The sequence below is a fragment of the Sabethes cyaneus genome, chromosome 2, assembly GCF_943734655.1.
Source record: "Sabethes cyaneus chromosome 2, idSabCyanKW18_F2, whole genome shotgun sequence".
In the NCBI taxonomy this organism is placed as follows: domain Eukaryota; kingdom Metazoa; phylum Arthropoda; class Insecta; order Diptera; family Culicidae; genus Sabethes; species Sabethes cyaneus.
Window position 1 is genome coordinate 90,021,087 of NC_071354.1, and position 144,179 is coordinate 90,165,265.

General features: G+C 39.1%; 9 protein-coding genes across 12 annotated transcripts in view; 2 read left to right on the forward strand and 7 right to left on the reverse strand.

Moving 5' to 3' along the window:
• Nucleotides 1–2,572: 2,572 nt before the first annotated feature.
• Nucleotides 2,573–34,820, reverse strand: LOC128738221 (hexokinase type 2-like). The gene is made up of 8 exons (XM_053833201.1): nucleotides 34,113–34,820; nucleotides 8,528–8,690; nucleotides 8,280–8,464; nucleotides 8,047–8,220; nucleotides 5,525–5,624; nucleotides 4,925–5,120; nucleotides 3,980–4,319; nucleotides 2,573–3,922 (listed from the first exon to the last, which is right to left on the reverse strand). The coding sequence occupies exons 1-8, from the start codon at nucleotides 34,164–34,166 to the stop codon at nucleotides 3,749–3,751; spliced, it is 1,386 nt and encodes a 461-aa protein (XP_053689176.1). The 5' UTR covers nucleotides 34,167–34,820; the 3' UTR covers nucleotides 2,573–3,748.
• A 19,285-nt stretch (nucleotides 34,821–54,105) lies between these two features.
• On the reverse strand, nucleotides 54,106–62,920 carry LOC128735046 (BLOC-3 complex member HPS1). The gene is made up of 8 exons (XM_053829514.1): nucleotides 62,740–62,920; nucleotides 62,541–62,684; nucleotides 61,825–61,937; nucleotides 60,844–61,761; nucleotides 60,631–60,745; nucleotides 55,535–55,743; nucleotides 55,243–55,416; nucleotides 54,106–55,124 (listed from the first exon to the last, which is right to left on the reverse strand). The coding sequence occupies exons 1-8, from the start codon at nucleotides 62,860–62,862 to the stop codon at nucleotides 55,121–55,123; spliced, it is 1,800 nt and encodes a 599-aa protein (XP_053685489.1). The 5' UTR covers nucleotides 62,863–62,920; the 3' UTR covers nucleotides 54,106–55,120.
• A 744-nt stretch (nucleotides 62,921–63,664) lies between these two features.
• Nucleotides 63,665–64,751, reverse strand: LOC128737492 (exosome complex component RRP4). Of its 2 annotated transcripts, XM_053832135.1 has the most exons (3): nucleotides 64,627–64,751; nucleotides 64,037–64,557; nucleotides 63,665–63,979 (listed from the first exon to the last, which is right to left on the reverse strand). In XM_053832135.1, exons 1-3 carry the CDS (start codon nucleotides 64,749–64,751, stop codon nucleotides 63,741–63,743), a joined length of 885 nt encoding a protein of 294 aa, XP_053688110.1. In that variant the 3' UTR covers nucleotides 63,665–63,740. The 2 variants fall into 2 exon arrangements, with proteins under 2 accessions (XP_053688110.1, XP_053688109.1); XM_053832134.1 differs by having other exon boundaries at nucleotides 63,665–64,557.
• Nucleotides 64,752–70,616: 5,865 nt separating this feature from the next.
• LOC128738662 (protein transport protein Sec16A) lies at nucleotides 70,617–89,268 on the reverse strand. 3 transcript variants are annotated; one of them, XM_053833971.1, is made up of 16 exons: nucleotides 89,161–89,268; nucleotides 82,521–85,262; nucleotides 80,572–80,834; nucleotides 80,118–80,514; nucleotides 77,259–77,528; nucleotides 76,762–76,955; nucleotides 76,437–76,690; nucleotides 75,523–76,383; nucleotides 75,328–75,459; nucleotides 75,109–75,264; nucleotides 74,554–75,054; nucleotides 72,601–72,806; nucleotides 72,455–72,545; nucleotides 72,043–72,385; nucleotides 71,790–71,959; nucleotides 70,617–71,731 (listed from the first exon to the last, which is right to left on the reverse strand). In XM_053833971.1, exons 2-16 carry the CDS (start codon nucleotides 85,034–85,036, stop codon nucleotides 71,678–71,680), a joined length of 6,408 nt encoding a protein of 2,135 aa, XP_053689946.1. In that variant the 5' UTR covers nucleotides 85,037–85,262; nucleotides 89,161–89,268; the 3' UTR covers nucleotides 70,617–71,677. The 3 variants fall into 3 exon arrangements, with proteins under 3 accessions (XP_053689946.1, XP_053689945.1, XP_053689947.1); XM_053833970.1 differs by having other exon boundaries at nucleotides 89,036–89,251; XM_053833972.1 differs by lacking the exon at nucleotides 77,259–77,528 and having other exon boundaries at nucleotides 70,618–71,731; nucleotides 89,036–89,251.
• Nucleotides 89,269–91,641: 2,373 nt separating this feature from the next.
• On the forward strand, nucleotides 91,642–93,247 carry LOC128734204 (vesicle-trafficking protein SEC22b). The gene is made up of 4 exons (XM_053828268.1): nucleotides 91,642–91,907; nucleotides 91,968–92,077; nucleotides 92,139–92,394; nucleotides 92,452–93,247. Exons 1-4 carry the CDS (start codon nucleotides 91,833–91,835, stop codon nucleotides 92,644–92,646), a joined length of 636 nt encoding a protein of 211 aa, XP_053684243.1. The 5' UTR covers nucleotides 91,642–91,832; the 3' UTR covers nucleotides 92,647–93,247.
• Nucleotides 93,248–93,263: 16 nt separating this feature from the next.
• Nucleotides 93,264–94,621, reverse strand: LOC128734203 (box C/D snoRNA protein 1). Its single transcript, XM_053828266.1, has 2 exons — nucleotides 94,436–94,621; nucleotides 93,264–94,363 (listed from the first exon to the last, which is right to left on the reverse strand). Exons 1-2 carry the CDS (start codon nucleotides 94,486–94,488, stop codon nucleotides 93,268–93,270), a joined length of 1,149 nt encoding a protein of 382 aa, XP_053684241.1. The 5' UTR covers nucleotides 94,489–94,621; the 3' UTR covers nucleotides 93,264–93,267.
• Nucleotides 94,622–99,198: 4,577 nt separating this feature from the next.
• LOC128735676 (uncharacterized) lies at nucleotides 99,199–107,811 on the reverse strand. Its single transcript, XM_053830160.1, has 3 exons — nucleotides 107,741–107,811; nucleotides 99,859–101,237; nucleotides 99,199–99,263 (listed from the first exon to the last, which is right to left on the reverse strand). Exons 1-3 carry the CDS (start codon nucleotides 107,809–107,811, stop codon nucleotides 99,199–99,201), a joined length of 1,515 nt encoding a protein of 504 aa, XP_053686135.1.
• Nucleotides 107,812–107,918: 107 nt separating this feature from the next.
• LOC128734660 (folylpolyglutamate synthase, mitochondrial) lies at nucleotides 107,919–110,862 on the forward strand. Its single transcript, XM_053828951.1, has 5 exons — nucleotides 107,919–108,095; nucleotides 108,170–108,403; nucleotides 108,462–108,644; nucleotides 108,706–109,666; nucleotides 109,720–110,862. The coding sequence occupies exons 1-5, from the start codon at nucleotides 108,033–108,035 to the stop codon at nucleotides 109,983–109,985; spliced, it is 1,707 nt and encodes a 568-aa protein (XP_053684926.1). The 5' UTR covers nucleotides 107,919–108,032; the 3' UTR covers nucleotides 109,986–110,862.
• A 9,240-nt stretch (nucleotides 110,863–120,102) lies between these two features.
• LOC128737977 (barH-like 2 homeobox protein) overlaps nucleotides 120,103–144,179 on the reverse strand; it is a 25,342-nt gene continuing 1,265 nt past the window's right edge. Inside the window, exons 2-4 of the mRNA XM_053832770.1 lie at nucleotides 126,276–126,594; nucleotides 120,384–120,479; nucleotides 120,103–120,325 (exon numbers count right to left, since the gene is read on the reverse strand). Coding sequence (XP_053688745.1) covers nucleotides 120,103–120,325; nucleotides 120,384–120,479; nucleotides 126,276–126,594 — 638 coding nt within the window. The remainder of the gene's footprint in view (nucleotides 120,326–120,383; nucleotides 120,480–126,275; nucleotides 126,595–144,179) is intronic.

Consider the following 144,179-nt stretch of genomic DNA (forward strand, 5'->3'; position numbering starts at 1 on the left):
TAGCTTATTATTCCTTTAACGATGACGCGTTTTCCGTTTTCGTTTTAAATTAACCGTTATTAAAATTTTGTTACTATTTGGCTATTTGATTAAAACAATATTTAAAAATTATCTATTTCTCAAGAGAATAAATCCAACATTATAAAAAGCTTAATTGTATTACTGACGAGTAACTATTTTCGTTAATATGAGACAAACATCGATGATTTTCGCGTCCGCAGACCCCAGTTGATGAGTTGAATAATGTGTGTAGACGTTTCTTACGAGAAATTCTGAGAATGGAAAGAAAATTATGAGTAAAACAATGCCTCAGTCTCATTAAAGAAAGTGGAGAAAACTGTGTTGCTTTTTTTTGAGGGCCAGAAGGGCATTTTGTTCAAAACCCCGCTGCGAACAATCTTGAGGATAGTCTTTTGTAGCTGGTCCCTACATCTGGACACAGTTTACGAATTGTTCATATCATATTGAAGTAGTTGAACTGGATAGTTGTAAGGCTGTGTCCCAATTAGAGTAGTAACTAAAAGCATTAACCTTCTCGGAATTGAATTTCCTTACTGAGTAGGGAGTTAATAGCTAGCTTCCGAAGAATCTGTGCCTGAAAAACGCAAGAGCTCTGTCGTTACTATGGGTGATAGTTTGAACCCCCTTAGTATGCGAAGATGGCCACCTTGGTTCCCTTCAAATATTTTTTAACACCTTTGCAACCTTAGTGTACCGAGTTGTGCTTTCTTCTTCACATGAATATGCAATGGCAGCAAGCATAGCATAGCTTTCATAGCTGCAGTTGTTGTTGTGACCATGGCGTTGGTCACTAACAGACATGCCAGGCGTTGAACTTTGTTTAGTTTGGTCTGTGCTGTCACCTCGCTCAACTTTGACCACCTTATAATAGGTCAGCCTAGGGCCTAGGTCGTACAATAGTAGTGTATGATCAAAGGGTCAATTGAAGTTGCAGTCCCCAGGTTTAGCGAATGTTACCTGCTATGTCTGCGGTTTCCCGTCCTTAGCAGAGTCGTTAGTCTCAAAGACTGGCGAACGGTGGCCAGTAGCGTGTACGCTTTGTTGTTTAGGCTGCTTCCCAGAGCAGGGGACTTCAGTGACTGCAGGCAACAGGAGACCGTAGCACGACCAGCACTTTTCAGTGGATTCTGTGGTGTGCGATTTGTGGTTGGTGGTTGATACAAAGCTCCCTCCAGGGAAACCGTGCGAACTAGAGAGCCTCTCTAGTGCGAACCTTCCACCGTCGCGGACGTGTCAGGAGCAGGTGGTTGCGGAACTCCCTCGCGAGGTTGATTCACATATATCTTCGCTGTTCATGATGTAGAATCTCCTAATCGGTAGTTTGCTGCGGTATACAGCTAGAGTATCCAGATTCACGAGTTGGCAGCAGCTTACGTAAAAGGGCAGTCGCAACAGATCTCTCCATGGAAGGCGTCGGAGGGCAAAGCGTACAAATCTCCGCTGTATAACTTCGATTCTGTCAACTCCATTGTGATAGTAAGGATTCCAAACTTGACAGAAATGTTCAAGGATTGAACGCACCAATGAGCAGTAGAAGGACTTTAGACAGTATGTATTGCTGAAACCCTTAGCGATTCGGAACATGAAGCCGTGATTAGAGGCCTTATTGACAACGTAAGATATATGTTAGTGGAATGATAATTTACTAACCAGCAACACGCCAAAATCTTCGATACCTACAGTTTGTTCTTCCAATAACAGTTTCAAAAAGAAGCTTGTATTCGAATGTGATTCGCATGCGAGCATTGCCGTACATTTAGTTCAGCAGGAATCACTCACCCGTATTCTGTATTGCGAACGTATTGGTATTTCGAACGAAAGTGGATGGTATTCTTCATTCCGCCAGAAAAATCAAATAGGCAAAACAACTCGTTCGAAACAAGTCGCATGAAATGAAGACTCGTTCGAAATACAGAATAAGGGTGTCGCCAAAAGAAACGTTAACCATAAGAATTCCAATTTTTTCAATAAAATATCAAAATTCAACTTTCAGGCGCACCATCAGTTTATAGACTTTAAGGCAGATTCAGTCACATCAAAATGAAACAAACCGCGTGACAGCAGGCTCTACGTTTTTACGTTCCTCTGAAAAAAGTACCCGAGAATCCTTATTCTGACGGCAAAATGTTATAACTGATCAAAGCTATCAAATCAATGGAATTTTTCTAACATGTATGTGAGATCTTTTCTAAAAACCCGAATTAATCCACCTAGCGGTGTGACCTAGCCTTTCTACTTCCACAACAATTATTTTTCAATTGCTCAGGAACATCTATAATTGATGATGATGATAGTTTTATTAAGGACCTGAACATCTATAAATTCGGCTCGCAGGACCTTCTTTCCATTTACGGCTATACCTTTATACTATATATTTATATTATATAAGTAGAAAGGCAAAACATTGAAATATTACTTTGTTCAAGTTCAATTTCAACTTGTGAAAGTTTATCAATGAAAAATGGTTTTTTACGGCTAAGAAATGAAGGAGTGAGTGTTAATCTTGCCCCACCGACGTCATGGACGTAGAAAATTCACAAAAAATACTCGATCAATAGCATTTTATTTGTATTTTTTCACGATCAACAGCTTCATAATAGTTTCCTTTGCATTAAATTATGTTTTAAATCGAATTACAAATAGCCTTTATAATATTTTTTTTCTTATTAATGTACACTTTGCTATTGTTTTGCTTTTATTTATCGATTTATAAATTAATATTTTATTTTTCTTAGTTTCCAGTCCTTTGCTGAAAAAAGTATATTATGCCCTCCACGAACTGCAAGCCAAAAAACCTCGATTTGATTGACTGATTGTTGCAATTAGCATGCGCTAAACAAAATCAACTAAATACTAAACATATGATCTAGCAATCAGCTTTACAGTTAGTGGAAAACTTAAACATGGAAAAGTCTTTGTCTATTCCAGTCAGTGGATATATATTGTTTTGAACTTTACCATCAACGGGTGTAGCATTTGATGCCATTTTATACTCTTCATTACTCGCCTAGAATAGACTGTGTTTTCCCTAATTAAAGCATTAGTCTACAAATCAAACAATGATCGAATTCTGAACAAATATGTAGTAAGTAGGAATACAATTTCCCTGTGTAGGCTTGAAATCAATTTGCAGGCATGGTTCACCCGGCACGGTTGACTCGACTCGGAGGAGCTTGATTTTGTTTAAATTTTAATTAAAAGAAAATTGTATTTACAATAGTCTGAATCACAACGATGTCACAAAATAAGAATAGTTTACGGTGGCTACATTTTCACTAATCATTACTTGATGGTTGTTAAAAGTATGGAGCAAATTAAAATCGGTAAAAATCTTATTGTTTCCACCACTTAACGAGGTTGTTCAATTTTGAGTGACCTGTATAATGGTTTATTACAGTAAAAACACTTTAAAACTAATTAATGTACAACTAAACTCAACACGTGGAGATATAATTTTGCCGTTCATCTTATTTTTTGGGCCTATTTCTGTTTGTTGTATTATTTAACTAATATAACTTTATGTCCTGCTAATCACGTTCGCTTTTGCTTTGAATTATAGTTGAGTTTTCTGCATACGCCTAAAACTTTCTACTACAATCATGTAATTTTTTTTTGTTTTTCTGCTTTCCTGCTGTGTGTTTTGCTTCGTTTACAATTTATTTTCTAAATCACTAGTGTAGTAGTTGTTGTATCTGGTTTGGTGAGGGCATTAAGAATTTAGTATTTCTTAGTGAGGCTCTCTACACGCCACAGCAGCTACTAGGGCCGCTCCACGGCCCGAACCGTCTTCTGACAGCATGAGATCGAAGCTGATGTCCGGTTTCACAAATTGTCTGATCTTTTGGGTCATCAGATCGTGGAATTTTGGATGGAAGCGATATACCGAACCGTCAACACCGACCTGTGTTGTAAAAGTAGATTAGAGAAGCATTTTTCCAGCAAATGACAAATAACTTACAGTTACACTCTTTTCGTCCATCTTGTTGATGAGCGCAGCAATTCCGGCGGACACCAGATGGGCCGCTCTGCTCGATACACACTCGCAGATGTAGCGCACGTTCGCACAGTCCTCGTCGGTGGCATGCTCTAGGCCCAACTCATCTAGCACATCACGGCAGTAATTGTAGGTACCTGGCTTGTCCGATTCGATTTCAGACACATACTTGGTGAAGAACTGGCCACGTTTGAACAGGATGTCGGAACCGACCCCACCGAACAGCAATCCGGCCTTGGTGAATTTTACGATGGCCAGGCGAGCCAGCTCGCCCATATACATACCGGAGATCATTTTTTCCTGGCTGTAAATAAAGATCCAGGATTTTGTAATGGGGCCAAAATGTTTTTCACTAACATTCGAAAATAATGCTGTCTAAACCAGTCTTAAAAAGTAATTTACAAATACATGAATATATGCTTGAGTTTTATGGCATTCGACAGTAAGAATTAATTTTTTATAACGATAATCTTTCCAATAGATGGAAGGAGCGGAAGAAGAAAGTCATGAAATAAAAGTGTTTATAGTGTCTCAGGGGAGACGACGCATGAAGAAGAAAGAGCGAAAAATTATGTAAGGGAGGGTCAATCAGCAACGCTTATTAAGTTTGTATAACGTTTCTCTTTAACCAAGCTGGGGAATCCACGAATTGAACCAAGTTACAATGGGAGCCAATTGTAATCGGATTCGAATGTTTCTCATCAGATTTTTTATAATTTTGTCTCATTTATCAATGAAAATTAAATAAATAATTAAAATAACGTTTTTTGCGGTTGAAAATAAACAATATTCTAAGTAGAAGGTGGTTGGAAACCATGATACAGGACTGCATTGCAATATTTGGTCAGTTTTATGAAAATTTGAGTCATGCATTGTTTGAACATCTATTTCGTTAGATTAGATACTTACATCTGCTTGCCGGGATTTATACTGAAGTGATCAATCTCTCGATCGTACTCTGTCCGCACGAAGTCCAGTGCACCATTATCACCGAATGCACCCCATTCGGTGTTGATAAGTACGTACTGTTTGGAAGGATCCTTGTAGCCGTCGAACAGTTCACAGTTCTCTACCTTTTCGACGTAACATGCGTTGCTTCCGGTACCTTAAAGTTCGTTGTAAGGGGAAGAAAAGGTTCACTTAATTAACGGTTGCACAACGTATTAAAAACTTTTGGGTAAGGGTTAGAAAAGGTCGGGAATATATATATATTTACAGTAAAAGGATGCAAATGGAAAAAATATTTTTAAAAGGTTTAGGGTCAAAGTAAGGGGATTGATAGAAAATTTGGAAACCAGCACCAATTCTCGTTGTACCAATGGTAGAGATTGCTCTCAAATTTGAATTCATCTATTACCGGTTATATGTAGGACTTTTGGTCAAATTGTTAGCACACGTAGAAGGTATTAACATCACACATGTAAACTCAATTTTAAATGCAGTTACGGAAAATCGACACTGACGTTACTGCATTTCCGTTTTTTTTATATAAGGACGTATCCTACATACCGACGATCAGTCCAATTCTACAGTTGTGATTCTTCCAGGCACAGGACATCAGTGTGCCGGTGGTATCGTTGAGAATGGCACATATTTCGATTTGAACATCCTGAAGAGTTTTGTTTTGTTTTTTTAAAGGTTGCATTCATCATCGAAAAGTTATGCGAAGCCAAGCGGTGATTTTCGATAGAAGAACATTCGGTTCGTACATATATGTGTATAAAAGGATTTGATCAAAGGAAAGAAAAGAAAACGAAAAAGAATAGTAAATTAAACATGCCTCTGGGACGATGCTGATGCTGTAGGTTCCTGCGCTAATAGTTATTTTTTTCGTTTCATCTCCTATTAATTTTAATATTATTTATTAGTACTATCATTCCGAGTTCACGTGTAAGATTATTTGGTTGTTAAATACCTTAAATGTTATTTTTGTAATCTTTAACATGCATTATAGTATAAGATGAATATATAAAGTAATCAATGGATTTAAATCCATGAAAAAAATTACAAAAGGCGATAATTTTGCTGTTTTTAATATCGAATAACATAAGTGTAGCTAGTAAGTAGTTGTGATATTTCTAGAGATTTTTCTTGCTTGGATAAAAGAAAAACTTTGTAATGAGTAATAATTCTGGATTAACCAGCGAGTGAATGAGTTAGTGATTCTTCGTTTCACTATTTGAGTTAATCTTCTGCTTAATTTCAAATCTAGCTGAAAGGCTCCGTATTAACATATAAACAAGCTTGACCGTGTTTGAATTTGGTATTATCATCAATAAGTACCTTCGTTCATACGATATTTCAGCCAGCAATTGGAATGACAAAATTTGTTCGTTTTTTGCTTCAGATATTGAAAAAGTCCACTTTCAAATAATTATCTGAGATATCCTAAATTGATTACAACACACAGAGATATTTGCAAAATATTGTAAATTGTGAATTTTAAAAGTTGAAGAGGTTTTGTGAGTAAGGATCTAAGCGAAATCCTACTCACACTTTCCCTGCTCCAATCATAAAAAAGCATAGAGATAAATAAAAGATCCTTTAACCCAAATTGACGGTTTTTAATTTTTATTCGACTGTACATATCATACACTGGTAAATTTGTCTATCAGAAATTCCCATTAGGGGCAACTCGTGGTTTGGTACTAGTGGGTTGTTTGATTCGATTATCACTGTTGGAAGCGAACGAACTTTTTGGATCCCCCAGCTAATCGCAGGGGATCGCGAAAGCACCACTTTTTTCGCTAGAGAACGTGATGAGCAGAGCAAGCTCTATATGTAGCTAATCACCATGGAAGACGCACCAGAGAGGACAAAGGCCTTACGGCAAGTGAGTTGATAATTTGGTGTTCCCGTCGGTTGAAAGTTTCCAACAAACGAGACCGATTCATCTCCGTAGTTAATGACTGAACGAGCTGTTTTTGAACGTTGAAAAATCCAAAGATAGCACAAATCCTTTTGGGCCCAATAAAAAGTTCTAACAAATGTACGGTAAATTTGTTGCGGTGCAATCTACAAGCTATGCTTTTTTGTTTTGATAGACCCAATATTATCATCAATGACAGTTTAACGAGCACCAATCAACTGAACGATGCCATACATGGCAATTGATCAAATTTTCAATTTAACAATTTGGGTTGACAGGAAAATCAATGCAATTATATGTGCAGTATGATAGCAAAAAATGTCTCATGCCTGTGGAGCGTGCGAAGAAGTATGTTTTCTAACAGACTATGTGGTACAGTTCAAGCGCTCAAGAAACTCGAAACTGTTTTACTATGATGATTTCTTTGATGGATGGTGATAATTTTTAAATTTCGTACTAGTGGTGGCTGGAAAGTGGAAAGTATAATAAAAATAATATATAACAACAGTTTGTGATTGACTTTGTGGAAAATAATTAATTTGAAAAATGAAACTAAAATAGGTAAGATAAGGAAGGTGCAATTTAGAATTTGAAATATACGCGCACAACTAGTTGATTTTACTACCACTGGTGTGACAGTGATAGGGTGTCAATTTATCACCACCATAAAGTCAAATAGAGCGCCGTACTTTTAAGTCATTGTAGAGAAGTCTTACCAATTATCACTCCAATTCTACAATTATGATTACTGTGTGCACACGACATAAGTGTTCCGGTGGAGTCGTTTAAGATTGCCATCACAGTTATTGAAACGTCCTGAGTGGATCCAAACCACATGGGGGTAGATGATATGGGTTAATGTTATCGTATGTTTATAGCAGACGCAAAATCGTTCATTTTCAGCGAGTACAATTGCACACACGCGCCGTGGGGATGATTTGTGGTGTATTTATGAGTTTTATTGTAGCATTTAAATTGCCGCCAATTAGATGATAGCATGAAGAAGAAAAAAGAGAAATTTTTGCTTATGATTGTACTGATTCTAGAACAAATCCCCCCGTCAACTTAAAGTTCCTAGTCTGCCTCATTGTATATGTATAGATATGTTTCTATTACTATTCTAAATAACCAATCGCGGATTGATTATCAGACGTAAACTTACCCCTCGTCTGGCAAGGGCATCTTTCAATAGCTGAACCACGTCCTCGTTTACAACCCCAGAGCAATTGAATCCCTTCGTCCATCGTGCCAAAATACCTTTGGTCAAACCAAGCTGTGTTAGCGGGAATGAAAATGTGAAGCCCAGAGGTAGTCGTTCATCGAACACTGAATGTTCCTGAAAAATAAATGCGTTTTCATGTCACAATGCATAACAGAAGTATCAATGGTCCTTACCTTCATAAAATTAGCTAAACATTCTGCAATATGGTCAAACAGTTGCTCTCCACTACCAAGCATAATACTCTGTGGAATGGCATAGATTTTCGACAGCATTTCGAAGTCATTTTCATCCTTGAGGTGAATCAGCAACACTCGAAAATTTGTACCGCCAAGATCAAGAGCCAGAAATTTGCCCTTTTCTGTTGGAACAAGAAAAAAGTCGTACTGTTGTAACGTGTAAAACCATTGATCCGTATTATTACCTTTCCCATTTGGCAGATCCTGCACGTAGGTAATGAAACATTTGACATCCGCTGCGGGGTGTGTTTCTTTTCGCAGGCCACGGTTGATCTCCACGATCACCCGTCGCATCAGCTCCTCTACCTGCCTGTCTGTCAATATCAGTTCCTGGCATTGTTCGCGTATCTGCAAAAGTACCAAAAAAGCGTAGATTCAATTAGACTGGTAGGCATTGACGTTGATTTGCTACAATTATCGCTAAAATGTTTGTTTGTAAACATATTCTCAGGACCACACGGCTATTGCAGTAATCTACGTAGAGTTGAAATCAGCTTCTAATATCACTTTAACCCCAAGACCTGAGTTTTTGTCGAAAATGCCAGCACAACAAATAAATATAAAAAGTGATGTTTAAGCTTGTGTTTGAAAAATGTATTGTATTTTTAGATCGAGACTTCGTATGATCTTTAAACTGGTTTGTTAGCTCGTGTCCCCCGTTTGCTGTTTCAAACGTTAACCTATTTTGCCGTCCGTTTGAGTTCTTCGTTTTATCATTAGTCTAACACACCTGCTTCGAAATTATGATCATTTTCTTCAAATATCAACTAGGTTCAAGCCTTTAAATATGTTTCTCTCAAAAAATTCACTTCAATCTTCGATCGAAAGCTGTACTCTCTCAATGTACACACCAAGCGCTAAATTACTCAAACTGCTAACCCCTACTGAACTTCTTGATTTGATCACTAATGTTTACAAACACACACTCTCAGTGATTTGGTTTCATACTGCCAAAGATCAATAGCAATATTGATAGTAGACGGTTTTCCCAAATAATTTACAAGCCCGTGCGATTTTTTGCTCTATGTGTATAAGTTCAAAGTCCATTGCTTTTTACTTTTGAAAGCATTTTATATGAGTGCGCACCAATGATATGGCCCCTATGGGAACCGAGTACAAGTAGAACACCAATCTTGCGCTTTGTTGACTAAAGAACCAGTACCTCTGCGGCTTTGCTGTTTCGTGGAATCGAAGGCGTGACTCAGAACTTCTGCAGAAAGTCTCAACTTGGTGTGTTGTTTATTAACTCTATTAAATGTGTACACTATTATTTCTTTAGGTTTCAATGTCTTTTTAGTTTTACGTTGTAGCTTAATATATTGTAAAATATAAAATACGTTGCGTAAAAGATTTAACTTCCGACCTTGTCTTAGGTTTCGTATTACTGAAACATTAATGAAATCAGCCTTAGAAAAGGTGTTGAAAAGATAATGTGCAAGTATTTCGCCATTTCAGCAATTTGTGTTCACCAATGACTTGCCTTGATGATGGGATGACTTGCAGCAATCTGGTAATCATTCTCATTTGTTGCTTGGGTCAGCTTGCGCGTAGTTGTTAATCCATTACTGTTTGTTTATTTTGTTATTTAGATATTATCTTTCGCGTGCACAGAGTGAAGCAAGCAACTTACTTTCTATAATTTTAAATAATATTTGAGGTTAATAAAGTTGAATTAATAAAATGGAACATTTTCGTTACTTCTTCGTTGACTCAGGAATTATGCAAAAGATACTCGGAAAAGGCTATGTAAGCGAAAGTACCGAGTCTACTTTAACAAGGAAGTTATCGTAGATGCTAATCTAATCTTCTAATCTTATCACACCTTTCTTCGTACTCATATATGCATTACCATTACCAACAATGAAGTGCCTTGTCAGCTCAAAGTGATTATAAAAGTGATATTTGTTCGAGGTGGCCTCCCAGTTTGACTCGAAGTATGACGCTGGTCTAACAAGCCCGGCGTTGCATGCTGTAATCACGACTGGAAGAGGCTGTTAGTGTTAGAATCAATAGGATCATAGCACTAGCCCAACAATCGTCCTGTACTCTAACAGCTGGCTGCGAAGACCTAGACTTTGCTTTTTATTAGCTCCGAGGTGCGTAATGAGGCTTCTTGTCCAAGTGCAAATTATATCTACTTTCCGCACTTCCTAGCTTTAGGATCGAGATGGGCATTGAAGAATAACAAAACATGAAAGAAAAAGGTGAAAACACTGATACTCAAATTCGGAAAATAAGCAGGTCGCTGCAAAAGAACGAAGTGCGGAATATCGAAAGACACTTCGAGGATACCACAATACATCAAAGTACTGGTCGCAGTGATAATTTGGGAGTGATTTTAGGACCTTCCAGTTAGCTTCGAATTATAATGCTGGTGTAACAAACCTGTCGTTGTACGTTCGAATCTCGGCTGGGCGGTGTTGCCAGAGTCAGCAGGTTTGTTGCACTAGCCTCGTAATTGTCCTGTATCGGTAATTAGCAGCGAAGTCTATCGATGAAGAAGGGTTAAATCTTAAAGACGTTGAAGCCCAAGACTGCTCTTAAAATGTGTATTTATATTAAATAATTATTGCAATGTTATTGATCTAACTATGTCCAAAGACAGCTTAAGAAGACTTTTTAATGAAAGAAATTTGTGAACTATTTGTAAATTTATTAATTTGTCGTCACCGTCTCGCAGTCAGGTCCCTCTGTTTGTTATATCTGTTGAGTTATTGAAGAGAATTGTTTTTGTTTACGTCGTACTATCGTCCGGCATCTTTACGACAGGTCCAGCCCACCGGAGCCTACCGACTTTCTTCAGATGTGCTTTAGGAATTTCTCCATATATTGCCTGTACCTTAAGATCATACGCCTCAGCCACTTTCGTCATTCAGTTTGTGCTCCACCAAAATCGTTCGCAGCACCTAAGGCTCGGACAAGGCAAGTAAGCGTATATCTTTTGTAAACACCGTCACAGCTTCAAATCCATATGCAACTACCGGTCTAAATAGAGGTTTTATACATTATCACCTTCGTACGCCAGCGTATGTCTCATGAAACGTCTGGCGAAGAATACAGTGGGCCCGAGTTTGAATGTACCGCAATGAATCTTTTTACTCGGTTTGTTATCTGCGATCACTAGCAATCCCAAATACACGAATTCATCTGTCTCTTACTAATTCGTCGTTCTCGACGATTACCGCCCGTGGGAGGCAGGTGGTAGTCTCCTTCGAACCTTTACCTTTCATGTACTTGGTCTTCGACGGTCTAGTTCGATTGCTTTACAATACTCGTTTTCTATTAGCGCCAATATTGTCTAAATCAGTGGTGCTCACGGGTCACATCAGATGTCTCCATGAAAGCCGCCGACCACAATGGCTTCTAACCAGAGGTTGGAAAACTCGCAAAATGAATAGATACGCCGAGCATCGGCAAACGGTTTTTATCATGATAAAACAGCTACGCGAGTGGTTCAATTCGCCTATGACAATGAGCAACATACACTCACGCTTCGTAGCATCGCTGAATATACGAATATCGTGAGCAACGCAAAAGTGCGAATTGACGTTTTCTGCTGCTTGTAAAGCCACTAACACTACTTTAAACTATTCCCTTTTCGTGGTAATATTATTTTGAATACTTTCCGGCGTCCCCGGGCATTCTATATCCGATAAATCGAATACACTCAATGTTCAATATTCAATTTTTGAACAAATTCTGATGTTCACATTGAGGTTCTGTTCGTGATAAAATTCAAAGCTGATGCGTGCATTATCGGCGAGGCAGGCGAATAGTGTATGTTCATGAGGGATGTTCATCGATTCAAATGATCACTTTTTCGCGAATTCTCCAACCACTGCTTCTAACAATCGAACCGTTCCGCAACAGAGTGGTCGTTATAGTCGGCGACATCCTGATGTATCGGCGGGAATCTCTCCAAGCAGTGCTTGTAGCTCGTGATTCATACACCTCCACCACTCTCCGCTTTCAGTTTGTGCTCCGCCAAATATCGTCCACATTACCTTCCATCTCCTTACTAGTGTTGTTGCCCGCGGTACGTGAACTCATCTACCACTTTTAGTTCGTCGCCGTCATCGGTTATCGTCCGTGGAAGGCGCATGTTTGTTTGCTTTGAGCCTTTTCCTTTCATGTATTTGATCATCAGCACGTTTATTTTAGTCCAATCCTCCTAAATTCCGCTTTTAGTCTGGCATAGACAACCCCTGGGCATCTACCATGCTTCCTGAAACCGCCACATTCTGTGGTAGCGCTACATGCGTTTTGCTTTTAATAAGCAGCATTCACACAACAGTGGAAGTGACGCGACTGACGTGACCAAGCCAGCGAAACTTAATCGCGTATGCACCAATTATATGATATGGAAGTGAAGATTTTTTAAGAACAGTTCATTGATAATTATAATTTACATTTAACCAAGAGAAAATAACATTTTTCTGATGAGATAGATGATAACCTAACGAAAATTACTGCTGGTGCTGCAGAAATACCGTGTGATTCGTTCTTTTGCATGCACACTTCCATAGTGATCCAGTGATCCAGCCAATGTTGGCTTCACTTATTTTGTTCGCAAACGTCATAATTGACACCGGGGTGGGCATAGATAGCCTCCGCCATCGCAAAGCGCCGTGCGAACCTGCTGTTCCAGTGAACAGCGAAATGCACCTCAAGAGGTGCTTACAAAAACGACTTCTATCTATGATTCGTAGCCACAATGATTCGGTTATCTCCAGTCAAATTTAGCGTCTTGCTATTACGTGAAATCAACGGTAAAGTGGATGTAACATTCGTTCCAAGAGACAAGAACCCTCCTTCCCTATTCCTATCCTATTGCCGCAAGTCCGCCAGATGAAGAAATTTGGGCATTGATAAGGGCACAGCTTAGGAAACATGTCTCTCCAACAGAAACCATTCAACAATTTGAAAAAGAGTGGTAAAAATGTCCATAATTTCCGGATAGTCTATCATTTATCGGGATTCACCACAGCATTTAAACCGGAAACAGTTCAGCTCCACAACATGCACATTCAGTTATTGAAATAATACTTCAAAGCTCTCGAGAATACGCCGATTATCTGATACCATTCGAATCAAACTGTTCGATGACTTTGAAAACATCCGTGTTCTTAATTTCAATAGTACTCCATACATCCCAGTCCAAAGGATTCAATATGGGACTATTTTTCGATAAAAATATGTTCACATGCCCATAAGCGTATCATGCGCTGCCAGCTTTTGTGGCTCGAGCAGCATGTTCCTCACACTCGTGTGGAAGATTTTTGCAATACGCTTCATGCACTGTCACTTATTGATAAATTTTTCGTATTCTCACAAAAAAAATTCTCGTCAGAAAATACATTACGAGGTACAAAAGCTAATTGTAGCTATCACTTTTATAGTATCAAGGGTATCAAGGATCATCTGTTTCACTTGATAGTGAAAGCTTTTCAATAATATAATCACAGCAATTTTTGCCCCTAAATCGAGTTCATGGCGTATAATTGCATCTCCAATGCAAGTTATCTATATAAGCATATAAGCTATAAGCAATCGAACAGCTTCAACACTTGAGCTTTAGCGTTAGACGTTTCAAGTAAATAGGTTAATAACTTATTGAAATCGGTTAAAAATAAAATAAATAAAAAATTGTTTGAAATGCAAATAACGATGGAAATGTTATCACTAAAATATGTATGCCAATGTGTACAAGACGACTCGTGCAGCTGCAATCAAGATTATTGGTTTGGTTATCTTTTGTTTAGATTTCCTGTAGGTTATGTTTTGCAAAACGTTAGGCATTGGTCACACAGCCGACAGAAGTGATAACAGACCGGCGCGCCGCGGTGCTGTTTTGACTATTAATTCATGAATTAGGTCGGATTTGCGCCGATCACCACGTTCCGTTCTAGTTTTCTAATGTTTACAAAGAAATTAGTATCAACCGCTGTTATATCACATAGCTGTGATTACCTATATTGCTGTCATAAGCTTTAGTAAATTGGTTTGGTTACGATTCGTTTCTATAATTTGATTTCCAGAAGAAATAAATTGTGTTGATAATAGTAATCCTTATCATATTGATCGTTACAATTACCGATTAAACTTACGGTTCAGATCTGCTCAAATATTCTCGAGAGCAAATAAATTCAAGGCATGTTTTAAATCATGTCATCTCCTTCAACTTATTTACCTACGAACTTGAATCAAATTTGAAAGTTATTTTCTAACAGCCTAGCATACCCTCTCTAAAAAGGCAGGACTGGCCTTCCCTTCTTCTAATTTCCGAAGAAAAATCAAAGCGCTTATAAGCCTTCTCCGTCAGATGTCCGGACGACACAAACAACGGTCTCGCTACGAAGCCAGACGGATCGAAGTCCAACGTATCATTTTTACTGTGTAATCATGTAGGCCACCAAAAACAACCACTTAAAACGAATTGTCGTATTCACGTGACTCCGCGCAACAACCACGTCGACTGGTTATTGCATTTTATTTAGTCTGTGCCGTCGCTCGTCGCTCGCCGCTTGCCAAACCCCGCCCGGCGAGGCTTGTAGGTACGATTAGCGAGCGGCAGGCACGGGTACACGAGTTGAATGGCCCACGATCGAGTGTAGATTGCAGTCGTAAAGAGTCGTTCTTAGCGAAACAGGAAATTAGCACCACGTTTCTGGTGATCGTAACCAAGGCGTCTTCGAATACCTTGATCGTGACTAGGAGCCGCATGATTTATTTTCGGTGGGCAAACAATTTGCAAACTTTACATGGTTAAATGGCTACGATCTAGGGCAGTTATGTAGAACTTGCGGGTTTTGCAAAATTCTCTTTATTATGTCTACAGATAGCATTACTTTTTTGGGCGTTTTGAAACACAGTCCGTGGTTGTTTTGTGATTCCCTTTCGTCATCAGTCAACAGTTATTGTAGCATTGAATCATTTTCAAGTTGACCTTCTTTTCCACTGAATGGTTATCTGTACGTCCTCATTGAGGCATAGGAAACAGAAGACTTATAATTGCAATTAATTATCTTTGCCTATAGTGGCGCCTCCGTTCGTAGTACGCTATCGATTAATGCTATTTTCATCTGCCATGCACCGAGTGACACTCGGTAATTCGTAACTTGCTTATTTCGTTTGCGTCAATTGTCCGTTGATTGTAAATATGGAATTTTAACCAGTCGTCAACCTCAATCAAGAGAAATACAGCAAAACTGCACTATGTATATTAACAAATTTTGAATTGTATAGACCCTATCTTTTCAAAACACATTCTTTGCTCACTTTATTTGTTGATTATGCATGAATTGAATGATAACGTAAAGAAACGCACAGTACCGGGTTGATTGAACTTTTTATGATGCATTCGTTGAGGGTGTTTGCCATGAAATATTTGTTGGCAAACAATATAACATAACTGATGATACACGGGTAAGTTATCGAATATTGTGTCCTTTTAAGTCATTCAACAAATAAGTTCTACATCTCTGTATTGATTTTTGTTGAATTCCAAATTTCAAATAACCCGTTACTGTCCTCAAATGAAGTTCATCCAGATTAAAACCGGCTACATATATTCCCGATAAGAAAGCACATACTGAAACTAGTAAGAACCGCACTGATCCACAGCATGCGACTACTAACCGCGTGTCACGGACGATCTCGCAGTCTTATGACGGTGCGGTAGTAGCTCGAAGGGTGTTTTACTCTCTTTCTTTTCTGATGTGCTAACTCCAAGGAGGATTGGAGGTCACAAGTATACGTAAAGAAACTTGATCTTTCGGTGCCTGCTGGTTAATAAACTTCAGAGAATCAGTGTCATATTTGTAACCTTACACAATTCTAGAAATGTTTCCGTTTTTTTATTTCAGTAAAACGACCTAAAATTTTGCAGCATCATTGAATGATTCGACACAAACTGCGCAAACTATTGTACTGTAGGGGTTTTTTACCTTGCTGCCATTATCTTTGATGACTCCCATAGTATCGGCGATTTCTTCGAAATGCTTCGGTTTGTTTATAACGATAGCGTTAGTCCGTTATACGGTAGCACACACAGACACAATGTAATGCGAAACTATTTCAATACTATCGACTAGTTCGGATTGACCACAGTTTAACCACTAAATCCAGTTTAGTCCATAAGTTTCCAGAAACTAGATTTTCCCGCTGCAAAGGATCAATTGAAAATGCACTCACAACAGCTCACGAAAAGATTTATTTTCCTATCACACTATCTCGTCTAACTTGTCATAAAACTATTCACGGTGTTGGTCGAACGACTACCATTGGCAAACCGTTCTTCTGTAATCGAATGTTCGAACACGAGTGAGCTACTAGTTTTTATATTGTCCTCTTCGAACTGGCAGACGTTTTGAGACTAATTTGAGAAATCACAACCGCGGCGTGTTTTTTTGGTACATTAAATGTAACAGACTATCATCATCTCACTTCGCGCACAAGGATGCATACAACCGTGGCTTCAAGACGGACTACATGAATGATCTTCGGAGGGTGATCGGAATCGTACTTATATATATAGCAGAGCGTAATGTGGGAGAATGTTGTCTCTGTAGTGATTGTACACACCGCGAACTCGAGTGAGATCCGATCAATACACACGACGTCGCGAGACACGAGACGAGAGAAACAACAATTTGCGTGCTTGAATGCTTGTCGTTGCATTTGTGTACTTAACTTACGCTACGACGACGCGACCACTATCTACCCTAGCGTAACTAAAAACTGCGTTCTCATCTGCACTAACCGGTAAATTTAAAATTATATTCTTTCTATTAGTTTGTTATACATGAAAATGTAAAACTCCTGTTTTATTATAATTGTTCTTGTGTAAAATTATGTATTTCTGTTATTTTTATAATTTTTAATATTGTCAATTGCAAGGAAAATTGTACCATCCAAAGTGCGATATCGCTCATAAAAGTGCTATTTTACATTAAATCGCTTCGGTATCTTCGGCGCACTTATTGCTTGGAAGATAACGAAAAAGTGCGCCGAAGATACCGAAACGATTTAATGCAAAATAGCACTTTTATGAGCGATATCGCACTTTGGATGGTACAATTTTCCTTGCAATTGACAATACCTAGCATGCAAAATATTCATTTGTTTGTATGAATCCAAATGTATATTTATTTTTATACTAGTTAACATAACAAATGAAAGCATTCTAACAAAAATATTCTGCACTCTCAATATACAAATGACAGTTTAGCATAAAGTTTGTTTTTGTCTCGTGCTCAAGATTATTCTTCCCAAATTCTGCTTTGCGTCAGCAGCAGTATCTGTAGTATAGAGTAATGGAGCAATTTTTGACCTTGTGTCAATTATTCAACTCCAGCAGTACAATTTGGCAACTGCAAAGAATGAGAACTGTTTATTAAGGTTCCGATCAAATTCAAAAGCACGGCAAAATAAAAAATTTTAACTGTCATAGAATAGTGCCACAACCCTACTCACGAATATTACTTTTGTGTAGTAAAATTACTCAGGACTCTCAGTGAAATAATATGATGTGGCTCTTCTTGATGATGGATGTCGTCCGTCGCAACCACAGTCTTTTGCTTTCTTGAGGGTTATTCTTACTTCGAATGCGGTGTCGGTCGCTGGCCGCTTGTGACGTTGGTTGTGGCGCAGACTAGCTTTGCGTCAACCGTTCAATTGATATACACCTTTTTAGCAACGTAAACATAAAATGACGTTCATGTTATCACGTAGCTAATTAACTTGCTAACCGATCGACATCAAACGATCAATATGTATTCATATGAGTTGGAATTAAAGCACCTGACCTGGATAAAACAGTGAGATGCATACCTTCAGTGCATACCGGCATATCTTAATACTGTTTTAGTTTCATATTCATTTTTTCTTCTATACTAAGTGTTAGTACACTTAGTGCCCTGAGTTTTTAGAGATTTTCCAGGATCGCAGAAAAAAATTCCGGGTACTAAATTGACGTCAAAATAAGTGTAATTTTGATAAAATTTGCAAAAAAAAAATAGAAATAGAAAGACGCTATTACGACACGCTAATAGGAAATTAAATAAAGGAGTTCTTTCTGCCGATGAACAACTAATTGGCGATTGACGATCGTTGAATTTAATTCTATTGACACCTGCACCAACAGATGAATTGTTGTAGATGGAAATAGCACATTTACACGTGTTGGTAATCAACCAGCAGCATAACTCTAATCGTCCGTCTATCGATACATGCCTTTTCATGTCTTCTAAGAAATCATAATTTAATTTTCGCTAGTTTTGTGATGGAAAAAATTGTTGGGGAAGCTATTAAAAGAAACTAAGTTTACTCAAACAACTCTCTAATGCAATGGCATCGAGAAATTTCACACACGTCCACTTGGAATCCGGAACTAAGAAATTAGCTCTGTCTGGGGATTAATCTGACGTAGGAAAAATATTAAATAGACAAAAAAAAAAGCGGTTTTCTAAAAAAAAATAATATAGATATCCGACGGAATTCGGATAAAATTGCGGAATTCAGCATCCAGTTTGTTCCAATATCTCGTGGCTTATGCAGAGCATTTTTTAAATTTTTTTGGTCATAAAGGGTGTCCTATATCAAATTGCATCACGGAAAAAACGCTGTAAAAAATTACCCATTGAGTATTTTCTCTTTAAAATTTGGGTAGAAGTAGTTTAGAGTCTATTTTTTACACTGTATTTTTATCGTTCTCAGTTTTTTGAAAATTGGAAAAAATTGCGTCACCCGAAAAGCAACGTCGCGAATTTATTTTACGCAAGCACCTGGAAAATCCTCAACTCTCTCATCAAGCCATCGGGAAACAACTCGGAATCGTGCGTTCAACGGTGAGTCGTGTCATTAAACGTTACTACGAAACTTTGAGCATCGAACGGAAGGAGAAATGCGGTCAGAATGGATGTTCTATTAGTGATCAGGATCACAAGCGTGTCGTGAAAGAGTTAAAGCGGTATCCCAATGCTGCGGTCTGGGATGTGGCCAAAAAGTTGAATCCGTCCAAGTCTTTCAGAGAGCCAAGGACTGGGAGGGACTGCATACGTACAAAGTGCAGAAGACTTCAAATCGTGACGAACGGCGCAAAATACGGTGTGAAAGTCACGAGGCCGGAAACTGTACACACAGATGCTGACGAAGCCTGATTGTCCCATCATGGACGATGAGAGTTAAGTCAAGGCGGACTTCCGGCAGCTTCCGGGGCTACTGTTTTTCACCGCCCAGCACAGGTTTGATGTTCCGGAGGAACTACTTTTAAAGTTTAAAGCCAAGAAATACAAGATTTGGCAAGCGATCTGCTCAAGTGTCAAATGGAGTGCGCCGTTCGTGACTACCTTTTGTGAAGTTCGTTCGTGACGGGGCTGTAAACGGGCAGATCTGTCTTAGGGAGTGCCTACAGAAGCGTCTGCTTCCTCTGTTGAAGCAACACGACGGCCCTAGGATCTTCTGGCCGGATCTAGCTTCGTATTAGTATTCAAAGGAAGTCCTGGAGTGATACAAAGCCAACGGAGACTTTCGTACCTAAGGACATGAACCCCTCCAACGGACCGGAACTAAGGCCCATCGAAAAAATTATGATATATTATGAAGCAGACACTACAGAAGCATTCCAAGGAGGTCAAATCTGAGCAAAACATGAAGAAAAAGTGGATTTCCGTACAGAAGAAGCTGCAGCCAGATGTTGTAGAGAACCTTATAAGTGGAGTTAAGCATAAAGTGCGAGCAAACGCTTACGGTATTGACGTTGGATGAAATAAATATGCCAAAAGCTTACTAATGGGTTATATTTTATTGTCTGAAAGGTTGAAAGGGATCGGTCAACTAGGTAATTTTCTACATCCTTATTCCGTGGTGCAATTTAATGTGGGACACCTCTTGACTGTAAGTTTCTCAGCATTAATTTCTCATTTTGCATTTCTTACTCTCATTACTTCACTTCTCACGCGGCGAAGCAGCTTTTTGTAACCTTTACACTGTTCAATCATTACCCAAGCAACATGTAGATTTTATTGCGCTGTAATGGTTTTTATTACTAATATTGTCCAAAACACCATTATCAGAGTGTAATAAAGTTCAAATTATTGCTTCGGTAGTCCTTTACATCAGTGTTTACAAATTATTATTTCATTTTTAAAGTTCTTTTTGTTTATGTCCATTCTATATCATAATAAATTCTAGCGTAACTTATCAAAAGGCCCAATCTAACAATTGGGGACTCTACTTCTGATCTCTAGCTTATTACAGAAATATAAATGCACTTGAATGCATCTGCATTGCATGAATCGGATGCTGGCATTTTTCTTATTTATGACTGGCATTATTCAGCTACATTTCTTATTTTCCCATGCACTATGACGAGTGTTTGCGAGTGTGTACCCAACTGTTAACACCACATCCCTCGCGAGGAGCTACACTCTTACTCGCGTGTGTAACCGAGGCATTGCCTTGCCTCGTGAGCAGATTGTGCAGAAAGTCGCTACGAGGCTGTGCGTTCGTGAATGTATGCATACACAGCACTAGTGGTTGTTTGTCGTACGCTTTCGTCAGTGGAGTAAGCGTTGGATGCTATGCCTCTTACACTCGCTTGCGTAAGAGTGTGCATCGTTTGCTTCTCACTCGATTTGCAACACCGCTCCCACGGACGGTAATCGTTGACGATATCGAGCGAAAAATGGTACAAGCATTGGTGTATTTGGGATCGCTTGTGACTGGCCAAAAACAACAGGAGTTCCAGCAGCGCAAATCGGGTTTGCCCTTCGTAAGATGGTACGATGCAGAAGTATACGTTGCAGTACGAAGCTAACAATATGCAACACCTTCATTGCACTAGTAGTTTTCTATGAAGCCGAGAGGAAGGTGCTATGGACAGCCTTTAGCAGAATACACACTGAAAGTAGAGAGTGGCAGAGCCGTATGAATTTCGAGCCACAGGTACTGCTTGATAGAATTTCATCGTACATCTTGCCAATGTCCGGGGCTACGTCGTACAATGGTGCAGTAAAAACCGTTCTCTGTAACAACGCCTCCGCGGTGCACCGGCACCTGAAACAAAGAGTCCCAACATGCGAGATGTCTCCTACAAATATAAGACGACTTGCTGCTTCTGATACGTCTGAGCAATGCGACGCGACGCGTGAGTCAAGATGGATGAAGACGACTGCTTGAAATAGCATGAACAATCCGGGTTCCGTGCTGAATGACGCTGAACGGATCTCAGCATTTCATGAAACTGTTTATGCGGACAAAGTTAATGACCTTATGAAGAAAAACAATGTTTTAAAAAGCTGATGTTTCCCACTTCCCAGAAATTTCCGAGGGAAATTCTCTGACTTTCTCGGGCATCGTGTGTGAGCTCATAACTCATGAATCAAGCATCGTAGAATAAAACAGCAAAGTGGCTTATAATACTCCCGGAAGTTCAAGTCAGAATTTAGTATAACCCCCAGGTACGTTGCCACCAGTTGTAAACCTTGTCGATGATTATTTGAGCAACTGATAGTCGGTGCAGATGGGGATCAGAGCACGAAAAAATTTGTAATTAATTGAGTTCAAGTTTACAATCATTCGGTAAGACTCGGCAGACTTAATTGAAAAATGTGGTGAACAATAACGACCCAAAATTTCTACCTTGTGGGATGCCCGTCAGTGAGTAAGTTTTAATTTTTAGTTGTAATAATACTCAACCGGTGTTGAACTAGTTTGAGTTTTCACTAGTACCAGTTTCAAAATGTAAGTTTACGATGACATCGACGATGGGTTTGCATGCGCAGAAAAAGGTATTGATGCCAATGGACGCAAATACATTTTTTTATTTATTGTTGTTTTTCAACTTGGTATCATCGCCAGCCTATGTGAGAGCAAAGGTGGTCCACTCATTCATTGCCTCCGACGTGACTTTTTGAGCTATTGAAAGAATCCTGTTTACTGATTGCAGAAAACATTGACGTTCTGATTGATGACTATATTCGCTTTATGGAAAGGGGCAGGACTTGTTTACTAGTTGATAACGCTATTTCGTCATCCTTCCTATCGGCAGAAAAAGTTATTTAAGTTATTTTTAAAATTGCCAAAAGCTCGAAAAAAAAAATCTTCGACATTGATAGGAAGAGTCATTTGATTCCAAGCACAAGCGAATTTCAACTTATCAGAATTTGCGACTTGACCGATGTGCTCCTGGTAATTTTTGTACCAACTGAAACCAAACAAATTATAACATTTCTAGGCACAAATGGGATATTTGATTTTATCATGTCAGAATTTAGCATATTAACTTGTATTTAAGTTTAAAACAATATATAATTGCAAATCTTAGGGTATGCAGAACAACCGTTTCTACTAAAATTTGATCGGATATAGTTTACATTTATCGTTACGAAGCTAAACGAGATGTGAAAACGGTTGTTACTCACAGCTTCCAACTTAGAAATTGTAACTATATTCAGCTATGGTAAATCAAATCGCTTGTGCACGTGTGTGAGATTGACGTCTTTTCTTTTATAACGGAACGAATATTTTACCCAAAGTAGCGAGAGAAAATGAAAACTCCCTAACAGGCCGCCCACGCTGATACCATTAGTCCTATTCATAACGTTAATACGACATCTTGGGGTTGTTGGGTGGGAAAGTATGTAGCAGCTCCGCCGCTTGTACTCGTTTATCGTAGGAGCAGGTTCTGAGCAGCAAACAACTTCATCACACCCATACAGCCTGAAGTGTTGTGCCTGTGGTTGCTGAAGCAACCGTATCGGCTGCCTGCCTGCCTGCCTGTCATTGACGACGACTGTGAGAAAAACAGCAGCAGCAGCGGCGAGCCCCTAGCGCTGCGATTGGTTGCATTCGCACTAGCAAGAGGCACGTCATCCCTGGTCTGGTTTCGCTACCGGCCGACCGATAGCAGTCTTGGGGCAACGTGCGCGGACTCACGAGCGCCAGAAGAAAGAAACTCAAAACGAAAAAAGTGATTCTGCCACACCGCTCGTTTTATTCTGTGGCCGCAATCCTTAGTCGATTTCTTTTATTGAAAGGTGTTGTGAGGATATATTTAGCATGTTCGTGGACATGAAGCAAAGAATTTCGCTTACTGGTCTAGTTCGACAAGTTTTTAATTTTTTCATTTTTTTTATAATGTATTTCATTCAATTGAGTTGTATCATTTGGATACAGGTAGAGCTGTTCACGGCAATTTTATTTTTGTTTAAATATCTTCTACAAAGTTGGATGAAACTTTAGAACATCCGAATTCACAATTGTGTCTAATATATGCCAAGCAATTTATAAAAAAATGTGTGCGTTATACTGGTGTCACTGGTCTAGGCAATGTCAACTACATCTGGCCTCCACGTGTTTTCCTCTTTCCCACTTTTCAGCACCATTATACGATACACACAAGATCAATACACGTACAGGTTAACCAATACATTGGTCTTATGAAAAACTTTCAGACTGCTCAAACAAAGATAAAAATGAAGCTATGGTCTAGCTTGCTGTGAGCACTCACAATTTGACACAAACACCACCCAGCATGAATTTCATGAGCGCACACGCTTTTGACGTCATTGAGTGAAGAACAGCAAAGCGTTTTCCGAAACATAACATGATGCCTTCACCCCCGTATCTATCTGTCTTGAGAGTATTCGGAAGGTGACTCCGCGCATGGGGGATACCGACCTACGTTTGATTGAAACGATGAATGAAACTAGCCGACGGTTTGAGGTGGGAGGTGGTGAGACGAAACAAGATAGGAAATACCAGACGCCCACTATCTTGCAATGCAGTGCTTACATTGATGGGACCCCGTTAAGCTCGATATTTGATAAAGTCAATCGCTTTGAGGAATCACTTGGAACAAGACGCAAACGCTTAACATACTGACTTGCACGACACACAATGCAACTGTGCAATCAGTCAGCTTTCGAGCTGATTCTCGGAAATTTATGAATGACGCCATTCGTGTGAAGTACCTGACGATAAATCTACCTAATTGCAAAAGCGAGCAAAAAAATTCCCATGGAAATGATGTTTTTTCAGCTGAACGAATTCTATACTAGCCTGTTGTGAACGGACCGGTTGATTTGAAATTATAAATAGCGGACATATTTTTGTTCAAACTTTACTTCTTGGTTCACTCTGATTTAGAATCAAACTGCGAAACGTTCCAACTGCAGTATTAAACTTAAACCCGAATCACGTTCACTCTTGAGAAGTTGGAGCTTTTGGTGGTATCCATTCAACAGGAAAAATGTTCATTTTTTGCGTGTCGCACAGGCTTAGCTTGAATTAGTTTATAAGCAAGTTGAAATGGTCAAAAATAACACGCTATTTATAGGTTGTTACTAATCCGAACCTGCAAAAAGATTCAGACAGATTTAAAAAACTTGAGTTATAAGTTACGACTTCATCATTTAGCCTGGATTCAGTTTTTAGCTTGATTCCGAAATCATTGGACGACAGATAACTTAGTTCGAAACACTAGCTATCGTGATCGGCAGCATAGAGCAAAATTCTTAGATTATACGATGCTTTTATTTAGTATACTAAAACTTGTACCCCACTTCCACAATTGCAGACTAAATGGAAGGATTTCGCTCTCGAGAAAGTCTGACTAAACGTAAATCTAAACGCCTTTCATGCGCCACCGGCACGCAACTTGTGGTAGGATCTAGTACAATTTGGCATAACTTAGTTTACCTGTATATGGATTACAACCCGTCCAAGTTTCGTCAAAATATTCCACAGCGTTGCGGAGCAGTACAGAATAGAACTTGAACGACGTAAAACAAATCTTGCAAAACTGGCTAACTGCTAAAAATTCCAAAATCAACAGTGCGTAAGGTTCTGAAGGGTTGTAAAAAGAACCTAGGCGACAAAAAACTTTCAAGAAACTCTGAACTAGGGACCGAGAGCTGAAGAGGGAGATATTAAGGTGAAATTAGTCGTCATCGATTCTGCCAATTTCAAAAGCAGTTTTTTTGTTTGAAACAAAAATTTTGCTCATGAAAATATATTCGCTGTGTTCAGATTGACAAGAAGAATGCCGAATTTACATTTTTACAAACAGAACTCCGTTTTTGGGTCCAAAAACTACTTCCGAAATTGGGCTCTCCAACGAAAAATCAATGACTGCTAATTTCCGGTTAAGGTGAGTTAAATCCAATCCTGGGGTGACATTGCGATTCTCGTTTCGAGTGATACTCGTAACGAGAATCGCAATGTCACCCCTGGTGGCTCCATCGCGGATACCTTCCAGTCGATCGATACGATATCAACTATCAAACTACGCGCAATATCCTTACTCGAGAAGGCTATATGTCTTCCAGTTGTACTAAATATATGAATCGGCACTTGAAGCAAAATTTGGCAACCATGAAGCGTGTTGGGCGTTTGCACGAGCAAGTTTTGATGAAATTGAGCAAATGTATTTTGATGGACGACAAAACCAACGAGAAAAAACGGATTTCAATCAACTTTCCGGTCAAAAATTTTATATTGCAACTGGGTGGATGATGTACCAGGCAAGTATAGCTTCGTATTTGCTGATACATTCGCAAAGAAGGCCACGATCTGGCATGGAATATGTAGCTGTGGACTCAAGACAGACACTTGATATCATGGTGAATTGAATTGAAGAAACGGATTTGGCAATTGGTTCGTAGACATAAAGGTAACGGTAATGTTGGCCTGATTTAGCTAGCTGTCTAATTGCTCTAAAGTGTTTTAGAGTGATAAACAATAGCAAAGACTTGAGTATAAACGTCTTTAAGACTTGATCCTTCTTTATCGACATACTTCGCAGCCGGTTAGTAGAGTACAAGACAATTACGGGACTAGTGCAGTGATCCTACTGATTCTAGCAGCATTGCCCAACCAAAATTCGAATTTACGACAACTGGCTTGTTAGAACAGCATCGTACCTCGATGCTAACTGGGCGGTGCCAGAGTGGTATGCAGCTAATAATGTCTATTTCGTGCCAAAAGAGACGAATCCTCGAAATTGTCCGGAGTTTCAACCCATTGAAAAATGTTGGGCAATTGTCAAACATCGACTTCGACGAAGCGCGGGGACAGTCAATAGTGTTAAAGAAATGCGTTCAAAGTGGATGAAGCTTGCTGATTCAATCCCATCTTAAGGTATGCTGAGTTTTAAAGAAAAGTTGAAATTTTTTTACAACCAGACAAATGCAATGATGTAATGCTGTGAAAATTGAAGCTGAAAAAAATGCAATCATGTAATTTATGGGCGTTTTTTTACAGAAGCGACCCAGTTGTAAGTTACTCCACGAGTATAGAGTGAAATAAATCCTCGTCATTATTGTCGATACGAGGTTGCATCCTGGAAAAGTTACTGTTTGCTCTCTTTAGGCCAATGGAATGTATTGGTACGTTAATGGTCTCTATAGGACTAAGACTACCGACTTCTCAATCTCAAACAGATACGTTTTAATATTTTGGAACGGTAGTTCTTTTACGATTGAGCAAGGGACGGTAGAAGAAAGTAATGAAATTTTTAAATATAGGAGAAAAAGCGGAAAGGTGAGAGAGGGGGGGGGGGGGGGTATTAGTAGCTACGCTTAATAAGTAGTCGTTGTGTTCTGTTCTACCTTTTGTCTAATGCTGGAAGGTGCATGAGTTGAACCAATGTTGAGTTGGCGCACCTTGGTGCACCAGCCAGTGTAAACTGGGAGTGCGCCGTAAATACTAAAGATGGAGCAATACTTAGTTCAGCAATCTTATAAATAATAATTTACTCTATAAATGCCCCATATATAATATTTTTGAATTTTGCTTGGCTGAGCTGTTACAGTTAAAAAAGCAAAATAAGTTCACTGCGTGCAGGACAAGCCTGCTAGCAAGTATTTTTTATGGGGCATTCCCCTACTTTCGTTAAAGAGCGCCACTTTGACCAAAACGGAGACATTCTCAACGAAGCCCAAATTTGAAATGACGGTTTAATCGGCGCGAAGAAAGTAAAACGAGTGTTATGTCTGTTTATCTGTGGTATTATGTAGAAGTCGAGTTCAACACAATTCTGTCGAGCAACTAAACTGTGTCGACCGCTCAATGTAGAAAAAATTCTCGACTTGTGTAATGTGATCATTTGGACTCGAGAATGGCTGAGTCAAGCGGATTTACATAATAGGGCACATAATACTTGCTGTTAGTTATAAGTGGTCCACGCTTTCTTCCTTTCCTTTGATTTTAAGGAGTTCAATGGAATTGATACGTTTCTACTAGTTCCACTTGATTCTTTTAAAACCCGCCTATAGTACAGCGCAAGCGGTACATACTGTGCTGCTATTAAAAAGAAAAATGGTGGATTCATGTAGTTTTTGTTCTCCAGGATGCCTTCAAAATATTATACCTCGAAAATAAAAAATTATGCATTCCTGATTTTTTATATGTTGTGTAAACTGTTCTCTGCTGTTGTAGAAAAAATAAGAATCTCGTTGATCTTCAAACCATGAAAACACACAAAAAAATGTTTGTGTTTTATGTTTTTGCGTTTTTAAAAAATCTTTGATCCATACGTTAATGTTTTTCATAGAAAGCGCATACCAGAGATTCCATAGTTATGAAATAGCAAAAATGATAATGTCCATCCTAACTTAATTGGAAGCACCCAGAAAGTCAAATAAACCAGTGTGGGTCTAAAATTTTCAGTAAGTGAAGAAACAAATTCGGAGCACTTTTAAATCTCGATGGTACATTTTTTCATGGTATTGCTGAATATTCGCAGCTAGTAATATGACACTGAGCATCGAATAAACGCAACGAATCTGCTGACGTTTCAGCCGCTGGCTCCATTTTCTCTTTTCTACGAAACCGGTTCGCACCGTGTCGTATCCCAGAATTTCCAGCTAAATCCAGTTGCAAACAATCTGACTGCGCGTACTGCTCGAATGAAGATCGCCCATGCCGAGCGAGAGGCGACTGCAAGCATGGAGATTTCCGCTTTCGGCATACCTCGAAATTTCATTGCTATACAATTTTTGGTGACCTTCACTTGGTTGCTTTGAAGTGGTTCATTGTTAAATTGTAGAATACCGCAAACATGATTGGAATGGAATGTTGAAATCCCAAACGATGTCGGCGTAATTTGCGGTTGCAGTGAGAGAATGGGTAATGCAGCAGACACCACAGGTGTGGCGAATGCAAATCACGCGACTTTTGCAGCGTAAACTTGGCATCTTCAAGGTCAACCGGCTGGTTGGTAAGCGCAACGCGCTGATTCACAGTCTATACCAATTCATTTTGCTAGTTTTTGTCTGACAAGACGAAAAGCGATCTATATCACATATCGGTGAATAACAGCATAGTAAAAACAGGATTCTGTAGCTCTAAAAAGTTGATCAAGTTGATCAGTTCAACTACATACGTTAATTAACTCTTATAATATTATGTTGTCAAACAAGTTCTTCAAAAGGATGGAAAATAATTTTATTTTGCACGGCTACTATACTCCTACCATGAAAAACGGAAGTTTTAGAAACTTTGATTAACTATTATTACACTTATTAGTGACGCATCACGGCATACTACATAACCTATTCAAATGTTTTTTATGTTTTGAAGCAGATACTAGATTCCAGGATAACTTTGAATATTTAAACTTAAGTAAATGGCAGTTTGTATTCCAAATTCGAACCGGTTTTTACAGCTGGTCTAAAGTACTGCCAAAGCTTATCCGATGCCAATAAAGTAGAGCTCAAGTTACAACAAACTAAACAAGCAGACAAGGCATGGCGACTAACGTCGTAATACAGTGGTATACCGATTATATCTACCCCGTCGAAAATTTTCGGTAGATATATTTGGAAAGTAGACAAATTTGGAAAAAAAAATTCAGGCTTCTATGTAATCGATATGATCAAAAAACATTTGTTTTTTATTGATTTTTTGCTACATATATTTGCTTCAGTGCAATTTCACGCATACGTCTCAAATTGATAATATCAGCCATCGGTAAGGTGGATTCCTCAGCCCATTCTATAACTTGTTCTGTAACTTTTGGCACTGAAACGCTATTGTCGTTAGTAAACATAAGTTGTTCAGGATCCGAAGCATCTTGTGATGTTTCAGTTTCGTCAATAAAATCTTCTTCAATGGGAACATTGTTGACTGCACTCAATACTTCGTAGTCCGTCATTATTTTACAGCAGTATCTTTCCTCGGTATCATGAGGAAGAATAACCATTTCTGACGTTTTCGTAACGCCCCGTAATACGCTTAATGGAATTTCGTCTTCGTCTGCTAATTTATTTTTATATTCAGTACCAATTATGGTCCAAGACTTTTTAATAATTTTCTCCTCGGCCGTCATCCATGCTTCATGGAGCTAGAAGCATATCTGAAATAGAAAAACAAGGGAATTGCCCTCTGGGATCATTCAATAATGACGTCCATGGCCTTTAGGGGGAGGGGGGTGTCATTTTTGTGACAGGTTGTGACAAAGGGGGGGAGGGGGTCTAGGCAAATGTGAGATCCGTCGAAAAAAATTGCATTTTCATCAAAAGGCAGCAAAAATATGTTTCTCAGTCATTCATCACTCATTGGTTTATTATGATTTTCGAACTTATTGTTCCAGCTGACGGCACTTGAAAGTCAGACACAATTTGTCAATGTTAACTAAATAGACCACGCGTTACATTGAAGAATCAATTTACACATCAATTTCAGTTTATTTGCAATCAAAGTTTCTAGTTTTTTACTAAATATTGGATAGAAAAGTACAATGAACTCTAAAAGCTATCGTCACGATGTAGTGAAATGTTACCAGGTCGATTGCCCATTTTCCCGCTGCCCAGAGGTTGATTTCCCGCTGAAATCCCGCTGTCTAGAGTCCATTTACCGCTAGAAATTCCGCTGAATCAAAAGTCATATTATTTTTTCGTTTCTGGTGTAGAAATAAAGTTAAAAAATATTCATTTAAGTAAGGCTTACATTTGAAATCAAGATGATCTGCTGAAATTGAGAGGTTGCAATTAAATGAACATTATACAAATTTGCTGCATTCATGTTGACGAACCTTCAGGAAACAGAAAAAGAAATATCTTGTTATCCCTCATATAATGACAGCTGACTACGAAAGTTCGCAAGAATTATAAGATTAGGGAGTCTAAGAACACATGCCAAAAATTTCGAAAGAAGCTTTTCGCACAAATTCTCTTTCTGTGTCTAGCTATGATAAAAATCATGCGAAATTTCAGCAACGCTGGCAAATGGTTATGGTTTTTGGTGACAAAAGAAGATAGCGCTCGGCTCTTTGTACTCGCTGATATTTTATTTTAGCAAAAATGTACCGATTTGTCTTTTAGACTTAAGTTTTATCGGCTCATCACCCGATTTCAGGAATGGAAAAAAATCGCTTCTAGTGATCAAGATCATAGAAGCGATCAGATTCAGATTCATTGACATCACTACTTGTAAGCGACAAACACTCTGTCGCGATCCGCGCAGATTATGACAAACCTCATGTCAAATCATGTTCATTGCATGATTGCGTTGAGAAATATAACAGATACAGACGATTGGCTGTGTGCATCGTATGAATCACAATACAAACACAATGTGTGACGGTATATAGCAAACTATGATGTATATAGATCCATAAGTTGTTTGTGTTGTTTTGTTTCCAATTCATGAATCAGTTGGACTTTGCTATTGGCAACGAATTAGTTTGTGGAACAATTAAGAATACGCAAAACGGATTGGTTTGGTGGTCTTCTTTTTCAATAAGTTCTAATGAGTATTTCTCAGAACTGATCCTATTCTAGGTAAAAAAACACAGAATTTTCTAATCAACAGAATATACTGAACCATCTGCCAATGCATGAGCAGACATTAGAGTGTCAATAAACTAACTTTTTTGCTGTCAACCTCTCTTTCACTCTTCTTGTCCACCAAATATCGCTGAATCGAGATCCCGCTAAAATCCCGCTGAGTTATTTAAGAAAACCGCTAGATTCCCGCTAGCCGCTGTTTGGATATAAAGTCCCGCTGTCCGACTTGAAATCCCGCTAAATCTAGCGGGAAAACCGCTGATCTGGCATCGCTGGTGAAACCTGCTTCGCCGACGCAGATTGAAGCTTGTTTTGAAGCGGAGCCGTGCTACTTCAATCGAAACCAAAGCTTCATTTCTTCATTGATTTGTAACAATTTGCAATTGAATGTTGTTAGAGCCCTTGTTCGCAGTTATTATTTTTTATTAATTGTTATTTTCTATATTTTTTTAATCTTACATTAACTCTTAAAAGGTTAAGCTTTTTTATAAACCACTTTTTACTTTCAACACGCTTTTCATTTTTATTTTGAGTTTGTGTGACGTCCAAGGGGGGGGGGGGGTTGAGTTTTGTGACACAATCGGACAGAGGGGGAAGGGGGGGGGGGGACTAAAAAAGCAGAAATTTGGTGGACGTCATATTTGAATCGTCCCTTGTACCAGCTACCTCCCTGAGAGACGTAGTTCTACGTCACAAAAATCTGGTCCAGTGATGTATAAGATGACGATCAAAGCATGATACAGTATATTTTCATATAAGACTTCATTATTGCATAAATTGTAACAGTATAACAAAATATTTTATCAAGAGAGGGGATTGCCACACACTTTTACAGAATATTTTACTATCAGGACATCGACTTGGCCTAGATCCAGTTGAAACACATTCAACTGTGACGAAAAGATATCGTAAATTTTTTATTAATTGTAAAAATGGAGTTTTTGAGCAATTGGTACTCTGCCAGAAAAGAAAACAAACTAATTTTGACTTTGATTTTTCAGATTATTATAGACTATATTTCGCTTTGATTACTTTGAAATGCAAAAAATATTTTATGGTATGTATATTTCATTAAATACGTCAAAATCCATGTGATTGAAAAAGTATTTAAAAAAAGGTAGATAAAAACGGAAGTAAAAGGTAGACAAAATCGGGGGGTACCTAAAATCGGGTGTAGATTAAATCAGGTGTAGATATAATCGGGATACCACTGTATCTCCGTCCGTGTTAATGTCAACAGAATGTCGATTAGTGAACGGTTTCTTGACAGCGCGCTATAACCAACCCATTCCTGTATTGTTTCAATTGAAATCAGGTTTATCATGAAAGTGTTGTAGTTGTCAAACAAAATTAAGTCACTACTTTAGTTGTGAACTACTTGGCGAAATTTGGTTATTTATTTGAATCTCGACGACAGAAAATACCAAATTACGGAAGAAAATTCAATTCTGTAGCATAGACTGCTGACCGGTTAGAATTTAACAAAAATTCGAAAAAAATCCCGAATGGTTTACAGTCTTAGTCATTAGGTAATTGAATGAATACTGGCTTATCCTGTTTTGTCCGAAGTACCATTAAAGAGGAGAAATTTAACTCGACCCGTTCATCCAGTTTGAAATCAAACGGGTTCGGTGTAAGTGTAGTTCGGCAATAAATGGCACAAACCAGCACAATGTTGACATATCTATGCATATCAATGGAAGATCTTACTTCCGTTAGATCGTCAACATTTGCGAACGGAGTCGCTAATTGCTATCCTTGAAAAGTTGTTGCGATCGTTGGCTCACTACATCTGTCGATTGTTGGCGGCGGAGCACCGCTCGAATGACTGCTTGACTGTGTCCAACACGGCAGCGAACAACAGCGGTTGAATAATTTCTACGAAAGGTCAGCCAGTTCGACTCCCTGTGCAGCACAAACTGGTCATGCTAATCGATGGCTCGTGTTCCCAAAAATTAGTTTCACATTTTCGGCAAACAAGCCGCTTCTGGTTCCGATTCTGACCGTCTTTATTGTTCGCCAAAAATTGAAGCGTGAAATTTGCTTCAAGGATTCTGCATTTGACAAATTGGAGTTAATACCATGACAATGAATGTTTCGTTAAAAAATGAGAACAAAATGCACATTGAGAAGTCCGTCTGAAACAGAAAATGTTTCGTTATAGAATGAGAACGAAATGCACATAGAGAAGTCCTTCTGAAACAGAAAATGTTTCAATCAGAAATAATTTACGCCGACCCATTGGAGCAAATAGATATATGTGATGAATTACAATTTCAACACATCGGACGTGGAGAAAAATAAACTGACTTTAACAGTTGAACTTCCAGTTATACACATGCGAATCGTTGTTTCCGCATAACTTGCACTAACTTATGTCGTACGGTTACTGAGCTGCTAGGTGAAAGAACAAACGCTACTTCATTCAGGCACACTCTCTTCCATCCTCCGCGTTTCACCGCCAAAGACTCTTTCCTCGACAAGCGAGAACATTCATTGATTTTTTGGGTTCATATCACTTTCGATGATTTTTTCAGCGTTGTGGATGATGCAATAGTTTTTTATCGTAACTAAATACCACTATATTTTCACTGTTTATCAAATGTTGCAAAATCCAAAAAGGTTATGTATATTGCGTCCAATGATTGCTACATTCAATCGATTGTGTCATATTCGCGATTTGTGCGTGATTAATATGACGAGTTTGACGTACCTTAGCGTAAATGTTGTTTTTTTTCACTTTTCATAGAAACAATATAAATGCAACGAACGTGATAAAATAGTTCATGCATGCCGTTCTAGTGAATAATACTAGAAGCCCATTCTACTTGTCCTTCAAAGCCAACCACCAAGGTCAGTGACGTCTTTGGGGGAAGGTCTGCTGGTTGGTTTTTCCTTTTTATTCCACACCATACAATGTGTTACCTAACTTTCCAACTTTTCCTCAGTAATATCACTTGCACATACCATTGGTACTTACTTCTTTGCTGACTCTATCTACGCGTAGATCCATAAAGGGTTTAACCAAATCCATTTTTCGAGTGTCTTGAGGGCGTCGAAATTGCTCTCCGTTGATGGAATGCTTCACACGCACCACGTAATATGTATTTAGTTACACCGATAATTAGCGCCTTCTGTCTGCTACAAGGCTTGGCTTAGCACTAAATCACTTCTTTCGTGAAATGCGATTTCCTGATAGACTTATAACTGCCTTCTAATACTTGCAAGCCGTTGTTGATTGAGACCGTTTCGTTACTCGTTTTTTTATTGAACACGATCGCTGTGGTGATTGATAAACTTTAGCTGTTTTTCACTTGTGTACCCGTCACTTGGAGGTATGATGACAATTAACTTGGACAAAGAAATATTTATATTTTGATTCGTTACTGTTTGCGCCGTGGTACTGGCTGAGACACAGGAGATACTACTCGTAGCACTAGATAGAAAATGACACTTCACGGTTATAGAAACAAAACGTAGGTTTTCATCTCACGAATCAGAAAAAGTCGTACAACCTATCGATTACTCAGACACCTAGTGCAAAATTAGGTGGATATCTTATAGCATCCAGTTGTGTGGCTATTCACTTAAGGAATAGACTGGGAATAACAAGTTCCAATGCCGGCGTGTCAAAAACAACTGTAGGAAAGTGAATTTCGATGGAAAATTTGTCCAGGAAGGTCACCTTGATGAGGCCTGTGGCAATGTGAGCCTGTGTTGGTTCATGTTCTGCCTGTCTCGCTGTTCGGTTGAGCAATCCCACCCGTGTGCATATGTGTTCGCCGTCACTCTTTTGCCTCGCCACCCTTGTTGATGTGCGCTAACCCCTAGCATTGCTTCACTGCTAAAACGCGCCCGTCGCCCGCTGTCGACATGGATTCATGCCATAAATAAACTGTACGCTACGAGTGAGCTCTGTGTGAGAACCACAGCCGCGCGTTCCATGCCACGCCGCCACCGGATAGCGCGATTTGTGTTTGTATTATAATACCCAACCAGTGTTACTAGATGACAGGCTTTTTCCGCATGGTCAACAATTACTTGAAATATCTTACAAAAAAATAATAAAAAAAACTTTTTAATTTGCAACTTAGGAATTTTTGGTTTTTAATTTTTCTTTTCTAGCTCAAGTACACCAATATTTTGGATTTTTTCAGATATGGGTTTGGGGAGAAAAGTCCCAGAATTTGTGGAAATTACGTATACTAGCATAGTTGAATGACCCATAAATGAAAACAATATTTAAAAATTCTGTTTTTTCGAATAGCGCCATGGAAAAGCTTCCGATTTTCCGCTTATTTAAAATGTTCATATCTCATGATCCAAGCATCATAAGAACAAACATTTTTTTGATAAAAATTCCTCCGCGAACCACGAATACCTGGGACAAAATTTCATGAAATGGTGGAAACCTTCGGTCCATTTTATAGGTTGATTTTTAGACAGGAAGAGACGGGAAGAGAGAAAGTGAGGATGCGGAAACAGAGGGAGAGTGAATGAGATGATACAGGGATAGAGAAAAAGAAATGATAAAAAGATAGAGAGCGAGACAAAGGCTACAGTCAGAGACCGAGAGAACAAGGTTGGAACAAGGAACAGTGGTGGCCTTAAACCGCCGCGGTAGCCAACGTCTGACGAACATCTTTCTAAGACTTGACCCTTCTTTATCGACAGACTTCGCAGTCGGCTGTTAGAGTACAAGTCAATTACGTGGCTAGTGCAACGATCGTACCGACTAGCAGCACCGCCCAGCCAAGATTCGAACATATGACGACTGGCTTGTTAGACCAGCATCGTACCTCGAAGCTAACTGAGCAGGAATGCATTCGCCATTCATTTTTAGTTTTACCAGCACCATTCATCGTATTAAACTTTTTGAATCCCTAACTATTTTTGAATCCCCACCCTGCAAGTATTTTGATAATTTATATACAACATAAAAGTGACTCCCGCCATATCTCCAGAACGCCTTGACCGTTTTCCACCAAACTTGGCCCCCATGTTCCTTGACCTTGAAGAGAATCAGTACTGTGGGGTTAATAAAAGGGGTGGCGGTCTCCAATAAGGGGGATAGGTACTAATAAGTAAAAGGGGTTGCGTTTCTCTTGCATTTAGATTGATTGTAGTTGCGCAAGTGGCTGGGAGACAAGAAGACGGCGGAAGAGGAGGAGGAGGATGGAGGGAGGGGGGTTTAGAATAGAGGGTGGTCCATCGTGGAGGGATATATTGAAAAAATACTTTGTTTCTCTTCTGTTATAGGGATTTTCAGACAGCAATTAAAGACAAATTGCATCACGGAAAAACGCTGTAGAAAATCACCCATTGAGTATTTTATCTTGAAAATTTGGGTAGAAGTAGTTTAGAGTGTATTGTTTACAATATATTTTTATAGTATAATCAATATATATAGAATGCCAGTGTCGCTACAGTGCGCGTGGTAAACATCACACATGTTCAGATAATGTATTTACATTATATTTGCATATGTGTGTGTGGCTGAGATTCATCGAAAGGGGAATCTCATTGTCAAACTTTGACAACCAGTTTAAAATTTCAAATATGGCTGCCAAGTAATGTACGCTTGCTGCAAATTTCTGAAAAAATCGGTGCAAAAGGGCGCAGTTGTGGGATTCAATTCATCCGAACGAAAAGAAAAAGAACGTTTAAAAACATTTCACTGGCATGAAAACACAGCGATGAGCGCACTGATGACAGCACCAACCAGCGCACAGATAAAGAACAGATAAATAACAATGAGCAACTTTGACAATGAAGTTCCCGATTCACAGACTTGATACAGATTGTTAGCAACATGTTTACCACAATGAGTCCTGTAGTAAAACAGCGACACTGGCATTCTATATATATTAATTCTACTATTTTTATCGCTGTCACTTTTACGTTTTACGAGATTTACGTCAAGGCGGACTTTCGGCAGCTTCCGGGGCTACTGTTCTTCACCGTCCAGCACAAGCTTGATATTCCGGATGAAGTAAGGAAGCAGAAACTTTCAAAGTTTGCCAAGAAATACACGATTGGGTAAGCGATCTGCCCATGTGGCAGACGGAGTGCGCCGTTCGTGATTACCGGTATTGTAAGCATCTGCTTCCTCTGCTGAAGCAACACGAGGCCCCTACGATCTTCTGACCGGATCTAGCTTCGTGTCACTATTCAAAGGATGTCCTGGAGTGGTACGGAGCCGACGGGGTCACTTTTATACTCAAGGACATCAACTCCCCCAACGAATCGGAACTGAGGCTCATCGAAAAATACTAGGCTATTATGAAGCAGGCTCTACGGAAGCATCCCAAGGAAGTTAAATCTGAGCAAGACATGAAGAAAAAGTGGGTTTCCGTACAGAAGAAGCTGTAGTCAGATGTTGTACAGAACCTTATGAGTGGATTTACGCGTAAGGTGCGACCATACGGTTGTGATATTGAAGTTGAATGATATAAAGGACCCAAAAGCTTACTAATGGGTTATATTTTATTGTCTGAAAGTTTAAAAAGGATCGATCAACCAGGTAATGTTATATATCGTTTATCCCATGATGCAATTTGATGTGGGACACCCTTTAGCTGCATAGTTGGCTACGTGACAGAAGAGGAACCTGACTGGGAGAAAGCCAATAGAGTGGGGGAGTGAGTAGCTTCGGAATTCCTGTGGAGTCGCCTGACATGCGGGAGGTTGAAAAACGTAAAAAAGGCTTTGTCCCACTTTATAGGGATTACTGATAAGAAAGATTTACAGGTGGCAGATGGACGACGGTAGACACGGTCCGATTCCGGTCCGGAAGTCCGAAATTGTCCGGATGCAAAATTAACCAGTTTCAAAAAGTAGAAAAATGTCAAAGTTTTGAATGTGTGGAATCTGTAATCCTTAACTGTCTTCTTTTTCTCCCTTAAGGGTCTCCGTCCGATCACTTAAAAAAATTGAAAAATGCGGCACGATTGACCTGTGCTCAGCAGTTTATCCATAATGTAAAATTCCAAAACGATGAAAATATATTCAAAACTTTCAAATGGGACAAAACAATAAGCGTGAAAATGCCGAGAAAATTAATTACATTACGTTTAAAGTGAGCGATTTAAAATCAAATTATGAGCGATCAAAACTCCCCAGCCAATGCTGAGAAGCGTCTGGTTTCAAGTGGGATAAACACACAGATGTTTGCTAATTTTCCAAAACTAAATGAGTTGGCTGGACTTGTTTGGAAGACTTAAACAAAACGCGGATTATCGTAGCGAAATTATTGCCTTGAAGATTAGTTTTAATCATTTAAAGCAAGTCCTAGTCATCGTTTCCACTTTGGTCAGTTTTACTGCCAAAAGTGTTCCGGACTTTCGAAGCAATGCCCGTTTCGATCCGGTAAAAAATCGGTCTCTAAATTTCGTATCGGACTTTACCCGGTCCGATGTCGATCACTAGATCTAACCATAATCATGTCTGTAAAAGTAACCTCGAATTTATTTCACTGCAGCAGAATTCAATAAAGTACATATTAGTTTTCGTCATTTGTATTCAGATTGTATTATATACATGTAATTCACGCTAAGAAATGACTCCACTTAACACTATCGATTCAACAGCATTTCGAAGTGCTGATCAAAGAAAACGTTAAACATGTCAAACAATTAAGCAAATTTAATGGCAAAGAAAGTCAGGTGGTCAGCGAAGGCCGAATTTCACCTAGCGGAAAGAAAGTTATAAGTACATATTCAAAATTTATCTTTTGGGATATGATTTTTAATATTTTTTGAAACGATGGTTCTACAATTGATGAAGGGACGGTAGTGGAAAGAAATGAAAATTTTTTTTGATGAAGGAGGGGGAAGAGCGGAAAGGAAGGGGGGGGGGGGGGTATTGGTAGCTATGCTTGACAAGTAGTCATTTTGACTCCTACCTTTTGTCCAATGCTGGAAGGTGCATGAGTCGAATCAAGCTGTAATATGAGATTATAACCGGATTCGAACCCACAACACCCTCCAGGGCATGTGGTTCGCTGGTACTTGTACCTTTGAACCATAGAGGCGCTGGACAAAAGGAGACCGCAAAATCCACTTCTCAAGGATAGCTACGCGTGTTGGTTGTGTTATCGACACATATTGTGCCGCTTCCTGCATCAATTGCAGATTACCACCGAGCGAGAAGTTTTAATCTAACTACTATTTACTTTCAGGACGACGACACTGTGCCGGCCCTTACGACTTGCAAGGTACTGCACGTGACGCTGTTCGTCCGTCAGCGTATGTTAGCCGCGTTTCTCGGCGCGGGTTTTCGAGGGAAGGCCCCGTTCCTATGTAATAGACTAATCTCAAGATTTTTTTTTTAGTCTTGACCTTGGAATGAGGTCATACATATATTAATATTTTTTGAAACGATGGTTCTACAATTGATGAAGGGACGGTAGTGGAAAGAAATGAAAATTTTTTTTTTGATGAAGGAGGGGGAAGAGCGGAAAGGAAGGGGGGGGGGGGTATTGGTAGCTATGCTTGACAAGTAGTCATTTTGACTCCTACCTTTTGTCCAATGCTGGAAGGTGCATGAGTCGAATCAAGCTGTAATATGAGATTATAACCGGATTCGAACCCACAACACCCTCCAGGGCATGTGGTTCGCTGGTACTTGTACCTTTGAACCATAGAGGCGCTGGACAAAAGGAGACCGCAAAATCCACTTCTCAAGGATAGCTACGCGTGTTGGTTGTGTTATCGACACATATTGTGCCGCTTCCTGCATCAATTGCAGATTACCACCGAGCGAGAAGTTTTAATCTAACTACTATTTACTTTCAGGACGACGACACTGTGCCGGCCCTTACGACTTGCAAGGTACTGCACGTGACGCTGTTCGTCCGTCAGCGTATGTTAGCCGCGTTTCTCGGCGCGGGTTTTCGAGGGAAGGCCCCGTTCCTATGTAATAGACTAATCTCAAGATTTTTTTTTAGTCTTGACCTTGGAATGAGGTCATACATATATTAATATTTTTTGAAACGATGGTTCTACAATTGATGAAGGGACGGTAGTGGAAAGAAATGAAAATTTTTTTTGATGAAGGAGGGGGAAGAGCGGAAAGGAAGGGGGGGGGGTATTGGTAGCTATGCTTGACAAGTAGTCATTTTGACTCCTACCTTTTGTCCAATGCTGGAAGGTGCATGAGTCGAATCAAGCTGTAATATGAGATTATAACCGGATTCGAACCCACAACACCCTCCAGGGCATGTGGTTCGCTGGTACTTGTACCTTTGAACCATAGAGGCGCTGGACAAAAGGAGACCGCAAAATCCACTTCTCAAGGATAGCTACGCGTGTTGGTTGTGTTATCGACACATATTGTGCCGCTTCCTGCATCAATTGCAGATTACCACCGAGCGAGAAGTTTTAATCTAACTACTATTTACTTTCAGGACGACGACACTGTGCCGGCCCTTACGACTTGCAAGGTACTGCACGTGACGCTGTTCGTCCGTCAGCGTATGTTAGCCGCGTTTCTCGGCGCGGGTTTTCGAGGGAAGGCCCCGTTCCTATGTAATAGACTAATCTCAAGATTTTTTTTTTTTAGTCTTGACCTTGGAATGAGGTCATACATATATTAATATTTTTTGAAACGATGGTTCTACAATTGATGAAGGGACGGTAGTGGAAAGAAATGAAAATTTTTTTTTTGATGAAGGAGGGGGAAGAGCGGAAAGGAAGGGGGGGGGGTATTGGTAGCTATGCTTGACAAGTAGTCATTTTGACTCCTACCTTTTGTCCAATGCTGGAAGGTGCATGAGTCGAATCAAGCTGTAATATGAGATTATAACCGGATTCGAACCCACAACACCCTCCAGGGCATGTGGTTCGCTGGTACTTGTACCTTTGAGATTAGTCTATTACATAGGAACGGGGCCTTCCCTCGAAAACCCGCGCCGAGAAACGCGGCTAACATACGCTGACGGACGAACAGCGTCACGTGCAGTACCTTGCAAGTCGTAAGGGCCGGCACAGTGTCGTCGTCCTGAAAGTAAATAGTAGTTAGATTAAAACTTCTCGCTCGGTGGTAATCTGCAATTGATGCAGGAAGCGGCACAATATGTGTCGATAACACAACCAACACGCGTAGCTATCCTTGAGAAGTGGATTTTGCGGTCTCCTTTTGTCCAGCGCCTCTATGGTTCAAAGGTACAAGTACCAGCGAACCACATGCCCTGGAGGGTGTTGTGGGTTCGAATCCGGTTATAATCTCATATTACAGCTTGATTCGACTCATGCACCTTCCAGCATTGGACAAAAGGTAGGAGTCAAAATGACTACTTGTCAAGCATAGCTACCAATACCCCCCCCCCCCTTCCTTTCCGCTCTTCCCCCTCCTTCATCAAAAAAAATTTTCATTTCTTTCCACTACCGTCCCTTCATCAATTGTAGAACCATCGTTTCAAAAAATATTAATATATGTATGACCTCATTCCAAGGTCAAGACTAAAAAAAAAAAAAAAAAAAATCTTGAGATTAGTCTATTACATAGGAACGGGGCCTTCCCTCGAAAACCCGCGCCGAGAAACGCGGCTAACATACGCTGACGGACGAACAGCGTCACGTGCAGTACCTTGCAAGTCGTAAGGGCCGGCACAGTGTCGTCGTCCTGAAAGTAAATAGTAGTTAGATTAAAACTTCTCGCTCGGTGGTAATCTGCAATTGATGCAGGAAGCGGCACAATATGTGTCGATAACACAACCAACACGCGTAGCTATCCTTGAGAAGTGGATTTTGCGGTCTCCTTTTGTCCAGCGCCTCTATGGTTCAAAGGTACAAGTACCAGCGAACCACATGCCCTGGAGGGTGTTGTGGGTTCGAATCCGGTTATAATCTCATATTACAGCTTGATTCGACTCATGCACCTTCCAGCATTGGACAAAAGGTAGGAGTCAAAATGACTACTTGTCAAGCATAGCTACCAATACCCCCCCCCCCCCCTTCCTTTCCGCTCTTCCCCCTCCTTCATCAAAAAAAATTTTCATTTCTTTCCACTACCGTCCCTTCATCAATTGTAGAACCATCGTTTCAAAAAATATTAATATATGTATGACCTCATTCCAAGGTCAAGACTAAAAAAAAAAAAAATCTTGAGATTAGTCTATTACATAGGAACGGGGCCTTCCCTCGAAAACCCGCGCCGAGAAACGCGGCTAACATACGCTGACGGACGAACAGCGTCACGTGCAGTACCTTGCAAGTCGTAAGGGCCGGCACAGTGTCGTCGTCCTGAAAGTAAATAGTAGTTAGATTAAAACTTCTCGCTCGGTGGTAATCTGCAATTGATGCAGGAAGCGGCACAATATGTGTCGATAACACAACCAACACGCGTAGCTATCCTTGAGAAGTGGATTTTGCGGTCTCCTTTTGTCCAGCGCCTCTATGGTTCAAAGGTACAAGTACCAGCGAACCACATGCCCTGGAGGGTGTTGTGGGTTCGAATCCGGTTATAATCTCATATTACAGCTTGATTCGACTCATGCACCTTCCAGCATTGGACAAAAGGTAGGAGTCAAAATGACTACTTGTCAAGCATAGCTACCAATACCCCCCCCCCCCTTCCTTTCCGCTCTTCCCCCTCCTTCATCAAAAAAAATTTTCATTTCTTTCCACTACCGTCCCTTCATCAATTGTAGAACCATCGTTTCAAAAAATATTAATATATGTATGACCTCATTCCAAGGTCAAGACTAAAAAAAAATCTTGAGATTAGTCTATATGATTTTTCCCCAGAATGCTCCTCCCTTGTATAGTAAACAAATAAGCAGTCTTTACTTCGAGACAAAATTTTAGTAAAGCAATGAATTAGCAACACTGCTTATCAGTGTTTACTCACTGTAAGCAAACTACGTACACATCTTAACCACTTTGCACGGAAATACCTACAAGCTACGACGAACGAACGATTCGAACCAGTGTGGTTCCCCATTTCATTAGTATACATTGGGATGGCCGCAGTAAAAATACCGTGTTGATCTTTCCAACCCATAAAGATATGCGTAGACACCAGCTACAAGCTGAGTTCACAAGCTTTAAGGTGGTGAAATTTTTACCTGCACCCAAAATTAGTAAACCCTTATTTGTTATTAGTCTTTGATGACTTGATAAATCTTAGTAAAACTTATTAGTAGATTTGTAAAAATATGTTTGTAAAAGTGTATGTGTGTAGATCAGAAGCTAGAGTGAAATTGGTAATGAAACAAAATCATAATAGTCTATATTCAAGTACACACTAGCAGGCGGTTACCTTGCGCAATGAATGGCAATGCCACGACACACCTCCAAAATCGAAAGGAGGTAAATGCAACTGACGTCATTGCAAAAGCGAATCGGACCTCTCATGCGGATACATCCACGATCGAAGTCCTGATGCTTCTGATCTACAAACAGTAGTGCTTCCACACAACGCTTCATTGCACCGTTTACTTACATACAAACTGGTTTTTCAAAATGCAACTTGGCATTTCATCATTCTTGCGATTTTTCGACTTTTAATTGTAGATTGTTTGATTTTTACCACTTGTGAAAGGCACTTTTCTCTACGAAAAGATGCGTGCAAATATGACATCCTTTGGTTAATAAAGTCTTAACCTTGACTTGCTCCAACCACCCATCGGATGGGAGGAAAATTGAAATACTTGAGAACAGCTAGACAGCTGAAGCTATAAAAGCAAACATCGAGTTGAATTTTGGTTGACATGTCGATGCCCTTTACTTGACTTATTGACGTAACCTCACGAGCACAAACTAATAATAACCAATTCCGACTAATCTCCTTCAGGTTTTATCAATTGCTTTTTATGATTTACACATTGGGGTTTGATAATAATGGTTGATGCATTTTTTCGATCGCGACATTGATCTGTGACGCAAAAGTACTTGAAATCCGGGCCATTATCTTTCAGTCTAAATGCCCGTTATTTGTTCGATAAAAGCTATCGCAATGGGTGATAATTGCTGAAAATAGGTAAAACTCCGAAACTGTAGACATATTTGTTTATAATTTATCATCCTAAAGCAACATAAATGCCATCGTCATGATTTACTAAAACAAAATATACCTTATTTCACTCAACCCAGCATTGGCTAGTCACAAAAAATGTTTTTTTAGTTCATTTCTTGTTATACTTTGTAAGATTTTGATGATTATAAATAATAAATATAAGTTCCGCTACTAAAGATATTAGGTAGCAGTTTGATAATAACACGTATTATTTGCAAAAAAGTCTGATTACTGTCGCTATTTCTCGCGTAACTTTTCAAAAGGACCTATCTACCATTGAGAGACTCTCCTGGCGTCCCTCTATTTCGATTATTACGGCGACATACACGCATTTTAACGAATTTAATTTTCTTAACGTCTAACTAAATAGTGATGCTAGCAACCGATTCATGCAAAGATGATGTTTTAAAGTGCATCTGTAGCGCCGTAGTAGGCGAAAGAGAAGAGGCACAAAGACAATCTCTCATTGTTACTCAGGTCCTTTTGAAAAGTTACGCGAGATTTCATCAGCAAACAAGCTAGTCACGTTGTGGTTTTGGCCTCGTTAATGTAGGGTAAAACGTAGCAGTTAGACCCCTCCCACGAATAGGTTAAATAAATAACTTCTGTCAATAATTCCTTCAAATACGAATGGTGTTTCTTAATCAAATCTTGTTTTATCTGGATTCCTCACCTTGTATCATTTGTTCGAAATTTTGGATTTTAGCTATCCTAAAACGAGAATTTAATTAAGCATTGCTTTTTCAGTCATCAGACAACGTTAGAAGAAAGCATTCAGATTTATCCACATTTTTCATGTGTGAAAAAGTGTTATCTTGATTGATCAAAAGTAAAAGTAAAAAAATACTTAGTAACTATGAACATTAATAATAAAAAAACTCAAATGGAATGCAACTGTCCCCTAAATTACCAGCTAAGCCTATTTTTAATATTCGCTGGTGCCATGGTAACATTCACTATATGCTGTAGATCGTTGAAACCGTTGGCTCATGTTGGAAGTAATTTCTGTTTCGATGAGGTGGATTAAACACTCGGGTATTCCAAAGTGCAACTTGGCTGTGATTGAAGTGCAACCATCAAGCATTTGACTGTCAACTCGTCCAGATAGGATATTTGTGAAGAACACTTGTGGATTGTGTCAATGTTGACTAGAGAGCATAGGTCGTGATACGGAGGCAGTTCATCTCCATTGCAAAACGAACAAACTTTTTTTGGACTGTCTCTATCCGTTGTATATAGGTTACATATTGCGGACGCCAAACTACACTTGCAAAGTCTAATTTACTTCGCACAAGGCCTACATATCTTGCAAGTTGTATTGCATATGGGTCCTTAAGGTCACGACCGTCTCGTCTCACAAAAGCAAATAGGTTTAAGCAGTCCTTAATAACGATGTCTATGTGGCTTGTAAACGAAACTGAACGATCAAATATGATTCCTATGTCGCGAATGGTTTCCTTGCGTGGCAAAACGATTCCGTTGTAGGAGTATTGAAATTCGATTGGACGTAGTTTTCGGGAAAAAGTCATAACAGAGCATTTCTCTGGGTTGATGTTCCAGCCGCTATTGGAACAGAATATTCCAATGTTATCCACCTCAAGTTATAGTTTAAGACAATCACTGTCAGTCTTGATAGGTAGAAATATGTTTACATCATCTGCGTCTGTAAAGATTGTAGCATTGAACAACATATTCGGAAGCCTGTTCATCGCCAGTACAAAAGCAGCGGTCCTAGATGACTACCCTGCGGTACTCCCGAATTGACAACAAATGAAGCAGAGACGTTTTCCCTAATTTTCACATACTAAACTCTGCGCGAAAGGTAAGTTCTTAGCCAGTTGTAAATCGGTCCCTCGCTACCGAAGTCTGTAACCGCTTGCATAATACTATCCATCTTAACAGCATCAAAGATCACTTTTCTCAATCATGATAACCTTGATAAACATCGTGGCAACATATAGTGTGGAAGACCCACTTCGTCATGCCTAACCACGATTCAGACTTTATTTCGATTTTTTTTTAAAGAATTCTATCTGCAACTACTCAAGTTTTTAGGCAGATGTTTTAAAACTTACAGTTTAGGCTATGCTATGGTAAGAAATAAGATTAAATCAATGGTCTTACAGTAAGCATATAGACCACTAGATTATACCCGGTGCATTAAAGAATATGCTATAAAACGCATTTTACTCTAACAAGACTTTCGTGTTCAAATTTTTTCGGGTTCGAGCTTTACTCAGCAAAACTCACGCTCCTAGAGCCAGGTAGTGTTGAAACTTGACAAAAGGCTTCAATATGTTTCTCGAGTCAGTACCTTGTGGTACCAGTATTGTCGCTCTTCTAACAGTGACATTGGGTTTGATTCCAGATCCTCAGGTCGAGGATTTTCCCGGGTTGGGAGTATTCTCGGTTAGTAGTAGGGTGCGGCGTATCTTACAACAACTATTTATATAAGATGCTTATGTCTGTACCGAAAACTAGGTCTCTGACAGGACGTCATAAGAGGCTTATCGGTAACTAAAAATAGGCCTCTGACAGGACGTCATGCTTTCGTAGCAATGGGTTGTATTCACAGTCACCCCACTGGTCGACTGCTGGACTGCTCAATAACTCAACTGGTTGACTAGACTGCTCGACTGGACTGGTCGATTAGACTGCTTGATTTGATTGCTCGTCTGGACTGCTTAACTGAACTACTCGACTGAATTGTTCGATTCGACTGCTCGACTCAACTGCTTGATTGGACAGATCGACTTGACTGCTTGACTGAACAGCTCGATTTAACTGATCGGGTGGATTACTCGACTTAACTACTCGATTCGATTGCTTGACACATTTGCTTGACTTACTACTCGACCCGACTGCTCGACTTAATTACACGATTGAACTGCTCGATTGAACTGTTCGATTTGTGCTCGATTGGACTGCTTGACTGAACAGCCTGATTTAACTGCTCGACTATGCTGCTCGATTTGACTGTTCGACTTGACTGTTCGACTCGACTGCTCGACCCAACTGCTTGACTCGATTGCTTGATTCGAATGCTCGACTCGCCTGCTCAACTCGATTGCTTGTCGCGGTATTATATGGTCGGTGTTAAATCAGACCGGACCAAGTCGCAAAATTTTAAAAAATGGGTTAATAATAGCAAACGATCAAGAATTTTCGAAGCAACATTTTACTCTAATCAGACTACATAAATGTTGCAAACAGCCAGAGTTAGAAGATGATTTCGAATGCAGGAAACTTTGAATGCGTTTTTCTCGAAGTCAGAATTTTTCCACTCGGTTCTTTCTAAATTAACACCGACCATATGAATCGTTTTGCGGCACTGCCCATGGATGCATAGTTGACGTAAAAACCAAAATGACCAAAATGTACTTTTTCGGTCCTACGCACTCTTAACTATGATGTTCACATGCCCAATACTCAAACAACATATGTTTGTTCGAAAATATTCGAGAAATTTAGTAAAATTGAGCTACTCTGCTACTGGTTTCACATAATGCTTGTTTTTGCAGCTTTACGCCAAGTTATGTGAATAATCGTTCAAAAAAACAGTCTGTTTATTCGCATAAACTGGCGTTCACATTTTTTAAACACAATAAAAGAGGAATGAATCATAGAATCCAATCAGTCCTATTTTGATTAATAAACTCTACTAAATTCACAGATTATTCGATTGAAAAAGTTTATAGCAAAGATTATATGGCTTTAAACGTTTTTCACGATAAAAATGCGTTTTCTCAACACGTTACGTTGTTACGGTCACGGTCGTTACGTTGTCACGGTCGTTACGTCGACTATGCATCCATGGGCAGGGCAGACCATAGACGGTTCAGAGCCACTCACACTAAAGAGCCATATTGCCCGCCTATAGAATCAGTACAATGGAGATAATGTTTTTATTCAGTTAAGTAAAATCTAATACAACCATAAAAGCTATTTGTTTCAATTTTAGTATGACTCTATTATGTACAACATCTTAGAGCTATATTATGCAATATAAGAACTCTAAGAACTAATACAAAGATTAAACATCATCGCAAACGCTGGCCAATGGAATTTGGAATATATCCGCAGTTTTCTGAATTGTGAACAGACATTTATATTTTCAGGATCGTAAGATTCGGGTTCAACGGCCCAAAAGCCGCATTATTTTTGTTAAGTCAGTACCACTCTCTGGATAAGAGGCTTTATTGCTGGTAATTCAAAGTTTAGTATGAAGGACGAATGCGAAGGGGAACGAGATTGAATCCATGCTAAGGTCACTTAACATCGAATGGCCATTGGTTCGAGTCCTCAACCATTCGCCTGTCAAACAGATTTGAAAATTTTGTGTCTACAAAGTCTCTCCCAATTTATTCAATTTGTTAATCATTTAGTAAAAAGTGCACTACCTTAACAAAAGCGCTAGAAATACATCACGAAGAATATACATAAGTAAACAATCTCGCATGACTTTCTTTTGCTTTTCTATATAAAATAAATAAATAGTAAAGAAATAAATGATTGACATCAATGTAGTCGGTTAATCTTTGATGCCATTCTTCTGAGAAATGCATTTTGTAGACCGGCGATCACTAAATGATTGACTATAAAATTGGAATAGCTTCTAGGAACGAGCTTACTTTACTGCCAACGTCATCAGTAATCAGATAGCAGAAGAAACTGGGGAAGGTGAGAGGGAGTTGAATATCTTTGTTCTGTTGAACAGATAAGTTATCAGTTACAGTTTATGAAACTGTATGCTGAAACTGCTATTTTCCCAGGAAGGGAAAAAACCAAATTTTCAAATGGATTGAGCGAAAATTTAAGCACAATTGTTTACAAAGTAAACTGCACTTAGTTGAATCGTTTTACTTATATGTGTTCAAATTAATCTTCTAGTACCCACAAGTCACAACGAAAGCAGTTGAATTAGAATTGGCATTTATAAATAAATCGCTATCTTTTGAATAATTAAAGCCAGGTAGGCTGCTCTTACCTCTTCGGTCGGTTCGTACATCGTGTAGAGATTGATTCTCTTGTCCAACTATTAACCAGAAAAAACCAACTTATTCAGGAAGCAAAGAATAACACTGGAAATCGCGATTGCTGATACAAAAATATTCGATTCACAAATTACTTTAACCACACACGACTGTACTTTTGTGTTGATATTCAAACAACCGCAACCGCACGCGGTGACTCTGACTAGTATAGGTTATCGACGTATCAATCACTCATCACGCCTGCGCCAAGCAGTTTACCAATCAATCGCCGATTCGATCTAAACACAGATCTTCCCTCAAATACTAAGATGAGGAAAAAATAAACACTGATCTTTGTGCTAACTCTGATTTACTGTTATGTAAAGGCAGCAATTTTTTGATCTGGTACAGGAAGAAAATATGATCATAAACTACCGACCTACGCTCTGCTTTTGAATAACTGATAAGAAACTGCTGTCAGACTGAAACTAAAACGGATAGGAACACTTGAGCCAATAAGGGTTTTAATTGTTCGTTCAAACCGGAGTTTATCCAACACACCACGGGACAAGGTTCACGTAATCCGACACTTGTTTAGTTTGCTTTTTACATCAATTATTCATCTACCACTTGGCTGTCTAGTCTAGTTGATTCGGCATTAAACTAGAACTTGAGACAAAATCAAGATCAAGATCGTTTGAACGTTGTTTCTGAATGGCAAGCGACACTTTAGTCGAAAACGCAGAAAATGAATGACTGTACTTATCCGAGCAGGACACGAATCGCAACTAGCAGCAGTCGTAAGCCAACGGTCAGAGAAAAGTCAACGCGAGCGGAACGAATATTAGTTAGGAATTAGTTTTTACGACTACCAAATCAGACGGCAATACAAAACACTCCCTATCAGCCCTATCAGCGGACCCACCACAGTACTGTGTTTTCGAACATAGCAAAAGAAAACAGTCATGCTTGGCATGTGAGGTGTAATATGACACTTAGTTAGATATCGTTTGCTGACGACACGACGATGCTACTGAAAAGTTGCAATTTTTCTCCTAATGAGTCGTGCATTTTTTTTCACTATTGTTTGAACGAATGCAACTATTATTGTGCTCTGCGCTGAAACTTGAATGCTAAATATTTAAATTCTTGTTCCAGGCAACAGAGGTATTCTTCAATTCTTATTTTTACTTATTTACTTTTTTTTGTTAGATTATAGTCACTTTAACAGCTTATGTCATTCGTGACTTCTGCGGGGTTGGGATTTGAACCCGAGTCCTTGGCGTGAGAGGCGTCAATGCTAACCACTACGCCGGGACTGACCCCTACTTATTTACTTATTATATCAACATTTCGTTTACTTCTTCTAAAATTCTACTGTTTCATTATATATTAAATAACCATGAACTCACACAATGTTTCAATGTTGTGTATATTATCTTTCAAGTTTCTTTGAATAATATTTGACTCAACCAAAGACACCAAAAATTTAAAGAAAATTAAACACATGGGTCTATGACGCGATATTCAAGCTAGACTAGGTAAGGTTTTCCTTTATGGAGATACACCGAAGTGATATTGTGATGAGGCAATCGAGCCAAGTGTTCGTTATTTTTTTTCTTCGAACATTCAGCTCGATTGCGCAAGATAGCATCACGGTTGGTTAATATTGCCATTCTAAACGGTTAACGTTTTAAAGTTAAAGTTTTCGTTTGATAGCAAAACGTAAGCAGGTCGCATCGAAATTGAAATTAATTAATTAAGGATTGTAAAATAAAATTCATGGATTTTTACACATGTTCGTTTATACTGTAATTTTGTTGTATTTTAAACACTGATTAATCTGACTTACCTGATGGTGGGAGTAAAAGTATTTTTGTGAAGAGCGAAAATTGAATGAACTTGGTAAAATGATATGCAAACTGCGAAAAATAATAAATTGAGCAGGTGGGACTTGAATGTCCAACTCTTTGTTTCGCCCCAAGTTCGTTATCCGTTTACATAATGGTTACATAACGCAATCGTGCAAAGAACATGATCTGACATGAGGTTTATCATAATCTGTACAGATTGCGACAAAGTATTTGTCGCTTACAAGTAGTGATGCCAATGAATCTGAATCTGATCGTTCCTATGATCTTGATCGCTAGAAGCGATTTTTTTCCATCTCTGTTTTCAAGGATTTTGGAGGAGAAGAAACTACCGGAGGAAGGTGTGGTTTGTCCCGTCTATAAAAAGGGCGATAGGTTTAATTGCTTTGTAATTATGCTTTATGCTTTATGATTTTGCTACGCCGTCTATCCCCAATAGCAAGAGAATTCGTAAGGCAGTATGAGACGTGGTTTATGGGAGCCCGTACTACTACGGAATAAATTTCATTCTCTGACAAATCCTCAAGAACTGTCGGAAATACAGCACGCCCACGCCCACAGTTCCGTGGATTTCAGGGCAGCATACGATACAGTCGACATTCAAAATGCCCTGGATGGACTGATTTGTTACGTGCGTGTTTCGAAGACACACTGTTAAGTCCTTCGAATTGTGCAGAGGGTTACGGCAAGGGGATGGACTGTCCTGTATTTTATTCAACATCGTTATTGAAGGTCAGGCGAGCGGGCATCGATGCGAGAGGAACGATTTTCAGCAAGAGTAGCCAACTCCTAACCTTCGCAGACGACCTCGACATCATTACTAGAAACCTTGGGACGGCGAAGGCATTCTATGCCAGACTAAAAACGAAGGCTAGAAGGATAGGGTTACAAATCTATGTATCGAAAACTAAACATATGGTAGGAAGAAGCTCCAGCGAAAGCAACGTTTGCCTCCCACGGACAGTGACTATTGACAGCGATGAACTGGAAGGGGTTGAAGCCGACTTGCGTGTGCCGAGACGCCCAACGAATTGGCGACGAGTAACCCAGCACCGAGTACAGTGGAGGATGAATTATTGATACGGCAAGAGTCACTTTGGCTCCATATGCTGCTAGAAGTAAGAAGTACTTCGGGCTTTGATTTTACTATTGCTTCTCCCTCAATGCTCTGCGATTCAATTAAGAAGTGCTGACCGAAACCATCGAAATAGTAGGAAGATTTGACGTACATACGATGTATCGATAGAGTCTTCATTACACTATTTTTTATCACAAAAGGTCCAGCTCTTAATATTCAACAACGCCAGCCTCGGAAAACCTCAAATTGGATAGCACACCGACAGTTAACAAGCAGAAAATTCTCCTGATTTCAAAATGAATGAAAATGCGCTGTGTTTTATCTCGTTCCCAATGGGTTGATTTCACACGATTTGTGACGATTTGGTTATATAAATTTAATATAAGAAAACAACCAAGTTAAAAATTTCAATTTGAAATTCTGCTTAAATACTTTACTTGGGTAATTCCGAAAAATTTGGAGAACCAGAAACTATAGGAAAAATGGATGGAAGAAGAGGTTGACGTATCAAAAAGGCGATCGGATCGATTGCGGCATTACGACGCTGTACCAGGGGCGCCTTATGGCCACCCAGGCTGCTACTACTAATCATATATACAAACTCCTACAAATCCCTCCGAAATGTTACGATTATAACGTGTCCACACATCATATGGTGTTACTTGAGACTTTGGAACGGCGCAGGCGATCTACATCAGACTTGAGTGACTATTGACGGAGATAAACCTAAAGCCGTTGACTTGTTCATATTCTTTCGAATTATTGATATCTGTTGTTACCGCCGACAACTCGAGATAGGAGTTTCAACGACGCATTCAAGCTAAAAATCTTTGTTCTCTGCAAGATATTTCCGAAAGGTGAAAAAGGTATACTCGAATTTTGATTACTCCAAAAGTTCTTTCCTGATTTGACTAAAACACACTTACCTTCCGATAAAAAGCATTTAAATAGATCTAAGCTCACTTTGATTGATCGCGTATGATAGACAACAAATTAAAATATTAGGGAATAACTAGTTTTGCATTGTGTGTCATAAAAATGCTGATATTTTTAATAATTTGTATTGGATAGGACGGGAATAGGCAATTACGACGATGTAGCAACATACCCTAGATAATAAACTGTATTTTCAGTATTTTCAAACCCCGTAATTTCTTTGTTTGGGCGATTATTCTGCTAATTATTTAATTGTTTTATGTTATATTGATATAGAGAATTTAATGGTGGACCGAATGTTTCTAGATAAGCCAAATTTATTTAAATTAAATTATCTACAATTCTTTCTAAGAATGTTTCCCTTTATTGTTAATTTTTCCATAGATATTCTTAACTTCCCCTATTCACGATGTAAAGATATGTACATCAAGTGAAAGTTCGTGTGTTGGACTATACGTAAATAAGTTATTGTTTATTAACTAATTATTGAAAACATTATCAAAAAAATTGAATTTTAGGCCATAGTAAATTATTATAAGCAGAAGTCCTAGTATCAAATGCTAAATTCAGTTGCACTCTATGAGATTTATCACAAGCGATTATTCTTTTATGTCGTATCCCCACAATAAAGAATGTCTATTAAACCCTTCATTTGCCGACATGTATTAGGTGTGATAATATATTGTTGTCCAGATCTGTTTTAAAATAAGGCTCCTTAGAACTGATATTCCAAGCATTCAACCATTAATTACACATTCTTTTTCAAACTCAATAAAGTTGCAATATCTCAAGTCGGAATTACCGAGTGGTTGCACTAAGAGGACGTAACGTTACATGTTTAGCTTTGCGCTAGTTGTTATCAGAGTATTAGGAGGATCATTTAAAATTATAGCCCTGATTAGCGTTGATAAGCGACCACAATGATTGGCATCCAGTGAAGAAAACACCTATTAAAATGTCTGTAACCTTGGGAATGTCATCTTCAAAAAAATTGCTCATTAGTTTCGTATTTTTAATATTTTCAAAAGAAATAAAGCATAATATAAAATCAAAATATTGGGATAAATTAATTTTAAAATAAACCAATTTTATCACAAAAGTATACGGCTACTATTGAATTTTTTTTACTAATAATACTTAAGTACCAATTTTTGAACTTATTCAAGTTTGCTAGACAAAACCGGTGATGGTTTTTGGTTAATACATCTAGGTTAATTATCTGGTTATAGAAAATTCGATTGCAGCAAGTAATGCTGCTGTAATAAAATTTTCGTGAATGGAATGTAAGTTGAGCTAATTTACTGTCATAGTTTATGCACAGACAAACAGACAAAACACTAGTTTTCCATTCTTCGTACCGATTAAACCGTCATTTCAAATTTGGGCTTAATTGGTCAAAATGGCGCTTTTTGACGAAAGAAGGGGAATGCCTCATAAAAAATACTTGCTAGTTTGAGGGATACTCATGTTGCTATTTGATATTTGGGAATGTCGATCATAGATGGTACTAGTGTTCAGGCTAAGTATGAGGTACGATAATTTTTGTTGATTTTTCTTCCAAGAGTTATGTCTGTTTGTCTGTGGTTTATGTTTTACTGTTCTATGGCATACTTCTAAGATTTCATTAAAACTTCTGATTGGAATCAGCATATTTTTAAAAATATTTTGCTTCGTTCGGACCACAAGGTATATCTGTTTTTTTTTTACGCTACGCTGTTAAACTGTCGTACAGTGGAAAATTCCAATAAAAACCACAAAAACCACTATGACATCACCTAAAATTTGTTTGCTACTAACGGCACATAGTAGACACGTACTCGTAATAAACTAAGATGTACTGTGACGAATTGCTGATTCACGATTGCATAATCCAGTGGCGCAGTTTCAATCGTCCGTTGCGAACTAATGCTGCATTAAATGCACTTTCACAAACAAAAACACTATCAACTTTATTTATGAAGTGGAAAAACACAGGCGACAACAAACACAAGAACGATTATAACCTTTCACACGAGTGTTGTTTCCTGTTAGTGATTTGCTTGGGTGTTTTTTAAAAATTCTGCTAGTTAATATTTTTAGGGTCGGCATATTGAACTCAATATTGATCTTAAAATCAACTGAAAAAAAAAACAAAACATTTTTTTAAACACAAACAACCTCAATAATAAGGTTGCAATATTTGCTTAATATTTGATACATCTAACTATAAAAATAAAAACAATATCTTTGAATTACAGTAAATCGATGGGATTTCCAACACATCCGGTCAAATCGGTGATGGTAACGGCAAGCCTTCGACAATGCTCCAGCACGTTAGTAGATGTCACTAATCCCAGATGAACGCAGTACAGCTCGTAGCAGCGAATTTTATTAGCTGCTGTCCTTGGGAAGCAAGTTTCTATCAGTCGTCTACACGCGAAAATAACATGTGAAACAATATTTCTCATACCTCCATGTGGGTGTTAACGGTGTAACAACACCATCCCCCATAATCTTTGCTACACAAATAAATATATTCAACACTTACTGATAATAATCGCCCGCCAGGATTCCGGGTATTAACTGCGGCTTTGTTGAAACAGTTGAAAAGTCTGGAAATTCCTTCGGTTTTAGAGCTGTCCCGTTAACGTCTTCAAACCAAAGGAAGTAACCGTAGCTGTAGGTGATGTCCTTCCATATCATTGACATATTACCCTTGTGAAGATAGGTGCGCGATAGTTCCACCATAGACCAAATCTGGAAGTTGAATGGCACAATAAATTAATAGCAATGCTACGATTACCAGGAAGTATGACGCAATCTTTTCTAGGTGACGTCCTAAGTTTAAATCACTTCGATGTAATATTTTACCAAAATTCACATATAAATAGCTAACAGAGCATGTTTATCAGCAATGCTGATACTATTTCAAAGGTCGTTTCATTGTCATTCATGCTCTTTTGACACTGTTGTATATTTGAAATGATAACGCAGCCGTTCGGTTTGAATAAAATAATTTCAAACAAACATTGTCTATCAAATGCACGTGCATCTAATAGGAAAGCATGCTGCTTTACTTCACATAGTTCTATCTAAACAAACATAACGAGCTCTAGGCAAGTGTTTCCTAGTTTCTCTGGTATAGTGGCCTGGTATAGTTGATTCACGACTATCTGTGCTAAACGTCAGTATCTCAAAAACTTTACGACGTTGAAAATGAGTCCCATGTAATTCCGTAACATCGCTCACCTTTTCTACTGAGACGTCACGACACTCCTTGTTAGCAGTACAGTGTTCCAAACGCTGCTAGGCACTAGCAATGGCGACGATTGTGCCAATGGTCAAAACTAAAGACCTGAGGGAGTTGCGGCTAGACGAAAGACTTCTAATTTGTTTCATCAGAGCTTCATGTAACAACAAAAATTGTGCACACATTGTGCATATGATTGCACAGAAGCAAACTAGGAAAAATCCTTTTCATTCGACCGAAACTGCTGAAAATGTACTTGTGCCGTGCACAAACACCATATCATGTTTTTCTCATAGATATAAAAAGATTGATATAACATTTGAAGAACTTTAGATTAACAATTCCGAAAATCCGGTATACCACAGACTAACGTATGCATTAAAAATGAACTTATTTAGCGATTTTTCATGGCGATTACCCTGCCACCTGGCAGTGAATCTACTTATGCATCGCCAATCGTAGCAACCATGTTGTGTACAGAAAAAAAATGGCGGCGGTATCAGTTGGTTTGCAGCAGGCCTGGCTGCACGAGCACGACCGCGAAGAGCAGCAAAAGCTGAAGAGGAAGACCAAGAGCAAGCGGACCTCATCGTTCAACGCGCTGAGAGGTCGGAGCAACCGGCCAAAATGGAAATTGTTATGCGTCAGTGGAGATCCGTCGTTTCTGAGCAGCAGACAATGACTCAGAAGGAGGGGCAATGACTGGTAAAGAAATGGATACTTTATGTCTCCCACCTAGGAGGTAAGCGATGACGTCAAATATATTTTCCCCACCAACTTCTCGAATAAGGTCCTTCTGTGGCTAATGATCAGGGAGAAGGGAATGCCCAAACCGCTGTTCTTTCCGTTTTTTGACCGAAGACCGTTTGTGCTATCAAATTCCCTTATTCATCCCTTCCTATTCTCTCTGTTTTTCTTCTTGTTCTCATCAAGCAAATGATGATACGGGCAAGATGGGCAAGGCACATATCTTCCACACGATTGTGAGAAACATGCTGCTTGAGCCACAAATGCTGACACGGCCACAAATGAATTGAGCTTTGGGTGAAAAACCAGAATATCAAAAAAGCCATGATTTTGTTGCATGTTAACACTCCATCACATACTGCAAAACCGGTCAGGAAAACGATTAACTTATTTTGTTGGGAAGTTCTTTCGTATGCGGCTTACTCGCCAGATTTGGCTCCTCCCGACTACCACCTGTTGTTATAGGTGAATGGAATACGAATCGAATTTCGGCTGGGAGAGCTTGTTAGAGTCTATAGGATCGTAGCAACTGGCCCTGCAATCGTGCTGTACTCTAACAGCTGACTGCGAAGTCTGACGCATAAAAACCAGAAGGTCAAGTTCCGATAACGGAATGTAGCACCTAGGTTTTGCTTTTTGCATTTAGGCTTTGGGCGTGATTTGGCATTTAGGCTGTAATAATCATTTCTATCCCGATGGCGGCAAGAGTATAATCCTTACAAAAAGGACCTGAATTTATATTTTTAATAAGTATCAAATCATGTTCGTAGACCTAAAGAAACAGTAAAATATTTTTTGTTGTTGGAAAAACAAAAGCACACGAAAGAGATTTGAATCACTTGTGTGGATATTTTAAAAAAAATCACCATCTCTGAAAAGAAAAACTTCAAAATGCTCAAAAAGTCTGAAACTAAAAAATAAGTTTTAGACCAACCACGTGTTTTTTGTCTCGACCTTCAAATGAGGTCAGGCATATATAATTAATATTTTTTGGATGGTAGAAGAAGGTAATGAAAATTTTCATAGTGAAGGAGAAAGGGCGGAAAGGAGAGAGAGAGTGAGAGAGGTATTAGTAGCTACGCTTAAGAAAGTAGTCGTTGTGACTCCTACCTTTTGTCTAATGCTGGAAGGTGCATGGGTCCAACCAAGCTAAATCAGAGATTGAATCACAAGGGTCCATAAAAGGAAAACGGACATTCTACTCTGTTTTAAAAAATGTAATTCATGCACGAAAACCACTCAGGCACTAAAGGGTCCACTAAAGAAACTGACTAAAGAAGTGACAGGTAACTCATTTTCGGTTCGTCGAAACCAAGTGCGCATGAATCTCGATGAAAATTTTAAATCGTCTGCGAACAAAAGCATAGAAGGCCGCAATCTATTACACAGATTGTTAACGAATAAAATAAAAATTGAGCCCTGAGGAACATCCGATGGTATCACAAAACTAGACGAGCTAACACCGTTAATACTGACAAAGGCTAAGCGATCGGTTTAGTAGGACAGCATCCACTAACCCAGTAACCCAGGGGGGCAATCTCAAGTATCTCGTTTTGTCAACCCCAAGTGCTTGTGGAACCCTGGCGAAGGCTTTGCTGAAGTCAATATAAATCGTATCGACTTGCGGTCTCTTTTCGATGCTGGAAATTAATGAGTTTACGAACACTATGTTCGTCCGACTCCGACTATTATGAATACATGAGGTGCTTACTTTACTTTACTTTTTCGGCGACAATCCGCTTATCGAATCAATGCCGAATTCAGGAGCCGTCTCCACATTACTCGGTCTTGGGCTGCCACTCTCCAGTCGCCCCTGTTCTAGCATCCTCGTCAACAGCGCTCATCCAACGGGTACGGGGTCTGCCTCGAAGTCGTCGGCCTCTGTCGGGTTCTCTGCTAAATATTGTTTTCGCTGGTCTCTCATCCGGCATCCTTGCTACGTGACCTGCTCACTGTAGCCTGCCGTATTTTAGTCGCTTCACAATATCCGCATCTTTGTACACTTGGTATATTTCATGATTCATGCGCCTGCGCCACACTCCTTCGTCTAATATGCCGCCAAGAATTGATCGCAGGATCTTACGCTCGAAAACGCCAAGAGCTCGCCGGTCGCTCTCTTTCAACGTCCACGCTTCGTGGCCGTAGAGTACCACCGGGAGAATTAGCGTCTTATAGAGCGCGAGTTTTGTACGGAGTTGTAAGCTACGGGACCTCAGCTGGCTACGTAATCCGTAGAAGGCCCTGTTGGCAGCCGCTATTCGCCTTTTTACTTCACGACTCACATCGTTGTCACATGTCACTAACGCACCAAGGTAAACAAATTCGTCGACCACTTCAAAAGTATCTCCATCTATCACCACCGCAGTTCCAACACCCGAAGGGCTACCACGCTCTCTACCAGCCACCATATACATTGTTTTGGTAGAATTTATGATAAGCCCTATCCTCGCAGCTTCCTCTTTAAGATGCGTGTACGCTTCTTCCACAGCTTTACGGTTAACACTGATGATATCGATGTCGTCCGCGAACCCTAGGAGCATATGAGATTTCGTGATGATGGTACCGCTTCTCTGCACGCCGGCCCTTCTAATAGCACCTTCCAATGCAATGTTGAACAGCAAGTTCGATAGTCCGTCACCTTGCTTCAAACCATCAAACGTCACAAACGCGTCCGAAGTCTCAACCGCTATCCTGACGCTTGATTTTGAACCATCAAGGGTAGCACGTATCAGCCTAATCAGTTTTGTTGGAAAACCATGTTCAAGCATAATCTGCCACTGCTCGTTTCGTTTAACTGAATCGTACGCCGCCTTGAAGTCTTTAAACAGATGATGAGTCTGCAAGTTGAATTCCCGGAATTTATCGAGGATCTGTCGCAAGGTGAACATTTGGTCCGTCGTAGAGCGTCCCTCTCGAAAACCGCACTGGTATTCGCCAACAAAGGTTTCCTGTAACGGCCTCAGTCTGAGAAACAGGATGCGGGAGAGAATTTTGTATGCAGAATTGAGGAGAGTAGTTCCTCGATAATTGCTGCATTCGAGTCGATGGCCCTTTTTGTAAATTGGGCATATGAGACCTTCCAACCAGTCCGTAGGTAATTCCTCCTCAGTCCATACCTTTAGTATAACCTGATGGATTGCACAATACAGCCGTTCGCTCCCGACTTTCAAAAGTTCGGCGGGGATGCCGTCCTTTCTAGCTGCATGAGGTGCTATGCGACCAAAAGATTGTCCGAGCATAGAAATGGCTTTTGATTATACCACAGAGAACAGAGAAAGGTTTTTATGTAATCAACGAGTAATCTTACGATGGAGCACCCCGCGAGCTGTAAGTGGCAAATTAAAACTTGATGTCGCTGCCATCGTTACTATATAACTTCAACACAAATAATATTGGTCAAGGTGCATGCATATTTTTTTATGCGTTTGGCAAACTATCTGGAGGGCGTCACCGGCAGATTTTACACACAAAAAATCGATAACTTTCTTCGAACCTTAATCTGTTCTCTGTAATTATACTTCATTTATGAAAGGTTTTATCTCTTTCAATTTGTTTGTTCAGGTATATTACCAACACGATCAGAAGAACGAATTGTCTAATTTTTCATTTTTTCTTACAAACTTCTCTTAACCATAAATAATACTCACTCGTTCCTTCAAAATATTTGAAGCATCCTCCAGATCTAATCCAGGGGCGACGATTCTTCCGTTGTTTCTGTCTATATGAATAAAGTGCACCAAACCTGGAAAATCTTCAAGATACGTGTATAACATAAACATAAGTTCAGGAAAATATCGAATCGTACTAGAATATCTCATTAAATCAATATGTTAATTTCAATGGTATTTTGTAAAGGATATGATCCCATGCTGAAATTTTTCTGCGATTTGACCTGCAGAAAGTTAAAAACTTCCGTTAGCTTTTCTTCTACCATATCGGCTATATCCGATACGCGTTGCAATCCATGCTCCAATGTACTGCATTCGGCACATAGTAGCTTGAAGACTTCCTTTACTGCCTCAACAAACATAGGCATGTTTGACTCGATTTTCACAATCAATGCATTATCGGAAGTTTTGAAGAATTCGCTGTATCTTTTTCGCAAGTTATCCCATCTGGATAAAAAGTGTTTCACTGCTTCATCTACCTCCGGAGAATTGTATTTAATTTTTTTCAACGAATCGACGGAGTGTTTTACGTATGTCTCCAAACCATCAAAAGCCGATCGGAGGTTTTCAACGTCCATCTGCATTTGTAGATTTCGTAGCTTTTGAAGAGCGAAAAATACGTCGTATAAATTACCACATAAATTAATGTTACCATGTTCGATCAAAAGAACTAGAAATACATCGTCAAACAATTTTAAAATGTGGACAATATGGGGAATGCAGCCGGAAGTTGTTTGACTGCTAGATCCTTGCAGAAATAGTACATGTGATTCGATTCGTTTGGAATTCTCTGTGCTATTCAAAGTTTGACAAAATATATTCAGAAAGAGCATATCGGCGGGGGATAGCTCCTGTGCCTGGCGGCTGCTATACAGCGAAAGAAATTTGTTTCCCACAAACATTATCGAATGACTTCGCTGAGAATGAGGATCCTGTTTTAGTTTTTCCGTTGCTGCCTGCAGGGCAGAGACTACTGTATTCTTAACGTCAACGTTAAGCAACAGCTGTTCGATGGCTTCCACGAGGATGCCTTGGTTTTCGCGATACAGCTTGCGGTACGTGGTAATCAGTTTTGTTAGGAGCGTAGCCTTTTTTATGTCGTTTTTTATGCTGGAAACGACAAATGTTTTAAACGGAAACGCTTTTTAGTTTATTATTATATAGGAATCTTACATGTACACACTGGGTCCACATATATGTTTTAGAAGACATATACAGATACCGAGTTCGCGTTTTATTTGTTCAACCTCCAGTGTACTTATTTGCACAAACAGATAACCCAAAAACTACAACGATAAAACGATTATGAAATAGAAGATGTTACAGTTCCATCTATAGAAAGAAAAGTTTGTTTTGTTATGCTGTACAATTTACGAGATTTAAATGATGTAAACAATATAAGAGATTTGAATATCAGTAGAGTACACATACTGGCTCAATATTTAGATTGAATCAATATTTTTTTATACTTTAAATTTTCAGCCCGTTTCATCTCTCCAACTTGATTAAAATAAAGTTATTCCTACAATTTTGCACGAATTGTAAATCTCTTCTAATCACTATCAATAATAAAATGATATTCGATACCTCATGGACAGTTAGATGGGTAGATGTAGCCGCAAGAATGCTATTGCGGTTTTAATAGCAACCCAACGTAGTCAACGTTTTCGTTTTTTTTTAGTTTTTTCTGAAAGGTAGGTTTTACTGTATTGCAAAAACATCAATTACGAGTACCTAGTCTGATGGAATGAGCCAATTCAAATAATAGTCTATTCTACTTTGCACACAGTATTTGCACCTTTCGTTGGTTTGACATTTAAACAACATCGTTGCTCATTACGCATGGCAACGCAGCATCACTTCTAGGGTTTCCTTTTTTATATTCTTACCTCATCGAAAACCAAGTTCAAATTGTTCTCCATTTGAATCGAAGTATATGCATTATCAAACTGACACATCATTATACGCTGTGAAGCGATTAGAGGACTGAAGATTTGTATCAACACGTTACTGTCTAGATCTTTGCGTACGTCCTAGAATGGTATGATTTTTATTCGCAGTGCACTATTGCTATGAATGTTCGCTTACGATTTTTTCATCCTCTACCAGCCCAAGATCGGTTGCATGTTTGTACATTTTGGCACACATCGCTTCGTTTAAATGTTGATAGATAAGATCATTGCTGTGGTCAAATATTAAAACTCCTTCCATTTTTCAACCCCAATTGCACAATTTTCTTCTCAGGAAAACACTATTTCGCCCTTAGAGAAGAGGGTCTCCCTTCGCTTGCTATACTTTCAGCAACCTTCAATACGACTGAGATTTGAGGCAAAGCAAAAGAACCGAAGTATGTTACGCTTTCCTGGAAATATTTTTTTCTCGAAATTGTGGAAAGAAAGGAAATAATTCTTTTTTATTTATTCTTTTCTTTGGTCAAAGGATCAACTATTCACGATGTATACAATGTTATTAAATTTACTTTAATTTTTGAACAGTGATTCTAGCAATATTTGCTATGCTCGTTGAAATAGTGATAAAAATATCGTATTCCAAAAATCTCAAAAGAATGGTTTCTGACTTGCGCAGCAGAACTTTTAAAAATATTGTATTGCTTTGTCCATTTTGCTTTTCCGCATTTTCGTAAACAGAAGGCGGTTCAACGGCGTCCTGTCAAAGCGACGCTGATAAGGATGCGTTACGTGTTACAGCGTCCAACGTTGTCGTAATACTTGCATACAAGGTTTTGGTTGATAGGGACGACTCATAGAAGCTCATTCACAATAAATCCAGCGAGGAATTGTAACGAAACTTGTTCTATTTTTGGTGAATATTTAAATGAAATTCTTCGCCATATTCTATTCTATTGTAAAACCGAAACAAGAGAAAACAAATAGATATAACTTATATTTGAGCAGTTCAAAGAATGCCGAGTTTCCGAGAAAAAGAAGTGTTCTTTTTGATTCCATCAGAGTTATCAGGACAATCCTGTAGATAAGAGAAATCATTTATGTGCCATGGAACTCTAATAACCAAAAGTCATCAAAAAGCAAAATTAAGAACGAAAATGAAATTATGACCTACATTTGACTTTACTCTTGCAATCTTAATTTATGTTGGGTCAAAAAAGCTATATCGAACATAGCTTCCTGATGTAACAACTCGTGCACTTCGTATTTTAATGACTCCTCGTATGCGTACAGAATGCTTGTATCATAGAGCAGCATTTTGCAGTTGGCTAATGCTAAAATGCAATTTCGAAGCCGGGAGATCACTTCTCGGTCTTGTTTTGAAATAGATTCCTCCAAATTCTGCGTAAAGCCACCACCCTCTGAAAAATATAATATGTTGCAGCGTAAAAACAATAAACCATTGCATTTATCCTTACCCTCGCCTTCGGTGCTAACCATCGGTGAAATCCAAATGAATCCGTTGTTTCCTAGAATGATCGAGGCACCGCACGGCAAATTGTGAAAGTGAGTCTTTCGTCGCTTAATCAATGAAGGAAACACTTTCACTAGTATTCCCTGGCCCAGTTTTCCATATTTCAAACTTCTCGTATGTAACGATAACACTCCATCGGAATGCACATTTTGTACTTCAGCCGAAATGAGGTCTCCCTCTTGCAAATATTTTCGCATCTGCTGTTCATCTTCGACACCTCGCCGACGCAACTCTCCGCCGGGCAAATTCACCGATGAGAGCAATAGAATCGAATCCAGCCTGGAATTCGTATCTACCTTCCAACGTTTTTGCTGTACATCGATTACACGTGCTACTATCACGTCGCCAATTTCACCAACATAGCGACCTTTCAGAGGTTTAACAGTTATCAACTTGTTGACCTGAACCATCACACCAGCGACCGACGATTTAATATCTTCATCCTCCATGTAGGTCCCATGTCCTCTGCAGAGAAATAGCAAGTAATGAAATTTGTTAAAATATCCAAAATGTTTGTAAATTGATAAGAATTACCGCATGTATCCTTGTTGTGATGTGATTACTTCCCCAGGTGTAAAAAGCCGCGGATTGCTGTCCCCAGACAAGAGCGATAAATTTACTCTGTCTGACGCAAGTCGTATCATTACGTTTGATGCCATTTAGGAGACTAAATAAATTACTGTTGGAATATTCTAATTTATACACCAGTACCTAATCGACTTTAAACCTTTTAAAATTAAAATAAATTGGAAATTAACCAAATCACACGCCAGTTATCGGACAGTTTATCGCGACCGAAAACTCGAGTAAAACAAAACAAACATCTGCGAACATGACGTTTCGACATCAGCGCTACCAGTGATGGGTTTAGAAACTTTAATTTTGTACTTATGAAACCGGACCGAGGGACTGCTAATAGGAGACCATATTTTTGCAGTATGTTGACCTGTTCGAGAGAAACTTATGCGCTGACGGTGGTGGTTTTAGAACTAGCCGAACGGTGAGAAAGTTGACAGTTTGCTTGAAGAATCCGAAAAAAGTTCACTTTTTTAATTTTATTATTGTAGTGAAACAATGTACAAGCGAAATTATTTTAAAGAAAATTGAGTACTTTATTTTTGGTATATACTTTGTCAGTGGTTTGTTTACAGTATATACGAGAAAATAATGTTTTTGTATATTTGTGCGACAAAAGACAGGTTATATTTCACGGTAAATTATAAAAATCCGCGTGCTCAAGTGGTAAAAAGCTTGTTTTTTTGTGAACTTAACATAAATCAGGCTATTGCAAGCAAGATACTGGATAACCAAAGAGAACATTCATATTTTCATGCAATGCCGGAGCAATGTGGTTCGCCAGGACTGACAGATGTTCGAATCTCTAGAACTTTGACTTGAACCGTTACAAAACAAGCATAAAGATTTTACAAAGTAGAAAAACGCTCCAATAATATGCAAAAACCAATTTGGGGTCACTGCTGTCTTCGATTAGTTAAGTCGCCACACCAACTTTTACAGTATTCTTCAAATTTATGCTCTTTCAATTCATTATTTTAAAAGTGTTTTTAATACACCTTGCAAAACAGCAAATTTCTTACAAAACCTGATAAAAATTTAGTAAAGTTTTCTATCGAAAACTAGTTAAAAATTAAATTTACTGAATTTTTTTTATGAAACATACCGCATTTGACGTTTGTTTTCATTTTTATCACCATCGCAGCAGGTAGCGCCACGGCGGCAGTTTTTACTCAAAAAGGTCAATATCAAAGATATCAAACAGAATTCCCCATCATAGAAAACTTTGACAAGAACTGGTTTACGCATCCTGGTCGACAAATATTCATATTCCTGAGTTTATGTAGGGTAACCAACCTATTTTAACCCCATCAGCCATCCCATCCATTTGATTTTGCTGTAAGTGTCCAAATTATGCACACTTAAATGATTCTACCTGTAAATAGGCAGGATTTAGTAAAAGCTAGGTTGAAACTGCTCAAAATGCCCTTAAAGTGTACAAACATAAACTTTGCGTAAAAATTTCAACCAATTTTGGCTACTTGCTACCGATAATTGAATTATTCTCTATGACAAATAACGCACTTTTAAGTTCCTACCTAGGACAGGACATGACATGTGACTTCTTATTATTCTTGTTTATTGTTTTGGCGATTCCCTTTCAAAATTTACTACGGCAACGAAAAGTGTTTCCAAGAATGCAGGTGCAGTTTATGATGGAAGCCACTTGTTCTAGTTGATCACTAATTACACAAAAACAGTTTCAATTTGGCCGAATTACACTTTCACTTAAGTTTAGTTTGTTTTATGCTAACACGCCACGATAAACAAAGTGTTAAAATCCTAGTAACGTTCAAAATTTGATGGTTTCAGTGTTTGCTGTGGTTTCCAGCAACACTTTTGCGCTTCCTTTGTGAATTTTTGTTTCTACAGTTGCACGTAAGATATCAGCCAATCAGGAAGCTGACTCTTTTTTGACAGAAAATTGGCTCTTTTGCGATACAACATGTCACGTCCTGTCCTAGGTTCCTACTACCTACCAATTTTTCGGTTGAAAAACTGCCCAAAATCTGAGTTTGTAAACTTTAAGGGCATTTTGAGTATTTACAGCATTTATAGGTAGAATCATTTAAAAGTGTACAGCTGCTGATGGGGTCCAAAATACGTTGGTTACCCTACTTGATAGAACATTTGTGTTAATGGAAATCAACTCGGATTTATCCACCTTTTTGCGTACGTAATGGCGGCTAGTGGATACAACATTCGGAAAATATTAGCATGCCTTTGGTAACTTTATTCAACTTAAGTTGACATTTTCACTTTTGATAGTTGTTGTAGAAGTAACAAACGTTAGTCAGTCGGAGTTGCCAAAAGCAAATAAACATTTTCGAAAAGTGTACCCACTAGCTGCCATTAAGCACGTGATAAGGTAGACAGTCCAGTGTACGGGAGGGTTTTCAGCCCATTAAGTTCTATAGTAGTGGAGTTCTAACTGGTTTTGATGTTATGTTACCAAAAAACATTAGATTACTTACATTCTTAAGGATGCAACATATTGAAGTTGTATCACACTTAATTCCAAAATAAAGTCTCGGTAAAGTAAAATACCGAACTACACAAAAATAGACCTGTTTTCCCGTGATATCGGTGAACATTTCTCGTTTTACCGTAACTTGGAAAATTATTTTACTGAGATATCGGAAATGAAGCTTATTTACCGAGATACTGCAATCTTATTTGCTGAGAAGATCAGTAAAACAGTAAACCCCCGAGCTCAGTAAAATAAAATGCAGAATCTAGGTACTTCAATATCGTTTTAACGAAATTTCGTTGAATGCTACTGAAAAAAACCACAAACTGTTTTACCGAGATTTCGGAAAGCAATGTTAAAAATTAACTGTGCGCGATCGACAGCAGTTTCGTTACCGGTAAAGTTAAAATGGCTATCATTCGGTCTAAGAACCTTACCAGAGGCTGTAAGCGCACGCGTGATGCAACCGCAACACAGGAAAATCCTTTGAACGGGTTGGTGCAATGGATGGAGTAGGTTTTTTTAATTACTGTACTGAATTTTGGAAGATAAAATATGAATAACATTTCTCTAGGTTGACGATTCCCTCCCAACCCATAACGTGAATCCAGTGCTAATAATTCGTGGTGAGTTGCAGTGTGGAGGCCAATGCGTCATCTCATGGAAAGAATGCAACAGCCCGTTGGCTGCTGCCATGCAGTAGTAGGCTTTCTCAGACTATGCGAATGTTACGATGTATTTGCCACCAACTGCATGCCCAACGACAAGCAATTCTTTGTGTTTATCAGAGCAACAATTTTTTCAATAGGCAAATTAACCACAACAGGTGAAAAATTTGCTCGTTCTACGTGGTTCTACCATTATTTTTGCTATTTGCCATTAGTTTATACTATTAACTATACTATTACACCGTTAAACTGTTAAACAATAATTGTTTAAAATAAGAAAATGCGCATATTGGTTGATTATGATAGTTTTATTCAAAATTTTATTGATTTTCATAAACTTTAAAAATACCGAGTTTTCAGCATATTAATACCGTAGTGCGGCATTTTCAGCTAATGTTTTACAGAAAATCTCGTTAAAATTTGACAGTTTGGGTCGCTAACGCTTTAGGAATATTCGGCAATTTCAGCCGAGTTTCAGTATTGATTACCGGATATCTTGGAAAAATAATACCGAGATTGTCGGTAAAGTTTGACAGTTGTTTGATGTTTTGGATTTCCAAGATCTCGGTGTTTCAATGTTTTACCGAGATTTTCACCGAGATCTCAGCTGTTGGGATCTCGGCAATTTATTTTACCGAGTTCGGTGATAAAATCTAAGTGCGTATATCGCCAAAGTATTTATTTAGCGAAAGAAAAGGAAAATAAGCTGAATTTAGAAACAGGCTGAAAATACCATCGCGTACCTTATATTGAACCAACTTTGAAATACAACGATATTTCTAACGATATTAAATATCTGAAATCTGAAATTTTCATTTTTGGAGGATGCGGAATGAAAGTTAGATGTTTGTTACGCTGAAATCGTAGCGTGCCACCCCGATGTATTTTGATGGGATATTTAGTGACCATAGTTTCAATACCTACCACTAGTAGCGCACGATCACGAGATCGTGTGAGATGTGAGCGGTGTTAGCCAACCAAACTCAACGGGCAAAACTACCAAAATATTCAACAGGCAACAGCTGAAGAAGGTCTTTTATTTGAATATCAGAAATAATCTGAATAAATCACATAAGATTGTGTAGCGTCTTGAATACGCATTAATCGAGTTATTATTAATACTGTTCATTGTTCATCTACCTACACTTCCATCACCATGAGCGCGGATTACGACGAAGTGGACGAAGACATTCGGTTGCTGGTTGCAGAATCAACAGATTTGGCCGATGAATTCATTGCAGTTACGATCCAGGAAGAGCTCAACAAGACTAAACATCTAGTACTAAAGGATCTGGAAAATGAGGTGGACAACTATAGTCGTCAGATCGCCAACTACACAAGTCGGTTGCAGCGCTTAGAAATGCTGGATCAGGGAATATTGCATCGCTTGAATGCTTGCAGTGCGCTAGCCAAGGAATTTGATCAGCTAACTGATTCATATCAAGAGAAAGTAAATCAGCTCAAAGATCTGCTTGACAAAAGTATCACCTTCGAATGTTCGAAATTATTGGCTAAAGAAGTTTTCCAAAAGCTGTACAATTTCCAGGATGAATTGAATCAACTTGAGCTTCGGCTAGAAGGTGCAGCCGTTTTGGTCTGCAAGGAAGACAACCAGGAAGTAGTGCAAACCTTAAATCACTTGAAGAGGAAAACCACCAAGGTGGCACAAGACTTGGAAAGCTTGCTCGGACTGAACAGTATGCATAAGCAGACGGTTATCGGTTTCTCCAATAAAATTTACTATGATGAACAGAGGCTGGATCCCGCTTGATGTGTGTCTTTTATGTCCACTGTGTTCTATTGCATGATCCAAATAAAAGTATTATCATATGTAAGCAAATCATTTTCCGCACCAGGTGTATTTTTTGTCCTTTTATATGCTCATAGAATGAGGAATTAGTCAAGAAACTGAAAATGACGTATATGTGATAATGTTGACATAAATGAGCATAATGGGTTTGATTAGTCTACACCAAGAGGTTTTTAACAGCAATGATTACTACGCACCTTTGGAAAAAAGTTACTTTTGATTACTTTACTGATTACCAGTAATCAATCTCTTGTGATTGCTATAAATTAATCATGATTACCAATGATTACTTAAGATTATCATTGATTAATCTATTGATTACCTAATTAATTCGTAAATGATTACAAAAGTAATATCTGATTACTACGCACTTATACGCCTTACTGGAAACCCCTTGGTCTACATTTTTTAAGATAGAGTAGCTAAAAAGGTATTTGTTTTAAAGAATCCTACCCCGTTTTATAACAAGTGGAATTATAACATGTAGGTTCTATATGAAAATGTGTGTATCCAAAGCGTAATGTACGTCGCTGTTTGTCTTCTCTAGAGCTCCGTATTTTTCGTTGTGTTTGAATTCAATCCTCATATTCGTTTCGATTGTACATTCCGATCAGAGATGTCCCGATCGACGTGTGTTATAGCATACGTTGTATTCTGATCGACGCGAAATTCTTGATCGAATCAGGGTCCGATCGCCGAGGCGATTTATTTGATTTGATCACCTCGATTCTACATCCCGATCGGATCGCATCAGAACCCATATTCTGAATTCCGAACGACGTGTGTTGTAGCATATAGTTTAATTTTAATCGGTGCAAAAGTGCAGATCAAAACGGGTTGAGCGGCATGCAGAACAGATGCGATTAAGAATACGAGCCGTCTATTCGATACGAAGTGTCAGCTAACATTGACAAGGGACATATTTAAGTTTATATTGCCGAACTTACACGAGGAAGGGGCTTTGAGAGGATACAATTTTGAGTGGTTTTCTTTGTCTGCTTTTTTAAAGTGACCTGAAGTGTATTTGGTTAATATGTGTATTTTCAACTTGAATAGTTTTTTGTTTCAATGAATAAATTTACAATGCGCGTGGTTTCCTTCACTATTCCTTCTGTGGAATAATTTACTAGTTTTAAAACACTCGAAACCCTAACTGAAACATATTTATAATTATCTAATATATTGATTGATCATATTTGCAATCAGAAAACGTCATAAATGCATACGATGAAGGAACGCAGTTTTACAACAGAATCCAGTTTCGGAATTTGATGCATTTAGTATGAATTTATAACGTTCGCTGATCAAGTACGGTCATAGTTTTCAATAATTTATTTTGATTTTGGGGTTGTCATCCCTCTGCGTTTCACTGTCTTTTATCTGTAATAAGTGCCCATATTAAAATAAATTTATTCGTTGCACCGTACATATAAAAATGAATCCAAAATAAAATTCTGATCAAAGGAAAATGATAATACGTATCACAAAACTCATTATCAAACCGAGCAAACTTTTTTAAAGTGCTTTGCAAGACCTGTTATTCTGCTTATATCATACTGCACCTAATCTTCTAGTTTACAAGTACCAACTAAATAGAAACAAAAAAGGAAATGAAAAAATAATACATACAGCTTTTCACAAAATACCTAACAAGACGGAGCACATTACTGAAAGGCAACTCCGATAAACAAGTAGAAGAAATATATCGATCTCAGCTGATTTCTAACAATAGCGTAAAAAGCAACCAATTAACTAATCCTGACAAGAATGTATTTTCTAGCATAAAAAATAATCTGGCTGCTGTAACGATGTAGGTAAACATTAATTTTTTACGTTTTATTGCTATACATAAACAAAATGAACATGTACAAAACAAAGACTGCATCCACTCTAAACATTCTATCGGCATTCCTTGGTCAGCACACGATTATATTACAGACGCACAAATACACTTTGTTCTTCTACAGGACCTTTATCGTTATTAATTGCCTTCTCAGCTGGTTGAAATTTTAACAGCGAAGTTCCAGCACGCTACGATTTTCCCTACTCACCATGTGGTGGTTACTGTTGGTACGCACCAGCATATTGATTTGGATTATAGAACTGAGGCACTCCCTACAATAAAAGTAATATGAAAATATTATCGCAACGTTAAAGAACTGTCCCGCCTTACCTCCGCCGGGTTTTCAGTCTGTTGTCCGCCCATGGGAGCAGGCCCAGGAACAAAAAAGCCACCTTGGGGTGTACTAATTGTCGGAACTGTTGGAGCCAAGATCGGTTCCACCGGTCGACTTGGTGCCGCGCCTGATGGGTTGAACACATCGACGTAGGATTTCTTAAGAGCTGTTGTAAACGAAATATTGTCGGCAAAAAAATTATGTTTAGTATCTTTTTTAGCATGCACTGATTCTATGTGGTCTACTTACTTCGGTTTCTTTGCATTTTAAACATATTTGACTGTAAGTTTGGGACCTTTGTTGGTTCACCCAGTTTGGGAGCCGGTTGATGAGTTCCACTCGGAACGGTTGACGACAGTTGATTGATCGATTCGTTGTTGCTCCCCTGTGGCACTGTTCCATAGGCTACGTTCGATGGTGCTGGTACTGGTGCTGGTGTAGATTCAATCGGCATTGGAATTTGACCTGCTGATGGTGGCACTGCAGCACCTGGCATTATGTCGGACATTTTCGGTGGTGGTTTGAAGGCTTCTTCCTCAGTAGCATCTGTTTCTGTGTTCACCCATCGTTTTGTTTCCGGATCCCATACAATCTGACAAATAAATTTAATAAAATTTTAATATTATTGAAGCAAATTAATAGAGTGAGTTTTCTGATTTACCGTAGGGTTTTTATCATCTGGAAGAATCATCTGGTTTTTGGGCTTCAAAGATAATTTATTCCAAATTCCACCGAACCAGCCGGAATTGTTGCTAAAGTTTAACATGCACAATTATTTAGAATTTCGTCTCTGAGTTATACACATACCTTTGAGTGTTGCCTACGGGTTTGTTATCCTTACTAGGTGGACCCTTTTTGGATTGTTCGCTACTTATTTTCGTCTGTTCAGCAGTGACAGATTGATTCTGCACTTGATCGGAGGATCCGCGTTTGGGTGATGACTTGCTTTCCTCACTGTCGTAACCCGGGCGGTTAGAAACTGCATTGGGCATTGTGATGGAGGGTTTTGGCATCTGCAGTGACACATACATATCGGCACATTCCAAATATTAGTTTTCATCATTATTCCATTAAATAAATTGAAAAGAAAAAAGAAGAAATAAACGGATTTAAATGTATTGTAATAACATAAATTGAATACAAAACGACTAAAATTGGTGTGGAATTGCTTTCATAAATCTCAATTATATATTTTCGGTTTAGGTTTCGACTAAGGCTGTTTCACTTCATTTATATTATTATAATACATTTCATTTTATTTCCAAGAATATCCTATTATTTTTATCAAGACAGTAACATGAACATTTAATTATTTTTGAGATTGTTGATTGCACACTGCGGTAGAAAAAAATTCGGTGGAATTATACTTTGAAGAACGAGAAAGAAACATTATGTATTGCGCTTATTTGATCCTTTACATCTGTATGGGGCAAATAAAATTATCAAAAAGTCTAATTTAGAGAGGAGAACCAGTCGTAAACCGAAAGCCTCTGAAATAAACAATCTAATCTAATCCAAGTCCAATGTATTTTGTTACTAAGCACATTTGTAAGGATATTCAAAAGAAAAAAGTTGCTAAAAAGATTAAAAAAACTAAATGAGCCAAGTTCAAAGCGTTTATATGGGTTCATCAATTGCAAAAGTTTTAACATATTTGCTGTCGGAAACAGTACGTTTACGTAGTGTGCCATCAGTGACAGTACTGGCTGGTTCAGCATTTATTACGTTTGCCCTCAATCCTAGTACACCGTCCAGCTCTGTGTCGGTACTGCTAAGACTAAAGCTACCATTTTTGAACCGACTACAGAAAGGTTGATCGATTGGGTACGTTCCGTTGTACACGATATCTTTCGTGTCCGCAACCGTCGATGGTCGATTTAAGCAAGCGTAGAGAAAAGCCTTGGACTTTGGCAAAGTGGCAAGTATTTGGTTTTTCTGCTGCTCCTGTTTGAGAGTGGACTCTGGGCATTTGATCTTCTTTCGTTTCTTTCTCGTTTTTCGTACGTTTCTCAAAATAGGAATTTGATTCAATAGTCTCGCCTGAGTGCTAGCGGTGGCTGTGCAAGGACTGCTATTAGTGCCGAATTTATTCTTTAGCAAAGGAGCCGAAAGAGCAATATTGTTGAAATGGAACTGCACTTGCTTGAAGCACGTATTATTACTAGAATGCTTATTGCTAGCGATAGCGGCTGCAGCGTTGGAGGTGGCAGAGTTGCTTGCAGATTTGGCGCGATACTCGTTAGCGGGACGGTATGTTTCCGATAGCGGAGAGCTACTATCGCTGCTACTTACGTAGGTGAACGGACCACCACCGCCCGGAGCAGTTGAAGGGTCGGCATTGTAGCCAATTGGTTGCATAGTTGGTTGTGTTTCGCATGGAATGTTACTGTTGTCTCCGGGCGGCGCTGGTGACGATGTGTATGGCATGTCACGAGATTTATCCTCAATCTCTTGCGAAGTTCCGATTGGCGTAATCGATCGTGCTGGTGAAGCACCTCTTTTAGCGGGCGCGGACGCGATTAGATTCAAACCCGGCTGCATTCCAGATTGGGAAACGGGAAAATCATATAAGGGGACATGTTTTGTTTTCAAAGAAGTTCCAACATAACTACTCTATGTATTTCGCAACTCAAGCGCGTTACTACAGTTTATATAACAAAACCGAAAGTGCCTCATAATTGATTGCTAATTATTCATAACTCAGGCTTATTTCCATAAAAAATAACCCAACCAAACTACAACATTATAAAACTAGCTTACCTCGGGATTCGATCCCCAGTAGTCGTACGGATTGGCATGCTGTTGAGTTTCCGAGTTAGCTACAGGGGCCGGGACGAAAATGCCCGGTTGTCCCGATGATCCATCATATCCGTAAGCATGTGTTTGATGCTGTTGTTCCATTTGCTGCTGTTTATACTGATTATCGTCTAATAATGACGATTGATTGATCGAGTCATATCCTTGATCATAGCTGGGTGCAGCGGTTTGATGATCGTACTGGTGATGGGTAGGAGTATGTGGTTGTCTTTGATCGTAACCTTCAGTGTACTGTAGGTTCAGCTGTCCAAGTTGCTGATTTATCTCTGTAAATTGTTTATTTATGTCCGATTGATCCAAACCGTACGGTTGTTCCTGTCCGATTGGTTGTGCTTGCTGTTGAGTTTCTGTATTGTAACCCGGATATTCACCGTACTGTTCAGTGCTATATTCCTGTAACTGTTGTTTCACGGGCATGTTTCTGTAGTTACTTGCATCTGTTGTCTATAAAGAAAAACTATTACGTTTCTGGAAAAAGTTTTATTCTTTTAGACTTACATTATAATTATTCAATATTGCGCTTAATTGCTGCAGCCAGACAGGATCTTCTACGTTGGAGTACACATTTCCACGGCCTGTGTTATCAACTGATTCATCCAATGCTTTCTCGAGTACGGGATCGTAATACTTGAGTCTATCGCCCAGCGTATAAACCTAAATTGAAATCGAAAGATTAAAACTATGCTATTGCATTACTATGGCACGTGCTTCAGGTACCTTTTTGATAAACTCCACATCGAATCGGTAAGGATCGAGCCGGATTTGTTCGGCGATTTGTTCCATATAGAGCAAACATTTTAGTTGCATTCCATAATCCAACATGCGACAGGCCAGCAAGTATTTGTAGTACTGCGAAGAGAAAATAGCACTGCTCAATCTTACGCATATTCCATTAGTTTAACAAAAACCTACCTGCAGCTCAACAATCGTGTAGCGTTCCTCGTTTAGTGATCGTGCATACTCGTAAATTTCCGTCATCATGATCGATTCGTTGGTAGAGAATTCTTTGAAGTTACGCTGCAGATGAGCGGATCCTAGCAAAATCAGACGCACGGAGGTAGTGGCAGTTATTGTGGCGCCAGCATCTGGTTTTACATCAGAAAACCTTCCGAAAGCCACATCTGATAGTAGATAGCAGAAATGAGCGGCGTACAGATCGCCTCGATTGTACAGGGAGTCTCCTAGCGTTGTAATAGATTTCTTAATAAGCTCCGGCTTGGCGGAACTATTAGACACCAGCATGGCTAGATGCGGTCGCCAATCACCCCATTTTTCATCCTGTACACAGGTTACTGCAGACGGGGTTCGCCCACTGAGTAATTGGTACAGCGTCTGAAGTGGATCGTTTAGTGTTAGCTTGTTGGCGAATTTCATCATAACATTAGCATGTTGTCGAGAGTCAACTTTAGATGCAAGGAACAGAGCGTGTCCCCACAGGTTGTTTTCGGTAGCCCATTCCAGGGCGTCAGTTATATTACCATAAATCAGATAGTTACGGAATTTGTCTGTTATCTCCGATTCGCTGAACTGTTCTTTTTTCTCCAGCAACGGTACTCGATCAGTTTCTCCCGATAAGTAATCTGCGTTATTTTCTGTTTCGTCGTCATCGAAACGTCTTTCACCATCGATTTCACGTGGTTTGCGATCGGTAGCTGATAAAGAAGAATTCCTGCCACTGAGGTTCGTCGATCTAGCACTGCTGTGTTGCGAATCGAAAGGGAATTCGCGCTTGTTATTCATGAGCAGCTCAGAAATGTCTGTCCCAACGAACGTCTGAAAAAAAAAACAGTCAGGTAACAGTTAACTTACACATAATTAATACGTACCCCATTTTGTCTTAACAGTAAAATAATGTAACTCCAAAGCAGGGCAAATGATCCTCGATTCACGGTGGATCCTAACGAGTGTAGACTATTGATCGAGTTGCCTCGAGATTTCACAAGCCCTTGACCTGCAAAGGAAGACGGCCCACAACGTAGTTGTTCTTCGCAGAACTCAATCACAGACTTTTTATGGGTCTTGTCCTTTATCAATGGACCCGGATAGGTTTGAAACAACTTTCGTGTCGGTTCGTGAGCACCTGAAACCCGAATGATTCCATTAGTATATTTAAATTTTAACATTGGGTACAATAAGGACATGAGACTATACCTAAACTGAAAATTTTCACCAAATCCGTTGTCCCATTGATGGTTAGTCGATTTTTTGCTGTGATCAACAATCCACAAGAAATGCTGACAATAGGGTGTATTTCCGGGAATTTTCTAGGTGTCAACCGTTCCGGTTCCATTACCTCCATAGCCACTGCAGGATCTTGCCGTAATGATCCATCAGTGTTATCCACCCTGAAAAATTGGAACCAAATTGATGTCACAGTGCGTCCTTATAATCACCGCATCCCTTTAGATATATTTTTTTATTAGATTATCCACCGATGAAGCCAGATGTGGTCTAAGGTTAGAATCAATACGCACTACATACTACAGACAGAATTTTCTCTATGGCCATGCAACTATTAGTTTTGTTATGATGCGAAATCAAAAACATAATCAAGCGTTTTTTTGTATGGGTGAAATGAAATGAAAGCAGGGCGTAATGACGGTGAAGTATAGAACGTATTAACTTAAATAAAAAGAACTGAAAAGCACCTTGGCTGGTAAAATCCCCTATCGACATGGTAAGATCTGTCCAGTGCCAGTGGTGTAGCTCGTTGATTTTGCTGCTGCTGCTGATGCTGGAATGCCATGGCTTGTTGATGGTGGTACGGTGGCAACGTTGCCGGAAGACCAGACACATCGCTAAGAAAACTCTGATCGAGCATTCCACCGGATGGCTGCGATTGATTATTTAAATGGCGGTGGTAATCTTCCGGATTATATAAACTGGGCTGATGAAGAAACGGTGTCGTGCGATTCAACCTAAACAGATACAAGAATGGCCGGGATGAGAGGCTCGGACGGATATAAGCTTGGATAACCACATTACTTCTGAGTTGCTGCTGCTTATTCATTCTGTTTTTTTTAATTTTGAAAAACACTGGATTTAAATGTCGATAGTGTTTGCAAAAACAGGAAATATATGTTTTGATAGTTTGAAAACATATTTATAATTATGTTTTATACGAATAAAACTGTTCATAATAAGTTTTAAACTTGAAACACATCGGAAGCTTTTTTCATTATTTATTTTTGCATTAGATTTGGTGCAAATATTTCAAATTTACAAACCAATTTGAATTACATATAAGCAAACTTGAACAAATACTTGCGTTTATGATGCTTATGAAAATATTATTTCCATCACCAGAAAAGGGTTTTGAAATATTAGATACATGTTTTTCTGGTTATTGGGTGTACAAATTAGTTCGGTTCATTTTTATGAGATGGCTCTGACTTTTATGAATGTTTCACCGTACAGTTGATTTCGGTGATTTCAGAGAGGTTCAGACAGCAATCTTTAGTTATATCGCATATTGTTTCAGAGATAAACCTTGCTGTTTACTTTTGTGAAAATGTCGGGTTTTTTGTCACTAAGCAGCGTTCGCAGGAAGGATCTGGAGCTGTGCAGCTGAAAAATTGCTGTACTTACAGCGGCATTGCGCATATCAAGGTGCTCACTTACAAGGTGCTACCCCAGATTTGGTTACGTCCTTTGTCCTCAATTGCTAGAGAACTCGTAGGACAGTATCATGCGGGTTTTATGGGGACCAGTGCTACTAAGGATCAAATATTCAGTCCGATTTCAAGTCCTCCAGAAATGTTGGGAGTGCAACTTGCTTACGCGTCATATTTTCGTGTATTTCTGGGCAGCATACGATACAGTCGAGCGCGAATAATTTGACAGATAATACACTATAACGGTTACTCGGACAAACTGATGCGGCTGATCAAAGCTACGCTGAAGCGAGTGATGTGCTACGTGCGTGTTTCGGAGGCATTCTCAAATCCTTTTGAATCACGCAGATTGTCACCGGTACCGTAATACGAGTAAGGAGATTCAACGACGCATTCAAGTTGAAAGTTGAGCCTCCGCTGTGACCGCTCAGTTACATTCGAAGTATGATGCTGGTCTAACAAGCCAGTCATCGGATGTTCCAATCTCGGCTGAAAGTGGTGTTGCTAGAGCCAGTAGGATTGTTGCACTAGCCCTGTAATTGTGCTCTAATAACCAGTTGCGAAGTCTGTCCATAAAGTAGGATGAAGTCTTAAAGACGTTATACCCAAGACTTGTCTTCATTTTGTGAAAATCCTTACGGTGCTGCTGACTTCCAGAACAGTTTTTACACTCACCCACCTATGGTTGAGAAATGCCTAATAGGTAACAGCCAAACCCATTTAGGTGACTTCGAAGAGAATATTGGGTAGTCTTGAACACATCATGGGACATTATGGTCTGAAAAAAATGAGCGAAAATGGGGGACTGTTTGTGCAAGTCTTGTGGCATGAATTATATGGTGATAAGGGACTAGCCCTTCCCCCCATTGACCATCGTATATATCTGGCGGCACCAAAAGGGTGTTGGTGAATAATGAGCCTGGCTAAAACCTGGCGATTACTTTATGGGCGATCGGTACTGCAGGCTTCATATGTTTATTTTAGTAGTTTATTACAAGAAAAGTACCAGAATGCACGAAAAGACGTAATAAAATTATTCTGCTGCGTGACAATGTTCGTCCTCGTGTCGCAAACGTCATGAGAAAGTGTGTGGAAAAGCACAAGTGCGGTACTGAACTAACTAGTTGTTGCTTCGACGGATGCAGCACGACTTAAGATGCCAACGGATTTTACTTCTTTCGCAGTTGACTAGAAACTTGGATACGAAACATTTTTTTTTCCTGACGGAATTCGAAATCTGCCTGAATTTCGGTAAAAGGTAGTAACAAGCGATGGGGAATACTTTAAATAATCTGTTCATTCATTTTCATTTTGAAATAAATGGGTTTTTGACCTTAGAAAAACGGACCGAATTAATTTGTTCTCCGAATACCAAGCGAGAAAACCTGAAAATATTTAATATGGAGTATGCTGTATATTACAGTAGGATTAAATGGAACACTTCTTTTTCCTCATGAATTGAAGAAGATATTGGTCTATGAAGTATGTTATGATACAATGCAATGAAAAGCGTGAAGAAAAAGTCTCTTTTAGTCACTAGAGAGCGTAACTAGTGCCCAGAATATGCAAAAGGTGTGTGTGCTAGAGGCTATGATGGATTGCTGATTCGTATGGTTGTACCCGAAAGGCAGAACTTGATGCGATATTAGTCAAAAAAGTTAACAAACAGTCTCATCTATTGTTTGGTGCATTTACATAAATTATAATTCCGGAAAACTGTGTCTCCACAAACTGTAAAGCAGTTACCACTCTTGAGAAATTATATTTGATGTTTTTGTCATGATATTTCAGGAGAGAAATGGGTAGAAATAATAGAGTTAAAAAATACACTCCCACACTGGCACACATGACCCACAACATTTATGCTTCGGGATAGAGAATGGCAAAACTTACCGTTCCTTATCGTTAGTCGAACTGCGTCCGGAATGGACCGATTCGCGACCGTCGCTGGTGAGCAAATCTCGTTGCATTTGAGCTGACTGAATTTGACTGTAGTACGTGCGGTACCATTCGGCGTACGCTTGCGGATTGGTACGTCGCAATTGTTCATAGTACTGTTGGTGTTGTGTATAATAGCTGTATGGATCATAATATCCGGTGTTACCATACGGGGCGGCACCATATACCGCTGCCTGAGGATATTTACGTTCTTTACGCTCATCGCGTTCCCGACGGTCACGCTCGCGATCTCGGTCAGTACCATTACGGCTACCCGTTCTATAATCCTCATAATCATATCGTCTTTCGTGGCGATCGCGTCTTTTATCTCCTCCTTCACGGTAGCGATCATCTGAAAAGAAAAGAAATGTATCAATTGTATGTCGGCCTGGACCTCCTATTCATCTACCTCTTTTTCTGTCGTCTCTGTAGCGATCTCCTCGATCGCGGTCTTTCTCTTTTCGATAACGGCGGTCGTCTCCACCGCGTTCCTCTCGTTTTCTATAGTACTCTTCTCGAGACATGTAACGCTTACCACCCTCTCCTTCCTTTTCATATCGAACCGAGCGTTCTGTTTCGTATTTGGATCCATCAGTTTCGTAGCGACTGTCACGATCATACTTGTCACCACGCCGATAGCGATCACGTTCCCGATCGTGCTCTCGTTCATATCTGGAAGCATTATTGAATTAGCTACTTTAGGAAGATTTTCTAAATATGTGGGGGTTCATTCAATGGACGAATGGACCGAAATACATGGGAGTAAAAGACAAGAATCCTCATAAATATAAGAGGCTAATGTCTGTCGCAAAACGAGGGGCGCGATATGTATTTTCATGGTAATAATCGCCCACATTAAGCAAAGACTCAAACCAATCATAGCAGATTACATTCAAGACGAGCAAAGGTAACGGGTCTCCTACGAAAGGCTGAAAATCGAAAGGCTGAAATCTCGAAAGGCTGAAAACCGAAAGGCTGAAAACCGAAAGGCTGAAATTTCAAAAGGCTGAAAGCTACGAAAGGCTGAAAATCAAAAGGCTGAATATCACGTAAGGCTGAAACATCATAAGGCTGAAAAATATATAAGACTTCGTCTATAAGGTTTGCCAGGGGAAAGCAAAGCAAACAGAACTGTTTTATTCATACGGGCGAGTATGTCATAAAACTTTCGCGACTTTCTGCCTGCTCAAGTGTTCGTTATATGCTGTCCTTACTCGCTGCCGCTCGTTCGGACTCAACTAAGGGATAACCCCTACTAGTCAGTAAACCTAGGAAAATGCTTGCACCTAAATAGAGGTGGTTTCTGCGGGGGGGCTGCCCCCCCGCAGTGGCCGGCGCTTCCGACGGCGGGTCGCCGGCGAACACTCGCGGCCTGCGGCCGTCTCGTCCTGAATCATCTAGGAATGTGGTTGGCACATAAACATGGGATCATTGTAAAAATTTACTGGAACACATTGAAACGAGATGAAAAGCATGCAATGCCTTCTCAGTGCACAGGTTAAGCTTAAATGATACGCTTTCCACGTTGGACACTATAAAATGTAGTGTAATTATTTTTCATAATTTATAAAAAATTATCAAAAATTAATTAAGTTTTCTCCGATTTAAGTTAAAATTGTGAAAAATTCTGAAATTTCTGCCTTTAGCATTACATACACATTGTTTATTCAAAGTTTCAGCCATTCGTTATTCAGCCTTTCGAACATTCAGCCTTATGAGATTTCAGCCTTTTGTCCATTCAGCCTTATGTAGGCGTTACTTAGTTTTCAGCCTTTCGAATTTCAGCCTTTCGTGTTTCAGCCTTATGATTTTCAGCCTTATGTTGCTAACCCAAGGTAACGTAGTTGCACTTCATAGAGTTACATAGCGTACCACCAATTTGCTCTCAATTAGACGCGAGGCGACGCGCGGGGTTACAGCTAGTATATTATATTAGTTTTCAAAAATTGTTTCAATGGTAGCCCTTGATTTATCGTTCCCATTGGAAGCACTTTGCATGGCCGCTACTCTTTAAAAAAAAAAGAAAAACAAAAAGTTATTTATATCCTTTAATTCTACTACTGTGAATAAATAACTTTTTGTTTTTCTTCTTTTTTATTGTTTCAGGTATTCTACTAAGACGCTCAAATAAATATTAGTTAATTTTCGCTACTCTTTGCCAAGGTTTCTACAATGTACCAACAAACTATCAAGCTAAAATATTCGCCAACTAGAAGATAATATGAGACTAGCCCAACCGTAGCAGATACTGCTATATAGGTGGAGGAGAAAATTATTTTCGCACATCAATTTTAAGCGAACGATTTACTGTTAGCATAAAAAATAAAACCAGTAGAATGATTAACTACACCAACTTACCTATTCCTATCTCTGTTCCGGTAGTCGTAGTCCCGTTCTTTATCTCGCTCTCGTCCGCCATCTTTCCTTCGTTCCTTATCGCCGCCGTCCCGATCGCCGCCTCTTCGACGTTCCCTATCCATTGCACCGCTTCCTTCCCGTTCGTGTCGCCTTCTCTCGCGATCACTATAATCGGAATCCTCCGTATCGTAGCGATCCCTCGAGCTTTTACTTTTGTTCGATCGCCGCAAAGGATCCTCATCGCGGCGCGACATCTTACCCTTTCCGTAGAACGCTGAACGATCCTTCTCGCTTTCATCTGCGGTCGATGTATTGGACGGATTTCGGCGAGCTGTCTCTAGCGTAAGGTTCGAGTCCGTTTCAACGATTCCTACATTAGCAGCACCACCACCTGTTGGAACAATTGTAGCATTAATGGGTTCATCTGTGGTATTTTCCCCTTCGATTGGCTCGTTACGACCGATGTCAACGTGAGTTGGCTGCTGTTGCGGGGGGTCGTGAGGATTTTCACCATCCATCACTAGCTCACGTTGCTCCTCGTTTATTGTACTATCCCCTATGGGTGGGAGTGGCGCAGCGTAACTGCTACTACCTATGCTCATTTGTGTGGATCGATCATCTTCCACGCCGGGAATGAAGCGTTGTTGGTTATGATGGGTATCACTCTCCCCGGGCACTAAATATAAATTTCGATCACTAATTTCTTCTTGATGATGGTGAATATGATGATGATGCTCATGGTGCTGGGATGAAGAAACAGTTTGAAAGTTACTAGAGCGAACGATACTGTTCGATGCCGAATCGGATACTTCGCCGTCAATTTGACGGTCCATGTTCATATCGGTTGCATTTTCGAGATCAGTTCCAGGGATCATACGATCAAGTCCAGGAGGCGGCTCTGGAAAGTTTTGATTTGTTAGCGAGGCGTTGATTTCGGATTGTTGTTGCCCGGGAACATAGCGCGAGAGACCAGGCGGTGGAAGGCTGTCCTCGCCGTTTTGTTGCTCAATTTGTCGACTCGACGCCGGTTGAGGCCCAATGTAGCCTTCCTCCGAAAGATGGCCTGTTTGCAAATACTGATTCCGATCGTTGCTTGGAGCAAGTTCTAAATTTTCGACGTTTTCCACCCGAGAATCGGGGATTTCTAGATTCTCTGGAGTGGGGTTTTCCACGTTGGCTAACTCTTGTGAAGGATTTGGATAGAAATAATTTGGGTTTACCGGAACAGATGGTTTAGAGGCTAAACCGGGTGTGGATATGTGCGCTCGTTGGCCTACCCGCTTGAATGGGTTGCCAGCTGAGCCTTTAAGAGCCGCTGGAGGTGGTCCGCTTTCAGTTGGAGGTGGCGGTAAAGGCGGTGTTTTTGACGCTGCTTTAGGAGGTGGTACACCATCGGTTTGTTGATTGCTAGCAATTGATGGTGGAGGCGGTGGAAAAGAAGATTCTCTGTAAGTATCTGCACGCTTCTCCTCGTTTGCTGGTTCTTGTTTGACACTAAGTGAATTTAATGTTTCGTCTAGCTTATCCGGAACGTCTTGAACCCCTTGGGCGGCATATTGTCCACCGTAGGAACCAATATTTTCATAATTTTCCAGCTGCTGTGGCAGAGTAGGCTGTCTACCAGATGATCCGTCGTCGGACGGCAAGGTATTGGAGCTTCTGCTTTCGGCAATTTCACCACTTTCAATCGACCGATCGCTGGAAGTTTGAGACACTTGACTTTCAATGGACCACTGCGGGGAAAGCGTTTCATTTTTAAGACGAGTTATTTGGGCAGCCTGGACCTTAGGAGGTTGCGCTTGCTGCTGCTGTAGAGGTTGCTGCTGAGTATTATTTGCGCCACCAGGTAAACTGAAGATGTTGGGAGAGATGTTTTGCGAGTAGCTCTGATTATAGCTGTCCTGAAGTGCGTTTTGTTGGGCATGCGACTCGACAGTCGGCTGTGTTACGGGACTTGGTGCTGGTTGATTTTCCGGTACACTCCAGTTCCAGCTGTCGCTATTGCTGGTATTGAAGCTATCGGAAATGGTTTGGTTGAACGATTGATTGGTTGCTTGGTTTTGCAAAGGTTGAGGGGTTGAAGCAGAAGGATAAGACGGAATCCTCGGAGGTGCTTGGTTGAAATAAGCTGCTGGGGCTGTAGGCGGTACGTACGGGTGTTGTTGCTGCTGATGCGGTGCATTATACGGTTGGTGTTGAAAAGGGGGTTGAAAGTGCTGCTGCATCGATGATGATGGCCCTGAGTAGTTCTGATGGCTCATAGGCTGCTGGTTTCCTTGCGTAGAACCAAGCATGAAATTTCTGTTGCTCTGGTCCATATGCTGAGGATACGGTTGTTGCGGTTGGAAGTATCTCTGGTTGTTGCTAGCTGGTGATTGTGGGGGTTGAGTCTGCTTTGGTTGCGCAATCGGCGCTTCCCCCCAATCACCCCAGTTATCTCCCCAACCGTCATTATTATTGTTATTATTATTGTTGTTATTTGGAAATGACGTATTACTTGAAAAAGGCGCAGCCATTTCGTATAATTCTTGTTTAGCTAATGCTTTGTTGCTTATCAGTGTATTGTTATTAGTACTAATGGACTGGGCATGTAATGCAGTAACTAGATTTCTTCCATTGCGGTTCGTTGCTTCTGTTTAATAAGTTTTTCTGTTATAGCTGGAACTATCAGGTGCCGAATCGATGAAGTAGCTGCTTTGACAAGTTTGACAGACTTGGTTTGATGTGTGTTGCAGGCAATTGCTGTAAGTAATTGAAAAAATGGGGATAAAATTGCATAAGGTAAAATTTGCTATAAATAAAAAAATTGATGCCCCCTATTTTTTCCGAAAACCTCAAAGAGACTCTCCATCCAACCATCATACAGCTAATATTTTTTAAAGAAAATGTGAGCATGTTTAGCAATCTTAATTATTAGGAAAAGGTAATCCACAGAAGCGAAAAATTTGAACAACGCGTAAAACAAGAAAGAGAAAAAGGCAAAACAAAATTTCAATGAATGAGAATGCACTTTAATGCCTTTTCATTATAGTCAAATCTATCTATTTAAGTACATAGGTTGATATATTACGTTATTTTGAAACATTTATTTTGTGCAAAATTTCAATAATCCATATAGAAAAAACTCGCCAGAGTGTTAAAGCACTTGAAGCAATATCCAAAACAGCTTTTAGATCAACAAATAGGTAAGGGTAAACGGGGTAACAACGCCCGCCGGGGTAAAACCGCCCACCATGGTTTTACAGGGCCTTGCTCAAATTGGTGTTAAATGTTGATGACAGTCATATTACTGAATGCGTACGCAATATTTTACAATACCTTGTACAGCAATATCGTATAAACTATCGGAGAAATAAATAAAAATAGATTTTTCGTTATAATCGTATCGTTTTTTATAACTTTGTTCCCGCAGAACTTAGGGTTTATTTTATTCAAAACGTTAAAACTTTCAGTAAATCCAACCCACATCGCTTCTCTGATCCTGTCTTCATCCGACAGTACCTAAATTAGGTAACTGTTCATGCAATTTTGTTGAAATAAATAGTGAAATGTGTATATCGGTCATTTGGGGGTAAAACCGCCCACAATGAACGGCGCAAGACCGTCGTGTATAATGCTAGTGCGATAAGGAGATTTTTAAAATAATTGCATAGTTTGGACCAAAGAATCTCAGATTTACATAAAACAATATAAATGTGCTTAGTTTATAGCTGGTGGACTGTTTGGAAAAATCTAAATCGCAAATTTTCCCTGCGGGCGCTATGGACATTTTCTTGTTTTCTCGGATATAGCTTTTTTAATAATTCCTCCCTCTTGGAACAAATAACATGGAATAAACATATTTTTTATGAAAATATAGCAAATTATCTTAGCAAAGGAAAAGTAATATGTATCTGCTCTATCAATCAGAACAATTTGAAATGTCAAAAAATGACCTACCGGATCAATTGCAGGAACTTTAATACTCATAGTGTTATATTTTATCTTAGATCCTCTCTAGTCCTTAAAGATTGACTCCAGGATGCCTAACCCGATCCATCTTGTTGTCTAAGGAAACTACACGGTATCAATTTCAAGACTGTTGGTACCTATATTACTGATATTCTTCCAATACGAGTGGTTGCCGGACACTCTTTCGAACTTGCGAATCTCGGGGAACTATGTATTGTTTGATAGCAAACTGATTCAATTTGTTTAAATTAGATAAATTCATGAATCCAATGCCACCAGTTTCATTCAAATCGGTTGAATATTGTTAAAGTTATACGCTATGGCGGTTTTACCCCGTTAGTGGGCGTGTTTCACCCCGCAGGGAAAAAATACTCTATTTTTTGGACGTGTTTCCAAATCGCAATAAAAAATAGAAAATCATTACAGATATTTATGTTTTTATTTTTTGTATGTAGGTAATAGATCAATTGTTCATTTAAAGCAGATAAATTAGAAATTGAGCTACAACTTTTTTTTATACAGGTAGTTTTGCTTAAGCGGGCGGTCTTGCCCCGCTTACCCTTACTTTTCAATTCGACAAATGCGAGACAAACTCCAAATTAACCTGCGGCTCAAGGGTCGAATCTTAAAGACATTCATATCCAAGGCTGGATTGTTTGCCTGTTAAGGGAAGTATATTTTTAACTAGAGATATTAAAACAATCTGCAAGGCAGCGAAAATTCAGCCTTTTGGTGCAATTCGTACAAAATGTTTGGTAAACATTGAAAGATAGTAAAACACATTATCGATCAAAATCTGTAATCTTGAATTACTGCCTTGTGGCACATCGTGAATACCATGCTGAAAGTTTGAATTCAGTTTGTATACATACACGGCGTATACGACTTATTTGGGTAAAATGCTGAGTAATCGTCATTAGTTTTATTATTTGATCGACGTCACGCGCTTCCTGCCTCTTACTTTGTGACAATTTGTCATGAACACAGAGCCTTCAAGATAATCAATTCAACCAAAATGGCGAAAGTGCTCCATATAATCTCAATAGCAAGGCCATTGCAAACTATTTATAAAGTTTTTGACCCCCCGCCCTTCAAAATTGGCTCTAAAAATCGGGGGGCAAAAAAATGGTTGAACTTGAGTAAATTTTTTTTATATAAGTCAATTATCTGTGGGTTTTACAGCCTAAAGAACTCGGAGTACGGAGTGTTAACGATTCTAGCACGAAACAAAAATGGAAGTACAAATCATGTAATTTCCGAAAATCGGCAAATTTTTGCCAAATTTGTTTTTCACGATTAAACTTCAATTAAAAATCCCTAAAAATCTCAATTTTTTTGCGTAATTAAAAAAAATCCCCCCCCCCCCTTAACCCTCTCTGTCCCATGGTAGCACAGGTGCTCCATGACTTCCGATCAGAGATGCCAGAAGTGAAGACATGTCTTCATTTTGAAGGCATTTTTGTTACAAAGAAGACTTTTATTTTGAAATGTCTTCACTTGAAGACATGTCTTCACCATGCAATTCAAATGGGTAAAAAAATCTGGAAAGCCGGAAGAAGACAAATAAAGACATTTTTCTGGATTTGTGAAGACTTTTCAAAAAATCACCTGGCATCCCTGCTTCCGATACTAAAATCGACCGATAAAATTTTTGAGACATTCAAATAAGGATATTTTGATTTTGTAACGTAGTAAAAACATTGTTTTACAAGGTGTATAGTTGCCTTTGACGAATTGTTAATTAATAGCTTTTTTACATGATCAAAAACTGTAACCCACCAAAGCACCCCTGGGACAGAGAAGGTTAAATTGCCTAGCATCGGAACGACAAAAACTTTAAAAAATATTTGTAATGGCCTAATTTGTCTTTCTGAATTGTGTTTCATAGCAATGACTAGTACCTTAACGACTCTGCCTTCAGTCTCTGCAAAATAATTCAAAAATTAAACGAAAACACAAATAAGATTGATTTTGACGGCTGGGTAAGCTTCTTAGAGGGGGCTAGGCTGACACTACTAACAACGTTCAACGCCCAGCGTAAATACCGGTCAAAATATTCTGAAGAGAAGGCCAAATGAATTTTTTTTATTGCTTAAACTGCTCAGGCTACCCTCGGTCACAGTGAGCCATTTCGATAAGATTTTATCTAATTTATTTTGAAGCCGTAAAGTTTGTTGCACAAATTACACATAGCCGGTGCAATCAACAATGCCCTGCAAAAACAAAGTGTTGCAGCCGTTGCAGCACCAAGCCTTTTGATGATTTCCATTTCGTAAACGCGACAAGTCGATAATTTCTTCGCTTGCCACACAACCGTTCACCTGCGTTCTCCCACTACACCTCGCTTTTTTTCGCTTTTCATCCATAACGCAAGCTTGACTTCGTGGCTCAATTGCACGCTAATGCTAATTTTTTACAGATCACAAACTCATCACATTTGAATTATTCAATCATTGATACAGGTTTTAAGCCAGCTTCACAACACACTGTTACTGGCAATCACAAATCATTTCAAGACATTTTTTCCAATATCAAAAATAGTGAAAGGTGTTTTTTTCCTATACCTCTGATCCAAATGAACTGCGAATTTCCTTAATATTCACATCCACGCACACGAAAAAATAGCAAGAAAATATCGTCAAACTTTTTCTTGTAACGAATAGAATTGAAACATTTACATTACACTAACCAATAATTACTAATTTCGAGAATTTCGCCAAGAAACGTCCACTTGAAAAACAGTCGAATGCCAGGTTGGAACTTTCTTCAATCGAACCAGTTGAAGGTGATTTTTCTGCTGCTGCATGAAGTATGAAAGTGAATCTTTTTTTTTGACAGCTTGGCCTGAAACCATAAAGAATAGAGAAAAGGTGCGGAAAATAAATTTTCATGCAATCATTTTTGTGTTGACATTTAAATCTTAAAATAAATAATTCGGAAATTTTTGTATTTTCTTTAAGTTGAAAGACAGAATGCAAAGAGTTTCTTGAGTCACATTGTGTATTCTAATCTGCTTATAATTCGTATCGAATAATTATAATTATTTATAAAACAATCCAGCTCATCACGAGTCATAATGACGCAAGTAGTGACGGATAATATGTATGTATGCAATGCGGTTTTTCCAAGGTTTTTCTTTCTCTTTCCTGCATACGCGTTGAATAGGTCGTCTGCTCGATTGGAATGACACTGACAGATAATTATCGTTCCAATTTTGACATTGTCGCCACTCTATATAGAGTCACTCTAGAGTACCAGATTTGATGGATGCAGAATTGTCATCCCAGTAAACCATTTGGTTTGTATATCTTGATTGCAACTGAGGTATACGAAATCATATCTGAACGAAAAAGTTATATTTCACGCCATATAAGAACATATATGTACCAAAGTGGAGGCGATATACGTGCGAAAATTTTGACAACTATTTGTAATTATATTTTGCGCAGTTTTTATAACACGCTACTAAATACTCCTGAATATATGATTAAGATATAATCAAATATTGCAATCGTCTATCCTGCTTTATAATTCACAGTCATGAATTGTATATGAAGACACGCACGACTGCAAAACAACTTATTGTTCACTTCGATTTGACATACTCAAATCATTATACAATTCCAATGTGAAATTGATATGAAAACGATTTATTGTGAACTTTCTATTACGATTTTGTGTTATCTGGGATAAAGGTTGTTCGCAAATTACGAGCACAATTTATAGCGTCTGCCATTTTAGCGCCTGAAAAGCTGGATAATCCGTGTACGTAATATTTTAACAGCTTTTTTGACATTTCTTTAATACATCGCACGTTTTTACAATGTATTGCATAAATATCAAAAATGCTGTTTAAATATAGAGCTTGCTAAGCGCAGTGCTAAAGGCTATAAAAACTTATCGTTTTTCACTCAAACGTATGTTTTTTACCGGGGTATAACTGGGGGAAAACAAAAACAAACGTGTAAAATCAATGTAAAATTTAACAACAGCAACAACAAATCGCGCATCGATGTGTGCGTACGGTAAACGTCAGCAATCTCAATTGAGCTTGAAGCCCAGTGCAAAAAGCTGCAAAAACTTATCGTTTTTCACTCAAACGTATGTTTTTTTCATACATGTCCCACGCATAGGTACCAAACTGTTAATTTCGACAGGAACCAAAAAATTTGCTGGGAATTCCCCTTTACCGAGGACCATTTGAAAGTTGCTCTCTTCACTCCTACATGAGAAAGAGATAGCAACACATCATGCCCTTGGTTTTTTTTACCGCGGGGTATGACTGGGGGAAAACAAAAACAAACGTGTAAAATCTAACAACAGCAACAACAAATCGCGCGTCGATGTGCGCGTGCGGTAATCGTCAGCAAGTTCAATAAGGATTGCTAATGTTTGACTGTATCCAGCTTTTTACGAGCCATAATGGCGGACATGTTCGTAATATTTAAACAGCATCTTTGACATTTCCCTAATACATCGCACGTTTTCTTTCCGCGCGTTCACGGTAAAACTAAAGGAATGTACGGAAAGAAAACGTACGATGTATTAGAGAAATGTCAAAAATACTGTTCAAATATTACGAACCCGTCCGCCATTATGGCTCGTAAAAAGCTGGATTGGTGGTTTGTGTGCATCGTGAAAAAATTTTCGCAGCGAAAAAAACTTTGCAGATGCAAATAAACCGCGTATATATACACGCGGCGAAGTGTGCGTGCGGTAAATGTCAGCAATCTCTATATTATGAACATGGATTATAAGGATTGCTGATACGTAATGGTATTGGTGGTTTCTTTTACGCATTTTACGAAAACAATTTATAGCGTCCGCCATTACAGCGCGTAAAAAGCTGGATGCCAACCGCCATTATGGCTTGTAAAAGGCTGCAATTCGCGACTACGAAGTTGCTAATATTTGTTTGGTTTTTATGTAAGAAAAAAGAAGAGGGAAGTATTTGTGCTTTTGTCGTCATTCATACACTGACAGTTCGGCATGGGATTTCGGCTTAAAAATCTTTTTCAATTTCGTAGTCGCGAATTTGTCGCACTCCGCACCTTTTCTCGCATATTCTTGACACATGGAGTGCTGTCATTTTGACAGTCCACAATTCATTTAGAATGTTTTGTTTCTTTGCATCATCCGAGGATCCGAGTAGAGAGTTCATTTTCACGGGTGACGTGTAGGAGAATTTGTACGTAAAGTCATCGTCCAAACTAACTGCAGATTTCGACCGGAATATTTGCGCTTTCGTCGATTGTTCTTTGAATATGTGAAACATTATTCACGTTAAAGAACTGAAGGAACCACTGGGTATTCATTTGTAGTGTATTTAGGGTTACAAGAACGTAAGAAATTCCGTAAACAATGGCGTTGATGACGATGATAGCTCGAGTAGTGGACGGTCTTCCGCTGGTGGGAACTATGCAAGAGGACGAGCAGGTAATTTTTCCATAAACTAGGTCTTTTTTCTTTTTATCATATTTATTGTTTTGCTTCTAGTCCGGAAGAAGTGTACTAGATTATCAAAATCAAGCTAAAATGCTTTTTCGGAAGCTGGGACCGAACTCTCCAACTCGTTGCAGTATAGAGACAGGACCTTATCTCTTTCAGTAAGCATAACTTCGATAATTATTCGTTGACATCAATTGACAGAGGTTTTTCTTTAAATAGTTATCTAATTGAAAATGATGTTTGCTATCTGGTCCTTTGTGATAAGATGTTTTCCAAACGTATTGCGTTTAATTACCTGGAAGATATTGCTCAGGAATTCCACAACAACTACGGCCGTAAAGTGAATTCGGTAACGCGACCCTATGCTTTTATAGAGTTTGACATTTACATACAAAAGGCAAGGAAATCGTTAACCGACAGGCGAAGAAACATCAATACGATAAACACGCAGTTGCAGGATGTGCAGCGAATAATGGTAAGTACAGATTTGCAAAATAAGAGCATTTTTTAAGCCTGCACAAAAATCTTGAAGGTCCAAAATATTGATGACGTTCTTCAGCGTGGGACGGTTTTGTCAGAGCTGGATACCAAGACACAAAATTTATCGATGCTTTCGCAAAAATATAAAAAAGATGCCACCTATTTAAATCGGAAATCAATGTATGTCAAAGGAGCGGTTGCAGCCATCGTTATCATCGTTTTTATTTTATACTTTTGGGTTATTTAATTATTTGAATTCGATTCGTTATGTGTGGACAATATATAGCAAGATCCGTTTATTAGATTTGTAAGAGAACAAGCACTGGTGTACTGTCAATGTACGTTTTAGCACGGTAGAAGCGAACGTAAGCCAAAATCTAACCCTTTGGAACGAAAATTTCCAGTTTATGAGTTAACGAACATTATCGACCGTTTTCTCGCAACAGTACAGTTTCATCTTAGTTTACAAATATACATATACGCACTACAATATTGGTTTGGTTATAATTTTCAAGTACATTTCCTACTGGCATCTTAAAGGCCAACAATGTATAGTTGTACTGCATGTTCTTAAATGTGGTAATGTGTTTTGCAGTAACCTTTTTATGAAATAAAAATGTTTAAGACTTGTAACTTTAGTTTATATTCAAAAAAACATTTTACTGATTACTAAAAAGATTATTTTGAATTTTGGATAGATATTGGCAATCCCGTTTGGTCTATAAAGTTACTAATTTTGATCGACAACCCGTTATTTGATTTTTGCGAATTATTTAGACCTAGTTCAAAAGCTTTGTCTTTGGAGAAGATAAACAATGGATAACAAAATAAAGAAATTTTATTTAGAATTTATAACTTACATCGCCTTCTATTTCATACTCAATTTAATTCTTTTCGGTGAAAACTCCACCTCATCCTGATCAGCATCCATTTCCTCCTCGGTAACTACACCGTCCGAATCGGACGAGTACTGTTTCCACAAATTTTCGTCGCTAAAAAGTAAATTCACTGGTTCTTTTTCAGCGGTCTGCTTCTTCTTTCGACGCTCCTCGCGTTTTCGGTCGATCTCCAACCTGTCGATGCCCTTCAGTAGTTTAGTTTCCTGCATCTGTGCCTGTTGCTGCTGTCGCGTCACATGTTTGTATGGATAGGATCGCTGGCCATACTGCTGATCCAAATAGTTTTGATAGGTTTTTGTTTCCGCTTCGACATCGTCATCAGATTCGATGATATCAAAGCCGTCGGAGGTTTCTTCAAAAATTACATATATCAATGGATACTCGACGATAGTTTTACCCCTCAGATTATCTTTTAAAGATAAATTTGGTTTTAGCTCAAAATAACGATTTTTGCATCGTTTAACACCTTCCGCTTTGAGCAGAACTCGTAAATGGTTTAAGTCGCGTGACTGATAAAATTCAAGTTTGTTCTTGCAGGGTAGATCTTCCGACGTTCCCGTGTCAAGATATTTGCTCAATAAAGCATACAGTTTATCGTTTTCATCGCAGCGCTCATCGACGAATACTAATCCTTCAGCATTGGGAAAACACCATTCGACTCGCCAGTGTATAACCGCAGTTTTGAAATTCAGCTGACTAGTATTACGCTGATGTCGCGTAAAATTTTGCAATAAGAATTTCAGAGTCGTGCCGCGATCCCGCGCGGCGCACCGCATTCGAAACAGCGGTGGTGGTAAAGTTTTGTTGTAGCGTGTAAACCGCTTCGTTTTATCTCGCTTCCTATCATCTACAAATCTGGTTGCCTCCTCCAGGAAGTAGTAGTCGCTCATCATATCCATTTTAGTCATCTTTCTAAGCGCGATATATTTGGTTCGATCACGAATTCCATCGCAGTTAAGCTCCTTTTTATGGATGTTGAGACATTTCAGGCAACAGCTTTTGACTTCGCACTTTGGGCAAGTATATTTGGCCTGTACAGCGTTGCACACTTCGCATAATCCCAGTCTATAAAAAACATGAAACAATGATCACATTGTCTGCTATTGTATTTAAACAATAAAGAAAATTTTCGCTTACCTTGGCGAAGACTGCAAAATATCTAGATTATCTTCACTTTCGCTGGTTTCCATTGTGCGTCGGGCAGAAGCTAATGTATCATATACAATTATTAGATTAAAGCACTTTGGCTTAAAAAGAAACTAATAATAATCATTGGTAAGCGCAAAATGCGAGCGAAGTACAATAGCATTAGCAATAGCACATGTGCTTATTTAAAAAAATAATATTTAGTCGGGCCTCAGGCAGATCAAAATCTGAGAATCAAAATAATGTGTGATGTGAGGAGAGAGATTTGACTGTTGTTGGTTTCCTGAATCGATCACTGATTAGAGATGGGAAAGTTATCGATACTTATCGTTATTAATAACGTTTTTGCTTTTGCTTCTAGGTCCTAGAGTGACTATATACAGAGTGGCGACATGTCATCCCAAATGTATGCAATGCGGTTTTTCCAAGGTTTCTCTTTCTCTTTCCTGCATACGCGTTGAATAGGTCGTCTGCTCGATTGGAATGACACTGACAGATAATTATCGTTCCAATTTTGACATTGTCGCCACTCTATATAGAGTCACTCTACTAGGTCCAACTAGAGTGACTATAAGGTTTTGCACGGGCGAGCATAACCTCGCTTTTTTGACGTCTATCAGTGGTTTGTTTACATCGACTTAGAATGCGGGTTAAAAAATGATTAAAGTGAATATTGTTAAAGGCGTCTGCGGCAGGGCAGAAAAGCACAAAAACTGCCATTCCGAGTAGTTTAGAGGGCGACATTGCTGGACAATACGCTTTTAAAACGTTTAACTGTAGTTTATGCATATTGTGTAGAGTGACTATATACAGAGTGGCGCCAAGTCATCCCAAATGTATGCAATGCGGTTTATCCTAGGTTTTTCTTTCTCTTTCCTGCATACGCGTTGGATAGGTTGTCTGCTCGATTGGAATGACACTGACAGATAATTATCATTCCAATTTTGACATTGTCGCCACTCTGTATATAGTCACTCTACATATTGTGTTTGCCTAACAAATAGTAAACAAACCACGAGTGGATGTCAAATGGATGAATTGCGTTCATTCGTGACGTCACCTTGCAAAACCTTATATCCAGCTTTTTTACGCGCTATAATGGCGGACGCTATAAATTGTGTTCGTAATATGCATCAAACAATCTTTTTGAGAACTCTGCATACATCAAAACTGGGCACTCTTCTCCTGTACATCAGTGTTGCTCTTTCTTTCGTTTACGCAAAAGAAGGAGAGCAATAGTTTTGTTTACATTTCGCACATTTTTGCCCTCCTTCTTTGGCGTAAACGAAAGAAAGAGCACGGTAGTGTTGCAAGAGAAGAGTGACAGACTTGATATATCTAGATAGAATTAACAAAAGGGCGAATGTCGCAAATGTAAACAAAACGGGTGAGAGTTACTTTTTGCTGGACCAGCATAGGAAAATCAACCTTCACTCGGTGTGTTTACGCTTGCGACATTCGCCCTTTTGTTAATTCTATCTTCATATGCAGAGTTGTCAAAAAGATTGTTCGCATATTACGAACACAATTTATAGCGTCCGCCATTATAGCGCGTAAAAAGCTGGATAGAGCTTTCCAGTTATGTGTGTATTGGTGCTTGAAAATGAGGCAAACAACAACAGTAAACAAAAGAGATGCATTCCTTTCTCACCAAGGTACAGAATGAATTTCGTCTTCCGCTGGCTTAAATACCAGCAAATTTTCAAAATATGAGTTTGAATTTGGAACAGGATGGAAAATTTAACCGAAATATGTGCTCTGCAGTGTGGAAACGGAGAAACACTAGTAATCGCTATTTTTCGGTTTGTACCTCCAGCATCAGCTGTTTCCCAAAATGAGGTAAACATCATGTATATACACGCGTATTTCGTGTTTGATAGTGTGGGTGCTTGAGCTGTCAGAGAGCTCTATATACAGAGTAGCGACAATGTCAAAATTGGAATGGAAACTATCTGTCAGTGTCATTCCAATCGAGCAGACGACCTATCCAACGCGTATGCAGGAAAGAGAAAGAAAAATCTTGGAAAAACCGCATTGCATACATTTGGGATGACTTGTCGCCACTCTGTATATAGTCACTCTAGGTCTAACAAAGGTTTGCCCTGGTTCAAGGGGTTTCCAGTATGGGGTAAAAGTGCGTAGTAATCAGAGATTACTTTTGTAATCATTTACGAATTAATCAGGTTATCAACGGTAACCAGCAGAGTACCGTCAAACGGGGTAACTTGCAACAGCGGGGTAACATGCAACAATAGGGTAACCAACCTATTTTGGACCCCATCAGCAGCTGTACATAATTTGGACACTTGCATTTGATTTTGCTGTAAGTGTCCAAATTATGTACAGCTGCTGAGGGGGTCCAAAATACGTTGGTTACCTTACTAAATCGATCCAATTTACTGTACTTTTTGATCTGCTTTTTTTTTTTAATTCTATATTAGAGAGGTTTTCAGCCTGCGGCTGGTTCGCCTCTACTTCAATTTTGAATCTATATCAGTCACTGAATCTTGTTGTTAACAGTTCAAAGAAGAACGTTGATTTTCTACTGTTTTGGTGATTTTTAATAATTTCCACAAGATGGTGTCAAATTCATCGTCAATTTTTCGCCAATTTATTACGTAACTTAGATATCGATGATCTTTAACTCTCCCGCTCCACTCAATGACGCGATTTTGCATAGTGGATATACGACGTGTGATGCGTTATTACACAACTCCCGCTTCCCTAAGTGCGTTACGTGTTATGTAAATGGTCCTAAAAGAAGGCAGCTCTAAAGGATCCAGACAAGGAATATCAACTGCATGAATAATATAAAAAGTTTTATGTAATTTCCGTTTTGGAGCTCATAAATTTTTTTCACCAACGTGACATAGGACATTTATGCGTATATTCATATCAAAAGAATTAAAAAACGCAAGTCGGATTATCATTTGACACATTCCAGCGTTACGGGACACAATTAGCACCCATTGTTAGCCTGTGAATCGCCTCCTGTTTCACCAATTTTTTGGCAAATACCTTGTAAAATAGTTGTTTAAAGAGTACTTCATTTTCCACTAGAATGCCTGGGATTTGATGAAACAGGAACCAATCTGCATAATAGGGATAGTCCCAAGTAACAATTTCAGGCTGATCAAACGCTTTTATAGCTGATTTTATTCAACCTGTGGCTGATCTATTTATATTATTATCTTCAACTTAGAGTTGTACAGACAATTTGTTTTAGTCTAATACAGCGGACCCCCGTTCGTTTGAACGATTCCTCATGCAAACTAACGGGGTTATTTTTTAATTTGAACAACTGGTAACCCGAAATATGCTGAAACCGCTGTGAACTGGCCGCCCTGCTCTTTGTTATTGTTTTGGTGGTTTGTTTTAGTCGGCAGTTGCAAGTGCGAATATTGCATTTTCCGATCGAATTTCTATCTTAATCGTTAGGAAAACGAAATGTGAAACCGATTAAACACGCTAGGTCAGTACAAACAAATCGTGTTTATGTGCATTGTCTGCATAAACAAATGATGTTATGTTGAGAATGACATTTGAACCATTTTTAGTTTGCACGTCGTGCAAACCAGCGGGGTTCAGATTAAAAAGTGTTCAGATTAAAAATGGTCAAACGAACGGGGGTCCACGGTAGTTGTATCCTACGCTTATAAATAGTTTTGCTAATGTCGAAATCGTACACTTCACTAGTATCATTGAAGACACGGCAGCACATGGCCCACGGTTCGTTGTACCCGTAGTTTGTACGATGACTGCCTTCGGAGTTTGTACGATGACTGCCTTCGTAGTTTGTACGATGACTGCCTTCGATGTACGATGATGACTTCGGCTGCCACAGAAGGGAATGATTCCGGAGTTGCCTTCGGGGGACACGAATGTTCACTCGAGGGGATGCGCTGTGCTATCCCTCGCTATGTATTTGACAGAGGATAACATCGCGCTTCCAAAACTGTCAACGCTTCCAAAAGTGTCAAATTTCGATGCAGTAACATAGCGAGAAAAAAAGCAAAAAGCTATAAACATCAAGTTTCATTGTTCGATGTTGTACTCGCTGCTCTTGTTAATGGAGCATTCCCTTGTGTTCACTTGGTTTAAAAGAGAGCTGCAATCAACATCTCCGTTTAGTAGTCCGAAAACAAAAAGTCTTTGCAATAATTTCCGTCTCGCAGCTAACGAATGCAGGTCGATCAGTTTACAGCGTTCCCCATAGGCTGGTAGATTTATAGGATCATCCCAGGGCAGAAAACGCAGAGCGTATCTCAGGAAATTTTTTTGGATAGCCTCTAATCTATTGATATGCACAGCATGGTATGGAGCCCATACAACAACAGCGTATTCCAGAATGCTGCGGACAAGTGCACAGTACAACGATTTAAGTGCGTATATATCCTGGAATGCTTTAGTGTTTCTTTTCACGAAACCTAGAATTGCGAAAGCCTTAGCTGTTATTGTAGAGATGTGATCATTGAACCTGGCTTTACAATCAATAGTAACGCCCAAATCCTTAATAGCCTGTACTCGACGTAAATGGTTTTGCCCGATAGTGTAATCGTTTTGCAGGGGGTCGCGTAGACGGCTAAAAGATATGACGCAACATTTTGTGACGTTAACTTCCATGCCGTTCAGAGTGCACCATCGTGAGAGAGAATTAATATCGTCTTGAAGAGCGCACCCATCAAGTGCGGATTTAATTTCACAGCTCAAACGACTGCACAGCTCGTTAACAAAAAGTAAAAATATCAAGGGTCCTAGATGACTGCCTTGAGGCACACCGGATGGCACCTCGAAACAAGCCGAATTAGTACCATTGATGCTGACAAAAGCAGAGCGTTCGGTAAGGTATGATTGGATCCACTGTGTTACCCAGGTTGGTAACCCCATACACCGCATTTTTTCTACTGCCAGCAACGTTGCCAACCTTCCAGATTTGTCTGGATTTTCCAGACTTTTTGATGCCCAATCAGACAAAAAAAGACGTTTTCCAAACATTGTCTTTCATTGGAGCAAATGGCAGCCAGACTTTTCCAGACACTTTTATTCTCGTTTTCCAGATTTTCGTAAAAACCGGTTGGTAACGCTGACTGCCAGTGCGTGTGAAACTTTGTCGAATGCCTTGCTGAAGTCGATGTATATCGCATCGACCTGTCTTCTTTTTTCAATGCTCGTGATCAGTGAGTTGACGAATACCATCAAATTCGTGGCTGTAGACCGTTTTCTCATAAAACCGTGTTGGTGTTCCGAAATTATTGGGTGTACTGCATGATACACAACATCGTAGACCATTTTTTCAAGAACCTTGGGGAGACAGCTCAGAATTGAAATTCCGCGATAGTTCTCAATGTCGTGGACATTTCCAGTCTTGTGTATAGGAGTGATGGACGCGACTTTCCACATCGTTGGAAAAATACCACAATCTAGTGAACGATTGAAGATGATTGACACGGGTGTAGCGAGGGATGTGGCAAATTGTTTAATGAACGATGGTGGCAGACTGTCTGGACCAGGACCTTTTGAGGAATCTACGGACGAAAGTGCTTGTTTCACATCCTCGATGGACACGATCAAGTGTGGCAGGTAGATGTTGTAATGCGCTATGCCGGTCAGCCAATCCCGATGTTTATCCGGCGTATGAGAAGGATGAATGTTCGAGAACACACTCTTGAAGAACTTAGCAAAAAGTTCAGTAGCAGCTACCGCGGAGTCCGTGCGAGCTTCTTTCAAGAAAACGTCGTGCGGAATACCGCCATTACGTCTAAGCTTCTTCACAAAAGTCCAAAAAGTCGATGGATCCCGTTTTGCGTTCGCCTCATTGCGCAAGACGTACTCATGGAACACTGTGTTTAACCGGCTGGAGTAGAACTCTTCCATGTCGCGAAGTAGACGCTTGTTTTCCTCTGATCGTAGCTTAATAAACCGTTTTCTGACTTTTCGTAATCTGTTTCTAAGATTTCGCAACTCAGGGGTCCACCAAGGTTGGCTGAATTGCACTCGCGGCAGTCTTTGTCTAATAGGGATACAGTCGTGGATGATATCGAAGATCACATCATAAAACCGGAGAACAGCGTGGTCAACATCACAATCTGCTAAAACTGTTGCCCAGTCTAAGGATTGAAGGCGTGTATGAACTGCAGCTTCATCGCAGGAGTCATAGTCATAGTAATAGCGAACTGTCGCGAAGTCTTCAGTAGCCCGAATGTAGTCAATTTTAACAATAAAAGGTCTATGATGAGCGTCAAGTTTTAAAATTCCACTGGGCGGTTCGAAGAGTTCAATTTTGTCAGTGTCGCTAACGAAAGCCAGGTCAAGTAGTCTGTCATTCGCATTACGAATATCCTGAATCTGTTGTAACCCACATGCTAGAATGGATTGAGTCAGGACTATTTCTTGTTCAGACGAGGCGTTAATTGGGATATAACAATGCATGTCGGCGTCAAATTCCCACGAGAGCATAGGCAAGTTGTAGTCACCCAATGCAATGACTGCATCAGTCGATTTAGCGATATCGCATAGTTGTTGCACACAGGATGCATGGTCAGAGTACACAAGTGGGTCTGAGTTTGGTCTAATGTAGACACAGCATATATATACAGACTGCATTGGCAATGATACGCACACTGCGACTTGCTCCAAACTGTTTGCGTTAACCAAGGGAACCAACTTACATCGCAGGTGCTTCTTAACGCCTATCAGCACGCCACCGCCCCGCAGGAGCTGAGACGTAGCAGGATTACGGTCCAGATGGTAGATCTCGTAGTCAGACGAAAGTTCAGAGTTTAACACGTCGCTGCTAAACCAGGTTATGGTTTAGGTTTAGAAATGAAAACCTTTTTTCAGGTCTTAAACATCTAAATCTGGTGATTTTATCAAGCTTCAGGCTAATTAATAGCTGCTTTCGAAGCTGCAATGAAGCTTAACAGAAAATTTTTGCACTTTTAAATAGCCAATCTGCGCAATGCTGTCAACTCTATTTTTAGAACGAGAAATAGTTTTGCAATCTACCTATCCAGTCGCTTAATCAACGCTTTATCAACCTTTATGCAGCCCAAAAAAATCTATTTTTAAATTTAAAAAAAGGAACGCGTCATTTTTACTTCGCCGTCAACGCGATATTTTTAGTTTCGAATAACTTTAATTCGTACAAGTAAACTAGCTAATTAAAAATGCATGTCTTTTTTCCGGGAATTGAACCCGTCATCTTTTGATCCATAAGCACTCACCGTATGATTCGCACCATTTGCATCTGCAGAACAGACAGTGAGTATATCTTTACACCTGAAGCCTAGCCCGTCTAGCGGGAAGCAGTCGATAATGTCGATAACTGATAAACTTTTGCTGTCAGCCGAATTGCGAAATTCTATGATCTGACAGAATGTGTGCTGTGAGCTGAATGAAAACTTGGTAGAAGTTTGTAAAGCCACTTTAACACCCTTAAGCAGACTTAAAGTAGTTTGAAAGCTGTGAGCCTAATGAAAGCTTCCACTCTACATTTTAACACCTTTAAGCAGCCGTAAAACGGTTTGATGTTTATGGCTGTTTAGAAGCAGATTGTTTAGCAGAAAAATCCGTTATTAAGCTTTTTTATCAGCTTTTGGGAGAGAACTGGTTTGAAAAACTTAAAGTAGCTTAAACATCGCTTATTTAAACACCATTTGAGTGCTTACTTTATGAAGCTTTGGTCGCCTTAAACCAACCCGTAAATAGCCATTGCTCTTGCAATTCAGCTACCTAAAAATAAAAAATAAGAAAACTTATCCAATTTAATTCTACTATGTGTATTTTATTCAATGACAGATACGTATTTCGCCTACGACTTGCAAGCTTCCTCAGTGTCTGTTTTCGAACTTCGAACTTGTTCTACGCTAGACCTAATAACTCAAATGTACTACAGATAAGTTTTCACTTGCACTCATAGTTGAGAACTGTTGCAGGTTATCCCGTTTGACGGTGATCAATGATAACCTTAAGTAATCATTGGTAATCATGACTAATTTATAGTAATCACAAGAGATTGATTACTGGTAATCAGAGGTAATCAGTAAAGTAATCAAAAGTAACTTTTTTCAAAGGTGCGTAGTAATCATTGCTGTTGGAAACCCCTTGCCCTGGTTCCCCTGGTTCCAATCGAACGGGTGTCAAAACGTGTGTTTTTCACTCAGGTTGAAATTAGTTTCGCTCATGGTTGAATATTTTAGACATTTGGTTTGCTCTGGGGTTTTCTACAGTTTCAACCCCGCTATTAACAACACACTGACAACCTGGAAACGTTTGTTTATTCTCCCGAATGCAGTGGTCGAATTGGAATTAATCTAGGTTAAAAAACAAAAATAGCGGAAGAGAGGAGACACGAAGAGAATCTCTTATTTGCAGATACGTCAATATGAAAAAGTACCCGAGATAAGTTCGACCTGAGTGAAAAAACAAACGTTTTGGCATTCATACTATTGGAACTAGGGCGAACCTAGGTTGGAGCTAAGCAAAAACAATTACGTTACTAGTTTCGCTCTGTGTTAGGGACGGTAGGCTAAAATGTAGCCGATGGCTGACTCAGAGGTCGGTTCATCTCTGGAGCCACCAAAATGTACGGTATGCCACCGAAATGTACGGGATGGTCACGTGAAAAGAGACCAAAGGCAGGCTCAGAGGTCGGTTCCTCTCTAGAGCTACCAAGTTAAAAAAGGCGGCTGGATTGCTGAGATTAAAAGGGCTTTCGTTAAAATGTTAAACCCAGGAAAGAATATCCAGCTTCGTACCGTGGATGCTTAACAAGGGTGATTTTAACGACAGAGTAGCGTTCGGATAACAACCAGTGGATGGATACATTTAGATTTCGTGAAGAGAGTTACCTTGACAAATGCGTGTGTTCGTCTGAGTACTGACTAACAAGTACTGACTTTTATTTTCCAAAAACTAACCTATTTATACACAGTTACAGGTAAATTAATTATTCTAAAATCCATATGACTAATTGGCGCGAGAGAGATAACTTTTGTTTTTTTCTACTTTCCAATAGAAATTCAAGTCATCCTACTCTCTTATTCATTTACTCTTTTTTTTATTGATTAAAGAGATTTTATTTACTCTTGTTTAACTTATTATTCAATAAGAATTCGAGATTTCTCTTTTTTGTTCATAAGGCTTAAATTTGATCTAGGTAAAAAATGAAAGGAGATAACAAGGAGGAAATTTATTAACTGCCTGTTTCCCTACACTATCCTGGTTGGTTGGTTTTTCCATTCTCGTGCATTCATTCTTAAAGGTGTAGACGATTCGACTTAATGAACAATAATGAATTATTTTCTCTGCCTGGCATACATAATTCATAAAATGATCTTTGTTAATGTCTAGATGCAAAGAATTTCTTGGGTAATTCCATTTATGTCCGATCTGTTTAAGGGGAGATCCTACTCTGGAAGACCGAAAAAATAGATTTGCGTAAATTTTTTTCAGATGCTAAAATTATAGATAAGCGTTGGGGTATTTTGGTTATTGGTTAAGGTATATTTGAAGATATACTTTGTATTTTTGGATACCAGAATAGCGATAATTATGCCGGTGGCAGGTGGGAGCGTGAAAATAGTATCTTGCTGGCAGTACGTGCCGGGAACCAACGGAGTACCGTAGAACGGATTTCAAGGATGATTTTGAAGCTTTAGATTAATACCTAAATTGTTAAGTAGCGGTTTTTGAAAATTCGAAAAATTATCAAAATGGCGGCAATTTTTCCAAAAGAAAGGTGTTTTTTCATCAAAAATCGCCAATTAAAAGCTCATAAAAAATTGAGATATTTAAAAACGGCTACGTAACAATTTAGATAATTCATTTTTACATGCTGAAAAAAAATTGTAAAATGAAAATGTTTATTCCCACTTTTTTCTGGTTTTTCTTGACGAGTTTAAAATTAAGTATCAAATTGGCAAGATGGACCAACGATGGTCTTAGCCGTCTCAGTGACAACACAAATAAAACAAAAAAAGTATCAAAACTTACTCAATTTAACTACCCAGATAACACAAAATCGTAATAGAAAGTTCACATTAAATCGTTTTCATGTCAATTTCACATTGGAATTGTATAATGATTAGAGTATGTCAAATCGAAGTGAACATTAAGTTGTTTTGTAGTCGTGCGTGTCCTCATATACAATTCATGACTGTGAATTATAAAGCGGTATAGACAATTGCAATATTTGATTATATCTTAATCATATATTCAGGAGTATTTAGTTGCGTGTTATAAAAACTACGCAAAATAGAATTACAAATAGTTGTCAAAATTTTCGCACGTATATCGCGGTACATATATGTTCTTATATGGCGTGAAATATAACTTTTTCGTTCAGATATGATTTCGTACATCTCAGTTGCAATCGAGATATACAAACGAAATGGTTTACTGGGTAATCGATCCGCTACACTCTGTGTTGAACATTTTAGACGACAGGTTCATCCGGATATTTTGACAGTTTCAGCCCTGCTGTTAGCAATACACTGACAACCGGAAAACGTTTATTTATTCTCTCAAAAATGTTTCTTTATTCAGTGGCCGGATTGGAACTTTCCGCATGGATCTCATTTTTTCGTTAACGGGAAATTAGTAATCATTAACTTGTCGTCGGAGAGCCCAATTTCGGAAGCAGTTTTTGGGCTCAAACGCGGGGTTCTGTTTGAAAAAATGTAAATACTGCTTCCTTCTTGTCAATCTGAACACAGCGAATATATTTTCATTAACAGAATTTTTGTTTCAAACAAAAAAACTGCTTTTGAAATTGGCAGAATCGATGACTGCTAATTTCTCCATAGGCTGTGAACCCTTTCGCGTAATTTTTAACTTTTTGGTTAAAATTTGACAGTACGATGGTTTTTCGAAAATAACCCTGCTCGGAAGTATATGGTTAGTTTTAACCAAGTTCTGAGAGCCAATGAGATATGCCACAGGTGAGGAAAGAGCTTCGATGTGTTTCACTGATTTTTCCTTGAATTTTTTTTCACCAATGTATCCAGCTTTCCACGAGCGATAATGGCGGATAATGAGCACAAGTGGGCACAATCTTTTGACATTCATTGGAGGAGCGTCGAGTTCGCCCTGACGGAGTTACTATGGATACATTCATGATTGTTTGTTGTTCGAGTGTAAAAATGTAAACATTGTTTAATTTTGCAGATCAGCTGAAGTGGAACATAACTAAACGGATTCAAACATTCAAACATTACACATTAACGCAAACATTAACTTCATGTTGGTCGAGCCGTTGTCAAGTTTGCTCTCGAACAGCGTCTCGACTTGATAAGAAACTTTCCGGTGCGTATTTGGACATTCTCCCTGAAATTTGCGAAAACTGCAAAGCCACAATCCATAAAACTTGTTGTCCGTTCAATTATGTTCCTCTTTAGCAGATCTGCAAAATTGAACAATGTTTACATTTTTACATTCGAACAACAAACAATCATGAATGTATCCATAGTAACTCCGTCAGGGCGAACTCGACGCTCCTCCAATGAATGTCAAAAGATTGTGCCCACTTGTGCTCAATATCCGCCATTATCGCTCGTGGAAAGCTGGATGGATGTTTAACATATCTCGCGTCACTTTTGATTTCGTCCAATGTAACAATTCCACCATATTGAGAAAAACGAGATCGAAGTTCTTCGAATTGAACTTTAAATTGTTTCAAAATGAAATAATTTTCAGTCATTCACTCAACGTGGTTGATGAATAATTACATTCAATATTTAACGGAGATTTTAAAAATCTAATTAAAACTAAGCAGTTTTGGTTTATTATGGAAAAAGTTACATTGGACTGTTTACCATCTCATGCTGTACTTTGGACGGTTTTATTTTTCCAGGCTCTTGCACATAAATTAAGCGAGATCACCGTAAAATACGTGCGTTGCCGTGCTACGCTATTTTCGAGGTTATTTTTCAATATTAGACCGCTTGTTTCACTTAAAATGCATAAATAATGCGAAAAAAAACTTTCACTTGCTAAACGTCCAATGTACAGATTGGGTTTGTTTTGATTTTTTTTTGCACTTTGGACATCAGATGAGAACGAGCGAAGTAACAGTCAGTCATTCGTAATTCGAATGTGCACATTGGACATTTTGATAATGCTAATTTTTTCACCTCAAAATAATTCTATTTGGGCAGGTGTTTTTGTATAACATAGAGTTTAAAAAGAGCAATAATTTGTTGTGATAAACCGGATTTGTTTACAATTGTTACATTGGACGAAATGAAAAGTGACGCGAGATATAACAAATTTGTTTATTCAACCCGAAATGAAATGAGATAAATTTTATCTATCTAATCCAGCTTTTTACGCGCTATAATGGTGGCCACTATAAATTGTGTTCGTAATATGCGAATAATCTTTTTGACAACTCTGCATACATCAAATCTGGCACTTTTCTCTTGCAACACTACCGTGCTCTTTCCTTCGTTTACGTCAAAGAAGGAGAGCAAAAATGTGCGAAATGTAAACAAAACTATTGCTCTCCTTCTTTTGCGTAAACGAAAGAAAGAGCAACACTGCCGTACATGAGAAGAGTGCCCAGTTTTGATGGATGCAGAGTTGTCAAAAAGATTGTTCGAATATTACGAACACAATTTATAGCGTCCGCCATTGTAGCGCGTAAAAAGCTGGATAGGAGCAAATGAACACCAAAAATTCATCCAATTCCAACCTGGACTGAATAAATAAATTCGCTGTTATAGAAACATATCTTCATCCTCACCTTATAAATAGCCATCGAACTGTCAAATCACAGACAAACAGACATAACCCTTGGAAGAAAAAACAACAAAAATTATCGTACCTCACATTTAGTCTGAACACTAGCACCATCTATGATCGACATTCCCAAATATCAAATAGCAACATGGGTGTCCCTCGAAGTAGCAAGTATTTTTTATGGGGAATTCCCCTTCTTTCGTCAAAAAGCGCCACTTTGACCAAAACGGAGACATTCCCAACTAAGCTCAAATTTGAAATGACGGTTTAATCGGTACGAAGAATGGAAAACGAGTGTTATGTCTGTTTGACTGTGGTCAAATTTTAACTAAAAAGTTAAAAATTTCGCGAAATGGTTCACAGCCTTAATATCGCTCATTTGAAGATAGAATTAACAAAAGGGCGAATGTCGCAAGCGTAAACAAACCGAGTGAGGGTTGATTTTCCTATGCTATGGTCTATAGCAAAAATATCTCACCCGTTTTGTTTACATTTGCGACATTCGCCCTTTTGTTAATTCTATCCAGAATTTATGTGTTAAATTTTATGAGCGTGTACATTGGAGTGGCACTGACAGATAATCGGTCAGTTTTGGTGTCAGTGTCAGATCCAAGTGGGCAGGATGACATATTGTAAATATAAACAGTGATGAGAACCGTGAGAACGATGAGAGAGAGAGAGGACTTCGAAGTGACTGTAAAAGTGTAAACTGTCGTCAACACGCGAATTGCCTTGACTTGAAACAAAAACAGCCCATAACATCAATACATCATTCACTGATAAGAGAGTCTATGAAAGATTAAACCAATCTCTACTTTCTTTAATAACATGAACCAACTATTCAGTTCAAATGCCTTCAAAACTTCTATTCTGTGTTCTGCGCACGGGGCGATTGCGTCAAACGTACCGATTAGTAAGCATCGTGTGTACTTTATTTCCCCATTTTCCATTGCATTTTGCTTACTAAATACAAGCGTATTTGTGTAGTATCAGCCTTACATTTGCTTGACGTCGAACACGCGCAACATGTTATTACCAGTTCGTCAAGTGGCTTCGATTGCGGCTGTGCTTAATCATAATCGCAAAATGGTGCTCGAAACATCGACACGTGCTGCAGCATCATCCGCGGAAGTGGCAGTAAATTCGCCAAAGGTGAACATACCACCTGCTAAGCTTCACCAAAACTATGGTTTGGAGCAACCCATAGAAGAAAACTATGAAGTAATTATGTTTTATTTATTCTGATCCAATAGCGTAACATAAAAAATTCGTTTTACAGAATGCTGTGAATGTTTTGAATACGTTACAATCGAATTACAGTGTCATCCAAAACTCGACCAATAGGCATACTTCAGATTCGATACATATTCAAGAGACGCTTAAATATTTAGGCAGAATAGGAATTTCTACTGATCAACTGGATAAACTGCCTGCCATTCACATTTCTGGAAGTAAGGGGAAGGTAAGTGCTAAACACAGGTGAATGTGTCCATGGCATGCATACCTAATGTTTCCAGTTTTAGGGTTCAACCTGTTCACTGGTCGAGTCAATACTACGTGCTCATGGCTATCGAACTGGTTTCTTCAGCTCTCCGCATCTAGTTTCTGTCACAGAACGAATACGTCTTAATGGAGTTCCTATTGAAAAGGACAAATTTGGGCGCTATTTTTGGAAAGTTTACAGTCAGCTTTACACTAATCGCACACATCCACGTGATTTACCGGCTTATTTTAATTGTTTAACAATACTTGCCTTTGATATTTTTCTGCGGGAAAAAGTCGACGTTGCTATCATAGAGGTTGGTATTGGCGGTAGATATGACTGCACGAACGTGTTGCGACAGACGAAAACGATTGGCATTACATCACTTGGGTTAGAGCATACAAAATTACTTGGAGATTCATTAGACGAGATTGCATGGCAAAAGGCTGGTATTATTAAAAATGCATCAGATACCTTCACCGTTTGTCAGCCAAATTGTTGCCTGGATGTCATCCGAGAGGAGTGTCAAAAAATGAACAGCAAGTTTCATTTGGTGCCAGATATTGAATGTTATCAATGGGAGCGAAAGCCAAATTTCAATTCGAACAATTTAGCATTTCGGTTGAATATGTCTCTTGCTGTTCAAATAGCTTTAAATTGGATAGGGAAAACCAGACCTGAAATGATTTCCACCCAAGGAGGTACTTTATCAGAGATGGTCAGCAGAGGTATTGAAAACTGCTTCTGGCCGGGAAGGTGTCACCAAATTTTGAAGGACAACAAGCGATTATTTCTGGACGGGGCTCACACTGTGGAGAGTATGGAAATCTGTGCTCGCTGGTTTCAATTATGCCAAAGGCAGGGTAACCCGAAACTATTGATATTCAACGCAACTGGTGATCGAGATAGTGGGAAGCTTTTGAATATTCTAAATAAGTACATTCAATTTGATGCAGTTTTCTTTTCACCTAATGTGGCTTCTCATCAACTAAAAAATATTGGTAACTATGCAATAGATTCTTTAAGACAGCGATTATTATATTCTCTGTTACAGATTCTCTTAATTTGTGTTTCCCAAACGAACAGCAGATTAAGCGCTGTGAAGAAAACGAACGCTTTTGGAATGATCTGACTAATCAACACAAACATACGCGATGTAAAGCTCATGTGCATCTCGCAATTGATTCTATACTAAAACAAGTTGATAACAATTATTCATCGCTTCAAGAATGTGATATTTTAGTTACGGGTTCATTACATCTAATTGGCGCTGTTCTGACGGCATTGAAGATGGAATCGCACGTCATATCTGCCACGTAAAATGTATTACAAATCTTATACTGCGCGTTTCACGTCGAACGAGAAGCATCGGATGTATAGAAAGGCACATGTCCAAAGGTAATGGTATTTTTCACAACGCTGCGATTTTATGCACATGTGATCCTTAACATTACAACAAAGTCTCAACAGTAATACAGTATTCACATTATGTGCACCAACATAGAACTCAAAGAATATCCTTACTGCTCACAAAGAAACTGTGTTATCTGGTGCAGATGTTAGTTGGAATGCAAAAGAGCGTATAAACTCTTGCGAAAAAGTGGGAATCGGGGGAAGCGAGTGTCTTTTCATGATGACGCATGTAATTAAAATGGCTGTCGGAAAACGACGAGAGGCAAAATAATTGCTGCCGCAGCTGCTGCCCTATACGAAAGAGAACCAACAAGGGCGGTTTTGTGATGAATTTAAATGAGGAGGCATGCTTTCGCAATTCATCACACTCCAAATCTGCACAGTGTACAATCTTCGTTGTATTTGGTTATGGGTATGGAATTTAATTTACCTGTTCTAATGTTTCTGTACCAAACCCTGATTAAAAACAGACTTACGTATATTTGTTTTCAGTAATTGTTGGGTTAATGGTAATGGGAAAAGGTATGAAATATGTTCATTAATTAGGCGTGATGATAACCAAATGGTTACAGGAATTATTTGAAAACCGTTTTTCGCTTTTCAAACAGCAAACTAAAACATCCTAGTAATTACTGTAAGCCAGTCATAGAAGCTGTGAGATAGATAGATTTAAATTTAGAACAACCTAAATGCTATGCAATCCTCGATGAATGATTTTTTACTGTGTTGACGAACAATAAAAACGGAATAGCCATTCTAATATACTAGCCAACATTATTTAATTAGGAAGATCAAAAATATATTGTATTATTTTCTGTAATCAACCGCATGCTGCTGAACTTCGAAATAAAATTCCCTCGTCTATGTGAACGTCGCTGGAAAATTATAAACGAAAATAGTTTTTCGGGAAGGCTGATCAAACCATTTCTGCTCATAACAAGATATAAAATACCTTGTCTCAAATCATAGCCACCGCTGCCAGCGTTCCTCAGTCGTCCTGGTCCTACATGTGGTTGGGAAAACGCTCTTTAGTGTGGTTGGGGAAACGCTTTTTCCGCGCAGCTCTTTGATAATCATTTTACCATCTGCCGTTTCGATCGAGATCATCGCATTAGTACCTAGCAAAAACACGTGGCGGAGGAATCTTGATTGTTTTCTTAAGACATTTGCTGGATGGGTTTAGTTTACACAACATAATGCAAATCCATGTAACTAATTACAAGAGCAGGGGTTACATTGCGATTCTCGTTTCGAGTGATTTTAGTTAGTTTCGACCACGTTAAACGAATGGGCGAAACGAACCAAAATCACTCGAAACAAGAATCGCAATGTCACCCCAGGCTCGATATGGCACTCGTTATTCATTCGGTAATGACAAAACTCTATGTGAAGTTTCTAAAGCGATTGAACCACCGCAACCCCTCGCCCCTAACCGCCCAGCGCTTGACATTTCGGTCAGTCTATCAGGTATCAGCATCTGTGGCTCGAGCAGCACGTTGTTCACAATCGTGTGGAAGATTTGTGCCTTGCCCATCTTGCCCGTGTCATCATTTACCTGATGAGGACGGGAAGAGAAACAGAGGGAATAGGAGGGAGTGAATAAGGGAATTTAGACAACATAAACACATATATACCGAGTGGTTTTTGTACCCCCGCAAGGATACTGCCATCCTTGGTACTAGTTAACTTATTAATAGTACACCCCCTGGGAGGTATATTCATGATAAACAAGAGCATATAACTCTTTACAGCTTCTGGTAAGAAATATCAAAATCTCTCGCAATTTCAGTTTACTAAAATCCGATTCATTTCAAGATGTAGGATCCAAAGATCTTATGACGCAATTGTGTTACTGTAGTTGCAAATTATGTAATATAGTGTACCGTAGTCGGATTTACATAAATCACAATGAAATGAATGTTCGCTGAATCGTAGCCATATGCTAATTAAGTCTGCAGTGACCAGTTAGTGATCTGACAAGAACATTGTAATTTACCTTAGAGTGTTGCAAACGAAATTTCACTAGCTTCTCACAAGGCTTAACAATGAAATTTTTCGTTTGACAACAAGTTCTAATAACGTTCATGTTTAGATGAAAACCAAGATCGAATCTTTTAATTTATCCAACATGCCGCAATTGGTAAAGCAAGTAAACATGCCGAAAACTAACTTTTCTGCTCCATATCTTGCTAGTTCATAGGCCCTTTCATTTCCGGTTATACCAGAATGGGCAGGAACCCTAGCCAAATGGACGGCATTCAGAATGCTTAGTTCTACCAATTGAGTGTGGCAGGCGATAACTGTTTTAGATTTTGAATAAAGTCGCACAAAGTGCTCACAAAGTGAAGTAGATTATCTTGCCTATCAGTTCTTTCTGAAGTGCAAACTGAGTTCCGTGAGACCTTCGTACAGGGAACCATCGGTATAATAGACTACATAGTCGTAAATTGTCCTTTCCAGGCAGCCTTACAGTCACTAGGAAGAAAGTTGCTTGAGAAAGTCGTATGCGGAAAAGTGCGTATGAACGTTACCGCGCTAGAAGCAAGGCAAACTTGTCTCCAGCAACAATTTGCGACCACAGTCGAGTATGACAAGTGGAACTTTCCACAGATTGCTCGCAGCCGGTTATTAGAGTACAGGACAATTACGGTGCTAGTGCAACGATCATACTGACTATAGAGCACCGCACAGTCGAGATTCGAACTTGGATTGTTAGTACAGAACTCGTATCTGGGAGTTAACTGGGTGTTCGAATGAAGATATGTAGAAAATCAAAAATCAAAGAAACGATATGAAATCAAAGAAATAGTGCAAAAGCAGCTCCACAGACATGCTTGAGCATGGAGAAAATAGTTGTTTTCCTAACGCTAGTATTTTTTGATGGCATGAGCGGTCTCATATGCACTAAATTGATTTAAATTTTGTATAAATTCATACGGGGAAATCAACTTACAAGCATTTGAAAATCTAGACGCCACCATATATGCTTAACCTTTAGTTACTCCCACCAACTTGGATTCATAGGCATGCTAAACAGAACAGAATTCACTCGAATACTACTGCTGCTTGGCGAAAAACTTATAAACTTTGTCCACCGATTAAAAGATCGTGGTCTTGCGGATCAACCTTGCTGAAAACAGTAGCTTTCTTTATTGCTGGAATCGCAAGATATACCGAGATGAGGTTCTACAAAATACAACAGCGTGAGTAACCATGGATTAAACAAGCTGCGTTTCTTGGTATAGATGTCCGATTGCGAATAACAGCATGTGGTTAAAATTGAATTGAATTGTAATTTTGATAAATTGAAATGAAATGAATTGAATTGAAAATTGACGATGATATTTCATCACTTTTCCTGTATTTTAATGAAAATTGCAAAATTGTAAATGGTAGGGGAAGACGGGGTAAGACGCCCCCCCCCCCTAAGCGAATGAATTGCTAGCATAAAATGTGTACGAAAATTCATCTTTTCTTGTTCCACACATGGAAAAGCATTCATTTATCTACCATTAAAAATTATATAAAGAATTAATTAGTCTATTTTTCCGTGATTTTTCATCAATTTTCAAAACGTCTAAAAATTACTCGTTCACAACCAGGCAGGGTAAGAAGGACCACCAAAGGGGTAAGACGGACCATGGCGGAGTAAGGCGGATTGTGGCAGATTTTAAGGTTTCTTTGAGTTGTAAACACAATTTCAATATTATTAACTAAGTAAGAACAAATTCTTAAGGGGTTTTAGGTACATGCTAAGGCTGTGAACCATTTCGCGAAATTTTTAACTTTTTGGTTAATATTTGACAGTTCGATGGTTTTTCGAAAATAACCCTGCTCGGGAGCATGGTTAGTTTTAACCAAGTTCTGAGAGCCAATGAGATATGCTACAGGTGAGGAAAGAGCTTTGATGTGTTTCACTGATTTTTCCTTGAATTGTTTACCTTTGTTATACTATAACAAAGGTTTAGGAATTGGTCGAAAAACACGAAATTGATCCGAGGCCCGGAGGGCCGAGCCACATATACCATTCGACAGGGTTCGACGAACTGAGCAATGTCTGTGTGTGTGTGTGTGTGTGTGTGTGTGTGTGTGTGTGTGTGTGTGTGTGTGTGTGTGTGTGTGTGTGTGTGTGTGTGTGTGTGTGTGTGTGTGTGTGTGTGTGTGTGTGTGTGTGTGTGTGTGTGTGTGTGTGTGTGTGTGTGTGTGTGTGTGTGTGTGTGTGTGTGTGTGTGTGTGTGTGTGTGTGTGTGTGTGTGTGTGTGTGTGTGTGTGTGTGTGTGTGTGTGTGTGTGTGTGTGTGTGTGTGTGTGTGTGTGTGTGTGTGTGTGTGTGTGTGTGTGTGTGTGTGTGTGTGTGTATGTGTGTGTGTGTGTGTATGTGTGTATGTGTGTGTGTGTGTGTGTGTGTGTGTGTATGTGTGTGTGTGTGTGTGTGTGTGTGTGTGTGTGTGTGTGTGTGTGTGTGTGTGTGTATGTGTGTATGTGTGTATGTATGTGCGGGGCGCAACTTTTCTATCGCCTGTTTCTCGGAGATGGCTGAACGGATTTGTTCGCTATTACTTTTGTTTGAAAGGTATTAGTGCCTTGTATATCACTATTGAATTGTTTCGTGGTCCGACTTTTCGTTTGAAAGTTATAAGCAAAAATGTGAAAATTACGTGACACGATTTTCTCCGGAACCAAATGACCGATTTCAACGATCTTAGTATCGAATGAAAGCTCTTGTTAAGGCTAAATTTTTCGGATAAATTTTATTGAAAACAAACAAGTAGTTTAAAAGTTATGCTTAAAAAACCTGTTTTGACAAGGTAATAATTATCGCCTGTTTCTTAGATATGGCTAAACCGATTTAGACGCTATTAGTCTCATTTGATAGGTACCATAGCCATATAGATCACTATTGATTTGTTTTTTGATTGGACGTTTAATTTGAAAGTTATGAGCAATTGAATACAACACATTAAAATTTACAATAATTTAAAACGATTTCATCTAAGTTAATTTATCTAGTTTAAATTATTTTGGCATCAAATTAGAGGTTTTAATGCTACAAATATATCTGCAAAATTTCAGAAGAATTGGTTTTGCCGATCAAAAGATATTAACCCTCCAACACTCGCGCTAACTTTTGTAGTACGGTCACTTGCGCGCACAATGGCCCAAACCCAAAACGACATGCCTACTAGAGTGTTGACTGGGAAAACTTGGTTTTAGGTTTATGGAACCTTCGGAAGAGTTTCTTGAAATTGAAAGCTCTATCGTCTGGTAGAATTTAAATTTTGATTAATCCCCCTAAAAGTGAAATAAAAAAAATATTTTTCTTGAGTTTCAATATCACACATTGATGTGTCCTGCAAAGTTTTAGAACATATTATTACAAGAAATTTTGTTGAATACAGTAACCTTCTATCTATTCAGCGAAAATAGAAAAATCTTATTTATTGTATATGAATTTGTAAAATCAGTATTTTCTATTTTAGCTCTTTTTATAATTGTTGTATAACTTTTTCATGTATTACAAAATTGTACAAATAGTAAAAATACACTACTTTGCTGCATATAGTATACCTCCATGTTTGTTTGTTTAGGTACTGTAGAACTTTGATTATAAAAAATACAGACAGACGGATACATTTAAAACATTTTACATTTGCTGATAGTTTTGCTGCATACAGACACCATTTTTCCATATGAAGAAACGAGAGAAAATTCCAGTTTGGGTCAATTGCGGTACACCTCACATGCTGATTGCTTCGTTTCTGTGATGTCAGTTTATGCTGATCTATTTTCCCAACAATTTAAAGTATAAATGCATTGAATAATTATGACATTTTGCTCATAACAAGGTAATTGAAGAATATACGTTAGTTAAACAGCGATTTGTAACTTTATAATAATATGGCATTCAAAAACCTACACGTGTTGTACAAAATGCAACAGCGTGAGTAACCGACGGTTAACAAAAATTGATGAAATTTATTCAAGAAAACTTTATTGATGTCAATCAAAAAGAATGGCACTACAGAAATTTATGCGTAGTTCAAAAACCTATAAACTAGACTATTACTACGCAATGTATATGTTAAAGAATAATATTTCCTCTTACAACTTGCTTTTACTTGCATTTACTCAAATTAGTAACAACCAACTTTCCCTTACTCAGTCAAAAATAAAAAAATCTATCAAAATTTATAAGTGCTACTTGTGTAAACCTGTTCAATTTCCAACAATTTTATGAAAACAAACGCACTACGCAACGTTAACCAATAGATGAATTATGTTCCGAAGACGTGTCGATTTCTATTCTAATAGCAAGTAAGACCGTATAACAAAGGTTCCTTTCGCCACTAGGTGGATTAAATCGGGTTTTTTCATCGATGTATGGATGTTTAACATATACAAATTTGTTTATTCAACCCGAAATGAAATGAGATAAATTTTATCTATCAAATAGGAGCAAATGAACATCAAAAATTCATCCAATTCCAACCTGGACTGAATAAATAAATTCGCTGTTATAGAAACATATCTTCATCCTCACCTTATATATGCTCTCATTGAGTAAAAGAACTATCAATCTGTCAAATATGAAATGGTTCGCATTCTGAACTGATTTTAACCACTCGAGGGGAAATAACCATCGAACTGTCAAATTTTAACTAAAAAGTTAAAAATTTCCCGAAATGGTTCACAGCCCTACAAGAAGGTATAGTTTAATTTAGACCCGCTAAAAGAAGGAATTTTACTACTAGTTCAATTTTGAAAATAAGAGTAAACGTTATTTTACTCCAATGGTTTTTATTTACTCTTTTCTTGGCGTTATTTTGTTGATTTGTCAGCAGGACTTTTACTCTTTGGATACGCTTCACTTTAGGTGAAGGCAAAGAAGGCAACACATTAAATGAGACGTTAAGTGACTTGCGATCATCGAATTTTGATTCCGTTAGATCCAAATTTACATTGGTTTTGTAATACGAATGGCACTTGTTGGCTTCTTTTGACGTGGGAGGCTCTGTGTTAGACAGGATGGTCTCAGATTCAGGAATAATTACAGGTGTACTCAATTTCGAAAAAGACACTGATGAAGCCTGCAAGTCGTAAACGAAATGCGTATCTGTCAGAATAATAAAATAGTTAGTCAAATTTAACAGGAAAAAGGCTGGTTTTTGCATTCGATATTTTTAAAATCTATTAAGACACTAAACAGAAGAACTTTAGGCAATTATGAGCGCTGTGACGTATGGCCCTTTTACCCCATGAAATATGGCCCGTCTTACCCCTAGCTAACAATTTACAATATTTTGCTTTTATCTCTTAATCCGTACTATTTTATATACATTTTCTGCCACACGCAGAACAAGAATTGCCCAACTACAGTCAGTGGTAAGAAAAACGTTAAAATACTTAGCTTTTTTGCTGAAAAACCTTAAATTTGTTGCTGCTGAAATTATATCGCATGAAGACACTGCGAACGAAAAGTTTGTTTTGATTCTAGTTTTGACGTTGAATACGGCCGAGTGCCACAGGTTGTCTCGAAAGTGTTTAGATAGGCTAATAAACAAAACATACTGGGGTATTTGTAGAAAATTTAAGGATTTCTTGACGAAATCGATGTGGTCCCTCTTACCCCGCCGGGCCTTCTTACCCCTTGTTCTCCTACCAGTAATAGTGGAAACTCGAAACATTTCATAATTTTGGCGGATTTTAGTATGATTTCGATAGAATATCAACTTTCGATTGCTAAATGTATATTTGTGAACTGTTTTATCTAACGTATATAGTTAAAATTTAAGATGTTGGTGCAGAAATTACAAATTCCTTTTGAGTAGACCAAAACGGTGCAATTAGTTAAGAAATTCATAACAAACCATAGCATTTACACAAGCCTACGTTGTTATCCACCAGCTGCCATGCACACTGCAAGCGTTACTAAGGGCGGTAAATAAAATTCCACTATTATAGGCAAATTTACCACTATTATAGGAACATTACCACTACTTTAGGAGCATAGACTAATGTCAGTAAAAGCAATATTTTAGACATATTATCCAACAGAATGGTATAATTTTGGTATGTATATAAAGCCAACATTATGGCGCACCATATTATCATATAGTTCAATTGGAAATTGGTAAATTGAGCATTCTAATTGTCTTTAAATACTATCCTCTGACATAATCCCTCCATTACTGGAGCATCTACCCTACCACGAAAAGAGAGTAGGCTAATAATTACAAGCATGCTAAATATGTACCATCCCATACCTTATTACAATGCTTGATTTTAGAGTTATGATGATCACAGCAGATCATCATTTTTGGAAGCCGTCTGAAAACAATTTTCAGAAAATTGATATAAAATGTTTTATAATTATTGATTAATAAAGGGCAAAATAATTAAATACTTTAATATATACCAAGTAACAATTTGAGCTTTATTACGCTCTTATTGCGGTTCTTATGACCAATTTTGGTCAGCAAAACCATCATAAATACGTTTTAAAACCAGCAATGTTACCTGGGTAAACTTTTGTCGCCCGACAAAAATTCTCAAAAATGCTCTCTTTTCTGTAATAGACCATACCGCCCCCTTAGAGTCCATGGATTAACTATTCAAAACTAAAAAATATCATTCGAGTTTTCATGAAAAATCAAAATTTTGAATTTGCTGCACTATTTGCTACTACGAGTCGATGCATTTATCGTTTTCATCATAATCTTTATCCCCGTTATTTTTTACTTATTGTTAGTTTATTTTTTCCATTATGTACTATTTATATTCATTTCTTGACAGTGACCAATATAAAATGTTTGCGTTACTACTACTTGCAACTTCATTGATGCAAACTTTATTAGATCTGGCGGTCTCGATTGAGTAAACCAGTCATATAAATACTACTGAAGTTTTTGGAGCGTCTTAGTAGAATACGAAACCTAAAATTAAAAAAGAAGAAGAAAACTTACATAGTAGAATTAAATTAGATAAGTTTCTTCTTCTTTTTTAATTTTAGATATAAATACTATACAATAAGGATTAAAGGGAAATCAGGCCGATTCTCGATCAGATCTTGATTCCTTTCAAATTAGAAATTTTCTCGGTCGACACACTAAGTTACGCTGTATATTTATACCATAACTGGTCAGACATATTGCAGATTGCAAGGAAAATTTTACCATCCAAAGTGCGCAATCGTGCATAAAAGTGCTATTTTGGCTTAAATCGTGTCGGTCTCTTCAGCGCACTTATTGCTTGGAATGTAACGAAAAAGTGCGCCGAAGATACCAAAACGATTTAATGCTGGACCGCAGTTTTATGAGCGATTTCGCACTTTGGATGGCACAATTTTCCTTGCAATCAGCAATACAAAAACTCACCACCAGATCTGTAATGGGAATATGACGGTTGCCCCGATTTGCTGTGAAACGTTGCCTATAGGGGATGATGACAAATTATGCTTCCACCACTGAAATGCTCTACATTACGAGAATTTATTCATAGCCTTGATTTGTTTTGTTGGCTGAAAAACCTGCCGAGATTGATATTTTTATAACACTGCGAGTGGGTCCGCCAATCTGCAAACGACAATTGATGGTAAATTGTGTTCAAATTTAAATCACAAAAGAGCGAACGGATGTCAACATAATATCAATTATGTGCTTCAAAGTGGAGGGTGTCTTGTGGGTGAGTTTATGGCTAATGTTCATTATTATCCCGGGAATGACTGCTCGACCCAGGAATCTGGCTAGGCACAGTGGGAGTGTAATTGAGCTATTCAACCCTCGGGGATTTGTGATTACTAAAACATCGGTAGGAGGATGTTTGTTTGAGAAACTGTTGTATCATAATCATCAGAGATTTATTATTGACATAATAACAAACACCGAGCTATTTACAATTTATCATCTATACACATAACATTATATCAAACACAACGTGCCCTCTAATCTGCGGTGTCGAAAATCAGTCGGTTATTTACATTTGGTTTTTCTTGAATAATAGCAAGCGTGCTAATGAGGGTGCTTGAATTAAAGAGGACAACCATGTGCGTAGGAGACGTTACGGAAAATTGCCGCTGCTGCAGCAGAAGTAAGAAAATTACACGGATTTTGAGTGAACGACGAGAGCGAGGTAGGGCAGCACTGAATAGGGTTTGTCGGCGCTTCCTGGCTGCTGATCAACTCCTTTTCCAGAGAGGCCTGGTGTCGCAGTTGCTCTAATCGAAGCTGATTTTGCCTTTTCCACTTTGTCCTGTTGAAGTAGGATGTGTTTGTTTTTTTTAAAGGTAATAGAAGCGAGCTGTTCTTACCTTCGATTTTGGTACCACGTTTTAACTTGTGTCTCGGACAGGTTGAGTGCATCTGCGACATCGCTTCTATCCGCTACGGATAAGTATTTTTGACACCTGGAATGAAATATTGAGTAACTCTTTAATCCCTCTGCAAACAAAAATCACGCTCTGTGTTTTAGAATAGTAAAACTAAACATTAGCTCAAATTAAACACAACGTGCATTACAACTATTTTTAAAATAGGGTACTGGAGGGTATTTTCAGCAGGTTTCTAAATTCAGCCTATTTGCCTTTTCTTTTGCCAATAAAAATACTTTGCCGACATACATTTTTAATATCTTATAACGATTTTCTCAAGACTGTAAGTAATCTACTATTTTTTATTCAAAGAACGTCAAAACCACATGTTCTTCCATTAGAACTGGGCCATAGGCCGAAAAAATAGATGCCATCGCTTAATGGGCTGAAAATACCCTCCCGTGCCCTACTTAGTTTTGATGTGCTAAGTAGCAATTTAAAATAGATTTTAAACAAAGGGTGTGATGATCAAAATTTGAACAAACAAGAATGCCTGTAAATCTTTAAATTGATTGAATTTTCTATTAAAAACACAAACTAGGTTTCTTTTTAACGTTCCATTAGTACAAAATACATATAGGTATTAAGTCAAGCTTGTAGTTGATCGAATCCGAATTGTCGAACCTTTCATTTAACTCCTACCATCAGATACAGTACAGCCAACCCGTTGGCTCTGTCCGCCGCAGAATAGGGGGATTAGGGGCATAATGAGCACACGGGGCGAAATGGGCACCCTACTTTTCTACGAAAGTACGCATTTTGTAACATTAAATGGCATGCGAAACATTGCTGTAGGTACTACAGTATCTATTTATCAACAAATGAGAGATCTCTACTTTTAAAACACGGAGTTATATTAAAAAAGTCAACTCGGTTCTCAGACGCTGAAAAAATTATAATTTTGGTACACTGCCAAATAAGCTTTTACGATCATTTAAATATCTTAAACTATCAAGTGCACACTGCAACATGTTGTATACATTGTATCTCAAATTTCACTTTCATTGAAGTTTGATTTTATACTATAACTAGTGTAAAAACCCATTTTTACTTCAACTACTTGACTGGGGGCGAAATGGGCACCCTTAGGTGGGGTGGAAAAGAGCTATGGAAAATCATGGACGAGAACAGCTTCCCCAGGAAGCTCATCAAACTGATTAAATCTACGATGGATGGTACGCAGTGCTGTGTTCGGATTTCGGGTGGATTGTCAAGTTCATTCGAATCACACAGAGGGCTTCGTCAAGTTGATGGTCTTTCATGCCTGCTGTTCAACATAGCGCTACAAGGTGTTATGAACCGAGCGGATATCAACACGCGGGGCACGATATTCAACAAATCTAGTCAATTCGTCTGCTTTGCTGATGACATGGATATTATCGGCAGAACATCTGTGGCGGTGGCTGAACAGTACACCAGACTAAAGCGCGAAGCAGAAAAGATTGGGTTAAAGGTAAATACGTCTTAAACAAAGTACATGCTGGCCAGCGGAACCGAGGCCGAACGACACCACTTGGGCAGTAGTATATTGATCGACAGCGATGAGTTTGAGGTAGTCGATGAATTTGTCTACCTTGGCTCACTGGTAACGGCGGACAATGATACCAGCCATGAGATTCGGAGGCGTATTATCAGCGGAAGTCGTGCTTACTATGGGCTCCACAAGCAATTGCGGTCGAGCAGACTAAGTCCCCGTACAAAGTGCACCCTGTACAAGACGCTTATTAGACCGGTTGTTCTCTACGGGCATGAAACATGGACAATGCTCGAGGAGGACCTGCGAGTGCTCGGAGTTTTCGAGCGACGAGTGCTAAGAACGATCTTCGGCGGCGTACAGGAGAACGGAGTATGGAGGCGGAGGATGAACCATGAACTCGCACAGCTCTATGGCGAACCCAGTATCCAGAAGGTGGCTAAAGCTGGACGGATGCGATGGGCAGGGCATGTTGCAAGAATGCCGGACAACTGCCCTGCAAAGATGGTGTTCGCCTCAAATCCGGTAGGAACAAGACGACCAGGAGCGCAGCGAGCAAGATGGTTAGACCAGGTGGAGCGAGATCTGGCGGAGAGTACTCGGTGTCCGAGGAATTGGAGAGCGGTAGCCCTCAACCGAGTTACATGGAGAAATTTTGTTCAACAGGCTTTGTCTTAGGACGGCAAGCCACCTAAGTAAGTAAGTAAGTAAGGTGGGGTGAAACGAGCACTATGTCGCATTAACTAACCTGTCAGTTTCTTTGTCTATCGCGTCATGGCTTGTTTACAGTGATGGTATGAACATGCCAAGAGAATCCGGAAGACATAATTGGTCAAAAAAGACCTTGCAAGCGGCCTTGACCATTATAAGGCAAGACGGAATATCTATAAAACAAGTCGCCAAATAACCACAGCATTCTGCGACACACGTTAACTCGGTATGTGAGGCCATACGAAAGGGCAATCTCGGGGCAGGAGGTGGACCAAATTGGTTCCTTAAAAATTGTTTTCGCTCCCGCTGCAGAACAAGAGCTGGTGGTCCATACTTTGTATATGGAGGTTCGATGCTACGGTATTACTACCCGTGAAATCAGAACCCTCGTATACCAGTTGGCAGAGGGAAACGGAAAAGCATATGTCTTCAACACTAAAACACAGCTTAAGCGTCATCCGAAACTTTCCTTGTGTGCTCCAGAGGTAACCTCCGCGGTTCAATTGGCTTTAAGCGGCTTGCGGTCAGTAGTTTTTTCGATGTTTTGACACGTTTTATGTTTGTGTATGTGTATTTTTTTTTTTTTTTTAACGAGTAGGGAAATCTGCTATCAGACACCTGCGAAGACAGCTCAGGGAGTGGGGTTTGGTATCCCGTGAAGATCGTGAAGATCCTGACCCACTAAAACCCTACTCGAGTCTCCAGCCTCAATCCCCCCTGGAACCACCTTATCGGTATTACTTCAGGGAGGGGCTATTGTGCTTAACGCACACTCTTAGATAACTACTGGACTATGGTAGTTAGGCTGTTTATTCGCCGTTGATCGGCTTTCCAGCGGTTTTGTAGCTCAAGTACGATCTGAGTAGCAGCCGCATTGACCGCACCCCAGACGTCCGAGCTAGAACACATCCTTTGGACTAAGTTATCCGGAGTAGTGTCCTGTCCGCTCACTGCCATCATGTTGCTTCTCACGCCCGCGAAACGAGGGCACATGAAGAAAGCATGTTCTGCAGTTTCCTCGACGTCCGCGCATTCCGGACACTCGGGGGACTCCGCATGCCCAAACTTGTGCAGATACTGTCTAAAACAACCATGCCCTGACAGAATCTGTGTCAGGTGGAAGTTGACTTCGCCATGGCGCCTGTTGACCCATCCGGATAGTTCCGGGATAAGTCGATGTGTCCACCGGCCTTTTGTGGAATCAGACCATGCCCGCTGCCATGTGATCATCGAGGCCGATCTTGTGGTACTCCGTATGCCTCTAGTTCCACGTTGGTTGAAGCACTCTACGTCCTCGCTGATGATGATACCAATAGGCATCATACCCGCTAAGACGCAGATTGCGTCATGTGAAACTGTGCGATACGCACTCGCCACTCTTAAGCACATGAGACGATAGGTGCTTTCCAGCTTGGCTAGATAGCTTTTGGTACCTAACGCCGATGACCACACCGGCCCGCCATACCTGAGTATGGACTGGACCACGTTGGCTAAAAGCCTTCGCTTGCTGCCATATACCGCAGAGCTATTAGACATCATACGAGACAATGCCGAAATAGCTGTGGAAGCCTTCTTGCAGGCATAGTCGACGTGGCTCCCGAACTTGAGCTTGTCGTCGACCATGACTCCAAGGAGTTTTAAGGACCGCGTTGACGAAATAGTGCAGTCCCCGACGCTGATATTTGCTTGCTGCACCGACTTGCGGTTGTTCACCACAATAACCTCCGTTTTATGATGCGCTAGGTCCAGTTTCCTGGATCGCATCCAATTTTCAACAATGCTTATAGAGTGGGCAGCCGTCAACTCAACCTCTCTGATAGATTCGCCGTAGACTTCCAAGGTGATATCGTCCGCAAAGCCGACAATCACCACCCCTACCGGGAGCTTTAGCCTCAACACCTCGTCATACATGACGTTCCACAACACCGGGCCCAGTATGGAACCTTGCGGAACCCCTGAGGTGATTGGAACGCATTTCTGACCCTCCTCCGTGTTGTAGCATAGCACACGATTCTGGAAATAATTTTGTGTATGTGTATGTGTATGTGTGTATGTATGTGTATATGCATGTGTTTCAATGTGAGCGTATGTGTGTGTGTAGGTGTGTGTGTGTGGTTGTTGTACTTATATACACCCTTCAAGCATGTGTTTACAAGGGTGCTCATTATGCCCCAGGGGGTGCTCATTGTGCCCCACACACTAACCGATTTTTAGTTTTTGAAGCATAAGTTTAAATTGCAATTTTCGTCATCATATCAATTATTTTTCAATTTGTTAACAGTATGCCTTTAATTATCGATAGTGAAAGTATGTTTCGCAATGACGACACTTTAAAAATTCAGTCATTTTGGGTGCTTAAATCAGCCAACAAGTTAGGTTAGGGGCCCCTAATACCCCTACCAGTTTTCTTTAAACTGCTTCTCACTTCCAAGTTTTTGTGTTACTTCAGGTTTCGCTTGACGATGGTACAATTTTTTTTCGATTGGGCGAGTTCTGGCGTATCGAGGCCAAAATAGCACGAAATAATCGTGTTACTACAGCAAGGCAGCAGACATTTTTTCATACACTCATTTCGGTAAATTTTCTAGCGCAGCGGAAATTTTGTCGAAAAAAAGTCCTTTATCTCTGTATCTCGAAATACCGCTGAGCTAAGATCAATTTGTTGATGTCGAAAAAAAGATTATTTTATAAGGATCCCAATGGCGTGATAATTGTTTACGGTATGCATCTGTTTCTAGCAATTTTTGCGAAAAGAGGAACCTTTTATCTTAGTTTTTTCGACGTAAAGAGATGTAAAAGTCCATATCTCCGGATTCTGCCGGGAAAAAACTGATCCTTTTTCGCTATAAGTAAGCAATCTTCAAGACGAATCCGAGTGGTATTAGTTTACAAAACATGGTTGTTTCTTGATGGTTTGGTCAAATAAATGACATTTTACACCAGTTTTATCAGTGTGATAAGAATTAATATTTTTAGATTACGCTGGGATAAATCAAATCTTTTTGCACAAAAAGAAAGTTAGTTTTATATGTGTTCGAACAGTTTGTTTTTTGTTTATAGCACCGGATTGTTTCTTGTAGTTTTGATCGAATAAAAATCATGCTACCTTAATTTGGCAACATTAACTGAGAAATTTCTAGGATAACATGACTAACTTTGCGGCGATTCTGCCATCGAATATCCTGCCATCGGGATCTACACAAAGTTAGCTTTCCTGTGTCGAAAAAATCTCTCTGGGTTCCAGAGTTATTGATCAATATATCTTTGTACTCCTGGAAAACTAGAATAAAATCCTCTTCATATGGTCAAAACTTTTAGGAACAGATGTGTGCTGTAAACATGGACCACATCATTGATTAGAAATCCCATAAAAATATCTTTTTTTTATATCAAAATATTGAATGTAGTTCAGCGGCATTTGGCGATATTGAGATAAAAGACTTTTTTGCAAAAAAATCGCCACTATGCACCGTATCAGACAGCTTGGCAAACCAGATGTTTATTAGTGCATTTTGACAGTTTCATATGCTTGAAAATTCCTGCCAAGGCTAGTGTGCTTAACTCTTGTTTGCAGTTACCAAACTAATAGTTTGGCATATACAATATAGTTATTTTATATTAGTTTTAATTCAATAAATCTGATTTACCTAAATTTTCGTTCCAAATATGCCAGTTGAGCATGTGTAAAAGCGGTCCTCCGTCGCCTCGGTTTGCGACCTGCCTTCAAAATTAATCCATTGGATGATTCACTTCCAATTGTTCCACCGCCCGGGACAATCCTCTGATGATTGCCAGATAGCAATGCTCCGGTGCTACCACAAGAAGTCAAATCCTGCTGGTGGTGGTGATGGTTATGATGACTATAACCGGATAGCAGTGTCGATTCTGGCGATGAACGATCCTCGATGTCAATATCGCTGTTGTCATCCTCATCAGTTTCCGAAGCGAGGCCACCATGCTGAGATTCTATCATAAAAGGGTGGGTTTTATAAAAAAGGATTGCACGTTAGAAAACACTTGTCCCGCTGCTTTGCAATGATGTGACAGGGATTGCCTAAAGCGATAATTAGTCGTGTGAATGGTGTACTCTTTTAAATACCAGACGGTACGTGTTCCTACATTTATCTAAAGTTCTATTGTATAAAAGGCTTGCATCAGTTTTGTACTGTTAATGAAGAGTGTATTCGTTCTTTAGATGGTTTAAACGACTGGTGTAGAAAGAGGTGTTTTTGATCTACAGAAAAACAAATTACTGTGAACTCATTGCTAGATGAATTACATCAATGCTTTACGTCATAACATCAATAGACATGTTTATAAACTGATTGAAGGCACCTCGTTTTACGGTATTTGCTTTGACATAAAATACATACAATTTAGCACGTTTTTCCACTTGAGTCAATTGAATAGCTAGACTTTATATGCTGGCTTGCAAGCAGTATTTTAGTGAGGTTTTTCACACATTTAAAAACGAAATTAGTTTTATTTCTATTTTAAGTTCTGCGACTTTTCTGAGCTGCAATTTATTTTGCGGAAAAATATTTTAGTATTACCTTTAGCCATAAGTACTTGAACCAATTCTTTTTGTTTGCGGTTTAATTATTTTTATGGCGTGTTGCCATGTCAACAAGCTGGCATATCTCAAAGTGGATCTCACCCGAAATCAAAAGTACATCGTTATACAAAATCACTATCTTCGTCTAACAATTGACCCAAGCAGTTACGTGAAAAACATAAGGAGCTCATCAATCGGGTAACAATCGGATCTCGACAGAAGCATTCATTGACTTTCACAAGTAGCCACTTGAGCGCAACTTTGGAATTGATTTTCGTTCGCACATTCTCTTACCCTATAACATTCTCACATACGATCAGAGCAATTTCCCCTAATTTCCTATACAATTTGTTCAATGCCGGATTCTCACCCGTTCCAGCACCGATCCGGAGGAGGACATGAAAATTGAATAGGGGCACGTGGCTTCCTATGTTTGGCACAGCGTGTAAGCATCGACATTATGGTTAAAGAGATAAGTCGAACCGCTTGTTGGATGCAATGGCAAGGAAGTGCTTGTATAGACAATCGAATTGTGAATTGGCGTTATTTGGAGGCATCCAGTGCAGGATTATGTTGATTGGGAAATTTTTCTGTAGTCACGTTCAGACAAAAGTTATGCAAAGCGTTTTTTCTCGTTGCGATTTTTTTCCGAACACATGTAAAAGAGCATATTTTTCTAGAAAAAAAGTTATTTGCATGTTTTAGAATTGTTTCCTTTTTTTCGGGTTATCCAACTGGTCGCTTAATAGCGTATAAAACTCTGCGCTGGGCCCTTTTGTGATGTCAACAAAGTGTCAGGGAGACCTCAAACATCAATTCTACCTGACGAGACAGGCACTGTCGCCCACTAAAACACAGGTAGAGCCCCAAGCATAGCCGTCACGCCTATACCCGCAGGCGGAGGCGTTTCGGCCCTGCGCGGACTCCACGAACTGACTCTAAGATCTCTCTGCCAAAGGCCGGAATGTCATATTTTAAATATAATGATGATGATGACGATGACGGCGATAATGATGATGTTGAGAAGAAAAATAATAGATCGAATTTGTAAATGTGCTTTGGACTTTTTGTACCACTCGAGTTGCAATATGTGGTATAGTGAAGAAGTGCAGGATTCGTCAGCCCCGCCTGACACCGGCCTTCAACCGCGCGCCCGCTTTCAGTTTTCCAACACAAACAACCACAAATGAACCAATAGGTAAGACAAATTTCGGAGCAGTAGTGGGTATTAACTTATCAGGGCAAATTTAACCTTTCATCCCCTTAGCATTCACAGTGCATTCCCACGATACAAAGTAAATTGAGCGCAGCACAAGCTGGACGTTCGCGGTAGTCGACAGAAGCTTCAAAATATACAGACCGCCCGCCTTCCAACCCTCGAGACCAAAGACCGTTTTCTCTTTAAGACTCGACCCCTTCCCATCGACAGAGCCCGCGGGCGGCCATCAGAGCTCAGGACAGCCACGGGGCCAGTGCAAAAATCCTACTCTATCTAGCAGCACCGCCTAGCCGAAACTCGAACACGCGACACGAATTGACCTAATTTTGCCATCTGCTACCTAAGAAGTGCTATTACCCGTAATCATTACAGAGTGGTCCTTCGGCATCCAATCGGATCTGGTATCCCGCTTACATCCCCTTACTAACCCGAAGCCCCCGACCAACTCAATCAATCCGACATTTTTCGGAGATATTTGTGACAGTTGTGATAAATAGGGATGAATCCCAGAAAACTTCATCTATTGTCAGAGATCCCCATACTGGCCTTATTCTTGAACGGAATAAAAGCACTTTCTGAACAACGCAACAATCACGTTTGGTAAATTTTTACCCCGAGTCCCACTTGAAATCACAAAAGTATTTTGATATATACGCACATTCAGACGTAAACGTGACCGCTGTTCATTTACTGATTAGTTAAAAAGCCCTACACCACGACAAGGTTCAGTTTTATCGTAGGGAGGTATTTGCATGTTTTAGAATTGTTAGTTTAAAATGATTAGTGAAAAGCTACTGCAAACAGCTTTAGATTGAATTTTAATATCTGTAAACTTCTTTTATTATAAAGATGCATACAGGGTGCTCCACCTTTTATGTCGGTATGAAAACATTGAATAACTTTAAAAGAAAACAACCGATTTCTATTAGTAATGCATTGTTATTAAGTTTGGTTCCTTAAAATTTTCTTGGTTTAGTTTTTGAAAACAATATCGATTAAGTGACCACCTTTATTAGAAATTACAAATTGGCTCCTTTTTCCGCGTTTTCTATTACCTTTTTGAGCATCGCGGGTGTTATATCGTCGATTTCCGTACGAATATTTGCCTTGAGCTCATCAATAGTTTGTGGCTGGTTGGCGTAAACCTTGCTTTTCAGATAACTGAATGATCTGGGTGGCCAGTCAATATCGCCTCTTTTTGACACCAGACGTCCCGGAAATTTTCGTTGCAGAAATTGAATTGTTGAATTCGCAGTGTGGCATGGTGCACCGTCCTGTTGAAACCAGTAACCTTCTAGACTTTTTTCGCGCATTCGTGGGAAGACATAAATGCTGAGCGCGGTGACGATACGAAACTGTTGGGTCCTGAGCAACACTCTCCCTCACAGCTTCAACCAGTTCATTGGAACGTCTTGATCTTTGATGAATGGCGTGATGACGATCTCCTACTGTCCCGTGCTCAAAAAAATTCGACATGAAACGTCGAATAGAATTGTCAGATGGTACCTTTCTGCCGCGATATTTTTTCCGATATGCACGTTGAGTTAACACAATGGAACGACTATTTTCGATGTAAAGTGTCACTATTTCAGCGCGTTCTTTCGGTGTGATGCGATACATGGCGAAAATTGTACTGAAATGGCGTTTCCAAAACATATCTAATGAAAGAAATCCGTTGGTAAATGTGAAAGTTATACAGCGTTTACATACCGACATAAAAGGCGAAGCACCCTGTATGACTATTTTCTCGTTTTTTTATTAGGGTAAATATTCGATTACATAAAATACTTAAGAGTAACTATCCTATATCATATTGTGTGTTCAATCACAAGTGGTGACTTTTCAACACTATTAGAATTGCATTATGTAGGTAGTATTATTATTTCATATGATTTGTTACGTTCATTCATACATTATTCAGCCGAGAGCCAAGAATTCCTCTCCGTTGTACTCGGTCCTGGGATACTCGTCGCCAATTCGTTGCGCGTCTTGACACACGCAAGTCGGCTTTAACCTGATCGAGCCATCTAGCACGTTGAGCCCTTCTATTCCTGGTGCCGGTGGGGTTCTTGAAGAGAACGGATTTCACTACACAGTCGTCCGGCATCCTTGCGACGTGGCCGGCCCACCGTAGTCTCCCAACTTTCGCCAGGTGTACGATGGAAATCTCTCCAAGCAGTGCCTGTAGCTCGTGATTCATACGTTTCCGCCACTCTCCGCTTCCGTCTGTACTTCGCCAAAAATAGTCCGCAACACCTTTCGTTCAAAAACGCCAAGTGCACGTATGTCTTCCGTAAGTAAAGTTACTGTCTCAAGTCCGTAGAGGACTACCGGTCTGATTAGCGTTTTGTACATTGTCAGCTTTGTATGCTCCTTGATGGAAACGTCTTGCGAAGGGAAAAGTAGGCTCGATTTTCAGCTTGAATGCGTCGTTGGATTTCCTTACTCGTATTATTGTAGGCGGTGACCAGAGGTCCCAAATATACGAACTCATCAACCACTTCCAGTTCATCGCCGTCAATAGTCACTGTCCGTGGAAGGCAAACGTTACTTTCTCGGGAGCCTCTTCCTACCATATATTTGGCTTTCAACGCATTAATTTGTAACCCTATCCTCCTAGTCTCCGTTTTTAGTCTGGCGTAGATTACCTCCGCCGTCCCACGGTTTCTAGTAATGATGTCGAGGTCGTTGCAAAGGGTAGGAGTCCGCTACTCTTATTGAAGATTGTTCCCCTCGTTTCGATGCCCGCTCGCCGGATCACACCTTCAATAGCGATATTGAATAATATACAGGACAGTTCATCCCCTTGCCGTAACCCTCTGCGCGATTCGAAAGGGTTTGAGAGTGTCCCCGAAACGCGCACGTAGCACATCACTCGTTCCAGAGTAGCTTTGATCAGCCGCGTCAGTTTGTCCGGAAAACCGTACTCGTGCATTATCTGCCATAGCTGTTCGCGTTCAACGGTATTGTATGCTGCTCTGAAATCTACGAAAATATTATGCGTGGGCACGTTGTACTCTCGACACTTCTGAAGGATTTGTCGGAGAGTAAAAATTTGATCCGTAGTAGCACGGGACCCGCCTGATAAAGCCCGCCTGATACTGCCCTACGAATTCTCTTGCTATTGGGGATAGACGACGCAACAATATCTGGGAGAGCACCTTGTAGGCGACGTTGACCAGCGTAATGTCGCGGTAGTTACAGCAGTCTAGCCGGTCGCCCTTTTTGTAGATGGGACAGACTACGTTTTCCATCCACCCCTCCGGTAGTTTCTCTTCTTCCCAAATCCTTGAAAGCAGCCAGTAAAGTGCCGTTACTAGCGGTTATTGGCCATTTTTGAAGAGTTCTGCCGGGAGTCAGTCCTTTCCGGAGGCTCTATTATTCATCAGTAGACCGATTTCTCGTCGGATCTCTTCGAGATCGGGAGCCGGTACGCTGTTGTCGTTTGTAGGTACTCCAGGGTCAACTTCCATTGCGTCTCCTGCTGCTATATCGCCGTTGAGGTGTTCATCGAAGAACTGCTTCCATCTGTCGACCACCTCGCGCTCGTTTGTGATTAGATCCCCTCCCTTAAAAGGGAGGGGTCATTATTCCTCTCCTATAGAGGGGAGGGATCTCAATTCACCATAGAAAAAAACTTGCCTACAAAAACACCCACATGCCAAATATGGTTCCATTTAATTAATTAGTTCTCGCGTTGTGAGGAAATTTGTATTTCATTTGTATAGGAGCCCCCCTCCTAAAGTGGGGAGAGGTTTCAATTTAACATAGAAAAAATTCTTGTTTCCAAAAACACCCACATGTCAAATTTAGTTCCATTTGCTTGATTGGTTCTCGAGTTATGAGGAAATTTGTATTTCATGTGTATGGAAGCCTCCCTCCTATTAAAAGGGAGAGGGGTTATAATTCTCCTCCTAAAGAGGGGACGGGTCTCAATTCACCGTAGAAAAAATTCATGCCTCTAAAAACACCCACATGCCAAATATGGTTCCATTTGATTAATTAGTTCTCGAGTTATGAGGAAATTTGTATTTCATTTGTATAGGAGCCCCCCCCCCTCCTAAAGTGGGGAGTGGTTTCAATTCACCATAGAAAAAATTCTTGTCTCCAAAAACACCCACGTGTCAAATTTGGTTCCATTTGCTTGATTAGTTTTCGAGTTATGAAGAAATTTGTAATTCATTTGTATGGAAGCCCCCACTCTTAAAAGGGAGAGAGGTCATTATTCTCCTCCTAAAGAGGGGAGGGATCTCAATTCACCATAGAAAAAAAATTGCCTACAAAAACACCCACATGCTAAATTTGGTTCCATTTGCTTGATTAGTTCTGGAGTTATGAGGAAATTTGTATTTCATTTGTATGGAAGCCCCCCCCCCTCCTAAAGTGGGGAGCGGTTTTAATTCACCAATCACCATAGAAAAAATTCTTGTCTCCAAAAACACCCACATGTAAAATTTTGTTCCATTTGCTTGATTAGTTTTCGCGTTATGTAGAAATTTGTGTTTCATTTGTATGGGAGCCCCCCCCCCCCTCATAGTAGGGGGAGGCGTCTCTAACCATCATAAGAACCTTCCCTGGCCCCAAAAACCCCTATATGCAAATTTTCACGCCGATCGGTTCAGTAGTTTTCGATTCTATAAGGAACATTTGGGCAGACAGTCAGAAATCCATTTTTATAGGCATAGATTTGTATGGGAGCCCCCCTCTTAGTGGGGGAGGGGTCTTTTGCCCTCGACCGAACCTTCCTCAAAAACCTCTACGTACAAATTTTCACGCCGATCGGTTCAGTAGGTTTCGATTCGATAAGAAACATACGGACAGACAGACAGAAATCCTTGTTTATAGGTATAGATATATTAAATTGCAACGGTTTTATGTTCAAAAATTTCGATAGGAGTTGGCGCAAACCTTTTGAAACTTTTCAGTAAGGTGTAGTCCTACGTCAGTAAAAATCTTACCTTCCCAGATAACACAAAATCGTAATTGAAAGTTCACATTAAATCGTTTTCATGTCAATTTCACATTGGAATTGTATAATGATTAGAGTATGTCAAATCGAAGTGAACAATAAGTTGTTTTGCAGTCGTGCGTGTCTTCATATACAATTTATGACTGTGAATTATAAAGCAGGATAGACAATTGCAATATTTGATTATATCTATCTATACCTATAAAAAAGGATTTCTGTCTGTCTGTCCTGTGTTCCTTATAGAATCAAAAACTACTGAACCAATCGACGTGAAAATTTGCATGTAGAGGTTTTTGGGGTCAGGAAAGGTTTTAGTGATGGTTAGAGACCCCTCCCCCCACTAAGAGGGGGGGCTCCCATACAAATGAAACACAAATTTCTGCATAACTCGAGAACTAATCAAGCAAATAGAACCAAATTTGGCATGTGGGTGTTTTCGGTGACAAGAATTTATTCTAGGGTAATTTGAGACCCCTCCCCTCTTTATAAGGGGAATTATAACTCCTCTCCCCTTTAAGAGGGGGGTTTCCATACAAATTTCCTCATAACTCGAGAACTAATCAAGCAAATGGAACCAAATTTGGCATGTGAAGGTTTTCGAGGGCAAGAAAATTTTCTATGTTGAATTAGGACCCCTCCTCACTTTAAGAGGGGGGGCTCCTGTACAAATGAAATACCAATTTCCTCATAACTCGAGAACTAATCAAGCAAATGGAACCAAATTTGGCATGTGTGTGTTTTTAGAGACAAAATTTTTTTCTATGATGAATTGGGACCCCTCCCCACTTTAAAAGGGGGGGGGCTCCTATACAAACGAAATACAAATTTCCTTATAACTCGAGAGCTAATCCAGCAAATGGAACCAAATTTGGCATGTAGGTGTTTTTGGAGGAGAGAATTTTTTCTACGATGAATAAGAACCTCTCCCCACTTTAGGAGGGGGGGCTCCTATACAAATGAAATACATATTTCCTCATAACTCGAGAAATAATCAAGCAAATAGAACCAAATTTGGCATGTGGGTGTTTTCGGTGACAAGAATTTATTCTATGGTAAATTGAGACCCCTCCCTCTTTATAAGGGGAATTGTAACTCCTCTCCCCTTTAAGAGGGGGGGCTTCCATAAAAATTTCCTCATAACTCGAGAACTAATCAAGCAAATGGAACCAAATTTGGCATGTGAAGGTTTTCGAGGGCAAGAAAATTTTCTACGGTGAATTAGGACCCCTCCCCACTCTAAGAGGGGGGGCTCCTGTACAAATGAAATACAAATTTCCTCCTAACTCGAGAACTAATCAAGCAAATAGAACAACATTTGGCATGTGGGTGTTTTTTTTGGTGACAAGAATTTATTCTATGGTGAATTGAGACCCCTCCCCTCTTTATAAGAGGAATTATAACTCCTCTCCCCTTTAAGAGGGGGGGCTTCCATACAAATTTCCTCATAACTCGAGAACTAATCAAGCAAATGGAACCAAATTTGGCATGTGAAGGTTTTCGAGAGCAAGAAAATTTTCTATGGTGAATTAGGACCCCTCCCCACTTTAAGAGGAGGGGCTCCTGTATAAATGAAATACAAATTTCCTCATAACTCGAGAACTAATCAAGCGAATTGAACCAAATTTGGCATGTATGTGTTTTTGGAGACAATTTTTTTTTTCAATGATGAATTGGGACCCCTCCCCACTTTAGGAGGGGGGGTCCTATACAAACGAAATACAAATTTCCTCATAACTCGAGAACTAATCCAGCAAATGGAACCAAATTTGGCGTGTAGGTGTTTTTGGAGGCAAGAATTTTTTCTGTGATGAATTAGGACCTCTTCCCACATTAGGAGGGGGGGCTCCAATACAAATGAAATACAAATTTCCTCATAACTCGAGAACTAATCAAGCAAATGGAACCAAATTTGGCATGTGAAGGTTTTCGAGAGCAAGAAAATTTTCTATGGTGAATTAGGACCCCTCCCCACTTTAAGAGGAGGGGCTCCTGTATAAATGAAATACAAATTTCCTCATAACTCGAGAACTAATCAAGCAAATAGAACCAAATTCGGCATGTGGAGGTTTTTGGAGGCAAAAATATTTTCTACGGTGAATTAGGATCCTTCCACACTTCAAGAGGGGGGGCTTCTACACAAATGAAATACAAATTTCCTCATAATTCGAGAACTAATCAAGCAAATGGAACCATATTTGGCATGTGGGTGTTTTTGGAGGCAACCATTTTTCCCATTATGAATTAGGACTTCTTACCTTTTTAGGAGGGGGGGGGGGGCTCCCATTCAAACGAAATACAAATTTGCTCATAACTTTAGAACTAATCAAGCAAATGGAACCAAATTTGGCATGTGAGAGTTTTAGATGGCAGAATTTTTTTTCTGTGGTGTATTACGACCCCTTTCCCTTTTAAGAGGGTGGGCTCCCATACAAATGAAATACAAATTTCCTTATAATTTGAGTACTAATCAAGCAAATGGAACCAAATTTAGCATGTAGGAGATTTTTGAGTCTTGAATTTATTTTATGATAGTTAGAGACCTCTCACCCCTGTGGTAGGGGGATATGGACTCTCATACAAATAAAACAGAAATTTTTGCGAAACTCAAAAACTAATCCAACTCGAGAAATTCGAGACTCTTCCATAAAACATTAATCAATAACAAGACCACAAAAACTATCTATAGTAACACTAGATCATTCAGGACGAGCCGGTCACGAGTGTTGCCGGTGACCCGCCGTCGGAAGCGCCGCCCACTGGGGGGCTTGCAAAACTCGAGATAGTGACAAAGATCATCCGAGATTCATGATTTATGTACAACACAGGTTAATTTGTGGCAATACGAAGTTTGTCGGGTCAGCTAGTATCATATATTCAGGAGTATTTAGTTGCGTGTTATAAAAACTGCGCAAAATAGAATTACAAATAGTTGTCAAAATTTTCGCACGTATATCGCCTCCACTTTGGTACATATATGTTCTTATATGGCGTGAAATATAACTTTTTCGTTCAGATATGATTTCGTATACCTCAGTTGCAATCGAGATATACAAACCAAATGGTTTACTGGGTTTCGAAATCTATACCTATAAAAAAGGATTTCTGTCTGTCTGTCTGTCCCTATGTTCCTTATAGAATCGAAAACTACTGAACCGATCGGCGCGAAAATTTGCATGTAGAGGTTTTTGAGGCTAGGGAAGGTTCTCTCGATGGCAAAAGACCCCTCCTCCCACTAACAGGGGGGGGGGGGCTCCCATACAAATCTATGCCTATAAAAATGGATTTCTGTCTGCTCTATGTTCCTTATAGAATCGAAAATTACTGAACCGATAGGAGTGAAAATTTGCATGCAGGGGTTTTTGGTGCCAGGGAAGGTTCTTATGATGGTTAGAGATCTCTCCCCCCACTAAGAGGGGGGGCTCCCATACAAATCTATACCTATAAAATGGATTTCTATCTGTCTGTCGGGATGTTCCTTATAGAATCGAAAACTACTGAACCAATCGGCGTGAAAATTTGCATGAAAAGGTTTTTGGGGCCAGGGAAGGTTCTTATGATTGTTAGAGACCCCTCCCTCACTAAGAGGGGGGCTCCCATACAAATGAAAAACAAATTTCTGCATAACGCTAGAACTAATCAATCAAATGGAACAAAATTCTACATGTGGGTGTTTTTGGAGACAAGAATTTTTTCTATGGTGAATTAAGACCCCTCCTCATTTTAGGAGGGGGGCTCCCATACAAATGAAATACAAATTTGCTCATAACTCGAGAACTAATCAAGCAAATGGAACACAATTCGACATGTGGGTGTTTTTGGAGACAAGAATGTTTTCTATGGTGAATAGAAACCTCTTCCTGCTTTTGGAGGGGAGGGGGGGCTCCTATACAAATGAAATACAAATTTACTCATAACTCTAGAAGTAATTAAACAAATGGAACCAAATTTGGTATATGGGGGGTTTTGGAGGCAGGAATTTTTTTAATGATGGTTTGAGACCCCTCACCCCTGTGGTAGGGGGATAAGGACTCTCATACAAATAAAACTGAAATTTTTGCGTAACTCAAAAACTAATCAAACTCGAGAAATTTTAGACTCATAAAACATTAATCAATAACAAGACCACCAAAAACTATCAATAGTAACATTATATAATTCAGCGCGAGACGGCCATAGGCCGCGAGTGTTGCCGGCCACTGCAGGGAAGCGCCGGCCACTGCAGGGGACAGCCCCACGTAGAGATCACCTCTATCTAGGTTTATTTATTTTCATAGATCTACTAACCTCCTTCAGTTGGGTCACCCCTGCGAAATGGTACTTCCTACGAAAAGATTTTCCGTGAAATGGTACATCCCGCGTAAGGTTTTTCGCGAAATGGCATTCTGCGAAACTCTAGATTCCGCGTATATTCGTAATGATGGCGAATATTTAAATGCTATCCGCTTTATTTTATCAGGCTGAGCGATGGGGGGAGTTGTTTTCTACTTTACTGTGAGGAAAATTTGTATATTGAAACACCCATGAACTCCTCAGAAACTTGCAAAACTCGAGATTGTGACAAAGGTCATCCGAGATTCACGATTTATGTACAACACAGTTTAATTTGTGGCAATACGAAGTTTGTCGGGTCAGCTAGTATTCAATAAACAAAAACTCAAAATCACGCTGTACTTGATCAATGTTTAATCAAAAACATCCCATCAAGAAGACTGGCAACTCCGCCAAAAGTCGAGCGACAGTAACAGCAATGCTATCTGCCGAGTTAAAGTTGAACTTTCACAGACTAGTGTGTGTATGTTAGAATATGGATGTACACAAACACGTATGCAATGCATTGCCATGCTCGCACACATCTTTTCCCACCAATACATGTACACGCAGTTTCAACTTTTGTCGGGAGGTGTTCGCTGTTCCTTCTGTTGCTCGTCATTTGTATGGGCGCGAGGAAGAGATGCCAGTCTTCTTGATAGAATGTTTTTGGTTTAATACAAGTTATATTACGTATTTTTTAATGAATGGTTTAAATTTTTGAAACTAATAGGCCAGATAAATTTTTTTATGACCTGGAAATCGTTTGAACCAGTGTTGCCACATAATCATCTGTACTGGAAGGGGCAAAAATCTTTTTCATCTGTACCTTTTCTTCCAAAAATCTGTACCATTAAAAATAATTATTGCATAAAAAAATTTGGTTTGTTAGCATTAAAAAAATGCACGAGTCTCAAATCATTTATTTGTTTGATGATGTTTGCATATATCTCTGCTAAACTTAGACATAAATACGTTTTGTATTAATTTCATTCATACTAAGAATTGTTTCTCTATTGATTTCAAGAAACAGCACTGAGAAAAAAGTATGAGTTTTTGACACTCAGAAAAATCTGTACCTATCTGTACTTTTTGGCAAAAATCTGTAATCTGTACCGTACAGAATCTGTACCACAAAACTCGAAAAAATCTGTACTTTTCCAGATAAATCTGTACATGTGGCAACACTGGTTTGAACCGTATCTGAACAACAGGTAATAATAATTTCCAATATACAAATGAAACACACAGATACAGATAGTTATTATTTTGTTCATTTACAAATTCGCATACACATTTTGTTCACCAATAGTTATTATTTTGTTCATTTACATGGAAGAAACTATGGCAAACCTAATTTAGGTCCATTAAAAAATCAGAAATAGGGTCACTCAAGATCATGTTGGGTCCACTCAAGATCAAAAAAAGGCTTTGGCAAAAAACGATATATTTAATAAAAGTTTCATCAATTATACATTGGTACTTTCCAACAAATAGTAACATCACCACATATTATTTATAAATTGCGAGTAAATTAAGCAGGAGTGTGAGTGGTGGTCTTCAAACTCATTAAATAGGTCCACTCAAGATCAATTACCCTAGGGGAACTGGGGGGAAAATGAACACCCTTAGCAATTTCGCCATTTGCTTCCCCAGGAACCAACCAAATGCTGAACGCACTACATGAATTGAAAGCTGGATTCATATTATATGTAGCAAAATATGAATATGTTTAAAAAAGGACGATTTGTCATGAAAAATTCCTTATTTTCGAAAGCGTCACATTCGAGCCTGATTTTTTTCCTGTGGGTAAAATGAACATGTAGTGAGGGCAAAATGAACATGTCATGGAAAACTAAAGTTAACATGCAGCTTGGATAAATTAAACATTATTTTACCTTATCATTGTTCTACATAAGCTGTAGATATTCAACAAGGCTGCTGGAATTAAAATAGGACTCCACAAAGTTAACATAATGTATCTTCGCCACATTCATACAATGCTTGACTTGCAACTCGCTTCATCGGTCATTTTTCGTCATTTTTCGGGAGACTCGATCATTTTTATTGATTGAATTGTAATTAGGTCCTGTCTGCTGATAAATGGAAAATAAAACATTATTATACACACTGTTCATTTTGCCCCCATAGTGAAGTGTTCATTTTGCCCCCAAAACACCAATTGTTTTCTAGTGTTTATTATAAACAAACAGTTGATAAAAATATCTAGAATTTTCGACAAATCCGCAGGACAGTGATAAGCAAACACCATTAAATGATACCAATAGTCGAAACTTAATTTGTCTCGCCAAAAAAGCTTATATACTAATCGTGGAAATTACCATCGGCGTCAGATTTCAACAAATATTTTTTACTTTTTCAATTTTTTTCCTATTAGAAAGTTTATGATCACCACGTATTGTCTCAAACAGCTTGAAATACTTCGTGGAGAAGATACCTATTGATTTGGAACAGTTTTTAATCGGTTTACTGGGAATTTGGCTACCTGTTCATTTTACCCCCCCTGTTCATTTTACCCACAGTTCCCCTACTAGTTCTACAAATGCCCCATACACTACCTTTTCAAATTCTGTTCTGTTTGGCTGAGATGCAGTAATCAAAAGAGCAAAATCGAAGCGAAATAAGCATGCCAAGCCTAGGAAAACTCTCCTTAAGTTTTTCTTTGAGTGAATTCTACTTGAAGCTAGTTTCTTAGTGTTGGCGTTAAGAATGAAAAATTGAATGAACTAAAAAACACAGAGACACAGATTGTTAAAAATATTGGGGGGGCAGGTGAGACTTGAGACCTAAACTCGATTGCTGGTCCACAGTGTTTTCTATTGCATCATTGTACAGTTTTTGACGTAGAACTACGTCTTACGGCAAGGTTTGGGATAGAGTGTCATTCCGAAAAATCAAAAAATGCAAGCGTCACGAAAATATGAAAAATTTTGAATGCTAATAGCTCAGTCATACCAGTTTCAAGCCAGTTACTTAGAGTTAACTAATGCTACTTCGCACAAAAATTTTTAAAATGCGGTATCATCGCCAATCATCAAAGCAGTATGGTTGTTTCCTGATGAAAGTCTGTGAAAGAAAATAAAAGTCTCTGAAAGAGTGGTGGAACGGATAAAACTAATAGCGTAAATTAACCTGTAGTGGACCCTTTACCTATAATGGACCACGAGTACAAGTTCGGCGTTTATTATCTTGTACTTCTTATTTCTGAGGATAGATGCCATGAAACATAAAGTACTATACATAACGCACATTTTAGTTTATAAAATATTACCTGCAATTTATTATTAATGCCTTAAAATCGACATTTTCAGCAAGTACGATTATACGATTATCAATGCAAAAAATATTGCCATTAGTGGACCCTCTCTATGCAAAATGCACTAGAATTCTCATAGTGGACCCGGACGTTATCCTATTGTAAACCACAAGGGTCCATAAAAGGAAAACGAACATTCCAATTTGTTTTGAAAAATATGTAAAATATGGACATTTGAAACATAATTTGATATTGTTTGAGGTTTAATCGAAAGTTACTAATGCTGTAAGTGTCATCGGTTGGGTGTTTAGCGTTACCAGTTCAAAATAATTCATAGAAGAAAACAACTCAAGCACTGAAGGGTTCACTAATGGTTTATTTACCCTGTATAGAGCACGGGCATTCAGGAAATTCAAACTTGTCTTCTTGTATTTTTGTGTAAAAGTATATAAATGATTATGAGCATTTATTACAATACAGTAAATTAAAAATTTGTGGGATAAACAATTGCAAAAGGTCAAGCTTTGTCTGGATCGTGCACCTAGGCACACACCTTCAAATTTTTTTATAGGGAAATGGATCTTCCAATATGACAATGCTACAAATTGACCAAACTCGTGATTTTAGTCATGACATTGAAATGCGGTCAGGCATATATTAATATTTTTGACGTAGGACTACGTCTTTGTTTACTATCTGGGACTGGGTAGCACTTTGAGAAAACGAAAATAGAAGTGTAACGTTGGAATGAAAGATTTCAAATGCTAATAACTACAAAACTACTGAACGAAACTGAACAATTTATATGTCGTTGGAAAGATAAAATGATCAGCAATTTTATTGGGAGGGCGAGAGAGCAATTTTATGGACGGCGTAAGAGGGGGGGGGGCTCCTATACAAATGAATCATAAATTTTCTCAAAACTGGAGAACTAAACACGCAAATGGAACCAAATGTGGCATTTGGGGGTTTTAGAACGTAGGATTTTTTTCGAAGGTGTACTGAGACCCCTTCCGCTTCTAAAAGGGGGGGCTCCCATACAAATGAAATACTAATTTGTTCATAAATCTAGAACTAATCAAGCAAATGAAACCAAATTTGGCATATGGGGGTTTTAGAAAGCAAGATTTTTTTCTATAGTGAATTGAGACCCCTGCTATCTTAAAGAGGGGGGCTCCCCCCTTGCCCCCCTTTGCCCTCTTTAGGAGGGGGAGGGGGGCTCCCATGCAAATAATATACAAATTTCCTCATAACTCGAGAACTAATCACTCAAAAGGAACCAAATTTGGCATGTGGGGGTTTTTGGAGGTATGAATTTATTTTATGATGGTTTTAGACCCTTCACCCCTGTGGTACGAGGATAGGGACTCTCATACAAATAAAACAGAAATTTGCGTATGTGCCATATTTTCTGCTATGTAACAAGCGGTAAGCTGTGAAAGTAAAACCTTCTCGGAGCAAAAGACAGTGAATCGACGCTGTTGACTTACGTGCCTGTTGCCGTTCATGTAAAAAGAGAAGGACATTCGAATGGCACGTCATAATTGCGATGAACATGCTTTGGCTTTAATGTTACTTTGTAACCAATGGCCCTTTTAAAGGTCACAAGCAAGTAAAAGTAAGATTATTGAAACATGTCAAGCTACGCATAATCATATTTAATACAATAATCTATGAGCAGGTCATTCATTACTATTTCAACCTTTATGATGCACACAAGTGATTTTTAAAGGAAATCTTCTATGTCTCAATGGTTGCAGGCGTACTTATGAAGCCCTGTCCACGTATTTTCAAAGCCACCATTGCATTCAATGAAGAATTGGATCAGAATATGTCGCTTTTTTAACATTAACTTAAACAATGGTACTCACAGATTCTTCTAAACATATACATGCCAGAAATTCAGTTTACATTAGTCTTGATCTAATAATCTGATTTCGTCCTACGTCACCCGTTCGTACAACCCTTAGGGTTGTATACCTTGTAGTTTTTTTAAACGATGATTCTACAATTGATGAAGGGACGCTAAGGGAAAGTAATGAAGAAGGATTTTTTGAGAATGGAGCGGAAAGAGTGGAAAGGAAGGGGGGCTAATAGGTAGCTAGGCTTAACAAGCGTTAAGCGTACCTACCTATTACCCCCCCCTTCCTTTCATCAATTGTAGAATCATCGTTTTAAAAAATATTAATGCTACAAAACATACGGCACGCAAAACACTGTCCGTATTTCGTCAATCTGCATCCTATGTAAAATCTGCGGCTAGCTTTTGTCTAAAAACTGAGCAACAGTATCGTGACTCTCTTTTTTGAGAAACTTATTAAAACAGAGGCTCAATTTGACCACCTGGAAAACTTGATTGTAAGCATTTCCCAGTGGCTACAACCTATTATCTGCACCGAACGATTTGATGGTTATGTTTGAAAATCTCATGTTTTTCTTTTATACAGCAATTTTACGATAAAATTTGAAAGTATTCCGATGCTATTCAATTGTTGTATATTTTTCCTTTCGAGAAATTTTAGATTCATACTTTTTTTATTTTGCGCCCTTTTTTATTATTTTTGTGGACCTTTCTTTTTTTAAAAAACCACTGAACCGGTTTTAATTATTTTGGCGCCCAATGAAAGCTATTGTAATGGGATTTTCAGAACAGTACTTTTTTGTGATTGCAACGTTTATAATAAATGGTGTCCACGGTAAAATTGCAACACACAAACTTAATTCGCAAAATTCGAGTTTTTATCCGATTGTGATCAAACTTTCAGGGCATCAAAGTAAACAACTAAACTTAGTTTTAGCGTTTTTATTTTATTAAATTTCACCTCCGTATCCGAATGCCCGTACTTTGGCCTTAACTCCTCCAATAAAATTTTGCACAACCACAAAATCGACGACGTTTTGACTACTTTAGGATGTTTCAGAAGATTCTGCTTCATTATAGCCTAGTATTTCTCGATTGGCCGCAGCACCGGTGTATTTGAGGGGTTATGATCTTTCGGCGTGAAATCGACATTATTTGCCTTATGCCACTCCAGCACGGCTTTTGCACAATGGCATGAAGTCAATCCCTACCAGAAGATCATCATAGGACAGTTGTGAGATTTCAGAAGAGGAACAAATCGCTTTTGGAGACACTCTTTCAAACACACCTGTCTATGTTTATGGTACCTGAGATCGCGACCGGTGTACTCCGCTTTCCACATGAACAAATTGCTTGCCAAAT

Coding starts and splice junctions, on each gene's coding strand:
- LOC128735046 (XM_053829514.1), bottom strand. CDS start 62,862: ATGGAAGGAGTTTTAATATTTGACCACAGCAATGATCTTATCTATCAA. Junction 62,685..62,739: donor TGGTAGAGGATGAAAAAATC/GTAAGCGAACAT, acceptor ATACCATTCTAG/GACGTACGCAAAGATCTAGA. Junction 55,417..55,534: donor CTGGCGGGCGATTATTATCA/GTAAGTGTTGAA, acceptor TTTCGCGTGTAG/ACGACTGATAGAAACTTGCT.
- LOC128738662 (XM_053833971.1), bottom strand. CDS start 85,036: ATGGCTGCGCCTTTTTCAAGTAATACGTCATTTCCAAATAACAACAAT. Junction 72,807..74,553: donor ACTGGGGATCGAATCCCGAG/GTAAGCTAGTTT, acceptor GTGTCACTGCAG/ATGCCAAAACCCTCCATCAC. Junction 72,546..72,600: donor CCCGTAGGCAACACTCAAAG/GTATGTGTATAA, acceptor GTTAAACTTTAG/CAACAATTCCGGCTGGTTCG.
- LOC128735676 (XM_053830160.1), bottom strand. CDS start 107,811: ATGTCATCCTGCCCACTTGGATCTGACACTGACACCAAAACTGACCGA. Junction 101,238..107,740: donor TCTGTCAGTGCCACTCCAAT/GTACACGCTCAT, acceptor AACCTGGTTTAG/CAGCGACGTGTTAAACTCTG. Junction 99,264..99,858: donor CAATCGTTCACTAGATTGTG/GTATTTTTCCAA, acceptor TGCTTTTGTCAG/CATCAATGGTACTAATTCGG.
- LOC128737492 (XM_053832134.1), bottom strand. CDS start 64,751: ATGGCATCAAACGTAATGATACGACTTGCGTCAGACAGAGTAAATTTA. Junction 64,558..64,626: donor TCACAACAAGGATACATGCG/GTAATTCTTATC, acceptor ATTTCTCTGCAG/AGGACATGGGACCTACATGG.
- LOC128734204 (XM_053828268.1), top strand. CDS start 91,833: ATGGCGTTGATGACGATGATAGCTCGAGTAGTGGACGGTCTTCCGCTG. Junction 91,908..91,967: donor CTATGCAAGAGGACGAGCAG/GTAATTTTTCCA, acceptor TTTTGCTTCTAG/TCCGGAAGAAGTGTACTAGA. Junction 92,078..92,138: donor ACAGGACCTTATCTCTTTCA/GTAAGCATAACT, acceptor TTCTTTAAATAG/TTATCTAATTGAAAATGATG.
- LOC128734203 (XM_053828266.1), bottom strand. CDS start 94,488: ATGGAAACCAGCGAAAGTGAAGATAATCTAGATATTTTGCAGTCTTCG. Junction 94,364..94,435: donor ATTTTGCAGTCTTCGCCAAG/GTAAGCGAAAAT, acceptor TGTTTTTTATAG/ACTGGGATTATGCGAAGTGT.
- LOC128734660 (XM_053828951.1), top strand. CDS start 108,033: ATGCCTTCAAAACTTCTATTCTGTGTTCTGCGCACGGGGCGATTGCGT. Junction 108,096..108,169: donor TGCGTCAAACGTACCGATTA/GTAAGCATCGTG, acceptor GTATTTGTGTAG/TATCAGCCTTACATTTGCTT. Junction 108,645..108,705: donor TTTCTGGAAGTAAGGGGAAG/GTAAGTGCTAAA, acceptor TTCCAGTTTTAG/GGTTCAACCTGTTCACTGGT.
- LOC128738221 (XM_053833201.1), bottom strand. CDS start 34,166: ATGGATTTGGTTAAACCCTTTATGGATCTACGCGTAGATAGAGTCAGC. Junction 8,465..8,527: donor GGATCTGCCAAATGGGAAAG/GTAATAATACGG, acceptor TTGTTCCAACAG/AAAAGGGCAAATTTCTGGCT. Junction 5,121..5,524: donor TAGAATTGGACTGATCGTCG/GTATGTAGGATA, acceptor ACGAACTTTAAG/GTACCGGAAGCAACGCATGT.